Genomic DNA, 101677 nt, shown 5'->3' on the forward strand with positions numbered 1-101677 from the left:
TTCTTATTAATATTAATTAATTAAACCCCCACCCAATCACCATAAACCTGACATAGCCAACATCCCCATAAGGAGTACTTAATATGGTTCACTGCTCACGCTGCAATTTGTGAGAAGAAAAATATTGGAAAAGTTTGTGAGGGATTCACACTGTTGTTTAGGGTTTTCTGTAGGTTAGGTGGTTTTACGTAGATTGAATGAAGATTTTGGACTCTTCTAGCCTTCTAGGCTATGGTGGACGTGGGTTCTAAAGATTAGTTTAGAAATAGGACAAAGATGAAAAAGAAAGAAATGAGGGTGATTATGTAAAGTAAGACAATAATATATATATATATATATATATATTTTAATGTAAAATATATTGGTTAATTTAAAAAAAAATGATATATATACACATATAATCCACACATTACATATTCTTTATTTAAATTCAATATAAAGCATAAATAATATTTTCTTTATTTCAAATTTATTAATAAAAACTTTTTAGAAAACTATTTTACGAAAATCAAACCAAAAATATTTAACAAATATATTATTAGAAATCAGCGATTTATCTGCGGTAAATTAAATTTTCACATAAAACATATTACCTGCGAAATCATTTTCCCACGTGAAAATTTCGTGTATAATTTTTTTGAGGATTTTTGAATTTGCAAGGTAACTTACCTGTAGAAATTTTTTAGGAGAAATAATCAAAATCCGTAGTAAATTTTTGTTAAACTTAAAACAATTTCTTACGATTTTTCATATAGAAATATATGTAGTATATGAATGATTTCAGATGAAATTTTGTGGGAAATTTCGTAGAAAGCATCAAAATTTATTTCGAAGAAAAATCTGCAGTAAATACACACCACTTGCTCGTTTTTCTACTTTTTAATCTATATGAAAATTTCAAGCAAAAGAATATGAAAACGTAATTATAAATATACTTTTGAAGTATTTATATTGGTCTTTAATTGTAATACTCATAAATAAAATTTATATCATGTTCACAAATCATAACTAATCATTAATTAAAACATGATTAAAAAAAATAAAGTATAATAAGTACATGATGTAACCAAATTATGAATATAAAAATAAATATTACTTAATATAATCACTATTAAAGTCATCATCCTCACTATTTTTATCAGTACCATTTTATCAAATATTTCATCAGATTTATAAGTTTTTTTTATTTGTTTATAGTTTAGCATACATAGCGTTGAGAATCTTGAAATGCTTGTGTAATAAAAACTATAACCAATTTACATGACATATATGTCATGTCTATTTTTGGGGGAAAAGTGAACCTTTTCTTCACATCTTCAAATAACATATATAAATACATCACAATTTATTTGCAAAGTGAGCCCTGTGAGAGGACAATGACTTGAACATAGGGCGTGAACGAGAGTGAGAACTGAATGCGAGACTAAGGCAAAATCTGATGGAGGTCACATATGAAAATTGTACATAAACTTAGCAAAACTAAGTAGAAGGCACAACTAAAGAAAGCACAACGATATCAAATTGAGGCTCATTGATCGTGATAAATGTGATGGCGCCGAAGGTTGAGAATATCCCAAAGCTCATACGCAAAAGATATGAAGACGGTGAAATTGTGACGGTGATGGCAATGATGGCGAGGTATGACAATAGTAACTATGGTTGAAATGTAATGATGGTGTGACGGCGAAGTTGAGAAAAAATTAGAGATTTCAAAATGTTTTAAAATATCGAAAGATGAGGTTTGGTGTCCATTCCTATTTTCCTATTTTTTTATTGATAATATTATAAAATAAGATTCAATATATTTTATTGATAATATTATAAAATGAATGTATAACTAAGGTTCTAATTAAGTTTCTTTTTTTATACATTTTCCTATTTTATTTTTCTTCTATGAACAATTTTAATGGACACTACTAATTAAACAATTTAACTTCACTTTTTTATAATCAAACATAATTTAATTTTTTTTAGATTTATGTGGTACATTTAAAAATTGATATATTTTATTATTATTAAATGAAATCACTAATAGTTGCATAACATGTCATCTATGAATGAGTTTAACTCTAGTTTACATTTATTACCATCAAATTTTTAAATTTTATCTTTTAAAACTATTTTGAAATAAAATTTTTTTGTATAATTTTAATTATAAAAACGATTTATTTATTGAAGTCAAAATTGATTAGATAAATATATCAAAAAATTTAATTTAGTCAATATGCTATAGTAATACCACGTGGATAAATTAAAGAAAAATGATTGATCAAAATATTATAGTACCAATATACATTATTATTTTTTCATAGAACCTTAGAACTTCTCTTACTTTATTTTTTCAGAGTTTGCTGCAGCACTTTCATATGAAATTTTCCTTCGAATTTTGCTTGAGAAATATAAATTGTAAAACTATAGAGAAAGAAAATATCTACAATTTTACCTCGGAATCAACAGAAATATTCATCTATGTATCACCTATAGAATTATTTTTGTAGGAAATTCCCCTGAGAAAACCTAAAATTTTGGCATATTTAAATAGAAAAAGTTCTTAATAAAATATTAAAATAACAAAGATATTTAAGATTATTTATACAAATGTATTCATTAAAATAATAACAGAACGTCTTTAAATGACTCAATCTCATAAAGTTTTCTTTTGATTCAACTATCAAAATAGATTTAATACTTGTAATTCTTCAAATGGAATTTCATTGATATTGCAAGAATTATCATATCTTATAGACAAAAGTCTGTCCAATGTCTTTTATCTTACTTAATTTTAATAAGATTATTATTTATCTTTTTATTTTTGATTTTATGTTCATATTTAAAAAAACTAACATTCTTAAATATTATTCAAATATTTTATTAAGTGAAGAATTTGTTTGATCTACAATATTATATATATAAAAAAATTCTTAAAGACTAAGGCTCGGTTTGGTAAAATTAAGCTATAAATTAGGTAATAGTTGAAAAATTGACTGATTTCTAAAAAGTTAGTGGATAGCGGATAACTTAAAATTTATAGTTGAAAAACTAATTAATTAAAATTAAAGTTTTTTTATAAGTTTAGCTTTTAACAATATAAAATGACATAAAAGAATATAATTATTTAATTTAAAATAACAAAATATTTGGCATTTTTATCTAATCTCTCTCAGATATTGTTTGATTCCATTCTGTCTTTATTTTTTTTCTTTCTTCTTCTCCATATTTTCATCTTTCAAATAACATCATTCTTAATATCTCATGTGTCTAAAACACTAATTTCAAGTTTTATTTTCCAATTTATCGTTTCATTTGAATTCGACTTGGAGGAAATCACTTCGACGAAGGTGATACCCTAATTACTCCTCCAACCTTATCCTATTCCTTAGTAACCTTCTTTTTATTGCTGAATTAATTGAGTGAAATTAGTGTGTATGTATGTATGTATTTGTCTTATGATTTCTCATTTTATTACTAATATTTCTCGTTACTTATCTCATGATTTATATAACTAATATTTATCCGGTCCCTACTACCTTCATTAGTCAATTTACTTATAATAGAAAAAATATTAAATAATTTGCAATAAAAATAAGATAAAATTTATTTTTAGTAAAATCTATATCAATAAGTTTAAGGATACTTTTTTTCTATCAAATAGGGCCTAAGTTAACTCGAGATTTTATTGTGTACATTTAAAGACTTATTATAATGAATTTGACGTCTCTAAATTATTACACATTAAATCTAAATTTCTATTTCCTTATATATTATTTTTTATAACAGTACGGCCTAGTCATTTTACTAAACATACGAGATTAAGTGAACTATTGAGCAATTTCAACAAGGAAACAGATTTTTTGCTGCAGTGGGTGACGCAGTTATAGTTTACAACGTTATGGTGTTAGTGAATGGTTGAAATTATTTTAATGTACGTATAGTTTAAACGTTTCAATTTCAAATTAATAGCCAAAATTTATTATTGTGTGTAACTAAAGAATCTAATCTATTCAACCATAGGTTTGTTGGATGAAGTAGCATATTCTCATCATGATTTATCATTACATGGATGAATTTAAAGGGGCACCCATGGGTTGGACACTTGTCTCTTATGCACAAAATACTTCATTTCTCATGTTATGTGATAGTCAGTTTTAATTTTGAGTTACTTTAATTTAGTTTTTATTTTTTTAGCCTAAAAATTAATTATTGACACATAAAAATAAAAATAATATTTTAAAAAAAATATAATTTAAAATTATAAATTATTTATTTAATAATAATTTTAATAATAATAGTTGAAAGAGTAATTATCAAAGTTGATGACAGAAAACTGACTCAATAGTAATCAAATATCTAAATATAAATTATTTTTCATTAAATACACTTTCAATTGAAATCAATTTACAATATCAATTCATTTTTATCAACAAAAAATTAAACACACACTTAATCTTTTAGACTATTCACAATGAAAACTTATTTAGCACTCTATTAAATAGCCACTTTCAGTTCTTAAGCCTTAGTTCAAATTGTTAGGTTGAATGTCTTCTCTTGAATTCGAATTTGAGATATTACAGTACTAAATAGAAGGGACTAAATTATTATATATTATTTTTTAAGTACTTATTAAGTAGGCTAAATTGTATTTGTGGTTCCTTAACTTAATTTCAGTTAACGTTTTAGTTATTTATCTTTTTTTTCTTCTTGATTTGGTCTTTAATTTAAATTTAAGTGACAATTTAATTTTTTATGTTTTAAAATGTCAACAATGTTATCATTTTTTTTGTTGCAAAAATTCATCAAAAATTTCAAACAAACCCCATAAAATTAATTATCATCCTCAATATAATGCAAATTTCATCAAATTCATAACTTAAATCTTTAAATAAACTCATATTTTCATCTCTAACAACATCAAATAAAGAATAAACGATCAAATTGGGAAAAAAAAAAGAAAAAAGAAATAATTAAAATATTAACTGAAATTAAGTTGAAGGACCACAGATGCAATTTAAGATTTTGTAACCTCAATTAAAATTTGTTTTCTTACAAAATTTTTAAAATTTATTTTTTCCGAAAAAAAATATTGGAAATATCGAAACTTAATTTTTTCGAAAAAAAATTTAAATCTTTTTCTTCTTGAAAATTTTTTGAGAAAAAAATCGACAACATTATTTTTTCTGAAATTTTTTAGAAAAAAATTCAAAACCTTTTTCTTGAATTTTTTTAACGATAAATTTTTTATATCTATTTTTCTTGAAAAAATCGAAAAATAAAATTAAAAAATATTTTTTAGAAAATATTTTTTACGTTAATTCTTCTCAAAAAAAGTTGATATTCTTTTTTCGAATAACAATTTTGAAATTGATTTTAACTAAAAATTTGTTCAAAATATTAAACTACTTTATATTTATAAATCAATTTTAAACCTGGTTCGTAACTGCACTGAACTTAATTTAAAAGTGATTTTCAATAACTGAACCAAATCATTAATGAGATTCAATTCTTGCACCATGAACACTCCTAAACAAAACCCTCATAATGGTGTGTGTAGTTTAGTCGAGGGGGAGATCAGAAAATGGATTTTAATGAAGGGGAAGAGAGGAGAGGTGACGAGAGGTTAATAGAAACATGTTTGGTTCAAAGGAATGAAAGGGAAGGGGATGAAATTTTTTATTTATGTTTGGTTCAAATAAGGAGAGAAGATAAGAGATAATTTAATAGTTTTGTGTTTGATTCATGAGCAAAGGAGAAATTTTAAATTATTTTTTTTGTTATATAAAACTCTCCTCTCCCCTCCAAATCCCTTGGAATTGAGAGAAAACAAAATCAATTTAAGTAGATATTTTGCTTCATTTTCCTCCATTGTTAAAATTTGAATCAAACATATAAACTTACAAATATTATTTCCTCCGTTTTTATCAAAACTCCTCCAACCAAATACATCATAAGTTTGAAATTTATAATTCCATCATCTCTAAAAGAGATAAGATTTACCCATACAATGAATAAAATACATTACAATTATCATTTAACAAAAGAAAAGAAATCTTAGTCATTTAATATAATTAGTACTCTAAAGACATTTGTTAAATTACTAAAATAAAAAATAAATTTTTGATTTTATTTAATATTTACAATCTCAAAATATTAAATATTCAATTTCAAAAGATTTTATTTCATATTTAACTTCTTAACAAATATTCTAAAAATATTGGTTAATATTTTTCAAAAAATATTAATTGTAATGACTTTTTGTTAATTAACTCTATATCCATTGACAATCTATCTGTTTTTCTTTTTACAACAAAATTAAATTAGGAAACACACATTTCGTACAAAATGAGCTAAAACCATAATTTATTGACAATTTCTCTTAAAACTACATTACAGATAGAATTGATTTAATTAGAAAAGAAGATAGAATTGATCGATATTTAATTTATCTTCTCTTTCTAAAATAAACGTTATATATATATATATAAGTGGAAGAGGAGGCATGAGACGGAGGTAGTGTTGAACAATATACTACTTAAGTTGTTTAAAAATTATAATTTTTTAATTTATTAATGTTATGAGAAAATAACCATATACTTAAACAAAAGAGAATGCATTTGACCATTATTTTTATACACAAATATAAAATATTATTAAAGTTATATTGAATTTTTGAATTTAAATTTAATATCCCACGCTTAATATCTTCTGGCGTTCTTTAACTCCCAAATCGAAGTGCTTGAGATAACCCGAGACAACTATAAATAGACGTTACTATCACTACAAAGTTCGTATACAAATCAAAAACAACTGTCTACATACATAGTACAACCACTTTTCCGTTTATTTTCGTTTTCGTCATCATAGTACAATTTCCCCCTTTCACTAATTAATCACTTTCCACCCAATAATTAATCATCACTTCAAAACCAAACCAAACATGGCCGACACTTTCCAAACCACCACCACTGCTGCCAAGCGAAACCGTTCCAACAACGATACCGAACCAAAAAAGAAACTCACGTGTGGCGACGGAGATCCCGCCGCCGCATTAGCCAGTACACGCCACGAGTTCGGTGAACACGGTGGCGTGAACATGTCAATCGAAGCCTCCGCAACGTTTACTGTGATGGAACCAGAAACGATGCGGAGGATGTTCACAGGGGAATTAGGCCCCGACCGCGATTACTTCATCTACAGCCGTCACTTTAATCCGACGGTTCTTAATCTAAGCCGTCTGATGGCTTCACTGGAAGGAACAGAAGCCGCTTACTGTACAGCCAGTGGCATGTCCGCCATTTCCGCTGTACTTTTCCAACTTACTAGCAGCGGAGGACACGTGGTAGCTTCTAGAACACTCTACGGTGGGACCCACGCGCTACTCACACACTTCCTCCCAAGAACATGCAACATAACAACAACCTTCGTTGAGATTTCCGATGTTGAAAAGGTTGATGAAGCTATGATCGAAGGGAAAACGAATGTTTTATTTTTTGAGTCGGTTTCGAATCCGACTTTGACGGTGGCGAATATACCGGAGTTGAGTAGGGCGGCGCATCGGAAAGGTGTGACTGTGGTTGTTGATAATACTTTTACTCCGATGGTGGTTTCGCCAGCTCGTCTTGGGGCTGATGTTGTTGTTCATAGTATCTCTAAATTCATTAGTGGTGGGGCCGATATCATTGCAGGTTTCTTTCTCTTCTTACTTATTTCTTTGTCTTTTTCTTCAACATAATTAACACGTATATCTATAAACACATTCTTTTCGTTTTTAATGAACTACTCTCTTTCATCATAAAGTAGTAAACATTTCTAATATATTTAACACTTATGTTATTTTAACATACAATAATATTTCATATGCTGACACCTTATTAAATACAAGAGTTACTTCCTAAGAGAGATACTAATCTTACCAAGTGAAAGCAAAATCATGAAAATCACAAAATTGTATAAATTTTTTAAATTTGTGTTTTTTTTTTATATATATTATTTATATAAATTTAAATATATATTAGAATATATTGTGTGAGAGATTATATTTTCTAAGATAAAAAAAAAAAGTATATTAAAGTGGTAAAGTATCTTTATGGTTAATATACAACTCATGTGAAAACTAAATACACATTTGGTACATTGAATGTGATTTCAAATTGAAATCTACTATTTCTTCATAGTTAATATATGATTGTGTCAGTTTTGTTGTTAGGCCATTTAAAAATAGAAAAGAGTGGTAACGTCTTTCAGTTTTATTTATTTATTTAAATTTATGGAGTTTTATTGGATTATTTTAAAATTATCAAATAAATAATATTTTAATAAAAATAAATAAAATTTTGATATTTATTTTTTATCCGATAAAAAAGAATAAATATTAATGTTAAGTCCTAATAAAGGACACCCCAATAACAAGGAGGCAGTTCTTGAATCATAACGAGTTCATACAATTAGCTCTCAACTTTGCAAGAATTCCAACACCCTGTCTGTCTTGTTTATAAGTATAAACAATAAATTGTGAAGTTATTTAAATTTTAAATGATTTTTTTTTTCTTAATCAGTTTCTCAAAGACTTGTTTTTATATTTCATTAATTGATAAAAAATTAGGAAATATTGAAGTATAAATTTTGATTTAATTAGCTTAAATACATTATTGGTATCTTATTTCAGATGAGGGTTTTTGATCTCTTTATTTTTAAATTTGTATTTTAGACTTCCAATTTAATAATTTTTAGGATTTTTCCCACAATCTAATTTGAAGATTATTTTTTATGATATACATATTCATTACTTCTTCAATACCTGAATTTTAATTATTTTAAGATAAATAAATAATAGATTTGACGAAAATATGCTCTTTTTTATCAATAAAATTAGAGAGAAAAAATGTAGCCAAATTCTTAGTTCTCTTAACAAAATGGTTTTTTAGTATAAAGTAAGACAAAAATATATATACAAAGTCGGTGTAAATTAATTTACCCACAACCAATAAAAATAAATATTTTATATTTATCATCTAAATGTAGTTACAAAATATAATTATGTGATAGAAATAATTGTTATTTAATATCGCTGAAAAATAGTTTTATGTCAAGATCATTGCATTATATGACGTATTATTTTTAATAAACTATCATTTTAAACTTTCAGAAATGTCTGAAAGTGTAGGGTTCTATTGTTTTAATCTATGATTCAACTAAAATTTTGAATTAATTTTTAAATTATTAAAACACCAATAAATTTAATAATTGATATTATAATAATAAGAGACATTTTTAATAATAAATTATATTTTTCAATAATTTTATAATAATACATTTTATTGTTTAGAGATTATTTTAATAATTTGAAGATTAATCCAAAATTTTGATTGATTTAAAGTGCAAAATGAGTTCACCTTATGTTTTTAAAATAATGATAAAAAAAGAATATCATTGTGTTGTGGAAGAACTTTATTAAAATTAATTTATAAATAAATTATTAATTAATTAAAAGAGATCCCTTTTCAACCGATGAGTGACGAACAACTTTCTCGAGTCTATCCTGAAAAGATAATTGGATTGAGATCGGAGGTGGATATGCACTTATTAATTTTATCATTAAAACTTTATGAGGTATTAGTATTATGAAATCATCCAATAAAATCATAGTATTAGTGATTAATTATAACTCAATTCTAAAATGATGATATTATTAAATTAAATATTATTTTATTAAATTAATTATGATAGAATTTATTCTGATAAAAAAAATTATAGTAACATTTTTTTAAATTAATTCTTAAAATATCTTCAACTAAATATATATAAAATCATTATTTAATTTATAGAATATGTAAAAGAAACTATATTATCAATGTATATTACCTAAATTTTAATATTTTTATTTAAATTTTTTTTATAAATAAATTTGAATTATAACAAGGGTTCTTTTTGACAAAATTCATAACGAGGGTTGGACATCGTAAATTTTTGTTTGAACATATTATTATATATTTCTTCTAGGCTTCACGAAATATTTTTAAATAAATTATTATATATTTCTTATAGACTTCACATAACTTACTTAGAATTGTGTCATTTAAACATACAAAATCAACATTATATTTTGATATTGCATACCAATAAGTACAGACATTGATCTGAAGTTGAGAGAAAAAATACTTGATAAAAGAAAGAAAAAAATTGAATTTTTAATAGTAGATATCTCATTGTTATTAAATATATAATATAAGGAATCAAATATCACTAAATATACAATTTTAATTAACCCAACCTTTTCAAGAAAAAAAAATTATATGTTTCGTAAAATTACCGGTTAACATTTTACATTTATTTTTTAACAAATCAAACATTCCTTGAATTCCTCTTTTGCGTGACCGGACTACCATCTAGTGGTGAAAAAAAAATTATTAATATATACGAGTCTATATGAATATTAAGAGAATAACAATTATAACTACTATAATTTTCAAATTTTTATTTTACTAACTGTAACTATCATGCATATCTTTAATAACTCCATCTGGCTGGACTTCATACCACTTTATTTTTTGAAACATATTTCAACTATGGGTCTATATTTTGATGTGTGTATTCAATTTTTGTATACCTTGCTTAAAAGTTTGTATCAATAGTTTTAAAAAAAAGTTAGTTATTTCGAATTTGTAAAAGAAAAATATCAAAATTTGAAATCATGTGGTCACATGTTTTCTCCTTACTCCCGTGAACATTACTCGTCTTTTCCATCTACTCACTTTCTTTTAGTTGCAACACGTGTTATGTAGCTTTATATATCTGTATTATGATCAAGATTAGGATTAGGATTAGGATCAAAGGTAAGAAACAAAAAGAAACTACTATTTTGATGACGCGACTTCATAAGTTTTAAAATTTAGAATTAATAAAATATCTAACTTTATTACTTGATAGAGTCAGCCATCATCGACCATCAATCCCTTCCCAATATAAATAACATTTGAGCAATCATTTTGCATGAACCAAAAGCAAATCAGTTCACAATCCACTCCAACAAATTTACGATACGGTAATTTAATTTCTTGAGTAATGCTAATCAATTGAATTAGTGCATATTATTCAATTTTTGTGTTATGATTTTGAAAATTTTATGTTTCTTTTAATGCAACAAAAGATTATCTAAGTCAATGCATAAGTTTTTTCCGTTGATTTTGAAAAAATGTTTAATAAAAAAATATAAAAATTTAAAATTATTTGATAGTTTGACTAATAGTTTTAACATTAAATGAACGTAAAAATTATAACAATTTTTTCCAAAATATAAGAATCTTGTTCAATTAGAGAATAGTTATGAAATTTGGATCAATATGAATTTATTTTATTTGATCATTAACCAATAATAATAATATGATATTAACCATCCATAGTGTTTACAAGAAGTTATAAAGTATAGTAACGTTTGTTGTTGTATTTATTATTATATATAGTGATGGATGGCAAACATATTTTCATTCGAACCATATGTAGGAGCTGATACACACCTAAAAAATATTCCCCGCTATCTAAATAAAGTAATAAAATTAATTATTTTGAAAAGTAACTTTGGAACATACTAGATATGAACAGACCATAAAAAAAAAAATGAACCTATCCCCATTCCCTAGGCCATTAGTATCCATCCGATAATGGTGTGACTAAGTGTTCATGCGTCATATAGTTTATACAATAATAGTAGGGTCAATTTAAATATTTTTGTTTTAGTTATTTTAGTCATCAAATAAGTTAGTTTGTAATTAATCTTTAAATAACTTTTTTATTTGTGAATTTAATTTCTTAAATAACGATCAAATTGAATTTAAAAAATTTGATGATGATTTTGGTTGTATTGAAAATGGACAGGTGCTGTATGTGGGGCAGCAAGCCTAGTGAACTCAATGATGGATCTCCAACAAGGGGCCATAATGCTATTAGGCCCAACAATGAATGCCAAGGTAGCATTTGAACTATCCGAAAGAATCCCTCATTTGGGCCTAAGGATGAAGGAACATAGCAACCGTGCATTAGTTTTTGCAACAAGGTTAAAAAACTTAGGATTAAAAGTAATCTACCCTGGCTTAGAAGACCATCCACATCATGAATTGTTGAAATCAATGCACAATAAAAATTATGGGTATGGTGGACTTTTATGCATTGATATGGAAACTGAAGAGAGGGCTAACAAGTTAATGAACTATTTACAAAACTATGGACAATTTGGTTTTATGGCTGTTAGTTTGGGTTACTATGAGACACTTATGTCTTGTTCTGGAAATAGCACTAGTAGTGAGTTGACTTCTGAAGAAAAGGTTCTTGCTGGAATTTCACCTGGTCTTGTCAGGATGTCTATAGGATATATCGGGACTTTGGAGCAGAAATGGACTCAGCTTGAAAAGGCTGTCACTAGACTTCAAGAATATGGATTCCCTAATAAGAATTGAATCACTTTTTTTTTTTTAAATCATGTTTGTGTTTGTGTTTGTGTTTATGCTTATATTTTTGTTATAAATGTTTTCTCTTTGTAATCAAATGTGTGATGTAGTCATCAATCTTTATGTGTGTTTTTGTAATGAATGTGAACGACATTCTGTCTTGTTAAAATAAGTTTGAGATTACTTTTTTAATTGGATTTGGAGCTATTTAATATTACTTGCATCAACTTCTTTGCTTTTTTTATATAAAAAAAATGTTATCTACTTTTAGAAAGTTGATAGATACATTGGCACCAACTCATTCGGTTCGGTTAGAGTGAACTTTCTGATTTAAGTTTATCTCCTACAAAATAAACAAAATAAAAAATTCTAGACTCTTCTAACCTGATCGAGTACTCCCTATTGTTCTGTTTTATTTATTTTATTTTATTTTTAACTAAAGAGAGGTATTTTAAGATTAATTTTTAGTTTGAAATCATTTCTTCTTCTTTTCTATTTAAATAAATTATTGTCATACATATTTAATTTTTCTTATCTGATTTCATTGTTATAATACGATGATTTGTTTTTTATCTTAGTGTAATATCGTTTTAATTTTTTATTTTTTTGTTTGTTATATTAAAAAATTAATTTTGATTTAATACATATTCGATCATTGTGAATTTAAAAAATGATGTTTAAAATTAAAAGTTATAAATTTTAGTTGAAAATTATAATTAATTATAGAACAAAATTTAAAAAATGATGTTTAAAATTAAAAGTTATAAATTTTAGTTGAAAATTATAATTAATTATAGAACAAAATTTAAAAAATGATGTTTAAAATTAAAAGTTATAAATTTTAGTTGAAAATTATAATTAATTATAGAACAAAATTTAAAAAATGATGTTTAAAATTAAAAGTTATAAATTTTAGTTGAAAATTATAATTAATTATAGAACAAAATTAATTTTACACCACATAGTCAATCATACACTAAAATTTATTTTGAACCATCTCAAATTTGGAACCAAATATACATGTTATTTTCATCATTTGTTTCGATTCATTCAATATGTGGCTTGATAAGCCACCACACGAGTAAAGTATTTAGAAGACTTAGATGAAAATGTATCCCTCTTCTTCAAAGCAAGAGAAGACAAAAAATCGAAGATTGAAAATCAACTTAGTTGAGTAAATTCGCGAGTGTTGTTGTATTAGTAACGTTTATATAGGTAGTCATTGATAGCATGATTAACAAATTATTTATTCATGAAATGACTATTAATTGTTTTTAAATCTTCTTTTCTTCTATACAGTTTTGATTCTCTATTATCATTAATTTATGGAATTGATCTAATTATTTTAAAGTCGATATTTTTTGTCTTTTATTAAGATTTTTAAATTAAAAAAATGACGATTTAACACATTTTAAATGATATGACATATAATTTTATAATATAGAACTATTTAGATGCATTAATTATTTATATGCCATTACGTAAATTAAGAATATGAAATCTGTTTGAAGTTGAAAATTAAATTTTTACATTTTATTTTAATTTCACTAGTATTAATCATTTAACGTTATCATATCATATATTACGTTATTTAAAGCGTTTCATATTATCATTTTTTAATTAAATAAGTATAAAGAAGAATCAAAATTATCGACTTTTAAAATATGATAACTAATTTTGTAAATCAGTAAAATTGAAGAGACTAAAATTGCAATTATACATATTTTTTTACTTACCCTGTCATAGTAATATAAATGCATTAATTTTCGCAATATATTATCTAAATAAGATACTAGTGCAACTTCGATGCTTCTTTTTTCAAAGATTAAATAAAGTGTGTATTGGAATTTGTATCTGTAACGATCAAAGAAACGTTGTGTTTGCCAAAATAGAATGAATATCACCTATTTGCTTGGTTGGCATAGACGAAGCAACCAACCTGCTCTACGCATTGGAATGGATTTATGAACTCCAATTGTGACATATGATTTTGTATTTGACTCAAAAAGCATAGTTGATTTCTTCCACAGTTCACAGAGAAACATCGCTGAATTTAATGCTATTATTGAGGATTTTAGACGCTTTTTTCGAATTTATTATGAGACAAATTAATGATGTTGCTCATTTACTTACTCAATAATTTATAGGTCTTTATTGACATCCTTGATTGGATTCAACATATTATCGTGAATGAAATACTATATAAATTCTTTTTAGTAAAAATAAATAAATTTAAAGTTGTATATAATGTTAATGAAATTATTGGAAAAAATCCAAATCTTACGTTAACAAAAAAATTAGAGTTCTATAATAGTTTATAAAGAGAGAGACGTCTCATCTTACAAGAGAGTTTAGTAAAAAAGAGTTAAATACAATATAAAAATCTAAGATGATATCAAAATCTTTTCAAACGAATCACCAACCATTTACATACACACCAAACTTAATAATATTTAGCGTAGAGGGAGTCCATTGAATGAGATAAAACTAATATTTCATAACATGTGATAAAGGTGGATAGCAACTATAAACTTAAATTTCAACAACATCCCTAAGTTATTAGAAGTTAATGACTAACCCATCATAGTCTAATTCAATGGCCACTATCTTAGGTGTCATTTCTCTTATATTCCCTTTCATTTTTCAACACCCACAACATATTATGTCTGTAGAAAAATGATGAAACAATAGCATTAAAGATTGATATTGAAATAAAATGAAGAACATACTAGGAAAACATTAAATGATCTTACCAACCAAATAATAAGTCTTGTAATCAATAACAAAAACATCAGCATGATTAGTGAAAGAGTTTATGTTTGCAGTTCACTTTACTATAGTACCAAATTAAAAGTTCCATATGTACTCGTGCTTAGTGGTTAAGTAAGAACAATTATAAGTAGCAATTAATCCCAAAATTAGACATGCAGTAAATATGGTCTTCCATAAAATATTTATCAAATTTGTAGATTAAAGTCTTACAAAATGTGACATGAATTTTGTCACCATGTCATAACCAATGGATATATATATAACTAGTACAAATGTATAATGAAGTACTATGTGTATTGCATATACTTTAGTGATTCTATAAAAAATATTACTACAAAAATATATTAATTGAAACTAAAAAAATTATATTCTTCTACATTTTAATATATTCTACAATGTTATATGTGTTGGCAAGCATATAAATACATGCATATGGATTATATATATATTTTTAGGGTTAGATATACTTTTAGTGCTTCAATTCATCTTTTTTTAATATTTATTTTGTTTTGTTATATTTTTTTTTTATAAATTTATATTATCTATCTTTTATAAGTGATAAATTTTTAATCATTTTTATAATCACAATAAAAGTTATAACAACATCTAATCATTGAAAAATATGTGTCTACCACAATATAATTGAAAAGACATCCATTTAATTCAATAATAGACTACCACTTGAAAAAAAGTTTCTTGGATACTTTGAAACATATGTAAACATTTTGAAATGAAGAATGTTTGTTAAACTTCTCTTAATATTCATTTCTAACTTGTTAAGGTTGTACACTACACTTTACAATCGATCAAAGATTAGAACTCAACAGCTCGTGATAGTTATGACGAGAATGACTAACATTCGTCTTTAAAAATAATAAAGGTTAAGAAAGATAAATGGTCAAAACAAATATTTGATAAAAGATAATTTTTTATTTACTAAGAATCTAGCGGTAAAACACACATAAGTACGTAAAAATGGAGTATTGCAGGTTCAAATTTGTGAGTCAATAAATCATATTTTCCTACAATTAATTTTTATCATACGAGTTGCATTTATATATGGAACTATGTGAACACTATTTTATTTGAAAAAATAGATCGATATATAATTACTGTATTGTTGTGCCAAAGTTGGTGCTCATCCAAGTCTCACATTGAATAGTGTGAAGAAGTAAGAAAATAGAGTTATTATAAACATGAAGAGTTGATTTTGAGTTTTATTGCTTTGGGTATATTGGGAATTTGAGTAGTCGTGTGTCTTTAAGATGGTTTGCAATTTTTTCCATTCAAAATTTGTGGGAGGGTTTGCAATTTTCTACTCAAAAATTGTAAGTTGAGTAATAAAATATTTTGTTGTGAAATTGTGGATTAGTTATAAACTGTAGAACCACAACAAATTTGTAAGTTGTCTTTTATTTCTTTATTACTTCTTTTATTGTTGTGGTTCTACTTGTGTGGAAATTTTCTTAGTGGTTTTCTAACAACTATCATTAGAGCAAAGCTTGAGATCAAAAGAGGAGAAGAAGTAGTGTGGCGTGCCATTCTTTTGAAAAAATTCTTACTTCTCATTGTATTTGTGTGTTTTAGATACATGTTATAACAACATTTAAGTTGGATGTTCATTTATTTGATGGAAGGACAAAATTTTCTCTATGGCAATTCACAATTCAAGAATATTTGGTCCATCGAAGTATTGATCGTGTTTTGAAAAAATAAAAACTAAGATGAAAGATTCATAGTACAATATAAAATAAATGTTGTGAGCACAATCCGATTGACACTTGCTCACAAATTAAAATCAATGTGTTGAAAGAAACATCCCTAAAGAAATTATGTCAACCTCATTAACCAATCGATTTATAACAAAGATAAACTTGAAGATGGAAGATGAATGTTATATCTATAAGCTCAATTGAGTTGATATTTAAACTTATGAGTGCAAGAATAAAAATCAAAGATGAAGAGCAAACATACTTATGTTGCCTTCACTACTTAAATCTTATAAACGAACTATTGCAGACAACATTAGCAAGAAAGAGTACATCGTAGTTACATGAGGTGATGAGATATTAAAGGAGAGCCAACAAATGATATGGTGGTGATAAATCTTCTAAAACCAATCAAATACTACTAATTAAAGGTGAGCAAGAAAATAAGATGTAAGTCGAGGTAGAAGATATCAACTAAAATATATGAGCACCATCAAATATCATTATTTGTGAAGAGTACGATCATATACAAGTTAAATGTCCCAAATTCAGTGAAGACTTGCAAAACTTTAAAGAGAAAATATAAAAATTGAAAAGTACACCTTCTTTAAATATAATTAGTTATAATAATGATATTTTATTACGTAAGAATGAAACTCATGATAAAGTAAATAAATGTGACCCTTTAAAAGAATGTATGATATATTAAAATATTTATCCATCAACATCCCACTTTGAATAATGTGAAGAACAAATAAATAAAAAATTATCATAAATAGAAAAAAATATTTTGATTTTTATTCACTGCCGTAGTTCTAGTCCTTTGAAAATATTAAGGGATTATGTGGTTGTGTGTCTTGTGAGGGGTTTTCAATTTTATCCTTATAAAAATTATAAATTGAACAATAAAATATGTTCTTGTAAGATTGTGGATTATACCAAACTAGAACAAATTTGTGAGCAATTATCTTTTATTTTTTATTACTTGTTGTGCGGCTGAACTTCCGCTTATGTTATAATTTTCTCTTATTTGATTTGCAATATATATATATATAGTTAAATAAATAATTAAAAAAAAAGAACATTAATTGAAACTGAAGGAGGCAAACCGAATGGAGGAGATGCAGTGGAATAAACAGTACATATGGCGAAATCACTAGTTGGAAAAGCCAAAACCACCAACAACCACATGCTCAATATATATAGTATAAAGTATAAACTGTATAATCCAAAGTTCACATATATTCATATATAGTAACTAACTAACTAACACTATGATATGACTAGTGATATGTTCAGGCTATACAGCTAGCTCATAGCCTCACCGGCCTCATTGTTTTGTTATTTCAATTCAAGGCCCTTAAGCGCCAATCTTGCAATAGCTTGTCATTATAGGGCAGAAATTGAGGGACTTGTGTTTATTTTGAAATTAAAAAACAAAACTTAAATGTCACATTATTAATAATCAAAATATTGTATTTTTTATTTTATAAAATAGGTGTTTATTTTCTTGTTTTTTTTGCGGACATATTCATTCCTCCCGAACTATGTAAATCACAATCTCCTTCCTCTCTTCCTTACCAATTAAAAAAAAGTTGTTCATGAGATTCTATGATCACAATCAAATATTTGTCCAAGTTTTTCAAAAACATAAAAAATATAATGATATAACTTTTTTTCTTTTATAATTCGCTTAATTGACATTTTAGCTTATGTACATAAAAAATGGTTGTTAAGCAAAATTTCTTTAAAGTATATAATCTTAAACTCTATCCATAACAAAATTATAAAATATGGATCGTCACAACAAAAAATTTAGTCGATAGATTTGATATTTCATATATTATTTGTAGCCAGTGTATTTTTTATTTTTATTTTTTGTAATTTCTAAGCTAAAACTATAGGAAACACATCTCAACTTACTAGGAGATACTAGACATATAAGTGAAGTAGTGTTACAGGTTAAGTACAACAGTTAATTAGTTAGTATAATTATTTATAACAACAACTTATTACTTATTGGCTATATAAGTTTCTGTGTCATTTGATTTACTGAATTTGATTAGAATTATTATACTTAGGCTAGGGGTGAGAATAGGTCAATAGAGTCATATGACTCGACTTGACTCGTTTAATAAAAATGTTAGGCTCAAATTTTTAGAAATTTATTTATTTAAATGAGGGAGGTTTATGTTATATAAAAAATCTATTAGATGTGATAAGCATGTGTATATATATATATATATATATAAAATATAATATAATATAATATAATATTTATAAATATAATACTTCTCATATTTTCTTTTATAATTCTTTATTTAAAAAAGATTATTGATATTTATGTAATAAAAGACTATTAAAAATTGAACCCGAATTTTTTCTTATCACTTTACGATGTCCATACCTATTATTCTCTCTTTAAACTATTGTGCTATAAAGTTAACGTTTGTGTTTTATTATTTTATTTTGTTTATAATTGTTTTTCATATGTATAGAATACTATTATAAATGTTTTATGGTTGTACCATGCATTCCTTATATACTCTTCTTATGGTTTAGTTGTGTTTTTCAGTACATTTCCTTATATATTTTTCTTATGGTTTAGTTATGTTTTATGTTAAGAACCATATACAAGCAAATAAATGCATCCTTTATCCATTACATAGATAAAATGTTATTATTAAAAGTCTTGACAGTCTTGACACAAAATAGACTTTTTAATAGTTGAATAGGTCAGACCACATTCTTCAAAAGCTAGACCAAGACGTCTTTTACAAATAATAGATCACACTTTAATTTTTTTTAATAGATTTAATCAATTTTAGCAAAGTTCGGCCTAATTTGACATGTTATCATCAGGATCGTCTTAAAGAGTTCGGAGGTTGTATTCTAATCTTAAAAAAATCAGGAAAAAAAAATTAGTTCCTATACACATATCAATCTACCTGATGCACATAAACTCTACATATCAATCTACATGAAGCATATCATTTTTAATTCATATAACAAACATAAAACATGTCATTTGGTTAGGTTAATTCATGCGACAAACATGAAACATAACATTTGGCTAGATTAATTCATACAAATAACATATCCACGTACATTATGATATTTATATTAATTAGCATATCTAGTAACATATATGACATGTCAGTCTAGTCAGAATTCATCGTAATAGATTAATATATATTAAAACACAATTATCACATACTTGTCTCAATTAATAATTATTTATTTTGTAATTTTGTTTAACATAAATATTTTTTTTTTATAAAATTTAACTACTCTTATATATTGAACTATATTTATATGTTAAAATTTTATAAAATCATATATCATATGGAATTTTATTGCTAACGTCCTATGGAATTTGAATAAAATGCAAAATACAACATTAAAATGGCGAGTCAAATATTAAACATTTACCATTCAAATTTGAAAATTATAAAAGGTATAAAGTCAACTTTTGCTCACTAATAAAAACATGAAATGTTACAGTAAATTCTCTATTGAATGTCGAACACACAAATTAATAAAGGAAACTGATGATTTATTGTTGAATATCGAAAAGACAAAATTGATGAAAGATACTTTTTCAGTTATTATTACTATTAGTGTAACAGAAAAAGTGTTGGTAAGGTGTATTATTATTATTATTATTATTATTATTATTATTATTATTATTATTATTATTATTATTATTATTATTATTATTATTATTATTATCATCATCATCATCATCATCATCATCATCATCATCATCATCATCATCATCATCATCATCATCATCATCATCATCATCATCATCATCATCATCATCATCATCATCATCATCATCATCATCATCATCATCATCATCATCATCATTATTATTATTATTATTATCATCATCATCATCATCATCATCATCATCATCATCATCATCATCATCATCATCATCATCATCATCATTAGTATATGACAGAAGTCTGTACCAGGGTCAGACTTTAAACAAATTTTCTTTTCACTCTCGTTTATAATTATTATTTTTTTATCTTTTCTTACGCGTGATCGGTATGAAAAATAACGTACATTCGTAATTTTATTGCTCACATTAACATAGCTATGGCTAATATTGTTTAAATTTAGGTTAGTATTTCTCAATAATAATTTAAAGTCAACTTTTGCTCACCCAGAAAAACAACCTCTTAATATTTTTCAATAATAATTTAAATTCAACTTTTGCTCACTAATCAAAACATGACATTTTTACAGTAAATTCACTGTTGAATATCGAACAGACAAATTAATAAAGGAAACTAATGATTTATTGTTGAATATCGAAAAGACAAAAATGATGAAAGATGATTTTTCAGTTATTCAGTTATTATTACTATTAGTATAACAGAAGAAGTGTTGATAAAGTTTATTATTATTATTATTATTATTATTATTATTATTATTATTATTATTATTATTATTGTTAGTATATCACACAAGTATGTATCAGAGGTCACATTTTAAACAAATTTTCTCTTCACACTTGTTTATTTATTTTTTTATTTTTTTATCTTTTCTTACGCGTGATTGGTATGAAATATATCGTATGTTCATAATTTTTTTGCTCATGTTAACATAGCTATGGCTAATACTGTTTAAATGTAGGTTAGTATTTCTCAATAATAATTTAAAGTCAACTTTTGCAAAAACAACCTGTTAATATTTTTCAATAATAATTTAAAGTCAACTTTTGCTCACTAATGAAAACATAAAATGTTACAGTAAATTCACTGTTGAATATCGAAAAGACAAAATTGATAAAAGATGATTTTTCAGTTATTCGGTTATTATTACTGTTAGTGTAACATAAGTGTTGGTAAGATGCATTATTATTATTATCATTAGTATATCACAGAAGTCTGTATCATAGTCAAACTTTATTTTTATTTTTTTTTTTATCTTTTCCTATGTGATTGGTTTAAAAAAAGGTTGATTTACGTGGAGTAAGTTGATGTTGTACACATTATAATTAAACTGGCAATTGACTTTCAAAAACTTTTATTAATCCTTTTTCAATCAATGCTTTCATCATTCCGTGCCTTCAATTTAGACTTAAATCCAAAGGACATCTATGTTAAAATTCATAAATACAATGAGAAAATTGTATTTATTTAAATTTAATAGCAAATGTAAAATGAATGTGTAAAGATTTTATTATTTTATTAGCAAATTTGTCTTAAAATTGTCTTTGAAAGATGAATGTGTAAAATTATTTAATGTAAAATTATCATAATATTAATATTAATTAACAAAGAAGTTATTAGAGTGACGTTGAATTATATCTAAGTTGTCAATTGTATGGTTAACAGAGGCTATACGGATTATTTGATACTGTTCTTTCACCCAATATTTTGTTGAGAGTATTTAAATGACGTTGCATATACAAATTGTATTTATCACATTATATTCAATTTTCCCATTAATCTATATATATTGGATGCCTTAAATCTAAACAAACATCCCAAGCACGCGACCAAATGGAAATTCCTCTAACAATCTCCACATTTTTAAAACATATTTAAATCCGTTATTTCAGGAATCTTATTATTTCAAATAAAAGTATCAAAATATATTTAAAAGTATCAAAAATCTTATGATTTCAAATAAAAGTATCTTATGATTTGAACTATTAACTATGTTTTCACTCGTCCCTAAATAAATTAACAAAAGTTTATAACTCACACATGAAATCTTAGTATTATTGATCGAATTATAAATATGACATATTTAATAAAGTTTTGTGTCTCATATGATTTTCATGAGAATTTAAAAGTTAAATCATTGAACCTTATATATTTCAACAAATATATGTTATATTTGCATTAAGAGAAAACCTATATATGTTATAGTGTAACATTACAACATTTTGATAGATTCACCTAAATGAGTGTTGAGTCTATGAAAGTTTTATTATTTAAGAATTTAAGTTTAAAAAGTTATCAATTTGTCGTGTATGCTCGTTAAGAACTTTATTTTCCCAAAGGGTGTGTGGTTTCAGGCTAAAAAAAATATTCATGTAAGGTTGTGCTATAAATAATGTATATGAAAAAACATGTTCATTCCAACCATACCAAACAAACACGTCAAATACCTCAAATGATTGATTCTATTATTTCTGAGTCTACATTTATTATTAGTATGACTATGGAGAAGAAGATAAACATTAGAGTAGAACCATTCGTTTTATTTCGCTATTATTTTTTTTTAATCGTGAAAATGAAATAGAGGATAATAAAAATGTTAACATTTTGAATGACACGTAAATAAAGAGGTGGGATAAGTTCCAAAGAAGAAGACATGTTTAAAAAAAAATGTGTTTGTGTTTTGAATGACACGTAAATAAAATTAATAATTTGCAGAAATTTAGCGGAAAAGAACTAATTTATCTACTTTTTTTATGTTTTTGCTATTCTTTTATACTTTAAAGAAATAAAAGAGGCAAATAACCAAAGTTTAAACCCTTGTCAAAATTAATAGATTTGCATAAATTTATTGGAAAGAACTAACTTGCTATTTTATGCGTTTTAGCATTTTAAAGTTTGGTCTTTTGACTTTTTCACTTATTCAAAAAATTTAGCTTAAACTGATTGAGTTAAAAAAAAGTGATGATATCATACAAAAATATGATTGAAATTAACGTGTATTGTTTAAAAATTAATAAATTAAATTTAGAGTCATTATACCAACTCTTTTTTCATTAATGTTTTTCATTCAAGGCAATTAAAGTAGTTGATTAATATGCAAAACAATTCCAATTCAATTTTGATTATATTATTGTCCATAGCCATAATAATTGTTATTTTACGGAAAAAATATCTAAAAAATATTATTTTTTATTTCTAATTTAAATTTAATTTTGTTTTTTTTAATTATACACTTTAATTAATATTATATATGTCAATATTATTTTATTACACTCACTTTTTATTTGTATTTATTGAAATATATCAGTCGTTAATATAATTTAGTAAAATATTTAATGTCTCTTTCATTTATTATTATTTTGTATTTTATATAAAATGATCAACTGTAATAACTATTTTTTGAAAGAAAGAAAATGTATTAGTTTCATTCTAGAATAGTTAAATAATCATTCAATAATAACTTAAAAAAAAAAAAAGAAGTAATCAAGTCAATAACGGATCAAATATCTGACTGCACTAGAACTTGGACTATAATATCCGCAAACACAAATTCTTGTTAGAATTAATACCCTTTCAATTCTATCTAAACATGGCATTAATTTTAAATTTGACCAATAATGACTTTGAGTTTGAAGGCGTCAAGATACATAATTGCTCAAAACATGGAGATCAATAAAGACGACTTATTCTCAAAGGTCTTATCAATTTTTCAGGCTGCTTCCCATCGTATTAATTTCACTATAGAGCAGCCACACTCGTATCATCTAATCCAAATACTAAATCATAATATAATAAATTTATTCAACTAAACCATGCGCACCATTTTTCTTATTTTCAAAATACATAAATACTACTGTAAGAGAAGGGAAAAAAAAAGGAAATAGTCCTTCTAGTATTAAATATAAAAGAATTTGGATATTTAATTTAAAATTTAAATAAATATATTTATTTTTGTTGATTAGTGTGAAGTGTAAATTAGTTTTATAAGTTGGTTTAATATAAAATTTATTTGTCAGTGCCAATAAACTTTGAGGAAGGAATAGTTATTTTTAAAGTTGGTTTAATAAAATTAATCCACCACAAGAAGTGCAAGATTAGCCACCAATACAAAGTCTTGATACAATTACCCAAACACCAAAACAAAATTGATGCAAATTTATTTTGATGTCTAAAAAAAAAATTAAAAGTTGGCTATTAAATAGACATATATTAGTTGTATGATAGATAAGGCGTTAATGTATGACCAATTCATGTAAAATAAAGACCAATATTTTTTTCTATTTACATTCTATTTAAACTGCGAATTAGGTGTTTAAGTTTAAATAGGAGATGACTTAAATATTCATAAATATGAATAGTAGTCATTTATTATTCGTTTTGTAGAATAAAAATGATATTCATGTTTCATTTATGTCTGTACGGATATCCGCTAAACGAATACTTAGCGAAAATCTATTAATATTATTTTTTAAATAAATAAAAATTATTTTATGGATAAAATTTATATTTTTCTGCAATAATATAGAATATTTCTTTCTCTTTTATCAACATAAAAATGAGTAATACATATAATATTAAAACATTAGATCAAGTCTCACAAGTAAAATAGTTAAGAAAAATTAAACTTTTTAGTGGTCAACAAATCAATACATGCAATTTTCTGATAAAATAAAATATGTATAAGCAATTTAAGAATTTATAAGTAAAAGAAATGAATTAATTATTTTTTGTATGACTATCTTTCAACTTTAAAAAATACAGTATTTCAATTAAATTTAAAAGAAAAAAGTTATTGTACATGGATTTTTCAATATAATAACGGTGCAAGAAAATGTATTAATTCAAAAGAGAATTTTTTAAAAGGATATTGAGAAATTGATAATTGTAATAAATAAAAATATAATTTTCACCTAAATAAAAACAAGTGTATATAAAATCACCTGAAATGCTTCATAAATAGATAGCAAATAGTGAACAAATAAAATACAAAATAATCAGCACAATTTGTTCCATTTTTTATGCTAAAGTCAATGTACGTAATAACTTTTAAATATATTTCTCTGTCTTAAATAGAAGAAAAAAAAATTAAATCACTAAAAATTGATGCATTAATCTAAAATTTAAATTAAATTAATTAGTTTTATTGATTAAACTTTTTTTATATTTAAGATTAAAAGTAATATTAATTTATCATCCTAAAATGTGGAAAGACCGTGGCCTCCCCGCAGTGGAACTACGTCCCATGTCTGTGGTGGATGAATATATAATTTTGTTTTTAATTAACATTTTTTGTGATCCATGTAACCATTTTTTTCAAATAAAGAGAGTAACTACACTTTTTGATCAGTAACTACTTTTTTTGTTCAGAATAATTTGATCCAGAATTATATGTCTAGATGACACCACATAAAATTATCAACAATAATATATTTTTGAAGTTTTACGAATTAGGCCATTTTATAAATTAACGTGGATCATACACACCATAATGTATGTTGGCGGGTTATTTTATATTCGACCTAAACAATAAAATTTGTACTTTCTTTAAACCATTTTTACTAATAAATAAATAAATAAAATGTAACTATGTAGGACATGATTATTCTTGGATACATTAAAGTCCCGCAACTAAGTCGGACGGAGTCTTGAAAACATTGTCATCGACAAACAAACAAACTATTGAGAACGGTGGTAAATTTGTACCTAGCTATAGGCATGGAGCTCATGTGGGAAGAAAGATATTGCATTAAATACAACATGTTTAATTAGTTAGTTCAAATAAGAAAAAATCATTAAAATTGTTAAGAATGTTTGATAAACTAAAATTCCTTTTTTTTTTCGTACAAAATATTAAGTTAGGTAACTGAATGATATATACAGGACACTACTTTTTGATAGATTCTCATAAAGAAACCATTAAATTTTACTAATTTTGATAATATTATACATATTTGTAAAAAATAAATTATTTCAAAATAATTAATAATTTTAATTTTTGAAGTGATATTAATTATATTTTTTTAATAATATCATCTAATTAATATTATATACATTATTTTTAATTATATATCTTTTTTTATATTCCGGTGTTCTTGATTATAGGAATCCCCAACAAAAATTAGAGAGAGCAAAAAATTTAAAATTTTCAACGGTAGATTAAATAGGAGTATGTTGTAGAGAAATCATTAATGCATATTAAACTTTGTGAAATATATTATACTAAGGAATAAAGAAAAAGTAAAAAATAAATGTTATAATTAAGGATATAGAGTACGAGTACTAAGCATTTATAATGATCGCAAATACACTGAAATTAAGTAATTCAGTATAAGTAAGTGGAGTAAAATTCAACAAGAGCAATGATATTTGAACACAATTTTAAACACAAATACATGTGGTTCTCACATAGTATCTCTTCATTTAATTTCCCTCTTTTATATTTTCTACACAATCTCTCTCTTTATTTAATTTCTCCCTCTTTTTATTTTCCCCTTTTTTATCTCTTTTTTTTTGTACTTTTTTTTTCTTCCTCTATAAAAATAAACTTCACAGATTCATCTTTCTTTTCTTTCATAATTCCTCTTTTTTCCTTTTATTTACTTATTTTAATCAAATTTTTTATGAAGTAACTTTGACATTCTAATCAAACAAAATATAAATTTGGTTAATGACTTAAAATAATATGGTTAATTTCTTACACAACTTGGTTAATGAATTTGAACATAAATTTTGGTCAGTCTAATCAAACAATATAAATTTGGTTAATGGCTTTAAGAAATATGGACTAAACTTAATATGGACTAACAATTCACAACCCTAACTTTTAGACGAAAATAATGCATTAACCACTTATTATACTTTATTAACCAATAATGTTTACACTATTAACCAGAAAATGAAACAAAAAAAAAAACCAAAAAACTGTGTATGAGCCAAAAACAACAAAAGTAAACAGTTAAGAAAATATCAGAAGAACTAAAATAAAATAAAAATCTATTTTAAATAATAAAATAAAAATCTAAGAAGTGTAGATTTGGAGAGCAATGTGTAAAAAAATACAAGTGAAAAACAAAATCTAGGTCAACACAAAAATTAGTTGATTCATCTAAAAGGAAGAGGGAGAGAGAAAAGAGAGAATGAAAGAGGAAAAAGATGGATGAAGATGAAAAAGACTACAGAAAAAAGAGAGAAAAGAAAGAGAGAAGAGAGAGATTGTGGTGTTTAATTTGATTTTATTGTTAATCAATGAAGAGAGAGTAACATAGGTATATTAATGAAGAGAGAGAATATAAATATGTATAAATGTGTATAGCGTATACATATACGGTAGTTGTGTTTGTATTTGTGTTTAAAATTGTGTTTAAATAACATTTCTCATTCAACAATAAAAACTGCAAAATTAACTAAATATTTTTAGGCGTATAAGTTTTAGAAGCATGCACATTTGTGCAACAAATACATCAATTATTTTAAGACTGAAAAATATTTTTGTTCATAGTATTCTTACCTATTTATTGTTTCAAATCAGTTAATTATTATTTATAGTTGTGCAAATGAATAGTTAGTAAAAATAAAAAAATAAAAATAAAACTTAAAACTTAAAAAAACACGACACTTAGACATAAACGACATATTAGTAATTTGTTTTGTTTTAAGAATGAGTAGAAAAATATGACGCACATTAATTAATTAATGTAGCAGAAGGCTGAGTTGTATAGGAAGGCGATGAAGAAAGAAGGAAAAATGTACGCGATAATTTCGTATGGGCAATAAATAATGTGAGTTGGTTCATAGAATTGAGCAATGCGTGGTTATAAATATAACATGATTTGTTTACACAAAGACATAGGTGAATAGAGAATATTTTGGCTAAGCTAAGAAAAAGAGAAAGAGAAATTAGCTTGAATACTATTTTATTTCTTAGAGAGGTTCAACAACCAACTACTTCATTTCATTCTTGGCCAACAAATGGTGTTAAATGAACAATCAATAACTTCATTTCTCTCTTTCTCTCTCTTTCTTTCCTCTGCCTCTCTGTTTTTGTGTTAAAGTTTCAATTTAAGAGAGCCAATACCACACGCTTTCACCAAAACCATAACATAACTAAGACAAAGGATAAAGGGTATTCACCACCACCACTACACTACCCTATACTCCTTTAACATTAACACAACATATCTTTATTTTTGTGTTTCCTTATAATTTCCTTATTTAACACGGTCACATTTTTGCATGCAAAAAAAAAACAAAATGAATATAATGAGAAAAAATAGATCCGTTTTAACAATGAGTGGAAGATTTGTGAATGAAGCGGTGAGTTTCATAGTGTTTTGTTTCCTTGACCTTGTTGATTTTGTTCTTTGTTTTATGTTCAAATCGGTGGACATGTTGATTGAATCAGAATGGAGACCTTGTTATTGTTCATCTTCGGCAAAAGAAGCAATAACAAGTAGTGGAAAGATCTTGGTTTCTGAACAAGGTGGCGAATCGAAAATAGTTTCGCTTAGTTCAACAAATAAGTTACAATTAGAGGATATTTCAGACACACTTTATTCTCGTCCATCATTAGTATCAGAGGTTTCAAGATTAACTATGAATGAGCTTAAGCGGTTCAAGTTTGAAGATCCGGTTCTTGTATCGAAGAGAGGGATTTCAAGTTGTCCCTCTTTTACGGTGAATACAAGTATTGTTGAAATGCTTCAGGGTAAAATTGGTAAACAAGATCTTCATCCTATACCTAGATGGTCTGATTGTGATTGTAAACAATGCACTTCTTGGACATCTCCTTCTAGTAAAGCCACTCTCTTTGTTAAATCTCAATACCCCACCTCAGGTATATTCTTAATTACGTTTCTTACAATAATACATTATTAATTAATGTCAAAATATTAATTACGGTTCTTGTGATCATCGATCAGGTAAAGCACCAGAAGAAGATGTGTTATTTATCCACGGCTTCATTTCATCATCGTTATTTTGGACCGAAACATTGTTCCCAAACTTTTCAAGTGTGGCAAAATCAAGTTATAGATTATTTGCGGTTGATTTGCTTGGTTTTGGGAATAGTCCTAAACCGAGTGAGTCATTGTACACATTAAGAGAACACTTAGAAATGATAGAGAAATCCGTTTTGGAGGCCCATAAAGTCAAGTCTTTTCACATCGTGGCCCATTCCTTGGGATCCATTTTGGCTCTTGCACTTGCCGCTAAATACCCTCAATATGTCAAATCCATAACCTTGCTTGCCCCAGTGAGTCTTCTCTATTTTTATAAATTACATTTTTCTTTCTTTTATTAAACGGAAATCAATTAACTTGTAATCAATGTCACTAGGAATATTTGCATTTATATATGCCAAAAAACTAGGTAATGGAAATTTGTATTGTATTAAAGGTTGAATATTTGATGTTATGTTTATTAATTAAAGTGTGTGTGACAGCCATACTATCCAGTACCAAAGGGTGAAGCACAAGCGACACAATATGTGATGAGGCAGATAGCTCCAAGGCGCGTGTGGCCACCGATGGCGTTTGGAGCGTCGTTGGTATGTTGGTATGAGCATATAACTAGGTTGATTTGCTTCCTCATTTGCAAGAATCACCGTTTGTGGTTATTTCTCACCAAACTCATTACTCGAAACAGGTAAACTCACGTCGTCCATTTTTTATTTATTGTTATTTTTTGCAACTTCAATTACTCGCTTAATCACTCTTCCCATTTTAGGTGTCCCCTTTTTTGACTAACACATTTCTTTTTTATCGAACACATTCTTTTTTATATATATTATTTTCATTTTAGTACATGTTCTAAAATAATCGACAATTTAAAAGAAAATTATTTTCTGATATGTCAAATTTTTATTATTCTTTTTTAATTAATATTATTTTATTATCGTTAATAATACATTAATATTTGATAAATATAATTAAATAAAAACAGTATTTTTTAATTATATATTTTTTAATATTTATAAAATAATTAAATAACTCAATTATTTTTAAATTGAAGAAAGACTAACCAAGTGACTTAAATTGTGCAACTATACTTTGATAACTGTTTAATTTAAAATTTATTTACGAGTACTGATTCACTTCTAATTCATAAAACTCGTATTTATTTTTTATTAAAATAAGTCTTGTATTTAAATTTTTTGTCAACGACTCGTATTAATAGACCAAAAAACTGACTCGTATTAATTTAATACTATAATATAATATGATCTAAATTTCATAACAAACGTTAACTCGTACACTTTCTAGGTAAACATTTGAAATACTTTGTACATGTACTAGTATTTTCTTAGCTATATATTTATTGAGAATTGTTGTTAGGTACCAATAAATGCTGTTTGAACTTCTTCATATGATAACATGATCAACCGTTACAGTTTATTCTTAAGATTTATTGGCCGGAAATTGTACTGTACTATATGTTTACCATATTCCGTAGGACTATCGGAGTATTATTTATTTGTACGTACCTGAGCATTGTTAAAATAGTAAAAGACTGAAATTAAATATAATTTAAATATTAATTTAATTCATATACAGCATTAATGTAAAAAGAATTATACTATCAATAAATAACAATCTATAAATTTAATTTTTATTATAAATACTTCTAAATTTATAAATATAAATGGTTGTGATTAATTCTCAAATAAAAAATTATATTAATTTTCAAAAAAAAATTATATTAACAATATGTGACAATTAAACTCTTTAAACATAATTGATGTAGTTTCAACGAGAAATCAAAATCCTTCTTTTATGGTCCCCTGATATAAGTTATGATACTTTCTTGCTTAAATGAAATTAGATAGGAAGTACTGACAAATATTTTTGGAGCATTTATTAAATAATTAAAAATAGTAATTTTATAATAAAAATGTATTGAAAGTTGTGTCCTTAAATTATTAAAAGTTTAAAAGTTATTATTTTTAAAGCAAAACTTCTAATTTTAATTTCTTTTAGTAAATATATTTAAGACATTTGTTAACATAATTTGCATATTCTTTCACGCAAATATACATACTAATTATTATCTTTTATGAAATAATTTAGAGCAAGAGGAATATACTATATTAATTATTTCTAATTATTTTTACTTTCATGATACATAGATCTAAATGCACGTGATCACAAAACCTATTATATATACATATAAATTATTGAAAATATTAATAATGGTGTCATTCATAGGCCACCACTATAAATAAAAATCACAGGATATGGCCTTGGGTTAGGTATTTTTGGGCCAGTCTTTATTTTATAGTAAAAAAATAAAAAATGAATGGTGTGAAAATTAAATTCTTGGAGTGACAAGTCACGTCTTTCTCAATTCGTTTTAAGTAAGTAGGCACCGCCGCAGCACCGGATGATCTTCTTTATCTTTCAGAGTAATTTGGCGGACACCACACATGATGAATAATCATGACATCCTTCTATTTTTTGTTTCATCAATCAGTGCCCACACATTTTCATATTTCTTCTTTTTATATTTTTATTCTTATAAATTATTTCTAAGTTTTCATGTGTGATGTGTCTATATTATTGGTACGGCTAAAATTGTATTACATAAAATTTTACATTTTTTTAAATCCAAAGTAAGTTTTAGTTTATAAACAAATTAACTTATGAGAGTTGTTTATAAATTATCCTCATAAGACATTTTATGTATGAGAAAATAATTAATTATGTGTAATTTTTTAAATGAGTGTTATTAAAAAAAAGTTAATAAATTTTGTTTTAGTATTTTAAAATTGACATATAATTTGGTTGTCATGGTTTTTGTATTATTATTCTTCATTTTTTTTTTCGTAGTATTTGACTAAGCCACATTATGGTAGAATGCTAAGTTGCTGGCAGAATTTAATTATCTTTACTCCTCTCCCAGCTTGGTAACACAAGTCAAATGTGTCAGTAACTTAGCTAGTTAGTGGATGGAGTCAGATTTTATGGTTGTTGCATTAATTAATTTCTTACCCTTCACTTTATTCTTGTATTGTTGCCCATAAATGAGATTAATTTCAAGTATAGTATGTGTTGGTCAAGATGATGGAGACTTTTTATCTAATCCAAACTTTGGAATTAAATTTTTCTTACAATAGGGTCAGAACGTTCTTGCTTGAAGGATTTTTTAGTCACACCCATAATGCAGCCTGGCATACACTGCACAATATTATTTGTGGAACCGCTGCAAAAATTGGGTCATATTTGGAAACCGTCAAGGAAAATCCAAATTGTAAAGTTACTATATTTCATGGAAAAAATGATGAGGTTATACCTATTGAGTGTAGCTATGAGGTCCAAAAAAGAATTCCTCGTGCCCAATTAAGAGTCATTGATGACAAAGATCATATAACTATTGTTGTTGGAAGACAGAAAGCATTTGCTAGAGAATTGGAAGAGATTTGGAGATCTACCAACAACAACTACTCCTAGAGAATTAAGATACTAAACTAAATGTTGTGTCTAGCAAAGTGCTTGAACAAGTTTATGTGTTAACTTTTGTCTACGTCAACTAAAAAGTGTTGTACCTTTTCTCATAAATTATCACATATCACCTTGCTTACAAAAAAATTAAGCAAAAAAAAAAAAAGCACATATCACTTATTTATACTTTGGTTGCAAAATTGAATAAAATACCAAAGTGCAATCATTGCACAATTGAAATTATTTTTCGCATTTCCTTTTTAATTATCGTTTCTTTAGAGAGGAAAAAATTATTTTATTTATATATCATTTTTAAATATAAATTAAATTTACGTTAACTTTTTATTTTTATATTAATGAAATAATAAAATAAATTTAAATTTTTCTTATGAATTAAAGTTAATTTTTATTTGTGTAAAACAACCGTAAAAGACAATATAAATGGAGTATTTCCCCAAACCGATGTCTTGGAAGTGAACTCAAGATGGTTTTCTTGTCCTTGAAAAAGAGTATTGAAAAGGAAATCTAACATAATCTATTTTCAAAACTCTAGAATCAACATAGAAACAAGTTGTATTTAAATTAATGGTAATTAAACTATTTAAAAGAGGAAAAGACTCTGAAAAATCATTACATAAAAAAGTAGCATATTAGCGTTTGGAAGTGAGAAGATCAGCACAATTGTTGACTTCACGATTAATAAGGTGAACCATAGGTCTCCATTTCGGATGAGGAGTAAAGAGAATCATCAAGGATGTGTTGAAGAGGGACAATGGATGGATCATGTCCCTTTTGAAAGAAAATCAGCCACTATAGAAGAGTCAACTTCAAAAGTGACATTATGAAGAGAGGTTATGTGCAATAGTGATGCCATGACCATTTCAAAAAAATCCATGCACGTAATTTCTATGGTCATCATGAATAAGACCTCCACAAAAAGTACTGCTAGAGGATGATGTAGAATGACCGATCAACATTAACTTCCAAGTGCCCAGAAGGTTTTTTCTAATGTTGAAATAAAGTGTAGTTTCCTTCCATGTTGAAATATAAAGCATTACAGATTTGTCGGTCGAATCCACCAAGTATTAGGGGTGTTTAAAAAAATCAAAAATTGAACTGAACTGAACCGAACTGTATTTGAACTGAATTGATTTATAAAAATTGAGAACCGAACTGTTTTCAAATTGATTTTTTAAATCTAAAACTAAACCGAACCAGTTTTTAATTTAAAAAAAATTAGAACCGAATTTGTTTTTTTAGAAGTAATTAGAGGTAATTATGTAAAATTTGGGTTACAAACCAGTTCGATTCAAAAATAAACTGGTTCACCGGTTTATAAACCAATCCAGTTCAGTTTTTTTAACTAAAAATCAGTTCGGTTCAGTTTTCAAATGGTTCTAGTTCATAACTAAACTTTGTCTACCCCTACCAAATATAATATCTTATGGACATTCATTTCTAAAGTCAATACGAAAATATAAGGAGAGATAAAGTCCCTTTGTGTAAGCCCTCAAGAAGTAACGAAGGAATCAGACTTGTTACCATGCTAGTTGACACTTAAAGAAGCCAAAGAAATACAATGATTGATATTTTCTTCATCAAAGTTATAAATAAATATGATATATCATGATACTAACTGAATTTAAAATCTTTCATACATTTTAAAACTTTAATAGTGAAGATAATAAATACAGAATAAGTTTTTTTTTTTAACAAGAGATGTCATAAATCTCTTAAATAAATTATTATTGACGTATTGGTCTCAATCTCATTGTTTGTTTTATTTTTACATTTTTTCATTCAATTTTTTCCAATAATGAGCAAATGAGCAAAAAACACTATAGAACACTCTCGAGTTCGACTTTCTACACAATCTAATATGAGAGTCGTTGTTGAAAAAAGGAGAAGGAGGAACTAAGATGCAACAAAAGGTACAAGAGTATCAAGAGGATCATGTTCATCCTGAGTTTGAGCAGGCACTGCATCAAAATCATCCGTTTGATGATCACTTCCATCAAGAGGAGGAACAAGATCCTACGTTTGAGGATCACACACAGAAGGAGGAAAAGCATAATCACATGCATCAAGAGGAGAAACAACCAGATCTTGTGCCTCTATTTAATATAGAACCCTTGGATATTTTCGTCCTTAAGAACTATGAGCACCACATTGTAGCTAGAGATTGGAATGGACAGGTTAATAAATAATTTATTTTATTACATAGTATAGTATGTATAGGTTTAAGATATGTTTAGTAATATATTATATAGTATAGAGGATGTTATTTTAATTAATTAAATATTATAGTATAAAACATTATTAACTAACTAATAGTATAATTTATTGTGTGTTATTTTAATTAACAGAATAGACATGTAATGAAAGTTGTTTCAAATGACAAAAAATCAAGAAAAATTCATTCGTATTAGATATGTATTATCTATTGAGATAGACCAATAGATTACTATATTAGGGTTACATCATCTACAAAGATGTAGTTTTCAAATGATTGATGATAATCTTATTGTTGTTTTTGTTGAGAAATGGCACGCAGAGACTAGTTCATTTCACCTACCTTTTGGTGAATGACTATTCTTTTGACGATGTTAGGGATATGTTAGAAATACCATGTTATAGGAAATTATTCAAACCTCCAGCTAACGTGGGTAAAGATTTGGCAAATGTTGCTATTGCTGGGTTATTGAGAGTTGATGGGTAGAAGTTGTGAATGAGACTGGGGTCAATAGAGATGATTCCTATAGTTTTAAATAGTTAAAAGTTGTGTTTTTAAAAAAAATTCATGAAGGTCGACTTGACTAAATAGTGAGATCATACCTACTTCAATTCTATCGATATGTGGTTCGTCGCATATAAATTTGAAAGTTATTGGTATGTTCTTCTTATTTTGATCTCTCAAAGATGCCAAGATGTGGTTCAGTGCAACATGATACTTTGGCAGTTCGTCAACATGTTTTTTATCTTCTTCTTTTAAGCGTCCCACAAATGCATTATTCTCAAAAATAGTCACTAACTCATGGTTGTGAAGTCCACACATTAAACTAATAATTCATCTCTCGCCATTCTTCAGTGGTCTCGATCTAAGTTTAAAAGGACAACTACACATTTTAGTTGAAGCCATTGAGTTACCTTTATTTGACTTATATTTTCAATCTCTATGACAATCGAGAATTAATTTTGATTTTATTCTTCTCTTTCATGTCTCTATGTCAAAACGAGTAATAATAATAGTTAATCGATTTTTTCAACCTACCTTTTTTGCTCATGATATGATAGTTTCTCGTGAATAAAAAATTTGATCAGTTGTGAGTGTTTTATTCAAATTTATACATAATTGCAAATTTTCATCTCTACTTCAGGAAGAAAAAAAAAATTTAAAATAAATATACATACTGGAATTTTTAACAATATGAACTTTTCGGTATTGCTAAATGAAAAAGTACTGAAAATTTCAAAATTTAGAAAAATCCTATAAAATAAAATCAATTATCGGAAATTTTTAAAATGAATTTTTCAAGAAGTAATTAACTATAGAAAAATTCAAAAGAGAAATTTCTGATACACAAATTAACACAACAAAAAAATTTTATTTTTCAAAAACCTATAATCTTTTGACATGAAAAATTCAATTTCAAAAAAAATAAATTGCATACCATATTTCTTTTAAAATAAATTTTTGGTAATATTAATCTGTATATCGAAATTTTGGTGAAAAAATTTTACATACCAAAAATTATGGTGAAAGGGAAGTATGATTTTGAAGCAGTTTTTTACAATAAAATTAATTTTTTTTTATATTAAGAGTAAAAATTTAATTGGGAGGTACAAAATCTAATTTTTTAAATCACCTATGTAGTCCAAATAATGGGTCTCATCACAGAGACCATTTATCACACTAGTTAAGTGAATTTCTTGAATGCATCTTTGAAACCTATATCTAATGTAAATTTCAACTCAGCAGCACATTTGGCTAAGTCCGTCATGTCTATCCATTGTCTGTGCCATGCAGCTGCAGCCAGAACTACTCCATCACAGATTCATAGTCTCAAATGATCCATTTGAACCCATGTTTTCAACTAGAGTTGCTGAATCCACATTTATTTTGTAGTTGTTCTCTTGTGGCAGTTTCTAAAAGACTATTTTTCCGTTAACTCTACTTTTGTTTGAGCAGTTTTTTTCGCCGCTGATCTAGTTCCATTATTTTCTTTGTTCTATTGTCAACTTTTGTTAATAACACCTTCAATCGAATTCACAAATTTTAGTAGTGTTGTTAAACGAGTCTTTGAAAATGTTACGTTGTATACTTGATTCTGCATCAGCGCTAATTATCGGAAGGTATGGATCAAAAGCTTTTTTACAATAGTAATGTGCAAAGAATTACAAATGGAGTTTGAGCATGTATCAATCCATGTATAATGTCTGGACACTGTTTTTTATTCGTTGGAGTGTTCACAGAACATGAGATTAGCCATTGCGAGGCAAATGGGCTCCAATAAATATTACAAGTTTATAACAGTTGAAAGCCGCAAGGCTGTGAAATGCAAAAGCGAAAATGTTACTGTATACAACAAGAACCACATTTTAATCATTAATCAAATAACTGCTGCCAATCAGTAACAGTAGCTATCCTTCGCAAAAGCTACTACAGTTGCTTTGCGATGTTTGTGATTCTACATTAGTATTTCCTGATCAAAGCCAATCGCGCACAATCTTTTTTTTATCCCTAACTGAATCTTCTAATCACTTACAAGTTACTGATTCTACATAATCTACACGGTTCTTCCTTAGCTTGAAAAGGATGATGCACTATATATACTCTATTCTATTGGAACTATACACTACTAATACAACATTACATCACAAGTGCATCTCCCCCACTAAACAAGCTTACAAAGACTGAACACCTGTTCCATTTCAAGCCAAGAAATGCATATTATTGCAAAAAATATACCCAAACAGATATTTAGCCGCTGAAATTAGGCACTACCCGCCTCATCTGATGTACTTCCTGCTGGGCATATTCTGTCAACTTGAATTTCATCCTCACTAAACATGCTCTCTTCACTAGAATTGGAGAAAGGACCCACGTCTTCACCGGTTAGTGAGTCAGCTTTTTGTCTCCTCCTCACATCCTTTACAGCTCTTCCCTGAAGAGCCAGCCGCCTGCGCTTTCGAGCTTTACGCTTGCCTTTAGGGAACTCTTCTTTTTGCAACTCAAAGTTCTTCCCTTCGGTCTCTTTTGAAGTTTTTCCTTTGTCATACCCATTATCATCAGATTCTTCAGCATCCAGCTTACGCCTTTTCCTATTAGTATTTGTCTGAAATATTGATTCGTGTTCAGATTGAAAGCTTTGTAACCAGTAAATACAGTAGCAATGTAACAGAAAGTAGACAAAGATAAAAGCCGGCCATACTGCAAAGGAAGAGACCCACATATTTTCTTGAAGATAACAACAATTACTAGACCGAACCTACACCTGGTCAGTCTATGGGTCTTGGGGAACTATATATATGGTACCAGGGTAACCTAGACTAAAAGGTACTAAGTCCAATGATCTTGAATTAAAAGAGTCAAAAGATGTTTCAAATCCGAACTCATAGATAATAGGACTATAAAGATTAGATAGGTGTAGATATTTGTAATTAGTGAAAAAGGCATTCTAGTGCTACAAAGTTCCCACCCTCCATGCAGAGTCTAGGAAACGGTAGTATCCGTAATGAATCTAGTAGTCTAGTAAAGGCCATCTTAACTTGAATTTACAAGAAATCAATTCTACACCTCAATTAGTAAATTTTTGTAAACATTGACAAGATAAATGTAACTTCCTATTTTTACAGGGTCTAGATAAACTCCATGCTATACTTCCAGTCTCTTCTATAAGGGAGGACTGCATATTCTGTTTTTCTGTATTAATATCAATATTCAACTTATAAATACAAATTATCTTTTACCATTCAAGTAAAGGGCAGTATGTCAGAAAATCTTGTCTGCGATGATTTTAAATCCTTCAATTGAAAAAAAATAGGTCTTCAAATTGGTTGGTCGCAGAATCATACAAGCAGGTTACATGTGGCAGACAAATACAGTTTAAGGTCGTATTTCCGTTAGACCCCATTGGTCATTTCGTATAGTCAAACTTTATGATTAGAAGATAGACAAGAAATGACAAACAGAAATTTAAAAAATAGCGTAATTTCTTATGGGCAGAGAATGGTATAGTATGACCAACAAAGCAATAACTGGCTAAAGCCAAATGCTTTGTGGCAATCATAAAATCAAGCACAGAATTCTACAGCAAACTTGTTGGAATGATTTGGCTAGTCACAATTTAATTCTCCTTGAATTGTTGGGTTTTTTGAAAATGAAAACATATTACAATTCAAAAAACAATAGACAGTGGTAGTGTGATTATAAATTACATCTGCATACCTTTGGACCGCGGTCAACCAACCTAGCCCATTCATGTCGGTTCCTCAAACAATCAAGAACAGCCTGGGAGTGACTTGAGTATGCATATCGCTCTCCGTTATGTTTCCTCAAGTTGGGCCAGTGCTGTGACAATTAAAAACAAACAAACATGTACATGGACATCTTATTTCAACCATGGCAATAAAAAAACCAACATTTATTAAGAACCGTACCGGTAGCACAACATTACAGAGTTCCTCATATGTCATGCGCCTGCCCTTGCTCATTATATCATTGATTAAGCCTGCATTTGAATACATATGTATATAATAAGAAACTATCCACAAAGGGCCCAATATATAAGCACCAGTTCTTCTACTTCATATTTTGTATGAGAAAAAATATTATAAACTCGGGTATTTGGTGTTTGTTTTTATCCACCTACAAATTACAAGAACTGATTGTGTCCAAAATCCAAATCTAAGTGCACAAATGGCACAGCCTATTGGCTATACAAAATGTCATATAATCTATGTGGCAGTCGAGTTGTTTGAAACTGAACCCACAGCTTAAAGTTATTGCGTGAATTTTAAAGGCCATGAGATTCAGTAAATGTTTTTTTAAGGTTTCTATTTTATTAACCACAAGTGGTCATTCCTAAATGGTTTAAAAATAAAAACAAACACAAAAAGAGTACAGTCATTATCTCCCTGAAAGAAAGCTACCAGGTAAAGTGTGATGAACTGGCCTTCCAGCAGTTGCTGTATCATCATCAGATATGTTCCTTGGTGAGTTCTTCGTTGATAACAAACTACGATCCTCGCGAGGGGAAGGTGGACCACTGTTTGCAATGGCAGGAGTTGCGGAAAGACCATTACTTGTAATAGAATTTGAAGCTGTTACACATGCACGGCCTCCTTCTTCCTTGACAGAGGCATCTTCCACATGTGCAATGTCTTGTTTTCTCTGATCAGATGATGATTGACCCTTCTCCTTCTCTATCTTTTTAGTTTCATCTTCTGGTTCACGAGAACTGCAAAACCCATCTCTAGTTGCATCCTTGTACTTTCTTCGAGAAACCTGTGCATATTACTATGTAGTTAGTCACCACCATTAAAAAGATAAGTTGATAGTCAAAACATGCAAAAGTTCTAGAAATGGAGTTCATATGAAGCCATATATATCATTTTTAATCATTGGCACAAAATCCTACCAAATAGTTTTCCTTCGCTCCGACTGATGTTCGCTTCATTAGCGTGTTTGTAGCACTAGCAGAAGTCAATTGTGGCACGCTACCCGTGTTGCGTGCACGGGGTACCCGGGGTACACGGGGTGAACTATTCAGTTCTTGATGTAATAGCAAAGCTAGCTGCCAACAAATATAAGATAAATTAAGAGAAAAAGAAACAACAATAATCTATAAGAGAAACATTTTTGGAATTTAGTTAGAAAACGATAAGTCCAGCCCAGACCTCTTCATCACTCAGCATAGAAGAATTTGATGTTGGAGAAGGATTCAATGAAGGCATTTGGTTCTGGTTCAACTTAGAGGAAGGATGGGTATTTGTTTGATTAAGCTTTTCTACTTTCTGTGACACTGAAGATGAAATCTTATTCTGCACTTGTAAACCTTTTTGATGGTGCATCGATGTATTAGTCTCACTAGAAGCAAAAACACTTGCAGTCTGGTGAACCAGGGACGGTTTAGATGACGAACAATGAACAGAATCTCTTGCATCTGGATTTGACTGCTTTGAAACGGAATTTTGAGTACTCCTGACTGAATGCAATCCTTTTGAATTGGACTTCAACGAGGATTTTGACCGCTCTCTTACATACTTCCTTGGAATTTCATCCATTGCAGCATCATTTGGACAACTTTCATTCTTTACGTGAATGTTACGATCAGATTTAGCTCCATGCTTCGTAAACGGGTTAGCTATTTCAGTATCTTCAGATTTGAAGTCATGACTCAATGATTTGGTATTCACAGTTGATGAAGTTGGAGACGACTTTCCGACAGAAGCTGGCATTTTACTTGGCCGTGCAAGTGCTTCGGATTTTGATGGATTTTTAGCAGAATCCAAACAATCTTTTGTTTCTGAAAATCCCTTTTGTGTTTCCAAGGAACCTTCAGACCCCTCCGCTTCTTCTTTTCCATGACAAAATTTACCAGGTAATTCATTGATTTCATTGGTATGATTATCAGGGACTACTTCTGATGGTATGCCAACATCACTCACCTTATTTTCACATGAAGTAACACTGAGAACTGCAGCCTCATTCACTTCAATATTGGATGTGGGATCAGATGGCTTTCCATTGTTATTAAGATCACTGATAGGAGACGAATGAAAATTGGAGTGCTTAAGCTTATCATCGCTGTCTTCTCTCTTCACCTTAAATTTGCATTGTGCAGAGCTTGGTTGCTGGTTACGGTCAATATCTTGAGAAACTTGCTTATTCATAAGTTCTGGTGCAGAAACACTATGATCTTCTGTCTGAGGACTTGCAAGGCTTCTTACAACTGAAGTATCATCCGCATTATCAGCTTCCAAGCAATCTTCGTCCTTGTTTGTAGAAGCAAGAAATGTCATCACAATATAGTGTGAGACGAAGTCTAAAGGCATACAAGACAAGACAAAACATCCGTAAAGCTATGCATGACAAACCTAGTAAAAATCTTTATAATAGCTAGAAGTAAAAGTTAGCAAATAACCTGAAAGCTCCCAAGCTGAAACTTGAAGTATCTCATATTTAGGCATGACTACATACAAGCTCCAAGTTTCAAAAACGATGCATTGATGGAAGATCCTATTCTTGGGGGACGGGGGTTATGTTTGGATTGGTGGTATAGAGTAGAATGGAATTGAATAAGCTAGTTAAGTCTTATAAAAAATTGATGTTTTCCAATTCCATTCCATTCCACTCTATTCCATCCTATACCATCAATCCAGATATAGGATTATCATTTTAGCATGGTATTCGATAAACAAATAAGTTTCCTTAAATTTCATTTCTAATTCATTTACCAATCTTTTTCACATATCACTTGCTCCACAATTTCAGTCTTAACTACTCTCAAGCAGCACCAAAGGGGCAATGTATTGTCATCCTATTTTAAAAAACTTGAATTGTTATATTAAAACTGTAAATCTAGATTTAAAGCTAACCACTCATTTCTACAATTTGCTCAAATTACTTAAAATCCTAGTCACAAATCTTCATGCCTTGCAAACCCTATCGTAAACTATCTTAAAATTGCACTACCTTCTTTAAACTGTTAATCCAAATATAAGGAAACCACTCAGGAAATGCATACTACATCAAGCACAGACTTAACTGTAACTCCCAATATATCAAAAGTAATAGCCCTTCAGTTTATTATCGATTTATCATCTGATACTAAGCAAACTTTATCATGCACCACAGTCCATTCTGTTATAGTCAATTATCATCAGAGATAAAAGTGGTTGAACAGTTGATGCTATGTTATTACATACAGCCAATATTGATGCTACGTTATTAAATACAGAAAATAACTGCAGGCCGAATATTACTAATTGACACATGCTACACACAATATAGGATTTAATTTGTTAAATTTTGAATGTAGAAATGTGAGTAATACATACCTTCTTTTTAGCTGAGGCATTTTCAACATAATTATGCTTAAGAACTGATGTAACGGCGTCATCAGTCTTAGAAGATATCTCCAGAACTTTATGGTCAGTCTTCTCTTCTACTAAGATATCTCCAGCAGAAAGACTGCGTCTTGTCTTGTTAGGATATAAGGCTTCTGAAGACTCTTCAGTAGTTGTCAAGTTGTTATTTGACACTTCTATGATGGTGCCCACGGCAAAAGAATCATTAGAATTATGATCTCGAACCACTATGTCTTTTGCATTTTTATTCTTTATGGTCCGGATGTCATCCTTGAAAACCTTGGGACCTCTGTCTCCATAAAATGCCAAGTGTTTTGCATCACTCGTGGGTGTAAACGCTATAAATCAAAATGAGAGGAAAAAGAGATGGAGTCAGCAAGCACGCGTCGTGAAAGGCAAGATGTGTAATAACGCAGTAATGATGACGTTCACCCATAGGCACAATAAAACAAGATCAAATAAATTTCCAAAAAAAAATAAAACAAGATCAGTTAACTTTTTCATAGTAACTAGTAATAGTACTGGTAATAATAATAATTGTAAAAAGAGGAAATCACCAAGACAGATATCTCGATGGAGTTATGGCTTTCGAGGGAAAAATCAACCACTAATAGAAAGATAATTACATTACACATACTACCTAGCCATCAACATATTGACTTAATCAACCACATTTTGTAATTTTGTCGTTTTGTTAACTTAGTGTGAGAGTGTTCTAAGCCTAGTTTAGATTAAACTCTAACTTCTACTAGCTTCTCAACTAAAACTTGTTTATCAACAGAAAAGTGCTTGCGCGTTTAAATATCTGAAAACTTGTATGGAAAAAACCGTTGTTTTATAAAACTGATAATTATTAGGCGATTATTTAATATTTCTTTTTCTACAAGTGTTTCCCGAAAAGCTTGTCCGTAAATATTATCCAGGCCAACATTAACATTTCAGCAATTATCCAAATCAAGAACAGCAAATTAATAATACAACTATACAAGCACATAAAAGGGAAAACAGAAGCAAATCAAATCAAATAACCTGCTTTAGAAGAGTGTGAAGTTCTTCTTTTGGGATCTACATCCTCTCTATCAGAAGTCCTTCTCTTGGGATCTATCTCCTCTTTATCAGAAGTCCTCCTCTTGTGATCTACATCCTCTCTATCAGAAGTCCTCCTCTTGGGATCTACCTCCTCTCTATCAGAAGTCTTAACCCGCTTCTTCTTCCCACTCCGTTCTTTCGAGAGTTCGTCCTTCCTTCGCTTACTCGAATTAACAACAAAAGGCCTAAGCAAAGTCCTCTCTTTTTTAACCGCATTGTGGACGCGTGGCATACGATCGCCACCGAACTTACCGGTTCGAGTCTCCTTAAAATCCTTCTTAGCCTGGCTGGATCTCATATCAACCAAAGCAGCAACAGGGGATGTAGCTAAAACACTATTAGTCTCTTTCGAAAACGATAAAAGAACACCAGCCCCATTATCCTTATCCTTAATATCACTATCATTATCCTTATCTTCACTCTCATACCAAGAGGGAAATTCCCTATACTGAAAATTAAACTTCTTAGGAACATAACCAGTGCATTTCCATAACTGTGGACCGAAAATCGATGATACTGTTTTTCCTGCAAATAGAGAAGGATCACCACCGGGGATACCCTGAACATGAACCCTCTCTTCCATAGGTATATCAGTCCAAAGCTTAAAAGGACGACGAGAACAAGAAGCAACTTTGGACGAAAGAGAATTGCTTCTATTGTTGTTATTCTTTCTCTCCATTGAGATTGTCTTTGTGGGAAGCTCGACAAGCAATTGAGCAACTTCGGTTTCCTCGGTGTTGTTGTCGGTTCCGGCACGGTTGTTGTTCTTGTTCTTGCATTTATCGCAAGCGAACATGTCATCTCCTTTAACGTAGCGAGAACAGCGCGTGTGAACCCACACATCGCACTCGTCGCACTTGACCATCTCTTCGCCGTCGTCGAAGGTGACGCCGCAGATGCAGTCCACCGTCCATGAACCGTCGACCCATTCGTCCGGCGGAGGGTCGGAAGTTTGAGGGCGATTAGATCGCCCTTTCATTTTGGCGCCGCGATCTGTTTTGGAAGCTATTTCTTAAACCTAATTATGAGACCTAATTAGTTTCATTAAGAAATTGAGGGTTTGTGATATAGAATGGAAGAAAGTGTACCTGAGATGATGCTGAATGTTGTGGAAAGAGAGAGAGATAGTTGCGTCGAGTGTTGTGGTGGATAGGAAAACTTTCCGATGGCGTGTGTTGTTGTATATCCACGCTCGGAGATGGCGAAGCTGAAAACAGATGACTTTTTCGGGTTATTGGATTGGGCCTTGTTAGTACATATCAACAATATTGGGTCTTGGGTCTTGTGCTTGTTACATTCTATTTCTTCCGTGTGAGTTTCGTCAAAATACTAATATATTTGTTTTCTTCCATCACTTTCAATTAGACAATCTAAAACTATATTTCAGAATATACAAAAATAAATGAAGATTTTAATTTATGATCATGACTCAAAATCTACATTAAGTACCACAAATGTTGTCCGCAAAAGAGGTTTTTGAAAACCTCTCTGACTCTCTCTGACCATAAAGTGAACGATACATTGTTTATTTTAATAACATCGTGAATATCTCTTTAATAGATTATGATGTTTTTATTTATATATTTTGACCTCAATTTATTCTTTAGGTAAACTAAGGCTCAGGAAACTCTTCAAGGATATTTTTAACTTTTAATATTTTAAATTTTTTATTAAGGTGTATATTTAGTTTTGAAGTTAAGATGTCTCCAAATGCAATAAGTAGACTTGAAATTGTTAAATTTTGTTACATTATCAATTTCATTCTATTGAAAATATGAATATGTATTTCTATCTTGAAATTTATTTAACTAACAAGTCAATAATATATCTAAATTTAGTTAGATTTCACGGTCAAATTCTGATGAATCATTAATTTTATATTTCTTTTTTCGTAAATTTTATTTTGTTTCAATTTTTACAATATAAAACAGAAACATGTATAAAAAAAATTATTGCGAAGAGTTGATCATTTGCGGTCCTTCAAATGATCGTATCATCTCCTTTGACATTAAGACTTAATCACTTTAACTAAGTCATGAAGATTGATAGTTAATAGAAGGAATTCTGTTGAAAAAACTATGTCAACCAAACATATGTGGAGGCTTAAAGTAAATTTTCTAGATTTTAATTTGACATCACTAAATTAATATAATCTATGTCATATAATATTTCGTCTTCAATTAATTTAATATTATTGAGAAAATATTAAATTTAAAAAAATATATATTTTAATTTTAAAAATAATAAAATATGAGAAATTTTTATTAACTAAATTTTTCTTTTAGGAATTTTGATTAAATAAAAAGTTTATTTTTCATAAAAACTTAAAATAGTTGCTTTAATAGTTTTACACTTGGGATAAACTTTAGTGGTCTTACATGGGAAGACTTCAACCAAATGATAAGTTAAAATTCCAAAACTTTTGTTCAACAATCTTGTCACTATTGGACGTGTTTAAGTAACTTGATTTTTGTTGTTATCTATTATTTTTTATCGGCATTCATTTGAAAGGTTCTAAATAACAATTAAGACTTCAATTTCTATAATCCATAGCTTAAACTTTATCATTTTGAACAATTAAATAAGATGAAAAATTCATTTGACGTGTTTTTAAATTTCAACACAAACTTAAAAATTTAGATTTTCTACGATATTTTGTCCAAAATATTGTTTATTTATTTTACATGCACATTAGTGTTATCTAAGCTGGGAAAGTGTTGGCTTATTCAAATAATAATACAGTTTCTTTTTTTTATTTATAATTATCCTCGTTCCAATGTGTTAATACGTATATTATTCAAATTGAAAATACAGAAAAGGCCAATGTTAATAAGTTTTCCTTCCTATATAGCAAAATGACTCATGTATAATAATATAATACTTTACAATGAATCAGAGTTATTGTCCGTTGTGGGCTGTTAGCGATGGGCTAATATAGGATTAGATATTTGTTTTGAATGTAAAATATTTGGCTTACCAAATTGCTCAAAATAGTGTTTATCACGTGATATTTGACTATAAGTACTTTTTATTTAAAAAAATTGTACGTGCTTTCTTTTTCAAATACTGTCAAATTTATTTTAAAATTATGTTATCTATTATTTATTAATAACAATGATTATGAACTAATTTACTTTTAAAGTATCTTTTTAAAATAAATTTATAGGTTTTTTTACACTTCAATTTCTCCGTGTTATTTTTTAAACAACAATTCAATAGAAACAATTGGAGTATACAATTGATATATGAGAGAAATCTTTGTTATTAACATTAGTTAAATTTAATATTTTTTATATTTTTTAAATTAAAATATAAATAATTATAATATATTACATTTGTTCATAATTAGAAATACAAAGAATTATTCTTAAATATAAACTCTTTCAATTTATTAAATACAATTATTATTATTTTTCAAACACAACCTACCTGATACTGCTATTTTATCTTAGAATAGGAAAAAGTCATTTGAATACATCAATATTTCTATACAAAGTGAACACACTAATTACACTTCCAACTTTTTTTAATAAAAGCGGATTTTGCAATAAAAACTTGTATTTAAAGACAAAGGTAATATTAATTACGATTTATCACTATACGTGGAACAAATATTTGTTATTAAATATATTATTACAATTAATATTTTTTAATATCGTTATTATAAAAATAAAAACAATTATAATATATTATTATCAATTATTTTAAAGTAACAGTGACTATCATCAATAACAATCGTTTCACTTTTAAATTTTTGTCATTATTACATGAGAAATCATTTTTTATTTTCAATTGTGGTCATATAGTATGCTTTCATTTTTGCAATCATATTTAAAAACACAATTTTAACGGCTATGCACACATTTATCTATGTCAAGTAAAGTTAATGCACCATAACAGTTATTAATTATTCATAAAATAAACATGTATAATTGCAGATCGGTCAAGACTTAAGCACACGAAAGAACATTTTTTTTTTTAAAGTATTATTTTACTTATCAAATGATTTAAAATAAGTTAAAAACATTAATTTTATTTTATTGGACAATGTATTTTTATCTTTATCTTTACTGTAGACAGACAACGTGGGTCAATTTTGATATGCTTTTATACGAAGTAATCCATTATCTTCAATAAGAGTAGTTGGATTTTTGAAATAATTGATGTTGCATTTTTAATGAGTTTCCATCCCTCTCTTTTCGCCTCTTGGAGCTCGATTTGCATCAATGATAATAATGTTGAAAAAATTGAAGTTACTTTAACATGGTTTGCATAATATGGTGATTAGCAAACAATATAATGGTTTTAGGAAAATTGTACATGTGAGTAGAGCCGTCAAAAAAGCCTCCAATTACAAGGCCTCCTTACTTTTTTTGTTATATTATTAGGCCTCTATCAAAATAATCTTTTAAGGGCCCTTTAATTTCGGCCTATTATTTCATGGGGCCTAAGGGAAGGGGCTCTAGGGGCCCATAGGCCCCAATATTTTGTTAATTTTAAGATTTTGTTCTTGAAAAACAATTTATTAAAAAAAATAAAAATCAGAAACTTTTAACGAAAATAAATGGGAAATTTTTTATTGAAAAAAAATCGAACATTTTTTATCCAAAAAAAGTCGGACATTTTTTATCGAAAAAAATTTGAAATTTTTTATCGAAAAAAAATCGAACATTTTTTATCCAAAAAAAGTCGAACATTTTTTATCGAAAAAAATCGGACATTTTTTATCGAAAAAAAAATCGAAAACTTTTATCGAAAAAAAATCAGAAATTCTTTATCGAAAAAAGTCAGAAATTTTTTATCGGAAAATTTTATAGAAAAAAAAAAAATTATCGGTGAAAAAATTGAAAAACTTTATTTCTCAAAAAAGAAAATCGATTCTTTTTTTTTAAAAAGTGGGCCTATGGACCTCCTAAGCCCACAAATTTTTAGGGGCCTTGTTTTTAGGAGCCTTTGAAATTATTAATTTTTTTGGCCCCTTCAAAATATGGACTGGGGCCAATAATTAGGGGGTTTGTCAAATTGACAGCTCTACATAGCACGCTGAGGACGTGCGAAACAAGTGCTTGTACACTTTATTTGGTGTATGAAATGTGAAATTAGCTATTTTTATATCTTATTTCTAAAATACTCAATTATAGGTGGAACAAGAGTTGTACTCCACTTTAGTTAAATCTGACGTAATATTTTCATATCAATTACCATCTTGTTTTTAAACACAAAAAATATATTAAAAAAATATTTGTTTTTTTTATTGATTGGTATTAAATAATACAATTAACAAAAGTTTAGCGAAACTACAAATGGGGTTGTTAAGGATCTAGACAAGAAAGTCTTTAGGAAGAGAAATAAAAGTTTAAAGATATAGTTTTTGCATAATGAAAAAAAAAAAATTGATTTTGTGAAGTTCTCTGATTTCTCTCGTTATACTAGTGACTTTAAATTTGTTTCATTTGATTTAGTTAAACATAAACGAATATTAGATTCAAAAAATTGGTAGGTTATGCACAAATCTTCTATCGCTCTACTCCAAAAACTTGGTGCAGTACTTTCTACACAACCAAGTTCTTCTTTATGTTGCGAGACGAATTAGAGTACATACTCTTTAATTTATTATTTGAAGATGAATTAAATTGATCTCATAAGAGATGAAAATTTGATTTATGTGCATTTCAATCTCTTCCTAATGTCTATTATTTGAAGATGAATGAAAATGATCTCGTAAGAGATGAAAGTTTGTTTTATGTGTATTTCAATCTCCTTCTAATGTATATGAATCACAAAGGATTTAAAAAGGTAAGTTATGCTTTTTATTGTATCTAAATGAATCGTACTTATAAGTTATGCTTTTTATAGATATTGGTATTTGAGAAGAAGAAATCAAATGCATTAGCATAAGAGTATAATTTTTTTTTTTAATTGTCGGTTATTGCATAGAACCAAAATTTGTTTCGAGTTTTTTAAATGATGCTTTTGTTGACATCCTAACACAATGTTAAAATATGTTAAGATCTAAACTAAAATGATAACTTTTTTTTTGATAGATTGTGATTATTATAAGCATATATTAACGAAGAATGGTGAATATCTTGTTATTTGCCGATGTTTTAAAAACTGGACTCAAGGTTGAAATGACGAGACCTCCGAATCATGGTTCAGTTGATTCAGCCGGTTAAACCATAGTCAAACCATTCAATAAATAAATAATAAAATATATAGAGATATCTAAAACTTCATGACTTAAAATCCATAAAATTTATAACAAATACTCTGTATCTATGAAAAATATATTAAAATCCACAACAAAGTCTTTATAATATAAATTAGGCTAAATTACATATGTGGTCCCTTAACTTAATTTCAGGTAACGTATGAGTCCTTTATCTTTTTTTTCCCCGACTTGGTCCTTTATTTTAATTTTAAGTGACAATTTGATATTTTATGTTTTAAAATTTCAATAATGTTATCCTTTTTTATACAAAAATTCAAAAAAAAATTCAAACAAAACTCATAAATTTAATTATATTCTTCAATATAATACAAATTTCATCAAATCCGTAACACAAATCTTTAAATAAACTCATATTTTCATACTTTATTTTATATTGTTAGAAATAAAAGACTAAATCGGGAGAAAAAAAAAAGATAAAGGACTAACTGAAATTAAGGGACCACAGATGATATTTAGCCTATAAATTAAAACATCAAGTCTCATAAGGACCAACTGATCAACACGAAAGCCTTGCTGATTAAGTGGAATAAGAGTTTGAGTGAAATAAAAGTTTTTTTTTTGTTAAAGTTAAACTTAAAAAAAAGATTGTTTTTTAATTTAAAAACCATTTTTTTCATAAATAACAAAATTGGGTGTTTTAAAAAAATTCAAATTTGATTAAGTGACTCAACTGATCTAACTTAATTTTTAATTACTAACGATTTTTTAGACTTACTAAACCAATTATATAATCGATTTCCGATCAAACCAACTAATTCGATTTTTAAAACATTATTATTTACAAGTATTCTAGATGTATTTAATATTTGTTAACGTTTTTGGACCACATGTATCACAGATTTGAAAAATTTAATGAATATGTCCATTTGTATTTGTACTGTATCACATATGTATCTCTACTATGTGGTCAAGATAAAATGTATCATTTTTCGTTTATTAATGATCAAGGTATTAATGAAAATTAAAAAACAATTTTTTTGGTTGAGAAAATAAAAATCAAACACATTTCATTGCATATAATTGAAAATACACAACTAAGAATTCGATGAATGGCATTGCAATAGAGATAAAATCTCTTTCAAGAGCGTGAAATGATTTGAAGTTCTTTAACAATGGTGTATGTCATGATCTATTTATTTTAGTCATGTACAATTATTAACTACTTGTTAACAATTTATCTAAAAAATTACATTTCTTATTCTAGTCAAGAGATAGTTCACTTGATAGATTGTGACAATTCTCGTACTTCTTACTACACCTAGTGCACTAATGGATATACAGCAAGATTTTATAGTTATTAGAGGAGAAAGAATAATAAATAAATAAAATAAAAGGATGAAAGAAATAAAATTAAAAGAGATAAAGATTTGTAAAAAATACTACACACACTCTTTGGAGCAGAGGATCCACATCCACTTCAAAGCACATGTATTTAAGTTAGTTTTGTGTAATCTATACTACTCTACTTATGTTGACATTATATTGAACAATGGACGAGGTCTTCCAAAATATTATCTATGAGTTGGATTCTTGACCGATTTTTGCAACATCAATGTCCATAAAAGTGACCTCATTAAATCCTAAGACACCATTGGCCACGATAGAACACTACTTCAATTCCAACCAAACTTCATGGTTCAATTTATTAAGAGACAAACCAACACAACAACTTATATGCTTACTATGGTAGCCACTCTTTAACTTTGATTTAATTAGCTCCTTTTATACCCACATATTATTGATATTGAAATGGATTGTAAAAAAAAAGTTGTCTCCCCAAAATGTTGCTATTTTTTATATGCTTGATATATTAATAAAGATAATAAGATACAAATATTTGATTGATATACACTATCTTTCTAAAAATGTTTTTATTTTATTTTTTTGATATTATCAATTAAGCATAAATATTAAATAATTAAAAATAATTAACTTTAACCACAACTATTTTTAAATTGACCAATGAAAACGATTGTAATTTATAGAGCACAGAAAATTAATATGAAGTAGAAAATATCATATAAACAATGAATTGAAATGATTTGTGTTCTTAAATAGCAAATCATGCTAATAAAAGAAATTAAAAAAATTATCACACTAGTAGAAAACTTCTATATTGGTCAAAATAAAAGTAGAAGCTGGTGAAATATATAAGACTGGGAGAAAAGAGGCAGTTGAAAAGACGGTAAAGGTTATTCAAGTCTGATGAGATCGTAACGTTAAGTGCATTTCATTACACATTACAATTTCCCCATTTTCCCTGCAATCTAGGGTTCTTCGAATATACTCTTTTCATTTTTAGCCTTTGCATTTTTTCTTTTTATTTACTTGATTTTTCTTGTCACTGTTTGTGTCGTTGGATCTCTTTAATTAAGGTACGTATCGTGTTTCACACTTCTTCTTTTTGTTTTCTTCTTTCGCTTTTATATTTGAACTTGATGTTCGATTTAACTGTGTGATTTATGATTTGAGTATTCACATCTTGCTAATCTTGATGATTTAGGTCTTTAATTAATTCGAGATCTTCATTGTGGTTTCTTTCGATAAATTTCGTCATGACAATGGCTGATTCGAATTTTCCGATTGACAATGGGGCGAGTTGCATACCGATTTCACCGGAGGAAGAAAAACGGATCGTGGCTGAGTTGATTAAGAAATCGGAGCTTAATTTGAAAGAAGGGAACTTATACTTCGTTATTTCCAATAGGTCTTAATCTTATCTGAATCTCTTTGTATTTTTTTAATATAATTTTATCGATTATATGATATGTTATGCATGCATGATGAATTTGGGTATTATTATTGTGTGAAAAACTATCTGAATCTTTTTGTGGACTTTTTGATATAGTCAATTGTTTTGCTTCTCTTTCTTGTGGTATAAATGGATCCATGTGTTATGAGCAGACAGATAGACATGTATATATATGGATATTCTATTACTTGCGCTGTTTGCTTCGATATGTTCTTTTTCGCTACGTCCCTTAAGACGGTTAGTGTTCTTTTTCGCTAAGTCCCTTAAGACGGCTAGTATAGCCCTTTTTAAAATCTTATTAGGGAGTTGCTTTATTGTCCATAACGATAATGTTACTTTACCTGAGGTGAGTTGTCGATCATTTGTCGTTTTCCGGTTTTGTCATAAAATGTTTGATGATTATTGACAATAAATGCTTGGTAACTGACATTGTGTACCGGCCCTTTTTTCTAGAACGATGGGTACTATAATAATCGCCGTATGATTATAATTATTGTAATCTTTCACATAATAGTTCATGGTGTGGCTGGCATAGCATTGCATTGAATGTTTGGCTGCGAAAGAAGCGGCATCATGTCGCATTTTTATAGAGCAACGAAGGCAGCCTGAATTGCAGGGAAACGGTGAACTAATTGCGGCTGATATGGTTAACAAAAAATTGAATCCTTGCCTTTCTTCTTTTTGTTCATTAGCCCTTAAGTTTCTAAATGATTTTTGACATGTTTCTCCATCGGAATGGAGTTACGGGTTGAGACCCTTCATTCTTGATTCTTCCAAACATGACGTACTAGGTTGCAAACATCTTCTTTCATATCTCATCTCTGGCAGGCCGAGCATCATAATTATCAATCTTAGACAGCAACATTGAGTGTCTGCCTGGCCTAAAAAACCTTTTAGCATGATGTATGAGAGCGACACACATCTTCCTCGTCATACAGCACAGAAGTCTGACTTCCACCTCAAATGCAGCTTCTTCTTGACAAATTGCAACCGGAGTTTGCCATGTATTGAAGGTTATATTAGAGACTAAATAATTAAAAATAATTTGTACTGGTCACAAGAAAAAAAACCAAAATTAAAAGATTTTTAACAATAAATAATTATGTCCCTAGCCTGAACAGTCATTATCGATTTAGAAGCAATGAGAACATAGGAATGGAGTCAAAATTGCTGGAAAGTAAAAAACAGAACAATTAGTTATAAATTAGAAGAATGTGAACTGTGAAGTGTGAAGATAGAAGTACAGGCATAGAAAAAAAGAACGCACACACTCAAAAAAGAAATGGACACCAAGCTCTGATGCATGAACATAGACCATACAAAGAACTGAGATCTGTGAGCAAAGGGTCAGTGGATAGAAAATGTTGGGGGTTGGCCAGAGAAGATCCTGGGGAGCAGTGAATCGCTGGGATCAAACAACCTAGTTCTAGACAGAGGTATTTTTTTCTGCGTGGATGATCGAGGAAGAAGGATTTCAAACCTACCATGTTTCTGAAGCAAAATACATCATGAGAAATCATGAGTCTGTAAAACAACTCGGAAATCCAGGGCAAATGTTGATTTTTACCCCCTTTTTACCATAACAGCCTCAATGATTGTACTTTTGTGCTTTAGTGACTACAATATTGAACAAGATGGCAAATGCAGCTCAAAAGTACAATGGAAATGAGCACCTGTAGCGGTCTTCTATCACGTGATGTGGCAGCACCGCAGTGTCTCTTTTGCCAGCCCCTGAACCTCTTTTGAGTCTCTTATTTCTTCTGGTTTCTGTTCATATTTCTTACTCACAGGTCTGCCCTTTGTTTTTTCTGTAATTTCTTCCACGATTCCATCTCATGTTTCTTTTTACCATGATACACTGAGACACATCTTCTGTGGCTCTATCCGTGCTCTGTTTTGTCTCTCTCAAAGAGAGGGCAGAAATATTAGTGATGATATATCTTTCATTTTGGGTATATATATATGTATAGATTTATTTCAGACATTTACCCTTGTGTTGTAAATTACCCCCTTTATATTTGGTATAGCAGCCATATTGTAATCTGCAATCCTACTATATCGTTTTCTGGGTCAGCCACTTTGCTATGTGCCATTGTCAACTATGATCCTCTGCAAAGTTGCACAAATGTTTTCATATCTGTGCCTCTTTGTATTACATTCTGATCCTGCAATAAATCACAGCGACCTTCAACTATGGTTATATGGGCTCTCATTTGTTTGTGTTTAAGGGAAAATCACTTTTTTACTTTCAGAATATGTCTAAATTGTCAAAAGCCTATCAAAATGCGGCTTATATTGAATTACATTTTATATTTTATATGTTGCCAGCCATTTTTAATGAATACTTTTTTTTTTGCCCTCCATGCAGATGGTTTTCAAAGTGGCAGCGATATGTTGGGCATAGTGTTGGAATGCTATCCACTGACCAGCAATCTTCTGATGGTCAGCATGCCGACACTGGTCACTCAGAGATCATTCATAGACCTGGTCCAATTGATAATTCTGATATTATTTCAAACCAAAGTAATTGTGACGGGAATGATTTAGATATTCGCCAAACGTTGGAAGAGGAGAAAGACTATGTTTTAGTTCCTCAAGAAGTATGGGAAAGGCTGTTGGAATGGTAAGCTTATTATTCTCAACACGTGTCTTGCTTTTTGGTCTGGAGATAATTAATATTCCTGTGGTTTGTAGTTTTAAATAATACTATCAAGAGTCAAATAAGCACATATTATCTTTTGATTCTGTAATTATATTTTGAAAAAGTGCCACAAAACCATCTGTTAACACATTTAGTTAAGAATGCAGTTGGATATTTTTCATAAAGAAGTGACACAGATTTAGTTCTACAAATTATGTTTCAGGAATCAACCTTCTTATTGGTCATTTGAACTTTGTTTGTAACATAATGAAACAAGAGTCTGAAACATGTTTAAATTTATTATATAATTATTTCCGTTGAGTCCATTTCAGTAGTCTGTTATTTTGTGATGTCTAGAAAAAGTTACATGTTTCAGGGAAATTTTTCTTGAACCTTTTGCTTGGCTAGGATTAATATTTGAAACGTGAAGGTAGGTTATGTATGGATTAGAGAAACCGTGGTTATCAAATTGAGATTCAAATTGTGAGTCGAAGACTTATTTTCTGAATCGTGCCAAATCGTATTATGAATAGTAAGATAATTTACCAACAAAATAAGATATTTTTAAGTAAAAAAAGTTACACGGAAAAATTGTAAGTTGATATATCATATACGAACCTCAAAATATTTCAAGATTCTAGTCATAAATCAAACAGCATAAGAAAAGTGGCTACCTATACAAAATTTACGGTAAAAAGTGGTTGACTACACTACATTGAAGTAGTGCTTCGTTAGAATGAATCAGGATTCATGATTATAAATTTGAATTGAAGATGTGATTCATGTCCAAAATAGATTCACTCTAGAAATTTGTATTGATTGGGTTCAATTTTGTACAGAATTGATATACGTTATGCATGTATTGTAAGATATTGATAACCATGGTCGAAATGTCTTGAAATTTGGGCAGTGGAAAAACTGAATTAATTCAAAATTTCGCTGGACCCTAAAATGCTCTATATGGATATTTGTAGGGTGAGTGTGAACTGATTTTTGTCTCACAATTGTCTAGGTACAAAGGTGGACCAGCATTGCCAAGGAAGTTGATTTCTCAGGGTGTTGGACATAAGCAGTACAGTATTGAGGTGTACCCACTTAGTCTAAAGGTGACTGATGCGAGAGACAACAGTGTCTCGATTGTAAAATTGAGCAAAAAGGTACCTATTAATTTCTTTTCAGGCTATTCTGTTTTAGTTAGGTTTGCAGTAATTCTAATGCTTAGAAAAGGGTGTTGGTGGTGTTATGCAGTATGCACTGTATGGTTGGCGTTTGATATGGTAATAATAAATTATTTTACGATTTAGTTTGTGTAAATGGTAGTAATTTAATATTTTGATATTACTACACTATGTTATAAAAGTAGCAAGTTTTATATTCTGTATGTTCATACAAGGTCATCAATTCATCAAGATTCATATTTTTCTTGGAATAAGTTGTATGAAATATATGTTTTCATGTTTATTCAATGAATACCTAATTACCCTTAAAATTGTAAATTGAATTTTGAAACTGGAAATAGAACATATAATTAAATAATAATATCTACATGCATATTGGCATCTTTATACATTATGCGCTTGTCAATCTGCATTCTCTATATTCTCATCTGATTTTATTTAGAATGGAGAAAGAAAAATAATAGTCGAAATCTCTACGAGAACTTTGGGGTTAGGTAATTTGTTGTATTATTAAAGGCTATATCTAATATACTGAATTGAAATAAAATATGACAATATTACTTTTGCGTAGAGGGTGTGGCTTCATGCGAGGTAACGTTGTTTGCCTTGCGACTTCATAGTCATGGGGTATGACTGCAATAATTTAATCCTGCTGGATAATCATAATGTTGGAAGTCTTGCTGTATTGCTATGTTCTTTTATTTTTTTCTGAACTTGCTTACAAGTTAATGTGTGCCTACATCTAGTTTTAAATAATTCTCTTTTAGCACAAAATATTAAATTTGAGAAGTTTTGAATTTTAAATGCCTACATGCTAAGTATAGCGTGTTTTTATTAAATTTGAGAAGTTTTGAATTTTAAATGCCTACATGCTAAGTATAGCGTGTTTTTATTTTTCAGGATCATCCATATATATCATAAACACCAAAAAGAATGTCATATTATATCATCTAGATATATAAGATTAAGGTCAATTGACTTTGGCATTAAAGAACATCAATTTTACACCATTTGACATAATTTTTTTTACATGATTAGTTTCTTACAAAATTGATCGTTGGAATTGAAGTGCCCCCTTTATGTAAATTATGCAAATAGGTTTCATCCAAGTCAGAGTGGGCTTGTTGTTCACTGGCATATCTCATAGTATTATGTCAATTGTATTTTCTAGCATAATAAATTTTACTTGATTAAATTCATATTTAATTTCAGTTTTTCTGATATTTGGCATGAAAGTTCAGCATGATAACTACTTCAATTTTTTGGATGGTGTAGATTGTAAACTTCACACCAGTGCCTTTATTTATATATAATGCTTCTGGAATCTTCAAATGACATATAAGTCATTTATTCACTTGGCATGAAATGACATAAATTATATCAAATTATCATCAGGATTTTCTCTTATAAATTTGTTATTATAAGTCATTTATTCAATGCCATTAATTTTTTTCCAAGAAGATTGCAAATATCGGAATTTTACTCCTTTTTTTATTTATTTATCTGGAATAGAATATCACCAAATTTGGTTATAACATGATATGATTTTATCATTTGATATGTGAGACGAACCATTTGTCTGATTTTTGTTTTTTTATTCCTGTAATGCATTTTAGGCTACTGTAAGTGAACTCTATGAGCTGGTGTGCAAAGTTAAAGGAGTACAACAGAACGAGGTGGTATTCTATTTTATGTTTTTTTTCTTCATTTGTTGTAAATCTCACACTCCTAATTCAGTTATTTTGCATTTTGTTGGGTTTAAATTATATTAGGCCTGTATTTGGGATTACTTCAATTTGAGCAAACAGTCATTGCTGACGGCTTCAAACCAGACATTGGAGGATACAAACTTTACAATGGGCCAAGATGTGAGTAACTTTGAATCATATAGATTTTTTTGATTGATTGATTTGAAGCTGGTAATAGAAGTACTAAGCTTTGATGGGACCCTTGAGCTTACAAAGTGGATATTTTGAAGCACTGTAAAAATGCTTTTCCATTAGAAGGGAGTTTATGTCCAATATATGGTGATGTGAGTGTCTTTAAGTTGAGCGCGGTGCTGAGTATTCTTATAGTATTATTTTTATTTATGTGTAGCTACTATGATATCCAAACTTTTTGCTTAGTATTGGCTCTTCCAATGATGTTTGACGCCCCTAATTTATCTCATGCTCACAGATTCTTCTAGAAATTTCAGTCCGTACAGATCAGTCTTCTCAATCTGGTGTGCATTCAATGGGAAATGAATTAGCATTGGTACCATTAGAACCTCCAAGATCATCTGTGTCAATTGCAGGGGGACCTACCTTATCAAATGGTCACTCAACTGGGTCTGGTTTTAATTTGTATCAGGGAAGTTCTGAAAGTTCATCATTGACTAATATGGATGATAAATGTGACGTGTATAGAGGTGAAAGAGGTGGTTTAGCTGGACTGCAGAACTTGGGGAATACCTGCTTTATGAATAGCGCTATTCAATGTTTAGTCCACACTCCACCTCTTGTTGAATTTTTCTTACAAGATTATACCGATGAGATCAACATGGACAATCCTTTAGGAATGCGTGTATGTGACCATTTCCATTGGATTTTATTTTTTTCTCGGTGTTCTCTGGTGTATAAGTTATGGTGTACCACAATGGCTTTACTTTGAAGGCAGTTTAAATTAAATTCGACGTTTTAACATTTCTCTGATCTGCAGGGTGAGTTAGCACTTGCATTTGGTGACTTGTTGAGGAAACTCTGGTCCTCTGGGCGAACTGCTATTGCACCACGTGCGTTCAAGGGAAAACTGGCCCGTTTTGCTCCACAATTCAGTGGTTATAACCAGCATGATTCTCAAGTTAGTTTCTGGCTCTATGCAAAATTTCCATTTTTTATTTATGGCAATGCAGTGAAGTAAATAAACCCAAGTTCTGTTATTATTTATTACAAAAATTTTCTGTTATATAAAATGTCTTCTGTTCACTATTCATGGTTTCTTGAAGTTATGTGGAACCATCATTGTGCCTTCAGTTGGCTAGCATTTTCACTCATATATAATTAATTAGGAACAAATGCATGCAATTTAATTTTTATATCGAATTACACTTTGGGCTAATGAAATTATGTTTGGGGTTCCTGAACTATAGTTCTTTTTTGTTATTCTTCCCCCCTATTTAAATGGTCTAAAAGTAGTTGTAACTGGTAATTCTTTGTTAAAGATTGGCTGCTGAAAGGTACTATCTCTGACTTGACATTTTCTTTAGTTTTCTAGAACTCCGATAAAGGACCATGCATTTTTCAGGGATTCAAACTGTATATTAACATTATTTTAGTTTGGTTCCAGTTTTGTAGCAACAGGAGCTTTAAAAATCAGCATTCACTTCATTCTGTCATTTTCCTATTACACAGTATAGACATTTTATACCATGAAGCATAGGGTTTCTTTCATAACATTTTCACTATTGTTGGTTCTGGTGATTAACATTTCTATTTTATAAAATAATTGCTACGTTGTGCCATGTGGTTTTTGTTTTAGACTAGGAGATCACAATCATGGTTTTTGTTTTATCGACATTTTGTAGGTTTATTTATTGGACTCATAAGTTGTCTGTTAACAGTATATTATACCTGTATGGCCCTTGTTTATCAGTTGTGATCTTGATGTGAATGTTTTGTGGTATATGTCTTTGTTTGTTGAAGTTGATATGTTAATTGTGGTATTAAGAACTAAAGTCCAAATTATGTGTCTTTTTTTCCTTTTCCCTGCCCTAAGAACTAAAATCCAAATGGTGGTGACAAATTTACTCCTGAAAATCTTGTTCATCAACCTTTGTTGTAGTTTTGTTTTCTCTGGCTTTCCTTCTGAGTTAGCCCTATATTGCGTTATGTATATGTCTTAGTTTACCAAAGGACTGGAGAATTGGATACCTTTTTCTTAACTTGCATTTGTAGATATAACAATCCTACCTTTTTCTTGACTGTTGCTTGAATTTCTTCCTTGACAACTTATTGTTTTAAAATTGACCTTTCCTACTAGTTTTTTAGAGATATTGAACTACTTTTGTTGTGTGTGCTGAGTAGTGAATTACTTCTTTTAGGAATTGCTTGCCTTTTTATTGGATGGATTGCATGAAGATTTGAATCGTGTGAAACAAAAGCCTTACATTGAAATGAAGGACTCGGATGGTAGGCCAGATGAGGAAGTCGCATATGAATGTTGGAAAAATCATATGGCTCGGAATGATTCGTTGATTGTTGATGAATGCCAGGTGACTACTTATATATTTGTTCCTGTTTCGCAGTCACATATTACATGAAATCCTGTTTATCTTCCGTCGGTATGCTGAGTAGGTACATGATTTGTCAAGTTTTCTTCTCATCTCAATAAGCCTTCGTGTTTTCTATCAAGCCTTCGTGATTTCTATCAATTCTTGATCTTGGGTTTCCATTAAAGCTTGACAAGATAGAATTTCAATTTAAATACATATTCGTCATCTTTACTAAGCATTCTGATTTTTTTTTTTCAATAAATGCTCAGGGTCAATACAAATCAACACTGGTTTGTCCTGAATGTGGCAAAATTTCAATCACTTTCGATCCCTTCATGTACTTATCATTACCACTTCCTTCCACTGTCACCCGTACAATGACTGTTACTGTCTTTTATTGTGATGGGAGCGGTCTTCCCATGCCGTACACCGTGACAGTGCTGAAGAATGGTTGCTGTAGAGATCTTTGCCAAGCATTGGGTACTGCATGCTGCTTGAAGAGCGATGAAATGCTTTTGCTTGCTGAGGCAAGTGCTTCTCAGAAAAGTTAGATCCACTATTGGCTTTCCTACTTGACTTTGATTTCATTTCATTGTTAATGTTTTATATTGTCTATCTGTCAGGTTTATGAGCATAAGATTTATCGATATCTTGACATTCCGTTGGAACCACTGAATTCAATAAAGGATGATGAACATATTGTGGCCTATCGACTCAAGAATGTAGCCAAGAAAACAAAACTAGAAATATTGCACCGATGTCTGGATAAGTAAGCATACCTCTTTTGGTGTGTTAAGATATTCTCTTTACTGCAAAAGACACAAAGCTCTGTTGAATCATGGTTCCTGTATATGGTAGTTTTTATTGCCTAAGTGACATTAGTGAATTTTGGGTTAAAAAGTTATTGATAAATTTATTCTGAAGGTTCCTTTTAACTCAGTATTTCTCTTGGTTACTTGAATTCTGTTCTAAATTGTAATAATAAACTTCATGGTGCATTGTTTTAGAACATTATAATGCTTCAATCTTTCAATTACTGATCAATTTGATGTATCAATTATCTTGATGTTAACTGGACAGTGTGAAAGGTGGAGACCGGAAGATCTTTGGAACTCCCCTGGTTACTTATTTGGTTGAAGATCCTCATTATGGAGCCAACATTGAGACATATGTACATAGAATGTTGGCACCTTTAAGAAAAGCACATTCTTCAACCAAGTCTCATGAAGGGAAGGAAAATGGTTTCATCTCAGCTGGTAGTGATGAGGAATCAAGCACCTCTAATTCTCAAAGTGAACCGAGGGACCTGACACTTGGCACCCGAGAACAAGAGGGGACATCCTGCGGGGAGTCATCTTTCCAACTTGTTTTAACTAACGAAAACTGTTTAAGCTGTGAGCCCATTGAGAAGGCATATGTGATAAAACCCGGTGCAGCTATAAGGGTATTTCTTGACTGGAGTGACAAAGAATATGAATTATATGATGCCAGCTATCTGAGGGATCTTCCCGAAGTCCATAAAACTGGATTCACTGTGAAGAAAACCCGGCAAGAAGCAATTTCTTTGTTTTCATGCTTAGAAGCATTCTTGACCGAAGAACCTCTAGGACCAGATGACATGTGGTAAGATTGCTTTGATGTTTTTGAAATGGATTTCATAGTAGACTACCATGTACACTTTGGGAAATATTGTTGCTTTAATCATTTTCTTTTTTTAAAATTAATTAGGTATTGCCCTCGATGCAAGGAACACAGACAAGCTACCAAGAAATTAGACTTATGGAAATTGCCAGAGATTCTGGTTTTCCACTTAAAACGATTCTCATATAGCAGATACTTGAAAAACAAACTTGACACCTTTGTGAACTTTCCCATTCACAATCTTGATTTGACCAAGTATGTGAAAACTAAGGATGGACAATCCTATGTGTATAACCTTTATGCCATCAGCAACCATTATGGAGGTCTAGGTGGTGGGCATTACACTGCATATGCTAAGGTAAGTTCATAACATGCACGGCAATGATGAACCGATAATATTTGATTCTTCATGCTATATGTGTTCGGTCATCCCAAGTCTTGACTTTGTAATTTGTGAGTTCCTTGTGCTGCGTGTGATGCTTCTGTTTATAACTTTATGTTATTTGTTCTGTGCAGTTGATTGATGAGAATAAGTGGTACCATTTTGATGACAGTCATGTAAGCCCTGTTAATGAAGCTGAAATTAAATCTTCAGCTGCATATGTGTTATTTTATCAGAGAGTTGGGAGTAAAGGCCAGATGGAAGGAGAGACGTCTCAGGTTCCTTCAGGTTCGTGTAGAAAATGATGGGTCATTTGTTGTTTGATGCTAGGATCATTTGCTGAAGTACAATTCGGTGGTCAAGTCCTGGAAAGCCATCTCCTTTGCAGTGCAAATCAGCAAAATAGGAAGACTGTTTCAACAGCTATTTATAAAAAAATGTTATAGGTGAGGCTATAGAAAACCTTTTTCATTGGGAGAATCGGTCGACGTTATTATCTAAATGGATATCATTTTTTGATAGAGAAATTTTGGCAGCCTAGAACTTGGTTAGGTACTTCTATTATTTCATTTTATCAGAGGCTAAATAGATCATCATGAATTCATCATCATTGCCGTTACAGTTTTATGTACCATAATGTGCTAATAGGGCAATCAATGCTTTTGTTTGTGAAAGAATATGTACTCATCTTCCATTATGTTGTTAGGATTCTATGTCCCAATTACATGAAATGTATGGAAGAGATGATGATAAACAGGTTGTCATTTATATATTTTTAAAAATAATGGCACATTACCCTATCTCTCTATTATCTTTCTCATTCATCTGTGGACTGGTGTATCACTCAACACAGGCATGATTTGGCTGCATCCCAATTTTGAGTATTTTCATATTTTTGTATGGTATAATTCAAATGCAGCCAATGCACCATTTTGTTTTTGAATCAAAACATTGTCTCCAGCATCATGTCCGGGTTTTCTGAATTTGCTTAGGAACCCCAGTCTACTATCTCCCGTTAGCTTATGTTGCTCTGTACTTTTCCGTATGGTTCTTATCATTTTCTGCTGCACGTGTCTCTATTAAGCTTTGGTAAGTCTCGGTCGTTCCCCTGAAATTTGTGACCTGTTTTCCTTAGGCAACAATGTCAACAATGTCGTTTTGGAATTTTACCAAGAGTGTTCTTGAGCACAAACGGTTTAGTCAAAGTTTGAGCATATAGAAATAACGATAATCCGTAGAAAATTTGTGAGGGAAAATGGAAATAGAGAAAATGATAGAAACTAGCTTAGATTAAGAAATTATATGAAGAGAAAAAATGTAAAACTTTCTATGATGGGCTGATGGAAAAATTATTAGCAAGGAAATAATATTTGATATAATGCATTTATAGTCTTGTAAACATCCTCCATCGACTCCCCGTTTTCTCAATTTCCACTTATCATCATTAGACAGATGCTCTTTCCCACAAATCTCACGTTATCACCGAATATCACAATTTAGTAGTAAAAAATTTCGACTCATTAGTGAAAAATAAGATAAATGAGTCAACCAAATACTTCAATCAATTTGCATGTTTTACATATTTTAAATAAACATTAGGACTATCAATATTATATTTCTGTTTTGACTTGTTAAATAATATTTCACGGTTAATAACTTTTTCTTGGACTCGGTCATCCAAAATTTTATATTCTATCCAAATTGAGTTCCATATTTATCGTCTGCTTACCCCTTAATACTCAAGTGTTATCTTTTTTCTTATTTAAGCCATTGAAATAATTGAACTGTTTGCTGTTGAATAATCATGTTAAAAGAGTTATCGTTTTGAACACCTGTTTGTTTTCGAAATTAATATTGATATTATTATAAGGTGCATGTATGTGATAGTCGTGGGGAATGGAGTTTGTTTTGCGAGTGAAAATTGAACGCAACAAATGTGAACAAGCGTAGCACATTATTATTATGAATGAATAATAATATCTCAAAATGAGAACCAATAAAATGGGATCTAATTCTATAATAATACATAAATAAATGAACTGGCAGGGCAGGGCACAAGGGTCTTGATGTCCACAACAAACTACCTTTCCTTCCTAGACCGGTAAGCGATATTATAAAGAGAAGATAAATGCATTCTCCCTGCAAAAGGAAAACATAGATAAAAAAAGGTTAACTTTCTTTTTGCTATTGCTGCCAACTAGCATGTGCAAGCCAACAATAAAGTGTCGGTTTCCCAACGTATAGTAGTACCTTTTACAGATGTCATATTAACTTATTATTTTTCACTATGGTGATATTAATATTCCAAAACTACCTTTGTATATGATGATATAAGTCTTCCATGATGCCCAACTTTTATCTATCATTAGATTGAGTAGTTCTATTGCATCTAATGGTGAACTATCCGCACAGTATGTTTTCTTGTTTCCTTTAGAAAACTTTCTCTGTGCATGTGCAAATGTGCAATGGCTACCATAAAACATACAAACATGAAATCGGCGCGGAACAACAACAAATTGTACCAATATCAACGTGACTGTCACTATTGTTGATTTTAAAGGAGACATCGCCATTCCCTTTTTTTCACTCAGCCAAAAAACGGAAACACCCATTTTCCGAAAGAGTGCCACAACAATTGTGATAGATCAAAGAGATTAAATGAAAGCAAGAAGCAGAAAATGTAAAAAATTAAATGTATCTAATCAATTAATCGTCAATAATTTCTATCTTGACCATCCATTAATTTTAAGCCCCAAATTGCAAGGTTTATGTTTTTTGTACATATCAAGGCTTCAAAATTTATCAAAGGTGATGTTGGAGTTTATGGTTGCTGTTTGGGACAGTGGTGGAGCAGTTACAAGAGGAGGAGACAGTGGTGGTTTTATGGCGCCGTCGAGTTCTATGGTGCTGCTGCGTTGAACAAAGATTTAGAGAAGAGACGGGTTGAGGTCGTAGACAGGCAGACAAAGGGGGAGAAGGAGGCAGTGGCGTGGTAATGGGTTTTGCAGGTATAACAACGGGCACAATGTGATTGTGGTTGCAATTGGATGCTCGTAAGTTCTGTGGAGGTGAAGAGACATTTTCTAGTGCATAATGCTTATGATATATCTGATTAGATAGAATCATCTATCGGTAGAGATATGATATAAAAATGTTGTGCACTATGGACAACCTAATTGGCTATTGTTAAAATGTTTTTATATTCAACAGCTTGTGTATGGGAGCCTTCCCCTCCAAAACTATGCTGCAAGATTGTCACTCATAACTCAATCTTTTTGTTCTAAAAAATAATCATAATTTGTGTATCTATTTTTCTTTGGAAAACTTTTTAGCTGCTTGCAATAATTGAATTTGTGTATTCATCAATTATTGATTCAATTATTGCAACCAGCTAACCTTGTATGAAGAAAAATTGATGTAATATGCTATAAGAAAGTAACGTAGAGACTTACTAAGATAGTATAGGCAAGCCATGAGAGAAAGTGTAATTTTTGGATCAAAATAATGATATCTATAGATAAAATGAGACAATGGTGACGTTTCATATTTGCCATTTGACAAGGGCTAAAATAATTCCAATAGCAAAGGACAAGCAAAGTGAAAAACAAAGTAAATAGATTTTACCTTTACTCCTTTTTCATTATGCCTTTACTCTTCTTCTCTCAATGACCATGATGCCCTAGTGTCTTCTTTGGAGACATTTTTTAAAGTGAAAATCCTCAAAACTTCAAAATCATCAATAACGGCAGCAGAAAGGATAAAGAAAGCCCAAGGAAACAATATCTCTCCTGAGTCAAAGAAAACTATCCATCAACGTTGTATTACAGTCACATCTTGTCCAAACCAAAGCTCCCAAATGGTTAAATTACTTACATGATTTTTTTGTTATTAAGTACTAACATTATTGACGCATTAGTTTTTATCAAAGAAGATTTTGATCATTATTATCAACCCCTTAAAACATAAAAATAGGCCCAATAAATAAATAAATAAAACGATACAAAATTGGGAATTATAATATTACTAATGTATATCAATCGTTTTTTTATGCAAATGTATATCAATCTAAAAGAAAATATATTTTTTTTCAAGATTTAAAACCTTGACATAAACAAATGGTTCCAACAGTACATTTAATTTAATGCGGTAGAATCTCTAAACTAGAACTAGAATTATAAACCCCATCAAATTCATAAGACGGAAAATGAAACCCCATCAATTTGGAAAGTGATGCCTTTAATTGAAAATGGAATCCTATACAGTTTTCTGCTGATTGTCAACAAGAAAAATTAATTTTCTGGTCCCACGTGAAATTAACAGCACAACTAAGTTCAGTCTATGGTTAATGAATATAACAGGATACTGCATTCATAAATCATCATTTGAACACAATTAATGTGAGATTTTCAAATATGCATATATCAATTAATTAATTAATTAATTAATTAATCATCTGAATTGTATTCAATTTACATGATTCAAAGTCATAGTTAACTGTGTTAGTGTTCTGAGAGATATTAATGAATTATGACACCTTATACTGATCAACACAACTTTATAACTATGACTTGCTCTCAATAAATATATAATTACTAATTGATCAACTATTTGAACTATGATAATAATGATAATAATAATAATAAGTGTTACTAACCAACGAAGTAGCTGAGGAAATGGACAAATAACCGGTGGATGAGGTCGGCGGATGAGGCGGCGCCCCCGAGCTAGTATCATTATTAACAGCATCATTTGAAGGAGGACTCGAAGAAGAAGAAGAAGAGGACGAAGAAGACAAAGAGAATCCAAGATTATAAGCAGGTGTACCATCAGGTTTAAACAATCCATAATTTCTTTCGGAAGTTGGTCCAGGTTTCATATTCTCATTAAAAAGGGCAAAAACGTAAATATTCAAATCAGAATTAGGTCTCAACGGCGTTCCTTTCTTACTACTAATCATCTTCACAACATTCCCGTTATACTTCCTCGCATTCTCAACCGTCGCACCCACTTCATCTTCGTCCCCTTTCGAAGGCCAACCGGTTTCCGATATATGTACCGGCAATTTCCCGTAACCTAATGAGCCAAGAGCCGAGTAAACCGCGTCGATCTGCGCGAACAGCATGTTGTCGTAGTGAAGGTTTGTAGACGGATCCACCATCCCTTCGTTCGGTTGAAACAGAACGTAATCCAACGGTATCTGTTCACAATAACATTCTAATTTTTTATTTTTATTTAAGATTTTAAATTACATCTTTTCATCACACAATAGTAGCTTATATTTCAATTTTTTACTAAAGTATTCGAAAGATTTGATAAAATTTATTCTCTATTTTAAGATGTATCATCATTTTAATTTTTGAAATCAAATTGCATATTTCATAAGCTTTCATAATAGAAAGTTACTCGAAAATTATTTTGAAGACTAATGCATTTTTATCAAGACAAAGACCAAAATAATAATAATAATTTGCATTTTGAATTTGAATGATTAATATAATAGTTTTCACTTAATCGAGATAAATAAACGTTTAGAATTAAAAATGTTAAATAAAAAGAGAAAATTCGATGAGTACCTGTTTGGGATTATCTTTATAAGCGAAGTAAGGATAAGCGTTGATTAAAAAAGGAGATCCAGTTTTGGCTTGGAAAGTGAGGATCGAAGCTAGGCACGGAGCTAGGTCAGGACGGAAGGTTCCAGAAGAAGGAGGATAAGATGTTTGTAGAATAGCCAAGGAGTGAGTTGTGGTAACAGTTATTTGTTTATGGAGTCCAAGGTTAATAAGTGCGGTGTGAACACTTTGCATAGCTGGAAGAAGATTCGAAGTGAGTGAAGTGTCGTTGAATGTAAGAACTTCATTTCCTACGAAAATGGAGGTTATGTTTGTGGATGGGAGATAGGGTTGGAGATTTGTTTTGATCCATGTTTGTGCTTTGTTTGTGTCTTTCATTTTCGAGAGGTACTCGTTTCCTAATCCAACCATGAATTCGATTCCTGTGTTTGCGAATGCTTTTAGAACCTTTGGATCTGCGTCGTAGAGTTTTACTTTTGTTGCTCCGATGCATTTTATTAGGGATACTACGTTTTCTGGTGATGGTAGGTTGTTTGCAATTTGACCGTAGTTTATTCCTATTGATTCAGATTTCGTTGCGAGTCCTGCATAGAAAGTACAAACGACGCCGTTTTCAATTATATATGTTAATTAACATGCTTGAGAGTAGTGGTAGCAATAGTTAGTTACTTACCGGTGATGAAAATGATAATGATGATGAAGGTGCAACTGTGAAGCTGGAATCTAGAATTATCCATGGATCTAAGAAAGGTGAAATTAGGAATGTGAATGAATGGATGGAGATTGGGTTGTGTGATGTTGAATGATTAATTAATGAAATGGGAAATATCTTGACTCCACTTCACACTCCACTTGAGTTGAGTTAAAGGAGACAGACATAGAAATAGAGAGAGAAGAAGGAGAGATAATATTTTGGTTCATTATTGGTAGAATTTTGTTAGGTACTAATACTAAAATCAAGTATAAATTTTATTTAAATAAATAACATAACTTTCAATTATTAGAAATTAAATATTATATCCAATAAAACTCAGTTATTTTAGAAATTTAGAGGGGAAAATGGTAATGGTTAGTTTTAGGGGTAAAAAGACATTCACTCGATTCTTACCAGTGTCATTAAAAAGATGTAAATATATATTTTCTTTAAATGTTTAATGAATTTTAAAGTATTTGTTATTCTAGACCCATAAATTTCATTGATAAAAAAAAATTAGAGAGAAAAATAATAAAAAAAGAAAAAGAGATTCCCCAGAAAAAGAATGGAAAACAAGACACGCGGAAAGAAAGCCGGAAAGATTGCCATACTTATAAACAAGACATTCGAATGAGATGCTTTGTTACTGAAGGAAGCCTCCTATCCTACTACTAATATTCTAACATTTGCTTTTTCCATAGTCCAAAAGAAAGAAACTATATAATTTTTTAAATAAAAGAGAGGAATAAAGGAAATGAAAGGATGGAAGGAAGGGAAGAAGAACATGCGATAATGCCCATTGGTCTTGATTGTTTGTGTAACTACGTGAGAGGTGAGAAACTGAGAATTGGCTAAATTGTTCATAAATTGTAAGTGTCATAAGTTTTTTAGGCTTACCTCTTTAGACTATGTTTGGAATAATCCATTTTTACAGTGACCCTTCACTTTTAACATAAAGCTACTACATATAGTTTTACTTTTACCGCGCGTGAAACTCTGCTGAATGTATTACCAAACACATGCTTAGTCTAATATGATTATTTCTTTTTCACGATAGGAAATCAATGCATATCATTATTAATCAAATTACTATTACAAAAGGGAAACATCATAAAAAGAGCGTTGACAAGTTATGGCCACCGTTTCCTTTGTAAGGGAATGAGCTAAATTATTGGTTTGATGTCCAAACTCAGAAATGAAGACTAAGAGTAATTTTAAATATGACATTAGAATAACTATTTTCTATGAAATCTGGATATTTTAAAAATAGCGACATATCCGTATCAGTACATATATGATATTGATACTTCACATATATTTGTATATATGTAACCTAGAAGTATTAGAATTATTATTTTTATTTTACAAAAATTAATTTATTTGATCATTTTGGAGTACTTTACAGATATTTGCGGCAAAGAAATAAAAATGGCGAGACACATTTTCTGAGAGATGTAAATGATCTAGATTAAGATGTCGTTACTACTTTTGAATTGAAAAAGTTATTGTTCGATGAAAAAGACTTATGGATGAGACAATTGAAAATGTTTTTAAATTGTTAGTTATTGAATTAAACTAATACTTATTTAAATTCTTTTAACGATATTTTTGTTGAAATACTAACACATGAATTAAAATATATTATACAAATTATGATAATTATAATTATATATTTACGAAGAATGGTCATTCAATTTTTCCTTATAAATATTTTATAATAAATATTTTGCAAACATATCAAAGCCATATTGTATCTTAAATTTTAAAAATTTCACATACTTATATATCCAACACTCACACTCGTACTTCGTAATTGGACTTCATAGCTGGATTCTGGATTCTCTCTCACAATGAATGGAGTTCAGGAGACCTATGATTCAAATAGGCAACACTATGATTCAAATATGTTAGTCTAGATTCTTGCGTGTAACTTTGGTTTGCATTTAGTCAGGTTTAAACTTTAGGAATGGTGTTTATCTTCAAAACTTCTCTTTTTTTTCTGATCAGTATCTTAAAAAACTTCAAGAGTAAATAAAGTGCGTGACTAATGCCAATAACATAAACACAAAAACATGACATGCTCCTTCATATAATTATGAAGTCCAAGACTAGATGCCATATGAACAACATGGAATAGGCCTTTATTCACTTAGAACTGCATTTTAACTTCCTATAACATTAACATATGTTCTTCAAATTTCATTGATTGCTTACAGGATCTTATTTCAAACAAACCTTACGTTAGTTTTAGCTATATATATACGTTGCTTGAAAAGGACCTTCAACTATGCTCCATTATAGAACAATTAGGTCCCTTCCTTAGAACCCATTCGCCTATTACGATCTTCAAGCTTGCGATACGATTTTGATCATGACCATATATATAAAATGACAATATCTTTGGTGATGCTCAAGGAGCTGCCACATTTTCCTTTCCAAAAGGAGCAATCTCCTCTCCATCGATTCCAGGTACGTTGCCTGTGACTTCTAGGCTCAACAGCGCCTTCTCCCATAGTTTGGCCGGTCGCTGTATCAGAAATCACATTAATGATTAACTGAACTGCATTTCCCTCCATCAATATTCATGCTTCTAGAGGTGTAAACATCTATTGTAGTGTGTTGTGAGAAAAATAAATAAAAGTTTCATAAAGTAACAGCATGATTACCTTCCATGAAAACTCTTGGGCCATGCAGTTCTGGATTATCTCTTTCATCTCTGGGGTACCGTAGGTTCGAAGGGCTCTTTTTACGGTATTTGCTAACTTATTTACATCATCGGGATCAAGAGTATCACACTACAGAACAATCCCAGTTATAATCTTTTGGTTTCACAAATCTATCAGAATTAGAACCAAAAAAAATCCTTATCTTCTTACCTGTGCGCTGAATGGTCCGGCGTGGAATCCAGTATAACCTTCTTTCACAGTGTCAACGAGGCCGCCAGTTGAGGAAACTATTGGCACCTGTTTCGAGCATTTTATTATGTTCAAACAATAAAAGTATTGTCATGGTCGAACATTGAGATCAAGATATGTAGTTAGGGAATTACATATTTGACACAGATACATGATTAAAAAAAGTCATATCAAGATCAGACGACTCACTTTATGACTTTGGTAAATCAGGTCGTTCGATTTTGATCGAACAATCGTGATTGCATGAATGTAGGAAATCCAAATCTAAAATGGAGGGATAAAAAGGCACATAATAAACTCTACCGTTCCATATGGCATGGCATGCAACTGAACTAGACCACATGGCTCAAATCTACTTGGGATCACTATAAAGTCAGCTCCAGCAATAATTTTGTGAGCCAAGGGGCTGTTGAATTTTGTTATCCCTATTGCCTTGTCAGGATACATTACCTCCAGCTGCTCAATTGGCTTCTCCATGATCTTTTTGCCTGTTCCCTGAAGTAAAAAGAATATAAATCATTAGCATAGCTTTGTTTAGGTAACAGTATCATACAAATGCTCATGTACAAGTTATTTTTATAACTAAACATAAAATCAAATCAAATTGTTTTCATATAAGTTATTAACTGTTTTTATAAGCATTGCATTGATAGCTTATGGAAATATGCTAAAACTTATGGACATTTAGTCAATCCAAACAGGTCTAAAAAATATCGAATGAAGACACTTACAAGAACTATTATCTGAACATTCTGGTCAATGAACTTTGCGATAGCTTCAACGAGAATATCCGAACCTTTCTGCTCTTCTAGCCTGCCAATGAACCCTATCAATGGGATACTCCTGTCAACAGGCAACCCAATCTCTGCTTGAAGAGCTTCTTTCAACAGAGATTTTGCTTGGGTGACCTAAAAATGACAGTTTTAATGAGCATCAGTTAGTTTCGATGGTCCATGTCAATGAGGAATTCAATCCATGTTAAACAAAGAAGGCGCAACTTACGGTTGTTGCATCATAATGTAAGCCTATGTATCTATCAGTTTGCGGACTCCACTCTCGATGATCCATGCCATTCACGATACCAGTGATACCAGTTGAACGAATGATATTGTCCAACTCCACACCTCTGTCCTCTCCGGAAATAAGTTCCTTGGCATAATGTGGACTTACAGTGAACACTCGGTCGGATTCTAATATTCCAGCCTTCATCCAATTGAGTTTCCTTCCTTTCACAGGCTTATCATACCTAAAAAAGAAACAAAAGAAAAACATATATGGTTGGCAACAGTAAGTAAAGTGAATGAACAAAAGATCGATGGTCTAATGCGATTTTTAGAAGGATAACCGTATCATACCCATCAAAGAAGTCGAGAGAGCTTCTGAACTCATTAGGTAAATTGAGAAGGGAAAACTCTGAGAAGGCATGTCTACCCTGGTAGGCTATGTTATGAATACAAAAGGCTACCTGCCATGATTACCAAGAATGTCAGCCTCACTATAATGAAAAAGCGAGATATGCTAAACGAGTTTGACTAAATCACGGTAACTCTTTGATTCATCATGATTTTGACATTTTCACTGCAAATCTAAGCATGCACTAAATAGATTTTGTACACCACAAAAGTAAACAAATCCTCACCTTTGCATTGTTGTAAATCCCCCTAGGCTTGTACATTGACTTCAAGTAGCATGGAAGAAGAGCCGTGTGCCAATCATTGGCTACGAAGATTACATCTTCGCCTGTGAGAAGACATAAAAAGCTTGTAAACTTAGGTTGATGTTCATTCTCAAATAAATATTTAAGATCAAGAAATTAAAAAAACCAGCAGAGAGCCACACCATATGGTCCTGAGAAATATTTGCTGCTGTTTAAGTTCAAAACCCTTGGTGCCTCAAGTGCAGCCTAAAAGTTGTTAAGCACATTAATAATGATCATATCAAGGAATTCAACAATGTCCTCAAATACATGTCTCAAGACTTCTACAAAGATTAATAGAGGGTAAAGTAGTATTTATAGGTAGAAAATAGAAAGCAAAAAAGGTACCTGGCACAACAAACTGAATCTAAGTTGGTTATCTTTATAATCAATACCAGTTTTAGGGCCATAGAGTTTTGAACCGGTTTTCCCCCACACCTTTGAGATTCAAAATGCCAAAAAATAAAGTCAGTTTAACAGTCTCAGCATATCCGATCCTATAAACATTCCATTGATTGATGAAAACTAATAAAAGCATAGAAATACAACCTTCTCAAGGAAAAAAGGGTGATCCACGAAAACACGATCAACTCCTCTCTTGTAGCAGTGAAAGAAACGCACAGTTTCTATTCTATCTCCAACTTTGATCTACCAACAACAACCAAAAATTGAAATCATTAACAAGGGATAATTAATTCCTACTACTCCCAAGATTTATACATAAAAATAGAAAATCATATACCTCCACCGTGACATTAGTATCCCATGCATCCTTGTATTGATCATAACGTGGTGACACAGTCATAACACGGTGTCCATTTCCCTAAACAAATTAATTATCACAAAATATAAAGTTAAAAAAATAATGTCAATCTATAGCAAAAAACTTCATATTGAAAGTGAATCTCGTGTCCGTTGTTGAATCAGATACAATAGAGATGTAAGAGTGTTTCAAAGAGTAATACGATAGTTTAGCCCACATTAACACATAATTATATTTAGTGCATTACAGTGAGTTTGTGAGAAACAGGGTGTTTGTTTGATAATTGAAACTTACGGCCAAAACAGGTGGAAGTCCTCCAAGAACATCACCAAGTCCTCCAGTTTTACTCCAAGGTCCAACTTCAGCTCCAACAAACACCAAGTTCATTCCACACACTATTTTCCCCAAACAGTTTTTTTCACTCCTCTTGTTAGAACAAGTATTGGTAGCACGTGCGGTTCGCACGTGAAGCTTATTTAGAGGTCTCAAACCAACATAAGTAAATGCTTGGTTATTAAGAGTTATATTCTGAGGCAAATTCAGTTTAGGATCTGTTGTTCTTCCTCCCTGTTGATAATTGAGGCACGCGCTTCTCGACACTACACAAGAACCCGTCACAGTTGCCATTTTTATGTCAAAAAAACTCCTTCTGCATATATCAAACCAAAATTAAAATTACTTACTTACTTAGTAGAATAATACTAGTAGTACTTAATTAATTAAGTAGAGAGTGACGTGGCGGTAAAATGAGTTAGTTAGTTAGTTATTAGAGATAGTGATAATGAGACACACCGGTGAGAGAAGAGAAGAGTGGGCGGCAGCGGAAGATGAAATGAAATGAAGTGAAATAGGTTTTAGTGCGCAGCTGGTAACATTGATCATAGAGAGTGGCATTTTGTAGTAGTAGTGGGAGAAGAGAAGAGTGCCACCCACGCAATGGTGTTTGCTACATTTCGACACATGGCAAAACAAGCACAAATGTCACCAAACCTTCAAATTATAAATATTACTCAAAACTAATTTTAAATTTTATAAATTGACAACTGTACATGTAAAATTATTAAATAATAATATTTATATTTAAATTTTTATTCTCAAATATTATAATATGATATATTGATTGAATATTTGATTATTTATGTTGATTTCAAGTCGTTGTCATTAGAATGTATATTAAGTTTTTTATAAAATTTTAATTTTTTAATTAATTAATTTGTAATTAATACATAATTATAATTATTTATAAATTTATTTTTTGAAGTGATATAATTTTATAGATAAATTTGTTATTTGAAAGATAATATTGAGATGGAATCAATATGAATAAACTATATATTTAATTATAATGTCTCATCAAAATATCTAATAACAAAAATTGTAGATGAACTAATGGAGTTTTGATTGCAATTGTCATAGAAAAATAAACTCTCAATCAATTTTTAGAAAAATAATTAAACCAAAAAGAATTTGAGTGAGATGCATATTATGATTATTGAAGTTAAACGTGAAATTATCTTAGTCTATCTTAGTCTAAATCATAAAATTATATTAAAATTTATTATGATTATTGAAATTAAATGTGAATATCTTTTAATCTAGATCATTAAATTAAATAAAAATTTATTATTTTCTTCTTTATTTGATCAATAATAAAACTCATTATAAAATTTTAAAAATCTATAACTAAAAATGATTGAAATGAGATTATAACTAAAAATAATTTGACATTATAACATTTAAAAACATAAAAAATTATCTAATTTGGTTTTTTTTTTTAAATGAAAGAATCAATCTGATATATTCATGTAACATATAGGATACATTTTACAAAACATTTTTAATCGTGGGTCCTACTAAAAACTTTATTTTCTTTCTTTTTTTCATACAAACTAAATTATAGAAATATCTTGAAGTTTGAGTTTTCTTTCCACCTGTCTTTCAATCTAACCAAACCACACAGTAAATATCCTTTGATACATCTTTTAGTTTGTTTATTTAATAATTTAAACATTATTTTTTATAGATTGTTAAGAAAAAGTTGTTCTTTAACTATTTTATGTTGTGAATATTTAAAAAAATATATAAATATTTATAAAAAATAACTTTTTAGAAGCTACTACAGATAATTTTATATATAAATTATTTTTTAGGTTCTCATGCAAAAAAAAAACTGTATCAAACAGAAGAAATTTTTTAAAAAGGATTATTTCTTTCAAAGAGAGTTAGTTTTTAGATTGAAAAAATAAATTAGCTAAATGAACCATTGAGAGGCCGTTCAATAGTTATTTGAATTGAAACAACCAACTGCCTATATTTCATTTCACTCACTAGCATTCTCTGTTTTTGCCACTATTCAATTCAGTCACCAAATTTTTCAATAAATAAAATATTATATATATATATATATATATATATATATGTGTGTGTGTGGGGGACTTCCTTGCTTGGCTTGTTGTGTGTACCTTGAAACACATAAATTTTTAGTTTCGAATTTCATGAGTCGTCAGATGAAAGACAGAAAGGACGAGCAAATGCCTCATGATCCGTTTCAATCATCGTTCAGATTTATCCACAACCAAACATAACCACAGGGAGGGTCCACTACTCGGAAACCGAATAACAGACACCTGGGAAAGGTCCACATGAATGTCTTTTCTTATGCTTGAACGGCTGGGAAGGGTTTTCCCTTATTTATAGCATTTTTCATTGCGATGATTTTGAAAAATAAATAATTTTACGTTCTTAGATCATGCTAACATGATTATTCACAAATTTAATAACAGGACTTACACTTAACAGGTTTAATCTAAAAATCATTACAGAATAACTTTTAAAAAATTATATTGATATTCTTAATATTTTACAGTCCATTAAATATTTATCTTTGATGGACATAATTTATAAAAACATAATCGTTTTTTCCGCTATTTGTATTAAAAAATTTATCAATTTTTAAAGGCTTCAGAATTGATTTTAGCATATTTAAAAATTATTGATTTATTAATGGTTAGTTTGTAATTTGAAATTAGAGTTTTAAATTTTAAAAACTTGATTTTGTGTTTTATGCCACTAATAACTGTAAAAAGGTTAAAGACTAATTGAGAAACAAAGGAACACTAAAAAAAACATTTTTAAAAAGAATTATTTCAATAGTAAATCCTTTTTAAACATAGTTTGGCCAAAACACCTAATTTATCAATTGTCTAACCATATAACAATATTCACTTTTTCACATAACATTCAAATAAGTTAATATAAAAGCAAATGTGTTTGATAATAAAAAAACTTTGGGAGGTGCTTATTTGTGTGTTGTATTTTTACGTTTATGGATTAATATTTATTACTTATTTTATGAGTGTTTATATAAAAAAAAATCATTTGTGTGAATGGGAATAAAATAATTATCTCAAAAATAAAATTGTGATTTTACATATAATTTTGAGGAAATAATTATATGTAAGATTTCCTCATAAAATGTGCATCTCAAATTGGTCCATCTATTTTTTAACATATTATGCCAATTAATTTCTATATGTTTCAAATTTTACACATTAGTCTAGTTATTTTTTAAATTTTGCAAATTGGTCCTATTTTTTCAAAACGAATGTGTAGCCATTCTTAAATTTTTTCAAAAATACCTCTAATTATTCAAAATTTGCAGTTTGAGCCGACTATTTTTTATAATTTATGAATCAGTCTCTATAGTTTTAAATTTTGCAAATTAATCGTTCAATATTTTTAGAAAAAATAAATTTGATCCAAAACTTTTAGATATCTCATTTTAACATATACTTCCACTCTAAAACTTTTAAATTTACAAAAATAACACAACAAAATAAACTTTTAAATTTACAAAAATAACACAACAAAATTTAAGAATGAAGGATTATAATTACTTTATCGAAACAAAAATATAATAAATAAAGAAAATTTAATTGAAACATTTAAATTATCAATAATTTTTAATTTCCCAATATCTCTAATCACTTCACTTCATTCAAACACACTCCAACAATTCAAATCAGATATTTGAATAGAATTCGGGTTCAAAATAGGAGCATTTCATTTTATCAATATGTAATAAGTCAGCTTAGTCCAGAAATCAGCACATGCATGAAGCAATGGCTTCACAATGAATATGTACAACCCGAAGCTTCCACGGAAGAAGAGAGTTCTGCAATATCACCAGTGTAAGCGAGCCATAGTGATTCACATGCATGCTACCAAAAACTGAAAATAGGCTCATGCCAGCATCTGATGGAAGAAAATTAAGCAACCTATTTAGAGTTGCATAGACACTTTAAATAATTTTTTATGAATTTGGCGTTTTTCACTTCAATACATCTTTTAATAAACTTAAGGTATATTCATGATAAAGAAGCTGAATAAGTTGATATGCAAAAGAGGTTACTGTTTTATCTTTATACTTGTTAAAATATTCTTTTAATAGTTCTTCTATTACAAGTTTATTCAATGACTCATTGAAAACTACCTTAATTTGTTCAATGTGGAAAAAAGAAGACATCTGAATCAAGAAAAACCTGAATAATATTGATGTTATTTATGCAGCACGAGAATCTTCAATGACTTAAATATACAATGTCCCTATTTCCACTTAAAAGCTGCATCATTATCTTCAAACAAATGGAGAAAAAGAATAATATCATTTCTCTCAAACCATGGCTGCCAACTAGATACTGAGTAAACATTTGGTTGAAGGCAAGAAATTCACATCTCAGTGTCTACCTCTATTGCCACAAATTACTCGGCCAGTATTTCCTCGACAAGAAACAAAAAGAAAAGCAGAATGTACCCACATGTCACAACCTCCTTCCGAATTTTCCAAACCTTCGGGCTATTCCAAATATAACTGCCTTAGTCACTAGCCCTTGGTCAAGAGTGCAGGCGAGGGCAATGGCCCCGCCAACAACTAGAAGCTTAGGTATACTTCTCCCGATCGGTTTGTCAGAAGAATCTTCTTGATTTTCAGTCTCCAACAAGTTACTGGTTGAGTCTTCCACAGATCTCACATAGTCAGCTGTTACTTTGGTGTTGAATTTAGCAGCATTAGCACATCGTGACAATGGAACACCAGAATCCCTTTCTTTCTTATAGGTACGTAGTCCTGGATCGAACTTCTTAACTGCTCCCCACATACCCTGACGAACTCCAAGCTTTGCGATTTCCCAGGGTATGCCCATATCTTCATAATGAAACAGTAACACTTCACATGAAGTCAGCTGGCCATCGTTTCGTGATTTAACTGGTACACATATGCAAGTTAACAATATTTTGGAGAAGAAAATCGAGGATAACATCATTTGCACAAATTGCAGGTTTAAGTGTGATGTTGGAGAACAAAATTGAGGATAACATCATCTGAAATCCTTCACTGGATTTTGTCTCAACAAAAAATAAATAAAATGGTGGAAAAAAAATGTCTGCATGCTAGCTTTCAGTTGCATATTAAAACTGTTTTTTAATCCAAGGACCAAGATTACGAAAAACAAATTGTGTTCAAGAGAACATTGTTGTACAGGTACACATTGGTAAGCTTTTCTAATATCATAGCTGATAATTTCAAAATGTACACATGTTACACATGAGATGTTAGTTAAATATAGAGCACTTTCAAGAATTCAGAGCTAAATTGTCAGTTACCTGCACGAACACAATAGCTCGAATAATATAGATCTACTCTTTTAGGTTTGCTGTGCCTTGGCATAGAGGAACAAGGTACTCCCTGAAGTAGAGAAATAAGCCATAAGTTGATATAAAAAACTAGAAATATGACAAAGAAACTCCTCTAAAAAAATTAAGATTATCATGATTATCTAATAGCTGCTATTATCTGAAATAGGAAATAGTATGTTAAATTCCAATAAGTTAGTTTAACACTGCTCAAGACTCGAGTCAAATGTACTAAACATCATGCAGCATTCTTTGCAATACAAACTTTTCCGGATTTAAAATTTTAGCCTTCCATTACAACAATGTTGATGAAAAATCTAGAAAAAAAAATAGTTGGTTAACTATTCATGGACAAAATGATATTGTGCATAAATCCAAATCCCATATTCAAGAAAAAAATATATGTTCCAAATCCCAAGACACAACTTATTATCAAGACTTCAGAAGAAAACACGCCAATAGAAGCATTACATAATAGAGTGATCCAAGAAATCAATATCTGAGACAAAAATAATCTTTTTGTACTGAAGTGCTATAAAATCTATGAGGCGTTCGAAAAAAATTAAGCTTATTTTATGATATAAATACTTGTGCAAGTTTCCAAAGAACCATATAAAATTGCTAACCATATATAACATTTAATCAATTTCCCTAAGATAAATTATAGAAATGCTACTGAGTTTATGAGGAGTTTACTCTCATTCTATCTTTGATTATTATAGAATTAGTTTATATAAAAGAAAAGCTATCATATCATAAACACTAATCAAACTCTCCTGAATACTTGTTTTTATCTCATCTTCAAGGCTTAGAGCTAACAAGGTGAACACCGGCACACTCACACACCAATAGACAGAAGACACAATAATCCGCGATTGCATACCTTAGTCACGCAATAGTAAGCTCGCTCTGCATCCCAAATTCGACGACCTATGATATATTCTCTATCACTGCAAAAGAAGGGAAACTGTAGCAAACAAAAACAATAGAATATGAGAATGGCAAGAAAGTCACTCAAAAGTCATAGCTAAGTTTACAACTCACAATACAAGTTGCATACTAACCTTGCGCACCCAATGCACAATCATTGTTCCAGTGACCTCACACTCTTGAATAGTTGACGCATGTATAAGCATATCGTCCCACCTCAATCGGTACTCATCATCCCAAAAGAAATCCCTAACCAGCTCCGGGCTCGCATTTTCAAACACTGTTCTACTGCGATATTGTGGCGGTCCACTCTAACAAACAAAAATAACAAACCCATTATAAATATCTAAGAGTGAATCACAAATTTAGTTGCTAAAATTGTAGGGTAGTGTTAGCTTTATCTCTTTATCTTTACAAAATTAGCTTGTAAGGTGAGGAGTATCACTTTTTTATGAGACTTAGGTTTTACTCAATACAACCAGTGTTACCAAAAATCCACCATAAAACACCATGACACTGCCGTCCTCACAAATTGGCCTGGCAGTTGTCAAAAACCCGCAATCCACCTTGGCTAATATGATAGGTCGCCTAAATGTAAGGCTATAACACCATATTAGGTATTTTTTTTTTATATTTGTCTTAACTCATCATTACAAAATCAGCTTGCATTCTGAAGAGCGCCATTCTTTATCAATTCTTTTCAAGCCTTACCTCTTGTGGAACTTGTGCTTTTCCATTTATAGGCAATTATATAAAAAAATTTAAGCATGCATACTGTGAGTTTGTTATATCTGTTTCTAATATATCTCGCTAATGTATTTTTTTAAATATTATTAATTTGAGTGACTAAATTACAATTTCTACTATTAATTGGTAATTCACCGAAATTAAGGAGTACCTCTTGGTCCCTACGCCAAGCTTGGTAACTCATAGTTGGTGTAGAACGATCCATCATCTGAATCCAAGCGGGCCCACCATCTTTTTCCTCAACCAACTTACTTAAATAACGCAAATCATGTTCCGTCACTACACACTTCAATCCCTTTTCACTTTCCGAAGAACCAGAACTGCACGTGACATGCACGCACGAGTAAGAAAATACAAACACTTAACTAAAAACGGTTACAAATTAAAACGAAATGAAATGCAGATCCAAATGAAAATTGAACCTGGTGGAGTATGATGAACCGGGTTGACTTTGAAGGTCCGAATCAGTATTCCAAGGGACCCGAAACTTGAAGAATTGAGTCCAAGAATAGTTATTCGGGTCGATGGCCCATTTAGGTTTCCAGGCCCAACCAACAACAACACCGAAGATAACGGCAATCCATAGGGGAGCTATGAAAGTAACGAGGCTTCCAATTATGTCCATAACAACAACGGAGGATTGGTGAAAAACTCCGATTAAAGACATGGAAACGAAGAGTTGTTATAAATTAATCCTCGGTGGAATCGAAAGGATAAGCGTGAGAGTACAGCGATTATTGTTGTTGTTGAAAGTGGAAGAATTGGAACCAATGAATGAGAGAGGAATTGTAGTAAAGTGGGAACAACAAGATGGATAAATAATAAAAGTGAGGGATGAGTCAGAAAAAAAGATATGGGTTTCTTCAATAGCTGTAACAAGGTGCCCAATAGGAAATTGAGGAGCCGTTAAGGATAAGGATCATTTGATAAGCGGTCAAAAAACGACTTCCTTGATTATCATAGGCCCCACTATATTTTATAGAATCATAATTTTATTTCATTTAATGTAATGGCATCAACTATTTTTCGATAATTTTTTTATCCTATATATAATTCAAATAGTATTTCACTTATTTTACTAACATAATCAAATTATTTTTTATTGAGGCAACCTAACCAAATTATTGTCCTTTGATGACTGTGAAGTTTTATCTTTCTCAATATTTTTAATAGAGAATCTTGGAACATTATTATGAGGCGAAGAGACGTTAGATTACACTCTTTTTTTTTTAATAGGATTTCATTGAGCTGCAAAATTAGGTAGTCACTATTGTACTAGCATCCATTAAATTTTTCTTAAGTTAAAATGAACGAAAACATATATGTATATGTAAAGAAAATACAGGGAGGGAGGTAAGTAAAGTAGTTTAACTAATTTGAGTTAAATTTAGATTAAGTTGAAAGATTAAGGTTTAAATATTGACAATAAGGTATGAAAAGGTTGTGGATTGAATTATAAGAGTAAAATTAATTGGTTATTTATTTTGTGAATTTTTTTTTTTTAAAATGTGTTTCATTTTATCTTTGATGAAATACTTTAAAGTAAACTATTCTCATGGAAATAAGATTAAATGTTAATTAATGAAGATAGATTTTCAAAAATGATGAAAACAATTGCTTTTTATATTTTTATTAATTATTTTTAAAAATATAGATAATTTTTCATTTTAACAGTCTACTACCTCATTTTTAACGAATAAAATTAAAATAAATTTTAGATAATGAAAATAAAAAAATGTTTTCACAAAAATGATTTCTAAATAGCACCATCAAAACTCGCCACCAAAATCTTCAAATCATCATTTATTACACACAACCTAAATATGTTGTCAAAGAAGAGGGCATTGGTGGTAGTGAAAGTGTGCATAGGTTGAAGATACGATAAGTTTGTTAATCACTTAAGTGATATGAAGATATCAATCAGATGAAATTCAACACTCCTAAAACAATACAATATGCTTCAAACTTGTCATTTGAGCGAGCGAACTTGCCATCAATATGTTTGGTGTCTTGGTCAAGTCCCAAATCCTTTGAAATTAAAAGAGTCGAAGATGACACCAATAAATTTGAATAAAGAGATGAATAAAAGGATTTTAAGATTGGCGAGCTCTAATACAATTTGACCTAGGAAAAGGGAAAAGATGATGTAAGAATTTTTTTTAATCTAAAACCTTGAACTATCTCAAAGGTTGAGCAACATAATGAAATAGTTGAGTTTAGGGGATTAATAAACTTCAGTTAAGGACGAATCAATCGTCATACCCAAATTTGAACTTTAGTTGAAACAATCATTGACCAAACTTTATTTATCTTCCACCAAAACTCCATAATATCATGGTCCATTTCTCCCATAAACTTAAAGGTTAAGACCTAAAGTTTGAAGGTTGTTAAGTCGAGTTATCAAAGGTTAGGGAGAAGGAGAAGGTACAAGATTTGGAGACTGCACCATTATAGAGGTTTTGAAGGGCTCAAAGGGAAGGAGAAAACTACAAGGGAGTGATTTTGAAATATGGAATTGTTGGAGAAATGATCAAAGTTATTAAACTCTCGAGTTAACTCTTAAACTCTAATTGATGTAGACCAATTCTATATGAAGGCTATTGAGCTTAAGAACTAGGCGTGGAAAGGTCATTGACGAGAGGAAATGCTAAGAAGCTAAAGGAACAATTAAAGAAACAAGTTGTTAATTTTCTTAGTCTTAAGACATGACAAGATTGTTCTACATTATATTAATCTTTTGATCATAAAAATACTTTAAAACTTATTTTAAATTTTTGGAGTGTAATAATCATACCTTATAATTAAGAATTATGTTGAATTGTGTGTGTCTAAATATTTGGAAGTTTAGACACAATGTCATTAGTTGTGTGTAATCTAGGCACCATGTCATTTTATGTTAGGTTATATATGTCTTTTCATTATAAGACATAGGGAATATTTTGAAAGAAGAAAACAATTTGGGTGAGATTAGAGAAATGCTTTCTAGGATTCTTCTTAGAACTAAATTTGGATTTTTTCAAGAGTATCTTACTCGTGTTGTGATTCTATCTAGATCTCATCATTTTTTGCAAAGTATGGCAAACTTCTACCATTTCCTTCCTTTTCCGCATTTTTTTGTTTGTTTTTTTTTTTCAATTTATTTGGTACTTTATTTGAAAATATCACCCGATTAGATCCTTCAACTCATATAAAAATATTCAAATCTATATCACTAATGAATTTATAAGGTCACAAAAACGAATTGGCTAATAAATAAACTCTCTTTTTATTAAACTCTTATGAGTTAAAGAAAACTGAAAATATCAAATATAGTCTCAATTTTACTGGTAGCTTAAGATTCTACAATAATTTAACCTTAAAATGAAAAATCTTAATTAATATTATTCAATATTTAAGTTAGTTTGTAACTCTTCGTAATATATATTCATTTAAATCGTAACTTTATGTTTTTAGTGCTGTTGTAAGTAATAACTATTATACATCTTTATAAATTATTTGTTTTTTAAAATTTCGACATGATAAAATATTATGTGTAATATATAGTTTATTTTAGTATTAGGTAAACCTTTAAAAAATTACTAGTCGAGTTTATGTAAACTCCCCAAGCTTACGTAAACCCTCGAGTTTCATAGTTTAGAGATGAGGACGATGCTGAGGAGACATCGAACTAAGGAATTGCAATGCTAGCATCGGAGAGATCTAATTCCATCACATCACAGACGTGTTGGGGGATTAGAAGTGATTTCATTGTCATCAAAACCCACTCTGTGGCATTAATGCTCAAAAGTTACCTACTAACAAAAACATGCATGGTGGAAGAACTCAAACGAGCATTGAAAAGCAAATTCGAAAAAAATCACCCAGTTTCACAAACTTTTTATTGCAGGTAAAATCTTAATGCCTCGGTATGAGACAGCTATTTTGATCCCTCACCCTAGATTTCACCATTTAAGCAAATAGAAGAAAATAATGTTAAAAATAGTTTGAACGTCCCCAACTGTAAAATCTATAAAATAAATCCCAAAGGAAAACAAGGACATATCAACAACGTTGGCGCAGGCTCTAACCACAAAATACAAACAATTTACATGAAAAAACAGAATACACTTCCGAGCAATACTCTAGTTCCCAAACTATAAAATGTGTTGTTGACCTCTCCCATATTATATGGGACAAACCAATCCTTTATGTATCAACTTGTATCCAATTGTCTTCGTCTACCAGCTTGTAAACACTGAAGTGGTTGACCCTGAACTTCCACTCTCCTTTACTGGGATCATATGATACAAACTCAGCACCTTGGTCTTCAGCCTTTCTCTTGAGCATCTCTTTATATTTCTCGATTCTTGGCCCTTCAGTGTACTGTTGTCCAGTTTTTTTGTCGAAACATTTTATGTTGAGGAGTGTTACCTCAGCAGGTTTATTCAGCCCTTGTCCAACAGGAGGTTTCTTTGAATCATCCATGTATACAATCACCTCACGATTGTTAAACTGAACGATAGACTCAAGATCAAGCCCTCGAACATCTGTCACACCCAAAAATTTGATGCTGCCATAAGCTTGCCTTCCAACCACAAAGTCCTTGACATGACTGCAGAATCCTGGTTCAGCTCTTTCCTTGGCCGCCAGTTCATGTATTCGAGGCAGTGTGAAGTAATCAGACCGTCGCAGCTTTGGCATTAGTGCCTCAACATCAGCTCCATGTTCATACACAATGGCAGCCTCACCAGCTCTGTGACCACTGAGTGTCTTGTACATATCCGCCTTTTGCGGAGAATGGTCTTCATTATTGGATGCATTTTTTGTTGGTATGGGCTGAACTTGCTCCACGACAACACCATTTTCAGCTGCAGTCCCAAATCATTTATAGACGTTATGGCTCAGGAATAAAAGCACAAAAAATGGGACTGGGAATGGGGAACACTTTAATGATCGAGTATTTTAAAATTAGTTCCAACCACAGTATATAATTCTGTCCTACTCAAATTAAATGACTCTTTAGATTATTTCACACATATTAAAACAAGTTTTAGATAAATGAAAGTGTGCAACAGTTTTACAAAATTATCCACCCTTATTAACTATTGAATGCTAATCTGTCATAAATGCATAGTGGATAAAATGAACTTTGAAGTGACACAGTATTAATTTAGGAATAGAATTGAAATAAAATAATTAAATGTTACATTGAAAATATAAAGCAAAACTTGTTTTGCAACATTTTTCTTTTGCCAATGTAACACTCAATATGGGACTGAGGGAGTAAGAACCGTCCTTGCCTCAGAACTCAAATGTAATTGCAAAAAATGAAGCACAATCACCAAGGTTCAATAAAAGAGTCTAAATTTTTTTAACACACATCAATTAACTAGAGCTGTCATTGATGAATAAATACTAATAATGCGAGGAGCACATACTCTCCTTAGCCTCTGAGCCAGTCCTATCGTTCGGTGTGGTACATGCTTCTCTTGAGCCTAACCCTGAACATCACATTCAAAATATGAAGAGTATCTTTTTGAAAAACGTAAAATTTCAGAGGTTTGTACAAACACAAGGCAGAATCTGCTTGTTTTCTTGCCAATATCTAAAAACTGCAAATTGAAAATTAAGTACTACTCAAGTCTTGAATATAAGCAAAAACACACATTTTTTGGTCTCAAATATAACCAAATGTAACTTACTTTGACTCTAATTAATGATGTACATCCTAAAATACCCTTTAATTATTGTCTTTTATTTTCCAATGAATCTTTATTCTCAATGAACAAATTCTTTATGAAGGGCACTTTTTAGAGTGTATTGATATTTTGTAAGCGATCAAGAAGAAGAATTGCATTTAACTAAAATCTTAATAACTGTGAAGTTAGTTATCTTTGCTTATACTCAAGACTGGAGGAAGTGTATGGCAAGACAGCATAAAACCACCAAATACAACATCACATGATTAAACTATCATAAAACATGTACATAATGGTATCTTAGATTATCTCTTCAAATTAGTTTCCATATTTACTTATTGTCATTGCAAGTATTCTGTCTCTTCTCTTTATACCTAAATGAAAACAGCCTATAACTAAAGCAACAGAAAATAATGGAATACAAATCTTGGGATGCCATGTTGTATCCCATATGTAGGGAACTGGGTACTTCATATCAAAACTCAAGTAAGGAAAAACGCTGAATATACTCAATCAAGAAAATATTACCATTCTCATTCGCTGAGGTGTATCTCTCCTTAAAAGAAGATGCCTTCTCTGAAGCCCTTCCAGGCCACTGCTCCATGGGACAAATGATCAACGCCCTTGGATTTTCCCTCGGAATGAAAAGAGCATCAGCCTTTGGTGTGGTTGGAGTATCCTCATCATCACTAAAGAATGGAACCTGCAAGAGAACAATGTAATTAAGACACACCATAATCCTACTTATTACAGAAACCCTGATCATAACAAATAAAACAACAATTAAGTCACCTTTGATCCCTCATTCTTATATTTCCTGATAGGAAACTTGATTCGTCTTTGAGAGAGGTGGCGAGAAGTCAATAAGGAGGATATTCTTACAGTAGCAGGTTTGTCTTGGGCCTGAAAAGAAGTGTCAGTTTGAAATTCATTAGCTTTCATAAAATGTAAAATCACCACAAAGGTTGATCTTAGTTTGGATTGAAAAGATAAATCAAATAAGGATGAGATCAAGTTAAAGTACAAAACCAGCATAAAAAGTCATTAAATCAGAAGTTAAAATCATGAAATGTCATTTACAGGCATGCTAGAGATTCCATATTGAACGGAAGGAGTGGTTCCAACTCGACCAATTGACATCTGAGGCAAAGCAGGAAGTGTTCCAAATGGGTTTGTAATGGGCGCAGCTTGTGGAACCATAGAGTTCTGGGGAGTAGCTCTGTCAAACAAAAAACATTCAATCAACAAAAAGAAACTTTTAATTGGAAAAAAATTGTCCAAACTCATCAAGAAAAATGAAATCATTCTATTCCACAAAAATTAGAGATAAAAAGATAGTGCCATGCATTAACATAGGAAATGTTACTGCCCCTTGGTCACCGTGTAAAAGGTATAATATAATTTAAACTAATGCATGAAACCAAGAAATAAAACAATTGAAACTTACTGAATCCCAAAATTATTCTGACCAAATATGCCTGGAGTTCCACCGAAGCTACTTGCACCAGCTATTTAAGACAGCAAAATAAAACAGTCAATTTGAAACATAAATCCTTCAACCATTGCATGAAAAAAAAAATGAGTGCACCCATGGTAAAATATTGAACTGACCAGGTTGTGTCTGGCCGAAGTTGCTAAAGGCAAAAGCACCACTCGACTGAGCAGGTTGTGCAGATTGGAAAGGTGTTGACATGGACGGCTGCAGGTAAAAAAAAAAATATTAGAAAACGACAATGTAGTGCAAACTGGAGGTGGTATGGAGAAATTTATGATACATGCAGAAAATAAAGGAAACTTAAAAGTGGCAAAGTATTGAACAAAGTAGCATACAAAGATGCTAAGTTTAATCACAAATATCCAAAAACAAGTAAATCAATTATTAGAAAATATCTTCAATTATGCTCTGAGTTCACATACCATTAACACCAATGATTCAAAGAAGGTGCAACATTCAGATCTAACCATATAGTGTGCTATGCCAGATCTACAGGTGTAAATAGACTAAGCAAATTGAGACATCCTCACAACTGCTTTTTGCCTAGGTAATGCAGTACACATAAACATTGAAGAATCAACTCTCTCAAAGGATTAGGCTGTTAGGTATAGACACTGGGATGGTTTATACTTTATACATACACCCACCCAGTCACTCAGATTTAATGTTTATTCTAAAGAGTAGGGTAGCAACGACCAAATTCACTATCAATTGGCAGTGGAAACTCTGATACCTTGTCATGGATCATTATCAACTCTTCCAAAAGCTTAGGCTACAATGACAACAGTATGGTTTTCTTCTATCTTCTAACATAACAATGCCTGATTTACATAAGATGCAAAATAGGATTTTTAATGTTTAAATGGTATAGTCATATCTCATACAGACAATTTTCATTTGTTTAGCTTACAAGTTACAACAGCTTTTTAATATTTAACCACTAGCACTTCACTGAAAATTATTTATCTGAGCAGACAACCCTGCCTAATAGGACAACGCTTGGTGGCGGTGGTAATATTTATCATTTATATGCAATACCTATAAAACATGACAACTGGTTTTTCATAAAGCTTAACAGGTTTATGAAGTAACTCTCAAATATTGACTCCTTATCTTAGATCATAAATAAACCATACGGAAAACAAAGTTAAAAGTGAAAAGCATTATCAAATGATTCAAAACAACTCACCGCTGTTTGACCAAAACCTGTCAGAGCATTAGAAGTGAGTGATGCGCTGCTTGAGAAAATGCTTCCAGCAAGCCCAGTTGAAGGTGAACTGAACAAGCTTGATTGGCTAAAATTAGCAGTCTGACCAAAAGGGGAGGTATTCTGACCAAAAGCGGAACCAGACTGTGCATTTGTGGGGGCTGCAGAGCTAAATAATTGGGACGGCTGGGTATTGCCAAAAATGCTTGAGCCGAATGGTGAAGATGTACCCTGAGCAGCAGTATTAAACAGGGATGTAGATGACCCAAATGCTTGTGACGAAGAGTTAGCCCCAAACGGAGATGTGGATGAGCCAAAAATTGAAGGTGCTGCTGCTGATGTTGAAGAACCAAAAGCCGATGAACTGAATGCAGGAGCTGAGGTTCCAAATCCAGAAGAAAATGTTGAAGTCTTTGGTGCAAATGGGTTAGAATTAGGTGTTGTGCTAGAAAAAGGATTGGCTGATGATTGGCCAAATACAGGTGAAGGAGAAAAGGCATTTGTCTGTGTCGTAGATGAATTAAAGCCTGCATTTGAGTTAAAACCAGTTGGCTGAGGAGCAGAGGCAAGTGGTCCACCTAAAATTGAATTAAGTCAAGCTCGTCAATAATCACCAATTAAAGCCAGTGGAATTATCAAATTATTTATGTTTATAATTTTAAAAATAATATATAAATAAATATTTTTATACCTTTATCTCCCAATTGATAGTCCTCCCATCTTAGCTCCTCGTGGCTTTTTTCTTTGTAAACAGGCATGGCTGATATGGACTCCAATTTTGCAGTCTGTCCAGAGGTACCGCTATCTGCTTCAGGTGTAGCTGAGTAACTAGCTACTCTACTTCCACCTCGTTGACCACCAAATCCTGACTGCCCAATACCAGTATTTCCAAAAGCTTGAGTGGGAGTCTGTGATCCTGCACGAGAAAATATGAAAAAGATCAGTCTCAATTACAATGACATGAGAACCTAAGATGCCAAAAACGGCACTAATTATTCAAGTCCCTTGCATCTTGAAAATAGATAAAAGTAAAACACAAAGAAACGCTTCTAAAAACTATTGAACTCACCAAAAGCAGAACTCTGACCTCCAAAAGCTGAGGTTGTACTCCCAAATGGGCTGCTGGTACCAAATGCAGAGCTAGACTGACCAAAAGCCTGAGTGGAGCCAAAACTAAAAGCAGGGGTACTAGAAGCACCAAAAGCAGGAGAGCTAGAGGCCCCAAATGGAGAGCTCGAAGTACCAAATGCAGATGTGCTTGAAGAACCAAATACAGGACTACTTGAAGCCCCAAATGCTCCCCCACCTCCAAACACGGGAGCACTTGACACACCAAAAGCACTTCCTGTGCTACCAAAAGCTGGGCTTGAGGTTGAACCAAATGTGGGAGTGCTGGCTGCACCAAACGCAGGGGTGCTAGTAGCACCAAAGGAAGGAGTGCTCGTAGCACCAAAAGCAGGGGTGCCTGTTGAACCAAATGCTGGTTGGGATGATGCACCAAAAGGTGTTGAGGAACCAAATATGCTGCTTCCAAATGCTGGTTGTGATGGTTGGGTGGTACTTCCAAATGCTGGTTGCGATGGTTGGGTGACACTTCCAAATGCTGGTTGTGATGGTTGGGTGGCACCTCCAAATGGACTTGTTTGAGTAGGAGTAGAGCCAAAACCTCCAAAAGCAGGCTTCTGACCAAAAACTGATGAACCTAAGAAGGAAGAGAGTTGGTTCTCAGATTGAATTAGAAAATCGCAAAATATAATAATAAAGAAAGGCAGAAAAGTAAGCCAAAAGATGCTAATGATTACCATCATTATAAACTACTATAAATTAGCATAATTTTCATGTCAATAATACAAATCTCAGTCATTAATCTATGTAATCTTCAAGTCTTTAAAAAGAACCATAAATTAGCATTGAGAGAGCACATATAGCTGAAAGAAAACTCGTTTGCTATAGTGATGTTGATCTTAAGTGTTTCACATGGGATTTTGTATTATTATTGTGTGCTTCCGATGATATCAAAATACTGACATGTACATTTCAAATCTCCAATGAAGACGGTCTACTGAGATCAAGATAATTAATTAATGGAAAAATATCCAAAGGATTGCATAGAAATGCCTACCACCAAATGACGACGATGAACTACCAAAAGCCGGAGTTGAAGATGCCCCAAATGCAGGCATCGAACTACCAAAAGCAGGTGAAGACGAAGCACCGAAAGTAGTATTGGAAGAGAAAGGAGAAGACGTTTGAGCTGCACCAAATACACCTGTGGAAGTACCCCCAAACATGGAATTACCAGTTTGTGAACCGAATGGAGTTGTAGTACCAAATGGCTTAGGGGCAAAAGGATTGTTACTTGAATTGTTCTGTTGCCCAAACACTGACTGCGAGGAGCCAAACGGACTCGATGACGCCTGCCCAAAAGCTGCTAAAAGAATTTCCATATATTAATAATTAATAGTTTAATTGAAGTAGTCAGTAAACAAAATTACTTCAATGTAATTAAACAATAATAATGACAACAGCAAGATAGAATGCTAAAGAACAAAACAACAATTGTCAAACAAATGATTAGTTCTAAAAATATGCACATAAGAAGCAATTAAAACAAAAAAATTCAAATTAAGGAGACAAAACTTACGGTTTGATGAACCAAACATCCTTACAACTTTCCAAATACAGTGGTAGAACCTTGTTGCACCCTAACTGCAATCAACAACACACATCAAAATCATCAACTTATCTTTTTTTTTTAATTATTATTTATTCTCGACAATACAAAAAGGAAAATGGAAAACGGAAAACGCAGCTCGCCCTAACATTTTGACGAATGAATCAATCGACATTATTATGATATGAATGAATCAACGAAGAATGTAAATCAGTTGAATTAATCGAAGGAAAACGCACGACGAATAAACGGTGATAGATTAATTAAGAGAGAAAAATGAATAATAATGAATAATAGAACTTACATTAAAGTGAAATGGAGAAGATAGATCTGCGTTACAGCAGAATTAGGGCAAGAGAATGCAGAGAGAAAGTGTGTGAGTTGGCTGAAAAGGGATTGAATGAATGAATGGGTTTTTTTATTTCAGCCACGGCGTATTTCTCTTTGCTTCAATCGACCACACTGTGTTACGCAGTCTGATTAAGATTAATTCAATTCAATTCAATTCAAGCTTTTTATACTCTTGTTGCTTACAAAACCTGACAATTGCATAGCGTAAAATCTCCGTCGATACACGATATCAGGGTTATGTTCGACTCATTTTTTTTTTTTTTTTTTTTTTTATTTTTCCCTTTTATTTTTTAAAGTCAAGTTCATTTTTTAAGGAATTTTTAAATCTAACTTGTCTTGTGTTATTTTAAATTGATTAATTAATTTAATATATAGTAATTATAAGACTACACCAAGGTGTTAGTGGAAATCGTTTTACGTTTATAGCCAATACAAATAAAATTAATACTTTCTATTCATTATAAAATTTATTTACAATGATGGTGTATGGTTTTGTTCTTGATAAAAATTCCACTGAAAAATAAAAATATTTTTATTTTTATAATTAAATATTTTGATTGTTGTAATAAATGAATTTCAATTAAATATGAATTGTCGATAGATTGTAACAGGTCGATTATTTTCATTCATCAAAATAGTTCACCAGTTAATTTTTTTTGTTAAAGGATATGAGATGTGTGTAAAAAATAGTATTTTGACTAAAATGAGATTATTTATAGGGTTCTTTTTTATAAAAGTTGTTAATATCAATTACTGTTTTAAAAAAGAAAAAATAGGGTATACAGTATGTATTGTCATAATAAATTAATTTTACACTTGCAACTAATTAATTATAACTATATTTTTTATAGTTATTTTAAAAAATAGTTTTATAATATTTTACGCAGTCATATGATCAATAGAGATATTGGATAACACTGTAAAATAATTTTATATTGTCGTTGCACTTTCATTAAAATTTAAATAAAAAAAGACAACTTTTATCGCAAAAAAAAATATATATATATGTATTTCCTTTCAATCCTTACTTTCTCTCTTATGCTTTATACTTTCTCTCCCTCTCTCATATTATTCTAATTTTGATGTTTTTTATTCTTCCTTTTTTATATTTCTCTCGGTATCTTCCTCGTGTATCTCTTATTTTAACTCATTTTCTCCTTACTCCCTCCTCCCTTTCTCTTTTTCTACAAGAAAAGATGGATAAAGATAAAAAAAATAAAAAAATAAGAGTTAAAGAGAATCAGGTGAGGAAAAAAGATAGTTATGGAAATAAGAGATATGAATCAAAGAGATGTAGAAAGTTGGTTAATTTTGAGTTTTTTAAAATGGTGTCTGAAAATAGTCATGTAATGTCAAAATGGTCATTTAATGTCAAGAAAGTGAGAGATGGAAAAATTAGAAATGAATTATAAAAAAATATAAAGATAAAAAATAAAAATAAAAAGTAAAAAGTAGAAAGGTGGATGGAGTACTAGGAGAGAATGGGAGAAATATAGAGAGAATGGGAGAAATATAGAGAGAAAGGGATGTGAGGAATGATGTAGAGATAGGCACAAGAGATCCCAGAGAATAAGATAGACAAAAAGATGAAAAAGGTAAATAAATAACAAAATGAATAGAGTGATAGAGGAAGACAAGAAATAGATTGACAAGGAGAGAGATAAACAAATAAGAGATATTTAGGGTTAAAAGATAGAGAGCAGAAAATGTGTAATGGAAGATTAAAGAGCAAAAAGAAGAGAAAGGTTGAGAAGGGTAGAAAGGAAAGAGATAAAGAAATGAAGGGCGGAGGAATAAAAAAGGGAGAGATAAAATATAGATAAATAAAAATTAAAATAGATAAAATTTGAATTTTTTTAAAATAGTATTTGAAAATTAGTAATGATAATGGTGAGATATTCAACATAACTTTTTTGTATTAGATTCAAATACGAGAAGATCAAAATCTCATAAGATGTGTATAGGGCATTATAGTACTCACCCTAATGCTCACACTTATATCTGCTTGTTTTTGTGGGTAAGTATATATGTTTGTATTTGTATCTGTAATGCAAGTTTTTATCATATCATTATTGACACTTTTTGCATATATTCAATGGATCTTAGTCCAATTATTTTCTCTCCTTAAACTATTCACTTAATGTCTAAATAGTCTCTATAACAAATCATTATTCTCCTAAATTATTTTAGACAAAATTGTGTATAACACTAATGTGACATCTACTTGGAATTCGAATTCCACGTAAGTGGTTAATGTGTCATTTCATATCGTTTAAGGAGCAATTTAACATATGGGTTATTTTGATGGATGCATTTTGGTTTTATGAATTTTTTTGCTATGAATTTAATTTTGTCCCTATAACAAAACATTAAACTTCCTAAATTATTTTAGACAAAATTGTGTATAACACTAATGTGAATCTACTTGGAATTTGAATTATATGCAAGTGGTTAATGTGCCATCTCATGTCATTTAAGGAGTAATTTATCATATGGATTATTTTGATGGATGCATTTTGGTTTTATGAACTTTTTTGTTATGAATTTAATTGTCATGTATTGCAAGTGTAAACAAAAATTACATCAATAACATATCAAATCATTTATAGACATGATTTTAGAGGTAGTTATTGTAAAAATCAAATATTTTTAAAGATGGTTAAATAATAACTAGTGTGTAGCTTGTGCCATATACGAGATATACTATCGTTTAAATACTTTTTTTTTCAATTATTTTTAAAAATTATTTGACTTATGTGATATGTATTGGAAACATATATTTTCAAGCATGTGTTAGTTATCGTCTTCAATGTTATGTGTATAGTGCGTTAGATGGTTTGTACATATGTAAATATTATAGTATTTTTATTCTTATGTTCAAATGGATGGCGATACTTTTATAAAAAAAAAAATGATTGGAATGAATACTTAACTATAACCAAAATGTGGAAATTTAATATATGATTATAATTATAAAAATTTAAATAAACTAAATTCAAATAATTTATAATGATAAATAGTGTTAATCAAACAAAATTAACAATAATTCATGTAGTTTTTAATATGTATGATTTACAATTGAACTAAGTATAGTATCATAAAACATAACTTGTGATATATTTGGTGATTACCCACTTTAAAAACACAAAATAGCCTATAACCGAAATATGAAATGCCCTTTTATTTGATCATAGGAAAAAAATGCACAAATTCAATAAATCTAATCAATCAAGTATAATATTCATTACACATCCATCTATTCGTGCAAAATTATTCAATTCAAACAATTCTAAATAACTCATTATAAATTATATTCATTTTTATGTCGATGATATTTAAAAATTAATTAATTTTAACTAATTATTTAATGATAATTATTTGGTGACAAAGATTTATTTTGTGTATCAATTGTACGTTTCCCCGACTTCTTTAGTGATTAATATCCAAAAAAAATGTGAAAATATTAAACTATGAAAAATTATAGTTTGGACATTATAACTGTTATCATTTTTATTATAAAATCAAAAATGATAGTTTGTATATTTTAAGTGTTCTCATTTTTATCATCCCGTGTACCATTTTTTTTTAAAATTATATAATTAGAAGATATAAAAAAAATTACTAATTGATTGATGGCAAACCTTAATACCTTGTATAAATATATGTTCCAACAACTTACTTAACGATTTTTTTTTTTTTAAATAACATACAAAATTTAAAGCGTAAAAAATTATAATTAATGTATTATAATTGTCTTATTTTTATGTCGATTATATTAAAAAAAACAATTATTCCTTACATAATTATTTATGCAATAAATTATAATTAGTGTATATGTATTATAGTTATTATTTTTATCTAGAAGATATAAAAAGTATTAATTTTAATTAATTGATGAATAAAATAACATTGTAGTATTTTGAAACAATATGTATTTGAGGTTGATATATGTGTGTGTATATATATATATATATATATATATAATATGTATTTGTTTAAAATGGGTGTACCATTGAAAAGTAGTATATATATTTATATACTTTTTATTATACTATATTGGTTGTTAAATATATATTTTTTTCAAATAATTGTATGAGATATTTTAAAATTTTAACTATTAACAATTATACCATTGAAACTAAAATGAAATTATTTTTTTTCCTATTTAAATTATTATTAATCAAATTTCTTATTTTAATTAATAAATTATTTTATTTTTGAATCCAATAAAGATATGATTAACATCAACGGAGGTTGAGTCTAACGGCAAAAGTTATATTTTTACAATAAAGTGAAAATGAGTTATAGTTCTCACAACGAAACATTTTTACAAAGTGAATATGAGTTAGAATTCTCAAATAGGATTATCTTCCATTGATGTAACATATGAAAGGAAAAAAAATGAAATTATTAACAATAAATTGATCAAAGTGGTAAGAGATTTTGATCCATTAAGTAATTGGTTAAGAAGTTCGATTCTAACTTCTCCATATAAACAAAAAAAAAATTAATTGAAATAAGAGAATTCACCTTGTGTACCCACATAATTTATACGGTAAAAAATTTGTACCTATAACATGCTAAATAAAATAAACATATAATTAATTTTGTATTTTTATAATCTTTACTTCATCATTTAGATATTTTTGAATAACTTTTTTTTTAGTTTAATGTAAAATTTGAATTGTTTTGGTTCATACAATTAATTTTACTTGCGTATAGAATTTTTTTTAGGGAAGAACTCACCTTATAAAAATTAATATTTATTGCTACATTAAATTTAAAAAAAATGTATTTGCTTAATAAAACTTTTATAATTTTTAAATTTGATTGGGTACATATTTTTATTTTGTTTAAATTTTATCTTAAAATGATTGCTATTATTATTATTAGGATTATTATTATATTGGCAGCATATTATAAAAAATGTATATGTTTTCATATTGTTTTATAAGAATTCCACTATTTAAGTTCAAATTAAGTTAATAGAAAAAAATTGCAATTTAAAAACTCGCTTAATGTGTTGTTATCTAAAAGTTGAAATTTTAACTTATTGATTTTGAATTTGATTGTCGAGATCAATTTTTGTATTCATGTGATTGAATGTTCAAATTTTAAATTTCACAAATGATTTTTACATATGAAAGGATTATTTCAATTTGATTATTTTAGTTAGGGAGATAATTATAATTGTATAAATGAAAAAATCCTTTTAGGGATTGTAATGATTGACATTATAAATATTTCATGATTTAAGTTTATATTTTAGTTAGAGACTAATAATTTTTTAATAGGTCTATATTGTTGCCACAATATCTCTATTTTTGTGAGAATATATTGGAAGAAGTTTGGCTTAGACGGTAATATATATGTTTTATAGATAATATTTAAAATAAGCATTATAAGAATATCAATCATTATTTAAGTTCTACTTTAAAAAAATTGATAATACTTTTTTGTGGAATACAAAATGTGTTTTGTAATATATATAAGTTTGAAGTTAATACTTTCTATATTAATTTCATGCTTATAAAAACTTATTTTTGTTTGATTGTTGTAAATATGAAAATTATTTTCATTTTGAGAGTAATTATTGTCTGGAGAGACACGTGTGTACACACACTCACAATAAAAATAATAATTAAATAATATATATTTTTGAAAAAACTAAATAAATTTTTTTTGTGAGTTTTCAAATGCTTTTTCATCAAAATGTAAGTGTTTGTATTTACATGAGAATTATTCTCATTTTGAAAGGTATTTAAAAAGTCTTGTTTGATTGAGTTTTCTTTTACAATTTTTGAAAATTATTTTGTAAATTAATTTTAAGAAAGTGTTTTTAAGAAGAATTTTTTTAAAATATTTGTTTGACCATCCTATTTCTAAAATCTATTTTAGAGATGAGAAAATGAAAAAAATTTGTTTGGTAAGCTTGTTTTTAAAATCTATAAAATGAAAATTTTATTTGATACATATATTTAAAATTGAATATAATTATTTTATAAAGAATCTAAAATGAAGGAAATTAATTATGTAAGATATACAATAGATTTGGCCAAATTCAACGTAATTCGAGCTGTGAATTAGTGGTATTTATCGTGCAGTTTTGATTGATTATAAGACAAACGTCATTTGATCAAAAAATAAAATACTTGTGGTTCAATTTGATTTGAATGATATTTTTAAAATTTTGATATGATCCAAATTAATATTGTTTAAATTATATCATTTTTTTTGTTGATTCAAATTATAAATTATATAATATTAATTTAATATTATTACTATAAAGTTATATATAAGTAACAAAATTTAAGCATAATATCATAAATAATATTCTAAAAATTAACATTGATAGATTATATTTGGAATATATCAAATAGTAAAATAAATATTAAATTAAAAAAATAAGTATTATGAAAAAATTAAACAAACAAATAATAGATTAAAGTAATATTTTGTTTTTGATGGAATAAAATTTAGGATGAGAGAATTGTGCTCTAGTACAAGGTGTTCCAGTACAAGGTAGGAAGTACCTCAAGATCATTGAACACTTACAGATTATATTTGTCTCCCTTCAATGATATTAACAAGAATCGTAGTTGTCTTTTTACCACTAGAGTTACATTAAAGTAATACCTCATACTAATAAAAAAAAAAAAATATATTAAAACCTTTATTTATACGATCTTATTTGATTTTAAAAAATAAAATTTAATCTGATCCGAACAGATTTCGCAAAAGAAGATCCAAACCCATATAATAATATTTAATTTTATATAATTTTTTATTCCATTTGTAATTTTATTTGGATCAATTTAAATGTGACTACTCATCATGTGAATACACCTTCCTCCATCTAATCATATATATATATATATATAAAGATGGTTAATTTGAATACATATGCATTTTTCTTTTTGTTTTAATTACTATAATATTTTTCTTTGTAAGCAAACTACCACCAGTAAACTGTCATCACAAATAAAGGCTAAAACAAGTGCAACCAGATGATTTGTTCATGTTGCGGCTCCATTTGATTGCTATTTATTTATTTTTTAAAATAAATTGTAAAATATTACCATTATGCCATTAATGAAAATTACTCCTTCTCCGTGTGTTTTCAATTAAAAAAAATAGAGAACTAAAAAGTAAAACTATTTAAAGCTTTTTCTATTTTTTAGTTTTTAAAACAGAAAATTAAAAATAGTTTCCAAAACTAATATTTAAAAATTAACATTTCAAACAAGTTTTTAAATTTTTAATTTTTTAAAAACTAAAATACTGTTTTTGAAAAGCAAATGTAACGATAGTACTCATGTTTTTATTGATCTAGATTCCTAATTATTTTCACCATATTATTAAATAAATTTATATTTTTACCAACATTGTCCATATGAGAAAGAAAAAACTAAAAAAAAAAGGTCATTATATATACCCATAATTTTTTTAAAACATGGATGTTAACTTCACTTCTACAAATATATATATATATATTTAAATTGTATGTTTTTTTTTAATTATTTGTTGTTATATATATTGTGAGTTTTTTTTTTTTGAAACATCAATGTTAACTCTGCTTTAATAATTGATCGCACTTGACTAAAATAAATCAGTTTTATTTATGTGTTTTAATACACATTAACGACATTCATTTTCTAGAACAAACAAAATATTCATGTTGTTCGTAAAGCATTCAAATTATGATTATCATAATAATATGTTTAAAATATACTTTTTTTTTTATTAAAAAAATTATTTTTATTTGTTGCATTCAAAAATAAGAAGATTAATATTACGATAAATAATTAAATTGCTACTTAAGTGTCATGTGTATTATTTTATGGGAAAAAGACAATTGTTTATTGTTTATATTTATATTGTAGATGTAGATCCATTAATGATTTTTGAATAAGTCTATTATTATTATTATTATTATTATTATTATTATTATTATTATTATTATTATTAT

At 29.5% G+C, this 101677-nt stretch overlaps 8 protein-coding genes across 19 annotated transcripts; 3 read left to right on the forward strand and 5 right to left on the reverse strand.

Annotated features, from left to right (window-relative positions):
- Positions 1–6734: 6734 nt before the first annotated feature.
- Positions 6735–12626, forward strand: LOC101492525 (methionine gamma-lyase-like). Its single transcript, XM_004495451.4, has 2 exons — positions 6735–7679; positions 11866–12626. Exons 1-2 carry the CDS (start codon positions 6932–6934, stop codon positions 12441–12443), a joined length of 1326 nt encoding a protein of 441 aa, XP_004495508.1. The 5' UTR covers positions 6735–6931; the 3' UTR covers positions 12444–12626.
- A 15825-nt stretch (positions 12627–28451) lies between these two features.
- Positions 28452–33281, forward strand: LOC101492854 (probable lysophospholipase BODYGUARD 3). The gene is made up of 4 exons (XM_004495452.4): positions 28452–29437; positions 29523–29854; positions 30044–30246; positions 32714–33281. Exons 1-4 carry the CDS (start codon positions 28837–28839, stop codon positions 33045–33047), a joined length of 1470 nt encoding a protein of 489 aa, XP_004495509.1. The 5' UTR covers positions 28452–28836; the 3' UTR covers positions 33048–33281.
- Positions 33282–37619: 4338 nt separating this feature from the next.
- On the reverse strand, positions 37620–45519 carry LOC101493187 (uncharacterized). 3 transcript variants are annotated; one of them, XM_004495453.4, is made up of 9 exons: positions 45308–45514; positions 44160–45237; positions 43101–43468; positions 40938–42035; positions 40679–40834; positions 40191–40545; positions 39699–39769; positions 39487–39609; positions 37620–38374 (listed from the first exon to the last, which is right to left on the reverse strand). In XM_004495453.4, the coding sequence occupies exons 2-9, from the start codon at positions 45196–45198 to the stop codon at positions 38033–38035; spliced, it is 3552 nt and encodes a 1183-aa protein (XP_004495510.1). In that variant the 5' UTR covers positions 45199–45237; positions 45308–45514; the 3' UTR covers positions 37620–38032. The 3 variants fall into 3 exon arrangements, 2 of the variants coding, with proteins under 2 accessions (XP_004495510.1, XP_012569934.1); XM_012714480.3 differs by having other exon boundaries at positions 44160–45514; XR_003472552.2 differs by lacking the exon at positions 37620–38374 and having other exon boundaries at positions 40214–40545; positions 45308–45519.
- Positions 45520–52592: 7073 nt separating this feature from the next.
- Positions 52593–64097, forward strand: LOC101493821 (ubiquitin carboxyl-terminal hydrolase 9-like). Of its 2 annotated transcripts, XM_012714496.3 has the most exons (15): positions 52593–52826; positions 52955–53158; positions 55572–55826; positions 56857–57001; positions 58639–58698; positions 58795–58890; positions 59201–59278; positions 59375–59587; positions 59723–59863; positions 61104–61274; positions 61544–61801; positions 61898–62043; positions 62355–62897; positions 63003–63273; positions 63432–64097. In XM_012714496.3, the coding sequence occupies exons 2-15, from the start codon at positions 53007–53009 to the stop codon at positions 63600–63602; spliced, it is 2700 nt and encodes an 899-aa protein (XP_012569950.1). In that variant the 5' UTR covers positions 52593–52826; positions 52955–53006; the 3' UTR covers positions 63603–64097. The 2 variants fall into 2 exon arrangements, with proteins under 2 accessions (XP_012569950.1, XP_012569949.1); XM_012714495.3 differs by having other exon boundaries at positions 59201–59587.
- A 1137-nt stretch (positions 64098–65234) lies between these two features.
- LOC101494148 (glucan endo-1,3-beta-glucosidase 11) lies at positions 65235–69821 on the reverse strand. 2 transcript variants are annotated; one of them, XM_073367880.1, is made up of 5 exons: positions 69541–69821; positions 68871–69451; positions 67952–68494; positions 66922–67100; positions 65235–65436 (listed from the first exon to the last, which is right to left on the reverse strand). In XM_073367880.1, exons 1-4 carry the CDS (start codon positions 69602–69604, stop codon positions 67017–67019), a joined length of 1272 nt encoding a protein of 423 aa, XP_073223981.1. In that variant the 5' UTR covers positions 69605–69821; the 3' UTR covers positions 65235–65436; positions 66922–67016. The 2 variants fall into 2 exon arrangements, with proteins under 2 accessions (XP_073223981.1, XP_012570000.1); XM_012714546.3 differs by having other exon boundaries at positions 66922–67085; positions 69541–69813.
- A 1799-nt stretch (positions 69822–71620) lies between these two features.
- LOC101494573 (granule-bound starch synthase 1, chloroplastic/amyloplastic-like) lies at positions 71621–75887 on the reverse strand. The gene is made up of 14 exons (XM_004495457.4): positions 75728–75887; positions 75230–75584; positions 74915–74995; positions 74722–74820; positions 74521–74610; positions 74316–74379; positions 74116–74216; positions 73832–73941; positions 73479–73722; positions 73208–73384; positions 72780–72971; positions 72438–72524; positions 72228–72356; positions 71621–72088 (listed from the first exon to the last, which is right to left on the reverse strand). The coding sequence occupies exons 2-14, from the start codon at positions 75560–75562 to the stop codon at positions 71972–71974; spliced, it is 1824 nt and encodes a 607-aa protein (XP_004495514.1). The 5' UTR covers positions 75563–75584; positions 75728–75887; the 3' UTR covers positions 71621–71971.
- Positions 75888–79461: 3574 nt separating this feature from the next.
- LOC101494889 (uncharacterized) lies at positions 79462–83180 on the reverse strand. The gene is made up of 6 exons (XM_004495458.4): positions 82726–83180; positions 82455–82623; positions 81691–81867; positions 81510–81593; positions 80597–80678; positions 79462–80198 (listed from the first exon to the last, which is right to left on the reverse strand). The coding sequence occupies exons 1-6, from the start codon at positions 82968–82970 to the stop codon at positions 79756–79758; spliced, it is 1200 nt and encodes a 399-aa protein (XP_004495515.1). The 5' UTR covers positions 82971–83180; the 3' UTR covers positions 79462–79755.
- Positions 83181–86148: 2968 nt separating this feature from the next.
- On the reverse strand, positions 86149–93915 carry LOC101495532 (nuclear pore complex protein NUP98A). 8 transcript variants are annotated; one of them, XM_004495464.4, is made up of 14 exons: positions 93662–93914; positions 93328–93392; positions 93043–93111; positions 92806–92952; positions 91753–92385; positions 91375–91599; positions 90666–91261; positions 89593–89680; positions 89429–89489; positions 89062–89200; positions 88774–88884; positions 88510–88684; positions 87721–87783; positions 86149–87150 (listed from the first exon to the last, which is right to left on the reverse strand). In XM_004495464.4, exons 2-14 carry the CDS (start codon positions 93344–93346, stop codon positions 86489–86491), a joined length of 2988 nt encoding a protein of 995 aa, XP_004495521.1. In that variant the 5' UTR covers positions 93347–93392; positions 93662–93914; the 3' UTR covers positions 86149–86488. The 8 variants fall into 8 exon arrangements, with proteins under 8 accessions (XP_004495521.1, XP_012569938.1, XP_073223180.1 ...); XM_012714484.3 differs by having other exon boundaries at positions 93043–93114; XM_073367079.1 differs by having other exon boundaries at positions 91771–92385; positions 92806–93111; positions 93662–93915.
- Positions 93916–101677: the final 7762 nt, after the last annotated feature.

Source organism: Cicer arietinum, chromosome 4 (assembly GCF_000331145.2).
Source record: "Cicer arietinum cultivar CDC Frontier isolate Library 1 chromosome 4, Cicar.CDCFrontier_v2.0, whole genome shotgun sequence".
Lineage (NCBI taxonomy): Eukaryota > Viridiplantae > Streptophyta > Magnoliopsida > Fabales > Fabaceae > Cicer > Cicer arietinum.

Bases quoted from the DNA above. Each gene is read 5' to 3' on its own strand.
- LOC101493187 (XM_004495453.4), bottom strand. From the start codon at position 45,198: ATGAAAGGGCGATCTAATCGCCCTCAAACTTCCGACCCTCCGCCGGAC. The intron at 43,469-44,159 runs GTTATTTGATTT...TTTGATTTATAG, and splicing joins TTCACACTCTTCTAAAGCAG to CGTTTACACCCACGAGTGAT. The intron at 40,546-40,678 runs GTAGGATTTTGT...TAATATGCACAG, and splicing joins GAGCGAAGGAAAACTATTTG to GTTTCTCGAAGAAAGTACAA.
- LOC101494573 (XM_004495457.4), bottom strand. From the start codon at position 75,562: ATGGCAACTGTGACGGGTTCTTGTGTAGTGTCGAGAAGCGCGTGCCTC. The intron at 73,385-73,478 runs GTAAGTTGCGCC...TGTCATTTTTAG, and splicing joins TACATTATGATGCAACAACC to GTCACCCAAGCAAAATCTCT. The intron at 72,357-72,437 runs GTAAGAAGATAA...ATTGTTCTGTAG, and splicing joins CCGGACCATTCAGCGCACAG to TGTGATACTCTTGATCCCGA.
- LOC101494889 (XM_004495458.4), bottom strand. From the start codon at position 82,970: ATGTCTTTAATCGGAGTTTTTCACCAATCCTCCGTTGTTGTTATGGAC. The intron at 81,594-81,690 runs GTTAGTATGCAA...TGTTTGCTACAG, and splicing joins TTGTGCATTGGGTGCGCAAG to TTTCCCTTCTTTTGCAGTGA. The intron at 80,199-80,596 runs GTAACTGACAAT...TATGTGTACCAG, and splicing joins GAGCTATTGTGTTCGTGCAG to TTAAATCACGAAACGATGGC.
- LOC101494148 (XM_073367880.1), bottom strand. From the start codon at position 69,604: ATGGATAATTCTAGATTCCAGCTTCACAGTTGCACCTTCATCATCATT. The intron at 69,452-69,540 runs GTAAGTAACTAA...CTTTCTATGCAG, and splicing joins CATTATCATTTTCATCACCG to GACTCGCAACGAAATCTGAA. The intron at 68,495-68,870 runs GTACTCATCGAA...TATTGTGAACAG, and splicing joins ATAAAGATAATCCCAAACAG to ATACCGTTGGATTACGTTCT.
- LOC101493821 (XM_012714495.3), top strand. From the start codon at position 53,007: ATGACAATGGCTGATTCGAATTTTCCGATTGACAATGGGGCGAGTTGC. The intron at 58,699-58,794 runs GTGGTATTCTAT...AAATTATATTAG, and splicing joins AAGGAGTACAACAGAACGAG to GCCTGTATTTGGGATTACTT. The intron at 62,044-62,354 runs GTAAGCATACCT...TTAACTGGACAG, and splicing joins TTGCACCGATGTCTGGATAA to TGTGAAAGGTGGAGACCGGA.
- LOC101492525 (XM_004495451.4), top strand. From the start codon at position 6,932: ATGGCCGACACTTTCCAAACCACCACCACTGCTGCCAAGCGAAACCGT. The intron at 7,680-11,865 runs GTTTCTTTCTCT...GAAAATGGACAG, and splicing joins TGGGGCCGATATCATTGCAG to GTGCTGTATGTGGGGCAGCA.
- LOC101492854 (XM_004495452.4), top strand. From the start codon at position 28,837: ATGCAAAAAAAAAACAAAATGAATATAATGAGAAAAAATAGATCCGTT. The intron at 29,855-30,043 runs GTGAGTCTTCTC...TGTGTGTGACAG, and splicing joins CCATAACCTTGCTTGCCCCA to CCATACTATCCAGTACCAAA. The intron at 30,247-32,713 runs GTAAACTCACGT...TTCTTACAATAG, and splicing joins AAACTCATTACTCGAAACAG to GGTCAGAACGTTCTTGCTTG.
- LOC101495532 (XM_004495459.4), bottom strand. The intron at 91,600-91,752 runs GTGAGTTCAATA...TTTCTCGTGCAG, and splicing joins AGGTCAGAGTTCTGCTTTTG to GATCACAGACTCCCACTCAA. The intron at 89,681-90,665 runs GTGAGTTGTTTT...TTTTACCTGCAG, and splicing joins CAGGTTTTGGTCAAACAGCG to CCGTCCATGTCAACACCTTT.